The sequence below is a fragment of the Rosa rugosa genome, chromosome 7 (genome assembly GCF_958449725.1).
Source record: "Rosa rugosa chromosome 7, drRosRugo1.1, whole genome shotgun sequence".
In the NCBI taxonomy this organism is placed as follows: Eukaryota; Viridiplantae; Streptophyta; class Magnoliopsida; order Rosales; family Rosaceae; genus Rosa; species Rosa rugosa.
In genome coordinates, this window is record NC_084826.1 from 7,485,222 (window position 1) to 7,618,681 (window position 133,460).

Below are 133,460 nucleotides of genomic sequence, written 5' to 3' on the forward strand. Positions count from 1 at the left end.
TTGTCCACCAAACTAGTTTTTAGTCATTAATCATACAAGAAAGACACTATGTACATGATCAAAATTGACCCTAAGTGGGCATGCATTGTCACTAATTTATGAAGAAATTGAGGAATTAGTTTACTAATGATTATAATTGATCATATTAGAGAGTATAAGGGCATATGTGATTAAATTAAAAGTTCGGGGGCACAAACGATTTTAGGCATAAAGTTCAAGGCAGTAAAATGAATTTATCTCTTCTAAATAAGTGAGATGGGATTGAGATTGTATTAGCTTTGACATGGGCATCTGGCCACTACTCAATCCCCTCTCAAAGGTGACAAAACAGAGTGATGCCACCGATGAATCAAAATGATATCCCTTCCGACCCTTCCCTTTTGTTAAAGACAATATATGCTTGGTATGCAGGGGCAAAAGTAAAATTTATAAGTTGGGTGGGTCGAGAAGTAAAAGTAAATTTAACTATATAGATGGTAACAAGTTTAGTACCTATTATTATAATTGGCAAAACTAGGAAGTTTTTATATATAAACTTTTCTATATAATTTTTTTTTATTGAAGACGAGAAATGCACTAAGAGCATCTTTAGCAATGCTAACTATTTTTGAATCAATTTTTTGTCAAAGTAACTACAAAGTCATTTTGGCTAGCCATTTTAGAAATACGTCTGCATCAGTGCTCTCTATTTTAGCTAGTTTTGGATCTATATACTATCCAAGCTTAATTCTTCTTTACTTGTGATTGCGTGACTTAGTTCAATCATCTTCCTTCTGCATATTGCATCTAACCCAAGCTTTTTTCTTGTTTATATAAAAGTAGTTGGATCAATGGTTATTAAGCAATAGAACTGTGTGAAAATACAATGGTCTCGCCGCCGCCGATGACACCAAAAAATTGTAATTCGAATTCAAAAATTTGGCAAAATTGAAATCTGAAACTGAATACAGAGATGCACAAATGCAAAATCAAACCCATAAATTGAAGTGATTTGTGGTCAGAAGGGTCATCAAACATCTGTAACCCAATCTTCTTCTATAGAATTAAAATCTTTCATTCAATTTCAATTCCACCATCTTAGAAACAAATAAGGTTGGGATGTTTCCCACCTTCTGAAAAAATAAAGGAAAAGGGGGAGAGAGAGGTAGACAATAGAAGAAGAAGAAGAAGAAGAAGAGAATCAACAAAAAAAAATAAAAAAAAAATTCAAAATTAGTTTTTGTGTGAAAATACTATTATAATCCCAAAAAACACCTCACATGCACCGCACGTGATCAATTTTAACAAAGAAGTGACGGAAAATAAGCCAAGTTATCAAGTTGATTTGTTTTTAAAAGTTTAGGTATTATTTTGATCACTTTTGAAAGTTGGGTATCATTCTGTTCGGTGCAAAAAAGTTTAGACATCATTGTGATAAAAACTCTTTTTTAAGACATTCCCTAACTTTTTCATAACATGACCATTGGGTAGTAGACATGCAGACCAAGAAAGGAATAGATGCGTTTATTGAAATTACAAGGCAATGGTCTTTTTCAACACATTAATCAAAGCCAAGCAGTTAAGCAAGGCACCTCTAACTGCTGCTTCCCTTTTCTCTTTGGCAGAAAAGCTTAAACCATCAAGAAAAACACATGCTTATAGAGTCATGGACTAATGGTCCAGTAATCATGTTATCGGCCTCAATTTGGAGGCAGCCCAATGGTCTAAGAATAAAGCCCATTAAACCAAATATCTCTGACATAGTCCGTTTCAACAACAAAAAAAAAAGAAAAGAAATAGTTGACATAGATGCGCCATTTGCGCCACTAATCTGCCATCTCCAAGAAACACAATTAAGAATTAAGACGTAGTTTTTTAATCAAAGGCATAAAGCATCGAAATCAGAGAGAGATATCATAGAAGAAGAAGAGTGTGAGTTTAAAATTTGGGCAAATTTTGGAGTTTCAGAAAGTCAAACAGAGTAAAATCCAAACACAATTAAGTAGGTGAAAGTTCGTTTTGGGTGTTCGAAAGAAGCCAAAGCTACAGATGGTCTTGGTTGGTCGACTACCATGTAATGGTTTTTTCTAAGCCATTTAAGACAAACAAAGAGTGTATCAGAAGGAATTTTGACTATACTTTATAAGAGTTTGACATATCAATATGTCTCCATGGCCACCCTGATAAAGATATGCATGTTTACAAGAGCTTTGGTTCACTCAACTAGTGCCCTACTGCCCTAAATGTTGGATGCACTAAACTAAACCCTAGCAATTTCTTATTAAAAAGGAAATCCTAGCATTCTAGATGCCAACTGAATTAACAATACTTTTATTTTTATCTGGTTCAATGTGAATCAAATTTATTTCTTCTTCTGGACTATAAAGGAGGAGAGTTCAAATTTAAGATTCCATTCAACATCACCACTGTAAACTATAAGTTTCGTTTAACTTATACTTTTGACCATTAAGGATATACTTATATTATTGTTCTGCGCATTTTTCTCTTACGAGCTTATATTTCTTATAACATTGATACTAAAATTATGGTAGAGTTTCTAATGACGACCACTAAAATGAGGACTAGTTGAAGACTTTTTTGTGAGACCCACTTAATTTCGATCACATTTATAATCGTGATTTATCAATTATGAAGGAACATGAACGGTTCACAGATTTGGTTTGTCTATTAATTTGATCTAGTTCAATGCCTTAATGATTAGCAATTTGAAAAAAAAAAAAAAAATTCAGAAGTGATATACTCATGCATACTTAAACATCTAACAGTTGATTTTGACGTAATGTAATCGAAAAGTGAGTCTCTCAAGCTGTTGATTAGAAAGTCATGAACTAGTCCTTATTAAAGTGATGCTCATTAGAATGACTCCCCTAAAACGATAGCTACATTATCATTCTACTTCTCTCGTATGTTTTGTTGTTTATGTTGTCAAAATGATATCTACCTTTGGGTGTCAGCAATGCATGTCTCCCAAATTACTTATAGCGTTCAATGATTTTTCTTGGAGACTACACTTAGTATTTGAACTCTCAATTTGTGGTTGTTCTGATCTGACGGTTGTAATTGTTCTTATATGCCAACAAAAAGCATTGATTACTAGCTTCAAATCCAAGACACTGAATTTAGTTAGTTTCAACCCGTTGAATATATTTGACTTTAAAAAATTTCTTTTTCAATATATATACCCTTAGAAAAATATGTTGAAAATCATAAATATGGATCCAAAAATTCACGTATATATATATATATTAGGCAAACTAATATCACATAAAAAATGAGCAACGTAGGATAATAAATAGGTCAAAAAGCCAGGTGGATCAACCATCGGATTCTGCTTTGACCAAATGGACTCCCGCGCCACCTCCCCCGAGCCCATCAATACTATCTCAGGCCCCGGTTGCGTCACAGTCTCTCTCTCTCTCTCTCTCTGCCGTTGGAAGCTTTAAATGCTCCTCCTTTACTCACTCTCAAGTCTGAGCCATCCCCCCCCCCCCCCCCCCCACCATTATTATTCTCACTCTCTCTGACAACGCCCGCCCTTTCTTTAATGCCCGCCCTTCCGATTATCCTTCACTCCCTCTCCCGCCGCTTCCGGCGTTTTCCCGGCCACCTTTCCGCTTAATTAACACTTCATCATCAAGCTCTGTTCTTTGTCAACTCCTCCGTCGAGTCACCGTCGTCTTGTTTCTCCGGTCAACAAAAACCAGCCAAAAAGGTGAAGAAAGTGGAGGGTGGTGTTGTGTTGGTGCGTTACTTTACTTTTTCTCGCTCTCTTTTGCTTTTCTAGTTTCTCCATAATTATTACATTTCTCTTCTTCTGTTCACATACACTCTCTCTATCTCCCTCATTTCTCAGGCGCTAGCTCTCTCTCAGACTTTGAAACTTTCATGAGGCTGTAAGAAATGTCACTCAAACTCGTCTCTTTCCTTCTTCTCTGGTCACCTGTGTTGGTACTTTCCTTAAACCCTGTTTTCAACGACGACGTTTTGGGGCTGATCGTCTTCAAGGCCGGGCTGCTAGACCCGGAGGCCAAGCTCGGTTCTTGGAACGAAGAGGATGACAGTCCTTGCAATTGGGTCGGTGTCAAATGCGACCCCAGAAGCAACAGAGTCTCTGAGCTTGCTCTAGATGGGTTTGGCCTGTCTGGGCATGTAAACCGAGGCCTTTTGAGGTTGCAGTTCATTCAGAGACTCTCACTTTCTAACAACAACTTCACTGGGTCTATAAACCCTGATCTGGCTCACATTGGGACCTTGCAAGTCATTGATTTGAGCCAGAATGGCCTCTCCGGGTCGATCCCGGATGAGTTTTTTCAACAATGTGGGTCACTGAGAGATGTTTCGTTTGCGAAAAACAATCTCTCTGGGAGAATCCCCGAGTCTCTGAGCTTCTGCTCTGCTTTGGTGGCGGTGAACTTTTCGTCGAATCAGCTTTCGGGGAAGTTACCATCTGGGATATGGTATTTGAGGGGGCTTCGGAAGCTGGACTTGTCAGGCAACTTGCTGGAGGGTGATGTTCATGAAGGTATTGGATATTTGTATGATTTGAGACTAGTTAACTTGGGGAGAAATCGGTTTTCGGGGTGGCTTCCCCAGGATGTTGGAGGCTGTTCACATTTGAAGTTGCTTGATTTCAGTGATAATTTATTTTCCGGGGGAATTCCTGAGTCGATTAAGAGACTTGGTTTGTGTAGGTCTTTGAGTTTAAAGGGGAACTCTCTTACGGGTCAAGTTCCTGCTTGGATTGGTGAGTTGAGAAGGCTTGGGATGTTAGATTTGTCTTGTAATAACTTTTCTGGTGGAATTCCTGGTTCATTAGGAAATCTAAGGCTACTTGAGAAGTTGAATTTATCTATGAATGGATTTACTGGGAGCTTGCCTGAGTCGTTGACAAATTGTTTCAACCTTCTAGCTCTAGATGTTAGCCGAAATCAGTTGGTTGGTAAACTTCCTTCATGGATTTTGAAGCTTGGTGTAGGACATGGAAGGCTCGAGTACAATCCATTGAGACCAATAGCTGCCTCTCATGGACGTCTTCAGGTCTTGGATTTGTCTTCCAATGCATTTTCTGATGTGCTTCCATCTGATATTGGGGTTCTCAGTAGCTTGCAGTTCTTGAATGTGTCCCGGAATCAGCTCCTTGGTACTATTCCTGTAAGTATAGGTAATTTGACGTCAGCATATGTTCTGGACTTGAGCAGCAATTGGCTGAATGGAAGCATTCCTTCTGAAATTGGAGGAGCAGTCTCACTCAAGGAGCTAAGGCTGCACAAGAACTTTCTAACGGGGAAAGTTCCATCGCAGATTGAGAAGTGCTCATCTCTATCATCGCTGTAAGTTCTCTTGTTCTGTTTCTTTATCTGCTTTATTAGTTATGTTCCTTCATATGTAATTTATAACTTCAGATAACTAGACTAAAGCTGTTTTTCATCGTGTATAATGGCATATAGTTGAACAGCAAGAATGGTTATAACTGATGAAAAAGAAAAATTAAAACAGTTATCGTTTAGGACATTTTGAAAACTCAGTTAAGGAGAGTATGAGTATAAACATTATGATCTCCAATTTTTATTATTTGCAAAAGTATTCCACTGCCTGTACAGAAAAAAGAAATTAAAGCAGCATCCTATGTTTGTTTGGAAAGATATAACTTAATAGTCAAAACTTTGAGGCAATACATTGTTCTGAATTTCCTTTTGTTTTATTTATTCAATTGTACAGGTTGCTATCCCAGAACAATCTTACTGGCCCTGTTCCTGCAGCCATTGCAAACCTTACCAATCTTCAATACGTCGACTTGTCTTTAAACCAATTCTCTGGGAGCTTGCCTAAAGAGTTGACAAATCTTTCCCACCTCCTCTACTTCAATGTATCCTACAATCACCTTCAGGGTGAGTTACCAGTGGGGGGCTTCTTCAACACAATCTCACCCTCATCTATCTCGGGCAATCCGTCCCTATGTGGTTCTGTTCTTAACCTTTCATGCCCTGCTGTTCACCCTAAACCCATTGTCCTCAACCCAAATTCTAACAACACTGGTGGTGGTTCTTCCTCTCTGACTCATGGTCACAAGAATGTATTTAGCATATCTGCTCTCATTGCCATAGGTGCTGCTGCATTCATTGCAATTGGTGTTATAGCTGTTACCGTCCTCAATATGCATGTGCGGTCTTCAATGACACATTCTGCTCCTCTTCCACTACCTGGTGGGGAAGATTTCAGTTGTTCCCCAAGTACTGATTCAAAGTATGGCAAGCTTGTTATGTTTTCTGGTGATGCTGACTTTGCTGCTGGAGCCCAAGCCCTGCTGAACAAGGACTGTGAGCTTGGTCGTGGTGGCTTTGGAGTAGTTTACAGAACGGTCCTCAGAGATGGGCGTTCAGTTGCAATAAAAAAGTTGACAGTCTCAAGTTTGATCAAGTCCCAAGAAGATTTCGAGGGGGAAGTTAAAGGACTTGGAAAGATAAGGCACCATAATCTTGTGACACTTGAAGGGTATTACTGGACTCCTTCCTTGCAGCTGCTCATATATGAATACATACCATCTGGAAGTCTGTATAAGAATCTGCATGATGGACCTGGCCAAAGCGGTCTCTCTTGGCGACAGAGGTTCAACATAATTCTTGGGATGGCAAAGGGTTTGGCTCATCTGCATCGAATGAACATGATTCACTACAACTTGAAATCAACTAATATTTTGATAGACAGCTCTGGTGAACCAAAAGTAGGAGACTTTAGTCTGGCAAGGCTGTTGCCAATGTTAGACCGGTGCATCTTGAGCAGCAAAATCCAAAGTGCACTTGGGTATATGGCGCCTGAGTTTGCTTGTCAAACTGTCAAGATTACTGAGAAATGTGATGTGTATGGGTACGGGGTCTTGGTTTTGGAGGTGGTGACCGGAAAGCGGCCTGTGGAATATATGGAAGATGATGTGGTGGTGCTCTGTGACATGGTGAGGGGGGCTCTAGAGGAAGGCAGGGTGGAAGAATGTCTTGACAGAAAACTTCTGGGTAATTATCCGGCAGAGGAGGCAATTCCAGTGATCAAGCTTGGTTTGATATGTGCATCACAAGTTCCATCAAATCGTCCCGATATGAGTGAAGTAGTCAACATCTTAGAACTCATCCAATGCCCTTCAGAAGGCCATGAAGATTAGAATAAACTCAATATACAGATGAAGAAAAGCGACAGAATGTTCTGGTGAAGATCAATCCGGTTTTTTTCAAGTAAAAGAAAAAAAAGAATGTTGGAGGTTTTTCTCCATTTCTTTTCCATCATTTTCTCTAAAATATTGTATTCCTTCTTTTGTACTTCTTTTATCTATCGAGTTCTATAGTGCTTGTATGGTTCCGGATTGCTTTTCACCGGTTTGAAATGGGACAATTTGAGTAGTGTTTTTTATCAGAGATCTCCCTCGGTATAATCTTTAAAATCTGATTGCCGTACTGATTTGAAATAGGACTGCAGTATTAATAAAGCAACAATGTACTTGATGCAGTTCACTGAACTCTGATTTTCCAAAGAGTGGAAGTCTTGAACATTGTTGCAGCATTTTCCTCATCGGCTCATCATTCAATGAAGAAGAAAATAAACTAAGCTAAACAGTTGACGAGCAAGATTAAAATCTAAGCTACCACAAGAATTGAATGGGGAATTTAGTACAACAAATGATGCAGTCCAATGGAGAAACACTCTTTGCTTTAACCTTACTTTTCTGTTGGCCATGTTGCTTCAATTCTACTACTCCATTTGGTTTCTAACTTTTATCATTCAAAATGAGCATTATATGCATATTTATGCGTACTCCACTGACCCTAATCAACATACTGTCTTCTTTATCATAATTTGAACGCCCAGTTCCTGCAAGTATGATCAATAATTTACCCTTACATTTGAAGCTTTAACTTAATCAAAGGGTGTTGGACTCGAGGGGAACCTAATCAAACGGCCTCGAACACCATCAAAGCACTTCACATGGTGCTTCTCAAAAGCACTTACGATCTTTTTCACAGTGATTATGTGTAGAACATGGCAATCATGCCATGCATACTACAATAGCAACCTTTTGGCTTTTTGGCTTTTGCATCAGGCTTGGTTGATTTATGATCACGCTACCTAAAGGTAGGAACCAACAATCTGTGAACCAGTTGATCAAGGCCACGCCAGAAACCCACATCGGAAATCGATATGACAGGAAGAAAAAAAAATGGAAAATATTTGCTTTTGGTTATTTTTCCTACTTTTTAACGAGAAACAGAATGATTGATATACCCAGTTACCCACCATGCTTCCACTAAGAACCTAAATGGGCAGACCATGTTGAAAAACCTTTATTGGGGCCAACAGAACTAAGAGTAAGTTTTACCAACTCAAAATAACTGGGCACAACTCTGAAGCACCGTAAAATTTTCAACGTAGAAGAATTTAACTACTGTCATTATCATTGTGACAACACATTACCCAGGAATATAAATAATGCAGTGTATTGTGCACTAGGTTCCAGAAAAATGTGAGATTTGGAGTGAATCAGTGCATAGAACTTGAGCTACGATAAAGTCAGAGAATGTAGTGCAAATTCTAAAGTTCGGACAGGACTTGGAGTGATCTGACACCAACTTCATGGGACATGGGATTGGGACCTGCTCACAAAAAGGTAGAACACTATATATATCTGTATTTTGCGCACCAATGCCTTCTGACATAAGCAATTCAATTCCACAGTGAGCTTACAGTACTAAATTTATCAGCTTGAACACGGGCAGCAAAAGGTAAAGGCAACCAATAAACTCAACATGCTTTCTAGGTACATTGCTACATTCATTTCCAAATTACTAGTGTTGGAACATTTAAATGGATGAGTTCCATGCTCATGTAAAACAGTAAATGTTTAACACAAGTGAATTACTTCATGAATCATGATGAACACTGTTCAAAGGTAACAGAACCAAGTGGAGTAAAATTGTACTTTTGGACAAAAAATATATTACCTCTTGCACTTACAGTAAATATCAGGCACTTATACAGACCTATTTTCTGGGACATCACTACACAAAGCTCACTAGTTTCAACAAGAGCAGACTATTAAAAAGGGTTTAAATTTCGTATCCGGTTTTCTGGGAACTTCATTCTTGTCCCACTTTCCTCAATCCTTTGGGCAAAATCTAATCTTAAGCTGTTCTCAACTAACTAATCATCCCAGTTATTTTCCCACCCATCTTTGTTCAAAGACCTTGCAGTAAGACCATTAGCAGATATGCTTCCCACCAGATGCCCTCCAGGTGACTTCACTGCATTATCTCCATCCCAATCATCATCCCAACCCTGATCCCAACCTTCTGCCGTAACCACATCAGTTGCTGAAGCCGACTCCGGCAATGCCATTTCAAGTTCCTGATAAGGAACTCCACCTCCAGTGCGCTGTTTCCTCCTCCTAACCAGGCAGCAAACCCACATCCCTCCAAAAATTAGCACTGTAACAATCAAGAAGTATGCACCATTGATTGGCGTCACTAACTTCTCATAAGAAGGGAAACGCATGAAAAGGTTTCCTTCAGATACAAAAGGGTCCATCTGAAGCACGCACTCTCCATTTCCCCCTTTTAGTACTATTTTGTTGCTTTTACCCATATTGAGCTTGATCTGAAAAAATAAAGAAACAAACAAGCGATTTTGCTCTTTAAAAAAATGTCAATGTGAAGCTTCCCACATAAAAGTAACAGAAACACAAACACAAATTTCATGGTTCCTCCATGACACCAACTAGTGAAACCATACGAAACAACTTAAAAGATAATAATATGTTAATATATACTTAAAAAAAATCAACTAGATCGTCTATAAAATTCAGTGGAATTTTTTATATCTAAGCTGAAGACTGATAATGAAGAATGCTTGTCCCTTCTGACCCAACCCTTTCCACCTGCCTTCTGCATATTACTGTCATAATTTCTAGTCAATTTCCATTAGTTTAGAAGGGAGAAAGCGAGAGGAGAGCGTGGTAGGAGGAATGGATAGGATTAAAACTGACAACCAAACCCATTCATCTTTTCCATTTTTTGTTTTTTTGTTTTTTTGTTTTTTTGAAGAAACCTAAAACCACTTTTAAAAGACCTACTGACCAGAGCATACACTGCAAACCTAAGTGTTCATTCTAAATCTCACCACCAAAGATTTCGATGCCAATGACTCAAATCAGAGAAACAATACACTGAAGAACATTATGGTCTTTTTACCTTTTTATATTCGTGTTTGAGTATCACCAGGTCCCTGGTATCTTCTGCAGAAAGGCTTCCGTTCAATGCGCTGTCGCGTACATTTTGGACCAGAATGACTGCTTCTGTTGATTCTGCAATATATGGAAAAACAAAAAAAAGTAAATAAATTTTTTTGTCTCACTAATAATTATGAGGTCAAATGGTATTAAATCATGTCCGGCACTCTGAAACCACTAGATTAATGAATAACACATAAACGGCAGTAAACATCTCAACGAATTAATGGTTTAATAAGATGTACATAGCCTAGCTCGCCCACACACACATGTGCACACACTAACACACATCCCGGCACCTGTCTGCAATAATGAGGTAAGATGTGATTACGAGACCAGAGCAATTCTGAGAAGTTATTGAGAAAATGTGGTGCTTGAAGTGTTTAATTCGGTTTATCCATTAAGCCTCCAGATAATTTCAAACTACTTTGTGGACTTGCGCTAGCACTCAACAATGTCGTGTTTTACTTACTAATGGGCATATTATAACATCAACTAGTACTTTACGGTATAACCTTTCTCACCGAGTAGAAAGGCCTTACAATCAGGCCTCAAACTGTATAACAAGCCTCAAACTGTATAACAAGCCAAGTCGACACACACACACACATATAACTTGCACATAGGACTTCCGCACCAAATGGCAAAATAATAGTGCTGACAAGTCACAACTTGTGGTTTTTTATATAACCTTTACCAAAGGAATTTCCACAACAAAGTGAACAAACCCATAATGTCACTCTTGAGTTTTATTTTAACCATCTAGAGCAGTATAAATAAGACACAGATTGAATCTTACTAAAATTAGTTCTGCTGATAGCACAAGTGCAAAGCAATGAAAAATGTATCAGCATTCTTATATAATATTCATGAAATCAAGCAAACAAGATGTCAAAGAAGGGTTTTCATTTTTAAGTTTTCATACCATTGGCCTAATTGTGTTCACCAATTCCCTTACAATGGCTCTTGGCTCACAAAAAACACAATGCTTCTACTTGAATGCACAATATCTTAACAAGAAATAAATGTCAGCCCAAAAGTGCCAGCAGTAATGTGACTTACCCCTATTGAAGCTCTTAATGCAGGCAATCATATCCGTAGTGCTGCACGTCTTGATTACCCCATCGCAGCTTTCTTTTTTCACATTCGGTGTATTAGTCACATTGTCACTTTTATTCTTAGTCTTCTCTATTTCTGGAGTCTTTGCACTCGGATCCTCTTCCGGTGTCTTGCCAGGCTCCGGAGTTGGATTCTCCTTCGGCTTCTGCTCAGGCTCTGGAGTTGGATTTTCCTTCGGCTTTTGCTCAGGCTCCGGAGTTGGATTCTCCTTCGGCTTCTGCTCAGGCTCCGGAGTCGGATTCTCCTTTGGCTTCTTTTCAGGCTCTGGAGTTGGTTTCTCCTTCGGCTTCTGCTCAGGATTTGGATCCTGCTTCTGTGTTTGGTTATTCTTCCCACCACCGGTATCAGTTGGTGGACCTACCGGAGCCGGTTGAGTACTGTTATTTGAACCTTTCGGCTCCGGATTCGGGTCCGGCGTCTTCGGCGTCTTGGCGGGTGGGGCAGAGCCCGTTTTGTTCTTCCCATCATCAACTGGCTTAGGATTAGGATCAGGATCAGGTTTAGAAGGCGGAGGTGGACTCGCCACCGGAGAATCCTTACCCTAAAATTACATAGCTTTATAATTAAACTACCAATTCTGAACAGAAGCCAAGTAATTCAGAGAGCGAGAGAGAGAGAGAGAGAGATACCGGTAATGTGGGATTGTCCGAATTGCCCTTCGGAGGATCACCGATCAAAAATCTATGCTTGGTGAGCATCGAAGCATTGGCGACATCGGAAACGATGAAGAGCAATAAGAACACCGCCAGAAAACTAGTTCTGTCCATTAAAGGAAGAGTCTTTAGCCTCCAATTTTGACCGGAGCTAGCTTCACGGCGCCGGAACCCTAAGGAACCGACTGGAATTGCGATCCGAATCCATTTCCCGGGTAAAGTTGCAGGCTTTTATGACATGTGTACGATCTTCAGCTGGAGGTGGCTTGAATTTGTCGCAGTGAAAGATGGGTTTGGGGTGAATTGTGATGATGGGAAAGTTGGAATTGTAGGGTTTACGATTGAATTGAGAGAATTTTAATTTAGGGTTTTGGATTTGGGTGGTTTTCTGTGCTGAGATTCGACGCTAGATCGCTGCTGGGGAAGTCTCAGCTTAACAGAGAAGAAAGTGTGTGACAACGAAACCAATCCAACAGTTTGGTGCACGTAGCAACTACGAGACGGTGCGCGTGATTGAATGGGCCTTTTCTGTATGGATCTCGCGTGGGCCTAGGACTAGTTTTGATGTTGATGGGCTTTTGTGTGGTGGTTTTGGTGACAAGGTTGTAGGCTTGGTTCGACGGTCTAAGTGACTGGACCGTCAATATACAAGCTCAGCCATAAGAGAATAATTGTATGCCTGTGGTCTACCGGGCCAAAAAAAAAAAAAAAAAAAATAGAAGCAATCATCCTTGAATATCTATATGAAATTTGGAGGTGTCCTTTTAGATCTGATTTACAAGTTACAATATAAATGCTAGAGCACAAAGGAAGGGGAAAAGCAAATTCAAATGAATCTTCACTACTTTTGTGCTAATTAAGCCTCCAACCATATTTAAGGGGAATGAGATAATATACAAGGAATAAGACCTAATCCATTTATGCAAGTAAGAATAAAGTGTATATACATATACTCTAATTTGGCCACTCTGCTCCCCCACTTATAGTTCGCGGCTTTAGCTCCACCTATTAGTCTTCACGTACATATTTGTTCATGGAAGTGGTTAGTCGGCAAGTAAAATGTGATCGTAGTTTTAATCATTAATAACTTAATGTCGCCAATTAAAACTAATTTAAAATAACATAGCAAATTCAAAAATCTAATCCTAGTGAAATGCAAATTATGGAAGTAGTTACAAGAAGAGGTCTCCATTCTATGTAAGCTGTTGGGTTTATTAATTACCATTCATTATTTACCATTTCTTTGTTTGCATCAAATTGGGTCACTGGCTGACTGCAAAAACCTTTGACAGTCTTTTCAGTTACCATGTTAATGATACATATTCCTTGCTTCATTGCTTGTGCAAAGACCTCATATATTGACTCCTTTGTCTCGGTATCAGCCTCAGCCACATTGAAAAAGAGAAATCTCAACCCTTTAAGCTTCTACTTGATACATGTTTTTCTCTATAAACATGTAAACCAGGTTGAAGCAAATCGAGAGAGCAATGGATGAAATAGAAGTGATGATAAGGAAGTTTGGGGACGACAAGAGTGCTCTGCTGGACCAATATGAGAGGCTCTCTGTGGAGATACAACTCAACCAGGCCATGTTAAAGCGGAGTCTCTCCGAGCCGACTCATCAAACTCGGTCGCAAGCAGCACTTTTGATTGGTCAAGGCCTTCAAGCACCACCACCGCAGCCGCCGCCATTGGTCAGTAAGAAACGTGGTGGCTCTGGCTTTCGCAAGGTTCTGAAGAAGATGATCAAACCTATTATTGGAAGAATGGGTGGTGGCAAGAAGAAGAAAGTACCAGATGTGGAAGTCGAGCCTAGGTTTTGGAAGACATTTAGTAGATCTCTTAGAGTTTGAAGTTTGAATAACAGTTGAGAATTCCCGATCTTACCAGGTGTTTCCTTTGATATTTGTTCATTGTATGCATATTTTACAGATAAATAATAGTTAGAAATATTTCACTCTTAACTCTTAACTCTTAACTCTTACTCGATTTTCATTTTAGTCATTAGTAATTCGTTCCAAATTTGTACCTGTCTGTTTAATTCATTCTAAATAGTTGTATTTTATCCACTTCAGTTAAAACAGCAATATGCTATTTTCCCTCTCTCATCCGATTTTCCATTTCTATAACTTTTTGACTAATGACAATTGCAGTGAAGATGTATGAGCAGGTGCTCAGGTAGCCACTCCAATCCAATGGGGAATGACATCGCTTTGCCATATCACTATATTAGCCAATACAGTAATTCAAAAAGAATTCTAGTAAAAATAATAAAATTATATGAGAAGGTCTTTTGTGGATATATGAGTATGATACCAATAGAGTTTGTTTTTTTTTTTTCCTTCTTTGGGTAATGAGAGAGATGGAAGAGGAGGATCCTCTCTATCACTCCATGAGATTAAAGGAAAAAAGAATACAAAGGAGGGAGATCAAAAATCAAAACCTCTCAATCCAAAATACAAACATAATGAAACTCTAGCTCGTTAACGAAAATGAAATTGAGAAAGATTGAGAAAATTGTACACGAGTCTATCTTTTATTTGTTTATTTCGATCACTCTGTGTTACAATTCGACTCTTACGTAAAATTTTGACGGTTAATATTTTTCTTTAAAATTTTTGATGTCCAGCTATCTATTAACAGGGACCTCATTCCTCTCTGAGTTTGAGTGGTATGCCTTTTCTAAAAACTTACATAATCCCTCGGTAAACTGGTAAAGTCAATCATTTTTAGACCGATAGGTAATTTCATCGATTTTTAAGAAGAAAATTAATGTAATAATACAATGTATTTGAAGGACTAGACTGAAGAATTAACAAGTGCTATATTGACCATATCCTGGGTTAGACACTTGAGGCGATTTATACCAAGTAATACAATTGTTTTCTACCAAGTTAGAGCTGCATCCATGGACCTCTCTCTGTCTCTGATGCCTTCTCCATATCCTGTAAGCTTCAAACTTGTTCAGACTCCCTCTCCATACAGAAGCAGATACATAAGAACCCAACAAGGTAAGCTACTTACTTTCACGACACTTTCATGCTCTGCTAGAAATCTTGCTGATAAAACACACCAGACATCCCCAAAAGATTATGGCTTTCACTCCCATAGTGAAGAACCCAAGTTGGGTTTTGATGAAATTACTCGTAGATTGCATGTACAGAGTTTAGTTGACAAAATTAGAGCTTCGCACACTAGAGAGACAAGTGAAATTCTTGGTATTTTTGAGCAAGATGGTTGCTTTAGAACCATTTCTGAGTTCAATGATCTGCTCATGGCTTTAGTTGTAGCAAAAGAGTTTGATATTGCTTTGAGCTTGTATAATCAAATATCATCTTGCTGTTTAGTTCCTGATTCTTCCACATTTTCTATTGTGATTACCTGTTACTGTGAGAAAAATGATCTGGATGAGGCCAAGAGGGTTTTAGTCCATATGATTGAAAATGGGTTTAGCCCAAGTGTTGCAACAATGAATTTTGTGATCGATTCATTATGCAAAAAGGGTAGATTGCAGAGAGCTTTGGAGGTTTTTGAGGTGATGGGTAGAGTTGGGTCCAAGCCCACTGTTCAAATGTACAATTGCTTGTTGAAGGGTTTGTGCTATGTGGGAAGAGTGGAGGATGCATATGAAATGTTGATGAAGATAAAGAAGGGTGTTGTAGAACCTGACATTTTTACATACACAGCTGTTATGGATGGTTTTTGTAAAGTGGGTCGCACAGATGAGGCGATGGAACTGCTTAATGAAGCTGTGGAGTTGGGATTAATACCAGATGTGGTTGCTTTCAATACTCTGTTTGATGGGTACTGCAGGGAGGGTAGGGCAATGGAGGGACTGAATGTGTTGAAGCAGATGAAGGAGAGAAACTGCATCCCTGATTATATTACTTATAGCACATTGTTACATGGATTGTTGAAATGGGGTAAGACCCGTAACGCGCTAAGGATTTATAAGGAGATGGTGGAAATTGGTTTCGAAGTGGATGAGAGATTGATGAATGCTCTTGTGAGGGGGTTATGCAGGAGATCATCGAAGGAAAAAGACCTGTTGGAAGATGCCTGTGAACTGTTTGAAAAATTGCAGAATGGGGTTTCTGACATAGAAGCTAGTACATATGGGCTTATGATCCAAAGTCTTTGCATGGAAAAGAAGATTGATGACGCTATGATCAATTTGAAGCAGATGATGGCAGTGGGTTATTCACCATGGATGATCACCTTTAACAAAGTGATTCAAACCCTCTGTTCCGAGGACAAGATGATTGATGCATTATTAGTTTTAGGTACTGCGTATGAATGTGATAGAGTAGCAAGTAGAGCAACTTATAGCCTTTTGATTCAAAAGTTGAATCAACATGGCAATATGCTAGAAGCTTGTAGTGTATATGGTGCGGCATTGAAGAGAGGTTTAATTCCGAATAAAAGGCCTCAACAATGAGCAAACCTTACAGCAGGAGTTTAAAGGTCCACGAGTTCCTTTGTGATTTATTTGCCATGAAAATATGCAGGCTTGCATTGCACTGAAATTGGAAGATAACAGTATTATAAGTGCCTATTGGCTGGCTGCCAAGGTTGAGAAAGCAGTGGGTCATAGTTCCCTGGGTACTTGATCAAATGATTCTTCTTCTTCTTCTTAATGGAAGCTTCTTTGGTCTCTCAAGATTCCTAGCACAGCAAAAGTCTTCTTTCGAGGGCAATCCATGATATTCTTCCTTGTGGGTTTAATCTTTTGAACAGAAAGTTTTGAATGAAGTTTGGTGCCCTAGATGGCTAGATGCCTAATGCCACTCCTTTGCGGAAACAATATGTCATGCCTTGTGAGAATGTAAAATGGCAAAGGAGCTATGGTGTTGCTCTTTTCCATGTGGTGCACTGATGCTGTAGGCACTAGGAGGCTCTTTTGCTGATTTCTTCCAGAACGTGAGTTCCATTATGACCAAGGAAGAGCTGTGTGGTTTTAGTCATGTTTTGTTGGAAGATATGGTATAACAGGAACAATGTGGTTAACTCCAATCCTGTGTTCAGTGCTGATGTGCTTCAAGTGATTACTATGCAAATGATTGAAGAATTTAGAGCTGCACAACATGGAACCTTTGCAAATCCGCAGCTTGACTTAGGAGCCTATGCCTTCCCTTTTGTCAAAAACTCAATGTGGACGGTCTGGATGGTGCTGAGCTAGAAAAGTATATTGTGGAGTAGGTGCTGTAATTAGAAACGAAATTGGTGAGTTCTTGGCTGCTCAGCGTTACATTTGTCTTTGTATATTACCTTATGATTTGTTTTTAAGAGCTATTCGATCTAATAAGTACATTAGATCTAATTTGCTAAACAAATCAAAGCTAAAATCAAGGACCTCAAGATGAGACAAGGACAAGAAGGAACCAACACTTTGATCTAGGGAATTGTTGGAGAGATTCAAGTGGGTGAGATGTGTGAGATTTCCAAGCAGTACTGTTGATGAAGGAAAAGCCAGTGCGAGCCCTTTGGAGGGCAATGACAGATGGGTGACCCAACCAGCCGCATCGCAATTGATGCCTTGCCAGAGGCCACAGTCATCGGAAGTCCAGTTTAAGAAAGAGGGAGAAGAAAGAGTGAGGGCGAAGGACAAGAGAGAAGTCCGTTCAGTTTGGCTGCATGCATGGATATTAGTGGAATAGTAGTAGTACCCGCATGTAACAGAACACGATCGCAAAAATTATGAGTCATATCAAGTAACTGGACTAGTTGGATACATGTATATGTCTTTATGTACGTATATATACACATTGGAGATTTGGAGATGGCTGGCTGACTGGAATACCGACTTAATTATGCCATATGTTTCATGACTTTCATCTGATTTGAATTGTTTATCCGTTGGTTTATTATCCCATTGTTTAATTTCTTATTTTGTCAACGAAACCATACAATACTGGAAGCATAAAAGATACGGCAATACTTTGTCAAAAGTCTTCTAACATTCTTAATGTTAATCACGTATAATTCACGGAAACTGCAGTTGACCAGTTTTATTTAAGGAACTAATTAATCTCGTACAGCATCACCCAACAAGTTTGTTCATCAGAAAAGGAAAAAGAAAAATAGATTGCGGTTTGAAATGAGTTTGTATTATACATGTTTCTTCTTTTTATTAAAAATTGCTCGTTTGTATTATGCTTCCTCCTTCAAAATGTCATACAAAGAAAGGATTTATGATGTCATACAAAAAAATGAGTTCGTATTAATTAAAATGACGAAAGATCTGGAAAAAGAAGATAAATTAACTCAGAGGTTCAAGTGTTCAACCCATCTCATCAAATGGCAATCCTGGTTTTGTCCCTGGTTAAGTTTCTTTCATTGGTATGAGATGAACGAGTATAAAGCGTGTACCTCTTCCAGTATCCTTCGCCAAACTCAATGAAGACAAACTATTGGCACCATCTTGTGAATTGCTTAGTTTCCTTGTACATAGCTGCTTCACTACTCTGGGAAACCATCTCATATACAGCTAAATAGTTGACCACTTTTGTGCACTCCATCTTTTAGCGGGGGGAAGTACTACAGAAGTATGTTGATGCAGTGGACGAGACTGATCTATACCATGCTACTTGATATGTGATTAACATCTGTTGTTGGGAAGTTTAAAATCACTGGTCTAACAAAAAGGTCCATCAACCCCTAGCTTCATTCTAAAAATAAAGATGAGATAATAAGCTCTTAGATTAAGTTAACACAATCCTTCAGTCATTGAGCACTCGATCAATTTCTGGAAGGGTGAACAAAATCGTGTTGAATGCAGTAACAAACAGATGAGTTTCCCATGAGAGAATTACTTGAGATGGAATGCAAACCATATAGTAGAAACTGTACCCCTACGTTAATGTTCTGTTCTATACCAATTTCTCAACAATCCTTTATCGCATAATTTATCTAAGGAGCAGATGAAACTATGGATGCTTAATTTTATTTTGAAGAACTCTAAATCAGTTTTGCTTCTTTGAAGTTCACTAGATCTTAAAGACATAATTTAGAAAATAAAACCACTGCGTGAAAAGAGACTGCATGATAAGTTAGATAGAGCTCATTGTCTTAAATTATAAGTAATTCGGAAATTTGTGAGCGGCAGAATTCTAATTTGCATCGGTTTAGACCTAAGCTACAGGTAGCCGAGTTGAAGTGCCATCGTTCAATGCGATGGGGGCTGAGACAGTGTGGAGCCTTTTGTTATTCAACCCATTTGTATAGTTATCCGCTTAGTCTCTCCGACCAACTGAACAGCCTTTTGTTATATATTCAACCCATTTGTACAGTTATCCGCTTAGCTTCTCCGACTAACTAAACAGGGTTGCGCTTCCGCGGTATTTTATTTTGTTTTGGGATCCAAATTTGATGTGCTTGAAATTCAAGTGAAAGATTCTTGAAGCACAAAAATTTGATGTGCTTGAAATTCAAGTGAAAGATTCTTGCTTCACTAAAGTGCTTCAAATAACTTCAAATAAGAGCCACTTACAGTAGGGAGTTTAAAGGTTAACAGACCTTCGACTAATACATGTAGCATATGCATCAAAGGAAAGTCTCTCTGCATGGTATACAAAACTTTTTGGCCGATGATAGTAAATGTCTATGCACGATTCATGTACTGCCCGGTTCTAGTATCTACCAATATTTCATCACCTATATTTATGAACAAAGGGACAAAGACAACAGCACCAGTGTCAAGGGTAGCTGGCTTCGTTCCACCACCTGCGATTCCATTTCAGTTAGAGAAAATAGTAATGAGATTTTCAAATTTGAGTAACATCTCAGACCAAAATGTATGTGTGTATATTATTTCTCTTTGTATATCCCCACCCCATTGCCATCCAGATAATCTTTCACATGAACAAACCAAATTTCATAGACACAATGAGAAACTTGTTACAACAGTAGACTTAGTTATTAGCAGGAGGTCACGACTTCTAAACCCCAAGAATTCAGTTACGCACAAATTTTGTACCTGAAGCTAATGATCAGCTTATCTATCTGCCTAATAGCATTTTTGTTCCACCAGTAACTTACCACTGTCCATGCCAGACAGGTCATGGATTGATGGGCATTTAGCTGCAATAATAGTAAACTTTGTCCTTGAAAATTACTGAAAGGTTGAAAATTTTTATTACCTTGAGCAGTGTCACCTTTCAGTCCAGGATCAACATCAACCACAGTCAGCTTCACTGTGATGGGGATTTCAACATCGAAAAGCTGCATTATATCACAGAAAAAAGGACCACTATTCAAACTTTAGAGCAGAATAATGATACTAAGCACCAGTGCACCACAAACACCATCTAATGTCACACTGGCTGATGCCACTCATAATATCAAGCATATGCATCTCGCCATGAATCTGAGTTGCAAAAACATATACTGTTACTGATTACAACAACATGCGGTAGTTGTAGTGCTCAAGAGATCTATCTGAAATAGTGTGATAATCCTCGGATAAAGTACCATTCTGGACGCAGTTTATCTAATGTGCCATTAATTATTGCAGCAAAAAAGTGGAAACTTAATTGCTTGACAAATAATGGAGAGCATAAAAGAGAATAAGAGTAGTACTCTATCATTCCATAGAAGCAAATTGCAGTCCATTCCCTCTTTCAGCCATTTTACTTTTTCCCCAATTTGAGATTCATTCACACGAGTCTCTTCAAATGTGGTCTGAAACAAGTAGAAAAATAATTGAGATAGAAAAATAAAGTTACTTCATTTTAGCTTCCTTGAGAAGAGGAAGTCTAAAAGTCCATATGAAGGAAACCCAATTTTAATGTTATAATTAAAAGGTCTACAGAAGCATACCAGGTCCATGAAGACAAACTGGGGACCATCTTTGTATGTGAATTGCTTGGTTTCCTTGTAGATAGCTGCCTCATTTATCTGGGAAAACAATCAAAGTATCAAACATAAGAGGGTAGGCATGTGACTGTACATACAGTTAAATTGACCACTTTTGTGCACCAATGTACTCCATGTTTTAGTGGGGAAAAATAATCCATATAAACGTATTTTGATGCCGTGGATGAGATTCAATGCCCTCGTACTTGATATATGACTAATGACTATTGTCAGAAAGTTTGCATTTGGAATGAATTTAGATAAAATAACTGGCCTAACCTCAAGTTGGGGAAGAGATATGGGGATTAAGTAACACAAGGCTAACACAAAACATTTTGAAAGCTACAGTCTTTTAAGATATTTATCTGATTGGATTCCGTAACAAGGTTTGTGAAACCTAATCTTACTATTTCTTTTCTTAACAACAAAGTCAAACCAATGATAACTTGAATGGTAAACAATGTCATGTTTTGCAGTCAACTGAATTGAAGCATGCCACAAGCAGTTCATAAAAGATGAATATCACGTTAGGTCTCAGAGTAAGCTGGCAGCACAAAGTACTAACACTTGGTATATATGTCGTATGCTACATATGCAGTTGACTTTTCACAGATTATATGGTCAACATGCAGTGCAATGCAAACTGCATTGAACTTCAAGCATTTTACGAAACAGATTTTAATGATAGATTTGTGAACATTACCGTACTTCCTGCCCGGAATGTTTTCTCAACAGTGTTTCCCGTTAGATAATTGCGCATTTTGGTCCTTACAAACGCAGCCCCTTTCCCAGGTTTCACATGAAGAAACTCTACAGAAGGCCAACAACCAAAGGGACAAAAACTCATAAGCTCAGAGAAACAAGCAAATGAAAATGGAGTACGTACATTGTACACCGAAATTCAACTTAAACATCCCTAGCGACAAGCCAAAGGTTCATATACCTCCACAAATTTCAACGGATTTTGAGCTTTTATTATTCTTTCACAAACCCATTACAATGCCATAAAGAATTAAAATCTCCAATGTGAGCCTTATTAACCAACTACAGATACAGACCACCTAAACATTATCTGCTATAAAACTTGCCGGTAGTGAAACGCAAATGCCACATGAGTCAAACAACAAGCACGAAATATGAAACAAAAATGACCAAAACAGTATCATAGCTTTAGCAAAATGAATTCTACTCAATAAATTGCATACCCAATGAGCAGAAAGTCTGTACCTTTCAAGCTCAAAAACCCAGAAAAAGAAGAAGAAGAAGAAGATTAGAGTGTACCTATTACTCGCCATGGAGCTCCGTCAACTTCAATGTTGGAACCCACCTTAATATCGTTGCTTGAAAACGCCGTTATCCCTGGAAATTTTCACAACCCAACATCGATCACCAAATACCCCCAAATTAAGACTTGAACTTTTTCAGAAAATTTGAACAAGAAAATCAAAAGAGTCAGAGTCAGAGGAGTTGTTGTTTACTTGGAAATCTGTGACTCAGGGCTGCTCGGTTGAGACTCCGCATTGGCAAAATGAACGGCTTGGATGAGAAGGAAAGAGACGATAGCGGTGATGGACGGTTGAGGATTGGGGAAGCTGACGAGACACTGAAGGTCGCTGCCATTCCCGCCATCGCTGTGTGGAAGTGAAGTGAAGTGAAGTAAAAGGGTGTGCAGTGTTTCCCGGAATTTTAGAGGGCCGTGGCTTCAGTAACGCTTAGATAAGGACTACGGTGTCCGGAGTGTTTTAGCTTTGGGCCCTCTGTTAGGCTTGAGCTGCCTTCCCATGACGACAGGCCCAATGATATTATTCACATTTCACGAGGCATGGGATGCTCATTTTGTCATAATATTAGGGCTGGCCCTGGTACGGTAACCGACTTTTTTAGGCTGAGCCGACTACCGTACCGATTGAGGCGGTAATTCAAAAAGCTGTACCACTACCGTCCCGCCAAAACCGGTAACCGTACATTTCGGTTACCGAGTTTCCGGTCGGTTAAGGCTCGGTTTAGGCCCAACCGAAAATAAATGGGCCAAACAAAAATTGAAAATTTTCAGCCCAGTTACTCAATCAAACTGTAATAATCCTTTTTTTCTGATAAGTTATTTATTCAATGGATACCAATTACTCAACTCAGCACCGATAATATATCTTCATCAAGCCTATTTCTCACCTTCTTATAGAGTTCTAGACTTGATGTTTCTCTAGTTTAGCTTTTCCCCAGTTCCACATTACAAGAACACAAGTTCAGAAATCATGTGCGTGACTGATTTCAAAGTCTAAACGTGTACTTAAATATTACATAACTTCATAATAGGAACTACAAACAAACAAAAATCTACTTCTGATTCACTGATTTGATGACTTCAATCACTTGACAAAAAACAAGCCGCTATATCTTCAGCACCAATAGTTTGCAGCATCCAAATCTTCAAGTAGCAGTTGTTGTAGAAGAGTTTGCACCTCCCAAATGCAGCGCAGCAGTTGCTTCAAATTAAAAAAACAGACAACCAATACAAACAGTTCAGGCAATGCTCAATGTTGCTTTTTTTTTTTTTTTTTTTTGAGGCAATGCTCAATGTTGCTTGAATGCACAAAGAATCAGATAACATATACAGTCAATCGTTCCATCACATCAACTCACCAAGAAAAAGTACGGAAAAATTCATAACCACACGGACAACATCGAATTCAAAAGCCACAAAATCGATTTAACCTAACTTTCAAAAATAACCACAAAAAACACACAAAATCAAATCTACCTTTCGGAAGCGAGGCATCTTCTTTTGACTTTCCAACGATGTCCATCGGCTCCATCCTTGACCTGCGTCAACCACACCAAGCCATAAAAATCAATACAGAAACTATGGAAAATCGAGCAAAACCTAACAGATCTGGAGCAGATAGTGCATGCATGAAAAAATCAGCAACAGATTACAATTTTTTTCATAGAAATTAGACTAAAATGAGTAACAACAGTACAAGACTAAAAGGATATAGATTTTACCTATTTTTTTCTGCTCTGAACCACCACTTCAACACCGTACAAGCATCTGAGCAACCACTTCAAAGTTCAAACAAGCAACTAGGGTTGGGTCGAAGGATTTGGGGATTTCGAAAATCAAATGATATTGGGGTTAAAATTCATGTTGGTGAGGTTTGCATCTTGCGTAGATCGTGTTTTTGGGATTGGAATGGCCAAAGATTTTATACAATTGGGGCTGGATTCAAGAAATTAGAGCTGGGTTCTGAGAGGAAGAGAAAGGAATAGAGGGTCGAGTCGAGGGAGAGAGGAGAGAGGCTGCGGGCACAAATGACCTAACCTCGCTGACCCCCTTAGGTTATCTCAATCTCCACTAAGATCCAACGGATGTAATTTACAGATGATAGAAATCAACGGCTCAAAACATATCTCGTATTAAAAATAAATAAAAAATAATAAAAGTATATATATACGGCTGGTCGGTAATACCGTATATCTGCAAATAGACGTACCGTTACCGTACCGTGTACGTATATACGGTTCGGCAGAACCGAACCGGACCTTCGGTTACCGTTTTGGTCGGCGCCGACGGCGGCGGTTCGGCCGGTTTCCGGCTGGTTTCGGCAGGTCCGGCATTTTCAGCCACCCCTACATAATATAGTGTTTTCTTGGTGATCAGGTGACTAACTATTAGATATATGTAGATTTTAAAATATTTTTGTTCAATAGTTACTCTTGAATTTAAATCCAATGATTTGTGATCAAGTAAACATTTTGGTCCTTTTTTATTGTAATTAGTCTCGAGGTAGAATTGGCAATGAAAATACTTTCAAGTGAAACAGAATGTTTCGTCATGAATTTTGAAAAGCATTCTAAGGTCGACAATTTGTGGCAATTTCGCAGTCACAAATTTAATCTTGAGAGAGTATTCAATGCACCGACGTGCACTTACACCAATAAGAATAGACGGCTAGATTTTGCTTGTGCATAGAATAATTATTGCGATGTTTTCTTCTTTATTACGACAAATCTCTTTCATCATTACCCATGTAACAATTTATTAGTAGAATGAATGGATATTTATGGTAGTTTTTTGTTCGGGGCAGCAATTGTGTCGGTCTTTGGATTCATGCAAGTTTACAAGGTATTTGTAATTGCCATCATAGATACATGTGAGACACGTTTGCAACTATGGAATGGCTGGCTTAACCATTCTGCCGAAAAGGCAAAAACCAGAAGCCCGGCTTAAACCGAGCCGACCGAGATGAAGTAATTTAATTCAAAATGAATTAAATGTACCTTCATTATGCTGCTTGCGGGGTTCGAACCTCCTCCCTTCAACGTGGAAACAACAAATATATGTATATTTCAAAACTGATGACAATTAGCAGCCTTATCTTCTTGAAATTTGAACTTTAAAACTTTCTACCCACCCTTTATTATAGAGTTTATTCTCTCTCTCTCTCTCTCTTCCGCGACCTTCTCTTTCTTCATCCTTTCATCTTTTTTTCTTCTCTCTCTTCTTCGACCTCTGTTTTCTTTCAGTTCGACGATCGGAGTTTTCAATACCGACCGAAACCGACTGTTGAGCTCGGTAAACCGAAAAGTGCGGTACGGTTACGGCGAAGAATTTGAGCATACCGACATTTATCGGTTCGGTATCGGCTGAAGTAATTGTCACGACTGTTTAGCAGTTCTTTAAAGGGAGTTCTATTTAGCATAAGATAATCACCAAGCCACAATGGTTTTTGTTGTTAATTAGTCTCTTTCTCCCTGTATGATGGCCCAATTACGCGTTAATAATCACATCGCCCAACTGTCACACGTGTAGGCGTGACGGCACTGTCATCCGTGGCGCGTGCGTTGGCGTTTCTCTTTCACAATCACTCCCCGGTAGGTACCACATTCCCCGGTCACCTACCATCATCACCCCCGTAACATGACGTCATAAATCCAAACCAAGTCAACGGCCGCGATTCATTGTCATGAATCTTCAACTACTTGGACGGTGCGCAGAATCCCAGTGGCAATTCGTAATTGAATGTTCAAGCATGGGCTTTTTCTGAACTCACCATAATAATTCTTTACTGCATGCGAACTATCTGATTGGACAAAAAAACAAACACTAGTGGCGCATTTCCCGGTGCTGCTGTCCTGCTGCCGTTATAATTCATCAGAAATTAATTTATTTCTTATAATTTTATTTTTAATAAATTTGGGACTTGAATTCTGTTAAGAAAATATTTTTTACAAGGAATGCTGGATCTCTTTTGTAGTCAGATTTTTATTAGACCAAACCGTTTAGGTAATTTATTTCTTATAATTTGGAAAATGACTAATTTAATTTTAATTTTTTTTTTAAGAAATAAAATAATGGATAGTAGTAAAGTAGGGAAAAAAGAGGGGTGGGCGAGTTGGCCGAGTCTTGAAGCATAATCATCATCGTGCATGCATTTTGTGCCCATTTTCTTTCAATTTTCAACTTTGCATGCACACGTCTTCTTCTCCCAAAACGCCAAATCGCCGATCCAACTCTCCGCCCCTCCACCTCCAACTCCGATCACCCCTAAATCGCAGACGATCCAACTCCAAATCGCTCCGACGCCGATAAATCACAGTCACAGCAGAGCCGCCGCCGCCGCCGTGTCAGTCCTATTGCTGCAAATGAACTAGTTCCGGCTCTGCTACTGCGGCGGAAGCTGGAAAGCTTCGAGGTTAGTTCGGTTCTCTTGTCTGCTGTGCTGAGCTGTTTTGCTGTTCAATTTTGTGTTTGAGTTCATCAATCGGTGGAATTTGAAATTTGGATTAATTTATGATTGGTTAGATTAGGGATTTTGGTGTTTGTGATTTCGATTGGATTTCAGAATTGGTGGAATTTGCAGGGAGATGGATCCGAGTGCTTGTATGAACGCGTATTGCGGGAGCTCGAGCTCGATCGAATGGAAAAAAGGCTGGGCTTTGCGATCTGGTAGATTCGCCAATCTGTGTCACAAGTGCGGGTAATTCACTATTACTTGATTCTATTTTTTTCGGTGCAAATTCACTAACTGCTGCTGTAATGTTTAGTTCTATTCTGTTTGGGAATAATGATACCGAATTATATGGTGTCGGTTTGGATAAATTTTTGTTTTTGCTTTTTATTTGATAAGTTCAGGGCTTATTGGAGGTTTTAAGTGCGTGATCTCTTATATTTCAACGTTGTGATCTGTTCTTAACCGCTAAATGATATTTGTGGCCGGAATATGGAATTTTAGTTTTTCCTTATTTTCCCCCAATTTTACTTATTTATTTTAGCAATTTCGTTATATTATATTTGTTTTATATTCTTCCATCTATATGTTCGGACTGATTTTTTTTTTAGACAAATAATAACTGGAATCTGTCATCTAAAATTCAGCTCAATGTAATAGTAATCGTGGATAATCAAAATCTGATAATGATGTTGGTTGGTTTGAGAAATTAATTGCTCCTTTAAAAATTGCATGTCTTGTGTTTAGAGAGTTGTTATAATCTTGTGGCATGAAAAGAAGCTCGTTTAGTTAGAACATGAAACATTCTTGACTTATATTGTGATCTGAAATTGATATTGGCACTAGGTCTGCATATGAGCAATCACTTTTTTGTGATGTTTTCCATTCAAAAGAATCCGGTTGGAGGGAGTGCGCTCAATGTGGAAAGGTGAGCAGTATACTCAACAACCATAAACTTTGACTTTGGTTTTGTTTCCCTTCCTCCGTACTTTGATATTATATTCTGATTGTTTTGCACCTATTCGTTCTCTGCAGCGTCTTCACTGTGGGTGCATTGCTTCCAGGAGTCTGCTTGATTTCCTTGACAGTGGTGGTGTCAAGTGTAAACACTGCGTGAAAAATTCAGAACCTCACCCTGTAAGATTTATTCACATATCATATCAGCCTTAAAATGGAAATCTGTTGGTAGATATTCACATGTCATATTTGGAAGAGTGTGATGTAATCTGGATTTGGAAAATATAACAAAAACCTGTAATGTTTTCTATCATGGCCTTATGGTTGGTTGGTTCGTGCATGGAAGACTATAATGGGATAACGCTTCACTGTCTTTAGTGTACTCTTGAGTTATGTTATAATGATTTTGAAACATATTCACACAGATTGCTAGTGACGAAAAGCCTGATGGACCTGGCATATCCAAAATCAGTGAGCTGAAATTAGCTCCTTCAGACAATCAATTGGATAGTAACAATGTCGATAAAGTGAAGCTTATGCAGATGGAAAATAATAAAGAGTGTAATGGGCTCAGGAACTTGCTTCAATCTCAGAACAATGAAACAGTTGGGTTATTGCAGAAAATGAAACAGGATGATGTTCCAGCTCCTGTGGTTGAGATTGGAGGCACAAGTCTGTCAATTTTTAATCAGACATCCAATGTATCATCTGACAGTTCCAAACCAGAAATTTATAAAGCAAACTTGGGGATAAATGATATATATGAATCCCTTCCGCACACAAATTTGAGTATGAGCCTAGGTGCACCTTCAGGATATGCAAATCCTTTTCCTGGTATCGGTGTTGATGAACACACTAGGACATCCTCTCTGTTCTTACAGGGAGCTAGGTCTCGTCATCTTTTGCCAAAGCCTCCAAAGTTGGCCCTTGCCACAGGTTTGGAGGAAAATTCTACAATGGCTTCACAGGCACGTGTTGCACGGCCACCTGCTGAAGGACGGGGCCGGAATCAGTTACTTCCCCGATACTGGCCCAGGATTACGGACCAAGAGTTGCAGCAAATATCTGGAGAGTATCCTTGATAATTTATTTCTTGTTTTATTCTTATGTTGATTACTTCCTGCCCAAACCATATAACAACTGTCATAACAATTTCGTTTTTTTCATAATTATCCGCCAACTCGAGCAGGGATTTCCTTAACTGTGATATCTTCAAGTTCAAATTCCACAATTGTACCATTGTTTGAAAAGATGTTGAGTGCCAGTGATGCGGGTCGTATTGGTCGTTTAGTGCTCCCTAAAGCATGTGCTGAAGTAAGCCTTCTGGTTAATCTATTCTGAACATTTTACTGATATTTGTAGCCTTTGTCATTATGTTATCTGCATCCATTACTATAAATTTCTCTACAAGCTTATGTATCAGTCAAATCTAAACCACTATGTAGGCATATTTTCCTCCTATCTCTCAACCTGAGGGCCTTCCTTTAAGGATTCAAGATGTGAAGGGAAAAGAATGGGTGTTTCAGTTCAGATTCTGGCCTAACAATAATAGTAGGATGTATGTGTTAGAGGGTGTAACTCCCTGCATACAGTCAATGCAGTTGCAGGCTGGAGATACTGGTAATTTTCATTTGCTGCATTTACCAAGTTATTTAATATACGTATATTTTATACACACACACACACACAGAGTTATATATAGTGTGAATTGTTGGGTTTTCTTTGGTCCGCTAGAAGGCTACATAGGGACCATGTCATGGGGTTTACCCCTGTTCATGGTGTGCAAACGAACTGTTTATATTTATAAATATAACCATATATATAACGCCAAAGAGTGACTATTTGGCAACTTCAGCTACAGTTGGAACCATCTTAATTGAAAAGAAATGGGGGAAGAGAGATTATTTGCAATGACTCTGCAAGCAGTGACATTTTTATAGTTATTTTTATGATTCTTTTGCTGCAGTGACTTTCAGTCGTATGGACCCTGAAGGAAAGCTTATTATGGGGTTTCGAAAGGCATCAAATTCTGTTGCAATGCAGGTGATAGCCTCTATTTACTTTTCATATTAGGAAAATGAATAGTATAATATTGATATGCAAATTATTAAAATAAACAGGACACCCATCTTTCTGCCATTCACAATGGCGCTCACTCAAGTGAAACTTTCTTTTCGGGTGTTATTGAGAACCTTCCTGTAATAAGTGGTTACTCTGGTCTTCTTCAGTCAACGAAGGGCATGGATCCGCATCTAAGTGCACTGCCCAAACAATTAACTACAGCTACTGGTGATCCGAGCTGGCATAAATCTGAAAAGCATGAAAGCAGGACAAGGGAAGGCTTGCTGCTGCAATCGTTAGTGGTTCCGGAGAGAAAAAGAACTAGAAATATTGGGTCCAAGAGTAAAAGGTTGCTCATTGATAGCCAAGATGCTCTAGAGCTGAAGCTTACTTGGGAAGAGGCTCAGGATTTGCTTCGTCCGCCTCCAGCTGTTAAGCCAAGCACTGTCATGATTGAGGATCTTGAATTCGAAGAATATGAAGTGAGTGATGTCTGAGTTATATGAACATATTTTGCGATCTTTTCTTATTGTTTCCCATTATGATAACTATCTCACTTATTTACCAATTATTTGCTCATCTATGATTTGTGGGACTTGGACGTAATTGTCATGACTCCCATATGGTACAAGTCCAGAAAAGGGGTTTCATAGAACTATAGCCATGTAACATGGGATTTATGTTTTTGTTCTGAATTTATGGTTTACAATTTATCTACACAGACTTCTCGTCTTTCTTTCTGTTAGTCTGTTAGACAGTGGCTTGTATTCTTGTGCAGGTAGATAGACATGTACACATATGAAGCTTTTGGTTCTTTCGCCAGTGGCAAAAATTTATGAACCGAAAAAAAATTTGAATATGTTAATGCATCGTTGGTTTGCTTATATTTGCAGTTACTTCTGTTATGTAGGAACCTCCTGTGTTTGGAAAAAGGAGTATCTTCATAGTCCGGTCAACTGGGTAAGACTTCCTTTGCTTATTTATATATACACATATATCTTTTCCATAAATATTTTAGTTTGTAAAGCTAATGTATAATGACTTGAGAGATCTCACTGGACACCTGTTATGGCACCAGTCTCACCATTCTAAATTGTAGCTCTATTTTTATTCATTAGTTTAGCTAAAGACCATGGTGTGGAAGTGTATAAAGAACAAACTTCCCCTTTGTCATTGTGCAGCTCGTCTTCCATATTCAATTGAATGCTTCAACTTTCATGGTTGAAAGGTTTTATATCATTGTCTTGGGGTGAGTTAGATAATTTATTTAGATACCAAAATAATAAGCTTTGTCTTCAGGGAACATGAGCAATGGGCTCAGTGTGATGGTTGCTCTAAATGGCGAAGGTTGCCGGTTGATGTACTACTTCCATCTAAGTGGATGTGTACGGACAATGTTTGGGATCAAAACAGGTTAGTGATGGGTTTTGTTTTACAATTTTTCTTGCAGTAAAGTAGTGCTTAAATAAATCTTTGTATGTCATGTTTTTTTGTCTCAAACAGGTGTTCGTGCTCTGCACCAGATGAATTAACCCCTAGGGAACTGGAAAGTTTTCTCAGACTCAGTAAAGGTATGATGCCACTTTATGTCTCTATTATCTTTTAGTAGAAACTTGTGGGAGATTGGTTATAGGAGCTTATCCATTATGGTCATGAAGAATTGCAATCTTCAGTGGAAAATTATTGTAAAATTTACTTTGGGAAGTGTTTATTACTTATATTAATATAGTGTCTTCTTTTTCAGAATTCAAGAAAAGGAGAATAACAACAAACCATAGGCCAATCCAGGAACATGAATCTTCTGGCCTTGATGCTTTGGCCAATGCTGCAATCCTTGGAGACAATGTGGCTGACCCAGGAACTGCATCAGTTGCTACAACAACAAAACATCCCAGGCATCGTCCTGGCTGCTCATGCATTGTGTGCATCCAGCCCCCAAGTGGGAAGGGCAAGCATAAGCCTTCATGCACATGTCAGGTGTGCATGACAGTTAAACGCCGTTTTAAAACCCTAATGATAAACAAGAAGAAACGTCAATCAGAACGTGAAGCAGAGATTGCCTGTAGAAACCAGCTTGCATGGGGCCCTAGGGATGAAGCAGAAGTAGACAGCACTTCTAGGCATGTATCATCACACCTTGATCCTTCAGACAATGAAGCTAAGTCTCCAAATGAATCAGAATCTAAGAGCCAACTTAAATTGGCGGAAAGTGGGAAGGGAAAGTTAGACTTGAATTGCCATCCTGGCCGAGAAGTAGACTTGCCAGCGGGGCCAAGTCAGTTGAGCATGATGTCCCTTCTTCAAGTAGCAACCCTTCCTCTACAGAGTTATTTGAAACAAACTGGTCTTACCAGCTTGGTAACTGAACAGCAGACAAGCTCAACATCACCTGTGCCGCTGCAAGCTACTGAGGGGAATGAGGAACAACTTAATGAGGATCAATGTGTTGTTTCTGTTGTTCAAGAGGAAGAAAGTGGAGGTGACGAAAGGCAGGATCAAAGCCAAGAGGATCCTCTATGACGAAGTTCATGTTTCCTTATTTGCTTCTTCCTTGTATAATACCAGACTACAGAGGTAATTTTTGTTTGGTTGGCAATATGTTTCTTTAGTTGAGAGTGTGAAAGTGAGATTACATTACAAATTAGCTTGTATTATATACACTCATTGTGTTTATATATATTGGCAATACAACAAAGTAAAATACAACTTTCAACTTTTCGTTCTTTTCTGCGTAACTATATACTTGTTCTTTGCTGCCTAACTCTATACTTGTATTCCGATAGCATTTTACGTAGCGGAACTAGAATTTGAGTCTTTTGGGCGTCATTGTAAGACATACTAGATCTGAAGCGCCAGTAAGAAGGTAAAAAAAGCTTCTGGGTCAGGCCAAAATTTTTAATTGCATATCCATGTAGCAGAGGAAATCCAGTATCTACAATGAAACAGAGAGCTTGAGCGCTCCTGTTTATGTACGTATATGACATAGCCTAAGCCCTACAGCCTCTACTTCAATCTTATTGACAATTTTCCATTATCATCATTGACCTTAGTATTACATTGTTTGATGGCTTACTGATCAAACCCCACCATGTCTGCAAACTTCACAGAACACTTTATGGGTTGAAACAAGCACCACGTGCTTGGTTCCATCGTATGAGCACATTTCTGTTATCTACTGGTTTCACTCAGAGTATCGCAGACCCATCTCTCTTTATTTATCGTCATAGTCCCCATATTATCTATTTTCTCTTATACGTTGATGACATTGTGGTGACTGGGAGTAATGACCATCTTCTTCGGAGCTTTATACGGTGTCTTGAGCGATGTTTTGACATCAAGGACCTAGGTGGCTAGGCCCCCTTCATTATTTTCTTGGCTTACAGGTTACTACTCATCAGCATGGGCTACACATAAATCAGCTTAAATATGCTCATGATATTCTCTCTAAGCACGATCTTTTGTTGAGCAAGCTTGTTAGTACACCACTGTCTGCCAAGTCTGATCTTACTGCTACTGATGGACCACTTCTTGACCATCCTACAACTTTTCGGGAATTGGTTGGATCATTACAGCATCTTACTATAACTCGTCCTGACATTGCATTTGCAGTAAACATGATGTCTCAGTTCATGAGTCAGCCGCGTGTACCACATCTCATTGCTGCCAAATGCATTCTCCTATATGTTAAGGGCACTCTTGGACATGGATTACTCTTTACACCTCAGCGTCAGCCTGTAAATCTCTCAGCCTATTCTGATGTTGATTGGGCTGGTTGTCCAACCACTAGGCGTTCCACTTCTGGCTATCTCATGTACCTTGGCTCAAATCTCATCTCTTGGTGCTCTAAAAAGCAGACCACCATAGCTCGCTCCAGCGCAGAAAGTGAATACCGCTCCCTTGCTCATGCTTGTGCTGACACAATGTGGTTAGGCTATCTTCTCTATGAACTTGGTGCTAATATTCAGTTTCCTGTGTTATTGCATTGTGATAATTTGAGCACAACATACATGGCTTCCAATCCCATCTTTCATGCTCGCACAAAACACATAGAACTTGATTATCACTATGTCAGGGAAAAGGTTGCCATTGGGAGCCATAGGGTCTGCTTCATTCCTTCCGTAGATCAACCGGCTGATCTGCTCACCAAGCCATTGCATAAGCATCGCCATTCCTTGCTATCGAGCAAACTTGTGAGTCCAGGACCCTCAAGTTTGAGGGGGGATGTTAGAACCACAGGTTCTTTGCATATCTCTTCCTCAAGTCAAGCTTCAGTTACAACAACCAAATCTCCGCCATTAACTGATTTATCTCCAGCTTGATATTGCTATTGTCAAGGATCTGTTATGGCTAGAGTTTAGCATCAGTTACAAGGCTAGGATTGAGTAGCTTGATATTTTGTTGTAATTACAGTGGAATGCTTTCTGTAAATGTAACCATGTATACTGCTATATATTGTAAAGAGTGTAATTGCACAAATCAATGAAAATCAATGTCTTCAATTAGGTCTATTAAGTTCCACTTCCTCCCCCAGAAATGTGCGCACGGCGTCCTCATAATGGTCACCCAAATCGTCTCCAGTCCTCACTACTTGAATGGATTATGAATCTGCATCCCCCTTACAATCTTATATATACTAGTGAGTGATTCTAGTGAATGACCTTCTCAATTTATTACCTACTTTTCAGGCCATGATAGGTGGTTCCCTTACTTTTCTGAGTTTCTCTGGATTTGTTTGGAAAACTTTTAAAAGAAAAATGACGTACCATTGAAAGTGTCATTATTTTTTCTATCTTTACCAATCTGTTATTGCGTATGTCAAGGTCATTTGTAAGCAGAGGCAAGAGAATTCAATTGTTGCCATTCTGGTTCCAACTTTCCATGAAACCCGTGACATATCAAACCGTAGTCCATAATAAGTAGAATAAATATATTTGCACGACTGCACTGAGTTACTATCCTGAAATTATATACATGAGTCTAAGCTTTCAAAGCAACATACTGCCATGCATTTTCGGCCTATACAGGCAGAAGATCTCTAGCAAGTAACGTTCATCAAGAGATGCAGGGTTTATGATAATAAGAGGATCTATAGCCCTCATGGATACTCTTTCATCAAGAGATGAGCATGTCAATGTTCAGATATAGATACTTCAAGATATGATAATTAATAAACACTAATCTAGTGTCCACACAATAAATATTGAAAGCCTTGAATTACATTCAGGGTTTATGTGGGGAGGTTTGTACTAGTCGTGAATGGGAACATGGCTCTTTGAATAAGAGTTACTCAACATGTCATGACGATGGCTTCTTGATTAGGATTCAGGCCTTGAACATATTTTTGTTGCAGCTCCTTAATCAGGTTTTGAGGCTTTGAACAGATATTGTTGTTGCAGCAGACACCATGTGGACAAGCATGATAGAAATATAGGATGTTAATTATAAATATGCGCATGTTTAATACGAAGACACATCCAGAGAAGGCAAACCAAGTCGTGGAAATTGCATTGTAAATCTAAGGGAAACTAGATGAACCCAATTCTACCAGGCATGCATTATATCTACAGGGCATACAGTCCGCTTCGGTGGGAACAACAACCACATCTTTATCTGCTGCTATATATTGTGTTGAATCACAAAGAACCAAAAATAAAAAAATTAATAAAAAATGCACATTATACACAATCAAAATCCCTCAACACTAGCCCTTGGAACCGTAGATGATGATGATTTCCGGCTTTCCAGCAGGTGGTCTAGCTCCTCCATAGTGACAATGGTGGAACAAGCTCGTGGAGGAAGAGACATACGCAGGGCAAGTCGTCTAGTAGGTGAAATAGATGGCCGAGCCATTGATGGAGGTGAAGGAGAAAAACTTAGCCTAGGCACAGGGGTGACAATTCCGTTAAGACTCGGCGATCTTGACATCTGTTTTCCGGCAAGTGAAGCAGGGTCTTGCAAAGGAAACCTGGACGAGTGCCTCATGTCTTGAATGTTCTTGAGATGCTCAACAACAGTTCTCATGGTGGGTCTTTCGGATGGGTCTTTCTGGAGGCATCTCTGTGCAATGTCAGCCACCGCTCGGGCAGCTTTGGCTGGGAAGCGGCCTTTCAGCTGAGGATCCATAATCAGTGACAGCCGCGTATCATCAGCTAGGTAAAGCCGGCTCCACTTAACTAAATTCATCTCTTCCTTGGGATGCCGGCTATCAAGATTCTTCCGTCCTGTAAGTAGTTCTAGAAGAACAATCCCGAAACTCCAGACATTGCTTTTGGGAGTAAGCATTCCTCTTTCAAGCGTCTCAACTGATAGATTTGCCACTGCCTGCAAAATGATAAGAACAAAGATAACTGTTCAGATCTTTTAAAAAGATCATGTTGAAATTAAAAGTTTGTATGGATTAGGGCAGAGGCATAGATCGAACCATTAGCTTCAAGTTAAATACAAAGTTTCAAAAATTACAACTGATCTGGAAAGGTAATCACAGTAAACAAAGGAAGAAAACTTACAACAGAATTAGTAGAGATTTCTGCCTCAGGAATATGTCCAACACAGCCATATCCAGAAAGCTTTGCGCTAAAATCTTTATCAATCTGAATGTTGGCAGTTGAAAACTCATTGTACATTGCCTGTAAATACGGACAGTAATTCAGTCACCAAAGAAAATGCACAAATATACCATCAGATAATCCCTACAAAATTTAGTTACTTAAGCATTTTAAACACCATCAGCATTTCAGTTTTGAGGTGATTTTGTGAACGTGAAAAAAGGATTCATTTATTAAATAAAGGCCAACTTGATTCGAGCCACCGAATGCTTAGGCACTCATCATTTGATTTCAATTGTTCTTAAATAAAAAGTGCAAGCAAAGGTTCTTATTACCTGGAAAGGTCCTTCTTCATGCAAGAATGTAAGACCCTGTGCAGCACATAAAGCAATTTTTGTTCTTGTATTCCAGTCTATTGGGGGCTTATCTGATCGTCCATATAAAAACCGATCCAGACTTCCATGAAACAGCCTCTCATAGACCAACATTTTTTGTTCTGATCCCTCGCGTGCATGGAAACCAAGCAATTTACAGAGGTTTGGATGTTGCAAAGATGCAACAGTGTTTACCTCATTTACAAACTCCTTTAAACCCTGAAAAACCGATAGCAGTGGGATTATACGAGCGTTCTAAATATTTGGTAACAGTACCCCGTACTCTCAAATCTCTAAAACGATCTAAATGCTAGAGGCAGAGGAAACATATTAAAACATGATTTGGTTAACAATGTTCAAATGGGCAGGACATTAATGCAAGCACCACATACAAATGGAGAAACATACATGTGAACCAAATGTTTGAGGCAAGGTAGCATACTACGAAAGAAGAAGAAAAATGCTGATTATTTTGCAGGCCATATAACTTTACAATTCCACAGCATTATCAATCATTCTAAATTGGAAACATAAATACAGGATTTTGAATTTCATAAACTCAAACACATAAAATGCTTCCATATTCTTAATTACCCATTCTGTGGGAAGCATAATTTTCTTTTTCTTTTGCAAACACAAGAACATTGCACACCAACTAAGGAGCTCATTTTTTTTTTTAGATTACATAACATAATAAAAGGATGACAATCCAAAACTCATCCATAACTAAAGATAATTTTCTGAAAATAGTTAAGCCATGATAACATTATAAGGGGACCAAAAAACAAATTAGAACATTATATCTTCAACATAACAGACTTAAGATTGATAAGTTACCTGAGTGGATGGATGAAGGCGAGTAACGGTAGCTTCAAATTTTTTTGAACTTGATGATGAATCTTCTCCAAAGGAAGCCTTATATATGACGGAAGATAGACCTTCTGACATGCATCGGTCAGAAGAAAAGTTGTGGCAAGCTGATGATACTTCTTCATATGAAAAGTTCCGTAGTGTTCCAGTAGGAGGTAGGGGCAATGGTCCAGAAGCATAGAGAGGGCCACTAGCAGTCGATGACTTGAAGCTTCCTGTAGTCCGCAGTGCAGTAGCACCTTGAGGTGATGGGAGGGGAAGAGGTTGCGGAATTGGTGGCGGTTGTTCCTTCAGGATTCCAGACCGGTATTTTGGCTCTTCTGGTTCCTCGTATTCAACCGAGGAAAGAGACTCTTGGTCTGCCGCATCTAGGGTTGATGGAGCAGATAATGCCCGAGTTCTATTGTTCTTTTTGGTGACTCTATTCACTGGTTGAATAGGTTTCACTCTGTTCCTAAAACTTGGGGGTGCAGACTGTAGTGAACGGGTCGGGATTTGGGGTTCAGGCAATGTGGCTGGAGTTTGCTCCTTAGGGAGGACCCGTTTAATATAAATAGTTTGCTCAGACTTTTTCTTCTTGCTCTTCAAAACGGTGAAGCAACCCATAATTATGTTCGAAACTTTAATCTGTACTTGGCCCTAGTTTTCTGCATTAGAAGAAAAAAGTGCATGCATATTAGCTGAAGCTGGAATCTGGGGATTAGAGCTTTACGTGCTCCAACCAAAAACCTATCAACTTTGTAACGGTAGATAAGAAGCAGAGAACCCAATTGAACCAACTAATAGAAGAAATACGCAACTTCACCACAAGCGGATAGTTAGTCCAAGTGGCCCATGCACCCGAAATAGATCAAACAACAATAATTGAGTGCCTCCAATTTCCTATATTAAGGTGGGGGAAAAGATAAAGAGAGAACATGTCCTCATAATTACCACCAAGGAAATTCATACTAACATCCCCCTAACCGTTCCAAAAGAACAAATAGATTAAACGAATGCAAAAATGTTGTTTTTTTTATTTTTCTGAGGTGAGTGGGTATTCTGGAGATTCTATACCTAGTGTGGTTGATATTCCACCTAGAACTTAATAATGCATCCCTTAATATTCCCATTACAGTCGGCCTCTCTGCAACTAAAAATGACAAATGAAAAACACTGAATCTTTTATCCCCAACCGCTCAAATCTCTTATATGTCAACTTGGCAATTAGAGACATACTTGACCAATGAACCATTCTACTAAATTTCAACTCAAACAAAATTAAAAAAAATGAACCCCAGAAATCCTTTTTTTTTTTTTTTCTCTTTCTTTTTTTACCTAAACAGCATCCATTCAACTTCACAAAAGAAAACATGCCCAGATCCATAAAAACGCCAACTTTCCGCAAAATCTACCAAACAAAAACCACAATTCATTGCACAAAAGCAAATCCGGCAGCAACAGACAATCGAAACCCAACAAGCATAGATTTTTCATCTCAAAATGAAAAATTTCACAGCTCAAAACTTATATACAATTTGAAGAACAACTTCAAGAACATGGAAATGAATTCAGTTGTTAAGAAAGATAACCAGAAGTAAAAAAGTAAGAAAATTTACCAGCTTTCATGCAGGGTCTGAAATGGACTGAGGAACCAAATTGTAGATAAACAGCCTTCAACAAGTCAAAGAAAGAAAGCAGCTTGGGAAAGGTTTATGGAGGCAGAGAGAGAGAGAGAGATTTTCAAGGAGGGAGAGAGAGAAAAGCAGACACAAGATGTAAGAATATTGGAATTGAGGAGAGAGAGAGAGAGAGAGTCTCAAAGAGGAATGGAGCCCCAATGAGCAGTGGTCAAACCTACCAAAAATCCATAATTAATAATTAATTAGCATTAAATAGTATTCATTATTATTATCCTTAAACAACAGAATTGGGTTTCTCATTCCTTTTTGACGCTTTTGCCCTCCAGAAAATCCAGATTCTTCCTGCATTGGAAATGTCATTTCCAACAAACTACAAAATGCCCCTTTTTGTTTATGTTCAATTGTGGAACCCTTGGACCAGGACCGTGGCTACGCGTAAGATGTGAAGAGAAGAAAAGGAGTTCTATTTCCAACACATTCTATTTTCTAATTTTTGATCTTACTTAAAGTACTACTTGTCTAAACCAACACTTAAACGGGTTTCTTGAATTACACTCAATTTGTTGGACCTTTGTTTTATATTTCAGTAGTGATTTTGAACGTTGACACTTGCTCATGTTATACTGCATTCTTCTAAAATTTAGAAAATTAAATTTCGTTGAGTTCTAGATGTTTGTGTTTGAATTTTGTAAAATTTTGGGTACAAAGTTTGATTTCGAATGCAATGATTTTTAATCGGCATCACAAACGACCATGTTTCTTGCTAATTTTCAAGTGATGAGATTAAAACAACATAATCTGTTAACCAAACATTTGGTTGTTGGTTTCACATGATTTTAGAGGCTAAATTCATTTTTTAAACTGACGACTTCTAATTGACACCATAAACAGACCTGATAACAGTGATTATTAGTTTTCAAATGTTAAGACTGGAAGACATAATCGGTTAACCAAATTTGCATATCTGCTTGTGATTTTCCATCAGCTCTGTTGACGCTCATGTTCATTGCATCTTGCAAAGACATAAAAAATTCTTTTGATCATATAGGTTGATATAGTACTATGTAATTAACAACTGGAGGCTACCAAATGTTAAGATCCATTGCAGACTAGGTAAATTAAGATAATCAAAAGTAAGAAAATACAAGAGTATGTTGAATAAGTGGTGAAAATAAGAAGACATATCATATAGATTGTGGTGTTAATCAGCAGATTTCTCTAACCAAACTAATAACTAAACCAAACTAACACCCCGGTGTTTTCCATTAGTATGGTGTTGAGTTTGGCAGTGCCAAGAACAAATATTATGCATAACTTAGTTTTTTTTCCCTATTAATGTCGAATAATATTTAATTGTTTGATATATGACAATTGAACATTTTATCTATTTCATCTTAATCAATCAAATATATTCTTATCACTCGTACTGCACACGCAGATTCAATCTTAAAACACACGTAAGAGACACACAATTTTCATGGTCAATCAAATATTATGTAATAATTATATCCCCACTATATTAAACTCTATAGATAAGTATAATTAAAGGCAATATCTTCTAAGAAGCTCTTGTTTGCCATTGAACACCAACTTTTTGACTGTTTGAATTGGATCGATGATTCTTATGCACCCCATTTCATTTTTGAATATGCAGATTACATCTCTAAGATCAGTCAAGAAAGGAAACCAATTACCATGTCAAGTAATTGAAATATTAAAAACATAGAGCAAAATACTACTTGGGATATGTTCTATGCAGTACTAGTCATAGTCAAAATTATAAGGTTTGCTAATATAAGAACTTATATATTCAGAAGCTATTTGCAGCCATGAAGGGTCGGTAACCTATTAAACTTCAAATGTCCAAAATACAATGCACTATTTGACCATCTGGTATTCTGGTTCCATTCCAAAACATGCAAAGAAATTATTCTGACCAGAAAAAAAAAAAACAGAGAGGGTATTTTGGACATTTGAGTATATAATCAGAAAATTTCAAAATGCGAAATATAGGTTTTGTGGGTTGGGCCCAAAATGGTAAATTCAAAGACGCAGCTCGATTTTCAACGAAGAGGGGCCTCGAACGAAGTGACATCCCAGTCAAAGTTCCTGAAGTTTATTAATATCTTAAAGGCATGTTTCCGGTGTGGTCAAAGAGACCCATCAAGATAGGTCTTTGACTCCCGGCCTGTCCCGTCGGATCCGCGCGTGGCGCGGGGGTGGACGGTGGATCTGAAGCCACACAAAAGGGTCTGGCGGGACCCACTGACATCAACATACTTTTGTTACTGTCCTTATAATAAGTTTGATCAATGTGGTTTCTGTTCACGCGCCATCATTGCATCTGCATTAGGTGGGCCCCCACCCGTTTTTGAGGGGGGCCGTGCCCTCTTTACAGTTTACACTGTTCGTGCCATGCCCTAAACTCATAGGACTGATGAGATCTACTGTTTCGATTTTCAAAGACGCCAGCGATTAGGTGCCCTTTATTTTTGGGACCGAATTGAACGCCTATCAAGTTCGATGGGGAAGGTGTGGGTTTGAAATTTCAAACATGGTTATCATTTCAAATTTGAAACTAGCATTTCCCAATACTGTTTGATAATGTTAGGTGGAAATTATTCTATGTACCGACGGTGCAAGTGACCCAATCTTTATAAAATAATTAGCAAACTACATATACCCCCTTGATAGGATTTCAAAACACAAAAAACTCCACAACATTTGGTTTTGAACATTTAAGGACAAAAGTTTACACTTAAGGACAATATGCTCTCCACTTGCCACATGTTATGAGTTAATTTACTTTTTTACCCTTAACTACTTATTTTGACTTGTAATCCCTTTATAAGGATTAAATCTTACAAATAAGGACAATCTGCTCTCCACTTGCCACATGTCATGAGTTAATTTACTTTTTTACCCTTAATTACTCATTTTGACTTCTAATCCCTTTATATTACTTTTTTTTTTTTCCGAGAATAATCCTTTTATGTTACTTTTTTTTTTCCTTGAGAATAATCCGTTTATGTTATTTTTTTTTTCCCTTAACTACTCATTTTGACTTCTAATCTCTTTATATTACTTTTTTTTCTTTTTCTGAGAATAATCCCTTTATGCTACTTTTTTTTTCTGAGAATAATCTGTTTATATACTTTATATTACTTCTACACGTTGCTAAGAGAAAGAATCTCAGACCTCACTCTCCTACTACTCTCATCTCATCGCCTAATCCTACTATTGCACTCGTCCAATCCTGCTACTGCACTCGCTGCACTCATACTCGTCAAGTTCTGCTACTGCACTCATCATCGCCTAATCCTGCTACTGCACTCGTCCAATCCTGTTATTGCACTTGTACTCTTGTCCTGCTACTGCACTCGTCATCGCTTAATCCTGTTACTGCACTCGTCTAATCTCGCTACTGCACTCGCTGCACTCATACTCGTCCAGTTCTGCTACTGCACTTGTACTATTGTCCTGCTACTGCACTCGTCATCGCTTAATCTTGCTACTGCACTCATACTCGTCCAGTAACAGGAGCAGTAGCAGTAGTAGTAGCACGAGCAGGAGCAGTAACAGGAGCAATAGCAGTAGCAGGAGTAATTATATCATTTCAATTTGAACAGTAGCAGATCATATCATTGATAGTAGCCGATCATATCATTGAACCAAATAACAATCCCGCTACTGCACTCATACTCTTCCAGTTCTGCTACTGCACTCGTCATCGCCTAATCCTGCTACTTCACTCGTCCAATCCCGCTACTGCACTCATACTCGTCCAGTTCTGCTACTCGTGTTCTGCTACTGCACTCATCATCGCCTAATCCTGCTACTGCACTCATACTCGTCCACTTCTACTACTGCACTTGTACTCGTGTTCTGCTACATTTTCTTTTTCTTAATAACACACAACTACATTCTTGTACTATGCTAAGAACATCAATAGGTTCAAATGCAACCGAAAAAAAGCATGAATTGTATGCATAATATAACAAGTAATAGCAGTAGCAGAAGCAATTAGATCTGTCAATTCATGAATGAAATTGAAGCCTCCGATTAAATCTCGGGTAGCAGAAGCAATAGCAGTAGCAGGAGTAGGATTATGAGCAGTAGCAGGAGCAGTAACACGAACAGTAGCAGTAGCAATAGCAAAATTTAGAGTTTCAAGGCACATATAGAAATAGGTAAATACCCAATGCCTATTCTGCACCATGCTTTCAAATACCTTTATACTATGGTAATTAACAATCATTCTACTATGCCAAAAAAAAATAAAAAACCACGAAATTGTGAACCATACTATACAAATTTGTCAGGGATATGTAAATCCCTTTCTGTCCCACCCTCCAGGGGCTTATTAGTTTATTGCTCATGTTATTGCACGTAATACTTTCCTTCTTCGCCTATTTGACACCTAATCCTCCACACTAATACCATTTACTTCTTCACGTTTCAAGATCCCTCTTCGTTTTCAGGACCATCTCTATTTAATACTTCTACTTTAGAAGGAACCAAAGAAGAAAAGCCATGACTACCTTGCTGATTCACTTGGTTCTTCTAAGCTTTACCTTGTTCCTGCTCTTACCATTTTCCCAGTCTGCAGATGTTAAGTATTGCGGTCAGTCTCTCTTTCACTTTGATTTCTTTCTAACAATTTTCTTTGTTCCTTTTCTAGTATTTTCACCTCCATTTCGGTCTCGGTGCTTTTGCGAACCAGCCTTTGATTCTCGATCGGGTTTCGGCATAGGCTTTCCGGGAGGCGTATCGGATTGTCCTCTGGAACTTGTGCTTCTTCCTCTTCTCTTTGTACCTCATCACCTCGCAATCCACTCCGCTCAGCTGAGTCGTCGTCGCCGGAGCAGCGGTTACGCCGGATTCCACGCCGTTGTGGTTCACATTTCGGATGAACGAATATGAAATGCCGGACAATGAATTTCCGTCGAGAACAACTCCCACATCAAAAGAGGATGACGAGACCTGAAAATCAAAAAATTTAACTGCAAAATCATTATAGAAAATCCAAAAATTTGTTCAAGCAAGAACAAAAATGAGCAAAATGAGCGTTTTGGGGCATGGGGTTTCTGTTTTGGGGTTCTAGGCTTCAAGTTTTAATTTTGGGGGTTGGGTATTAAGGCAATGCGCGTAAATTTTGATAAAAATTAAGTATTTTGGTCATTTTACATTAAAATTGGGAGTCAGGATTGCATCATTTAGCTTTTGGGCCTGGGCTCATGTCCTTATTTGTATAAATCTTTTTGAAAGTGAGTTTTCTGTGTTTATATCTTTGGTCATGTGCTACTATGTAATTTTCTATAAAATAATCTCAACCCTTGATATTTATTATCAACTTTATTTTTAATAAACAAAAAGTGTATTTAATACAATCTAACCATTCATTTATGTTGGTGCAAGTGCACGGCGGTGCTCTTTAAATTTATATTGATAATTGGTATCGTACTAAGAGCAAGTTCAGCGGTTGGGTTATCGAGTCACCCATTATTCCCTCTTCTTTGGTGCCATAATTATTGAGTAGCAAATGCACTAGCCCATAGGTTTGCTTGTAATGCTTTTGAGCTTTTCACTAGAGTATATTGTTCGGTTAAACGAGTTCCTTGCAATTATTCGGACAACATATTTTAGAGATTGCAACAATATCTTGTGAGGTATCGGTGTTGATCAAGTCACTCTTGTATCATCTTTCTCTTAGTAATTACACGTGTCTCAAAAAACTTGATTTCATGCTTTTTTTTGAAAACTCAAATATTAATGTTTGACAATACAAATATTGTAATATCTTATCGTGAGTGACTGCTCGAATCCAATAAATCAAATTTTTTTTTAATCAAATAACTCATGTATCTGGATTAAAAAAAAATATTTGATTTATTAGATTCGAGCAGTCACTCACGATAAGATATTACAATATTTGTATTGTCAAACATAATACTTTTTACTCAGATATCGTTGATCAATTTTGGACTTCTGTCATTGTTGATAATATTTTTTTTTTTATCAACAATTTTTTTTTTTTTTAACTATGTAAATCTCCACGCTAATAATAGTGTAACTCATTCACTAATTCTTATAGGCCATTAAAGATGCACCCACAATCGATTATAAATCGTTGATAATCGAGTTCTAATACAATTACCTTCCTTAATTCTAAAGTTGAGGTAAGTTTCAATACAACACAGCTCAAAATCTCTTTAGCCACTTTCGTTCTACTAATCATAACAACATTAGCCGCTCAAATATATTCAAATTTCAAATAAAATCAAATCATCCTCATATTCAATAATAATTATTAAAAAAAAACCCCACGATGATACATCAATCAATTTATTCAATAACAAGCAAATAATCAATTCATAAAAACAAGAGCAGCATAGTTGGAAGCCTTCCCAATGTAGTCCGAGACATATCTCCCGAAAAACTTAATATAATTATTGAAGTCGAGCTCTGATGAACTGGTAGACGCCGCAAGCATTAGAATCACCAGAAACTTGAGAATTCTTCCCACATTGTATTTACCGGATACTACGGAAAAGAAGAAGAGCAATGTAGCCAAACTATAAACAACGAAACCCTTTTGAACTATGCTGAAGATCGACTGAGCTAGAAACACAAGAATTCCAGTGCACAACGTAGCAACAGAAATTGGTTCCTACAAGACAAAAAAAACCAGCTACTCTAAATTAATATCACAGAACAATTTTATTCGAAGATATAAATGTGACAGTTGACTTATAAATCGTGAATACCTTGCAAACGTGTTGTTTCAGTCTAAGTAGAGGCGATTGGGATTCGGGGTTATGGATAGTATGGTCTCGATTCTTGGTGCATGGAATTCCAATTTTCTTGAAAATTCTAAGGAGCTTGGATCTGAGGGTTGCTTTTCTTTTTCTCGAAACTGATGATGCTGTGGATTCTGAATTCAGTTTCACTCTGAGGATAATTTTGCGGAGCTTGATCAGAAGAGAGAATCGATGAAACTTGCAAGTGGGGACGATTTGGGTCGACTTGAATTTGAAGTTGAAGCTCTTCTTGGTTTTGGCTTGGACGGTGATTTTCCATGTCTGCTGCTGCTGCTTCTCTGCTTGCATTATGAAACGAGAGCAGCAGCAGCTGAACAGTGGTTGGATCTGGACTGTACTAGCCGTTATCAGCATTTGAAATATGGGCCTACATCACTTGGTTTCATAAGCCGAAGCCCAAGTTCGAATATTCAGGGATGTGAAGATCGAGGCGAAGAGTGCCAAAGCCCAAGTTCTTCTCTTTAATTTATCAAAATAATTTTTGATCATATTGTCATATCAATATCCTTTTCTAGTTTGTAGTCCGCGATTTGTATCACGAGAGGATAATAAAGTTTTCCATCGCCTTGCAAAAGAAATTTTGTTTGCCAATCTTTGCGTTGGTTAAAGTCAGAATCTTCTTGGCTCCAACAGCGTGTCAGTATGGATATTCAGTTTGAAGTTTAATGTGAGCAAAATTTTGTTCTATTTCATTCATTTTGACTATTAATAGAATGACTTTTGCACCCTATCCATTGTAATCTTTCATTAGGAATGAAGTTTTCTCTTATGATAAAAAAAAATATATATATCCTTTGCTCATTTCGTTAGCTTTCTTGGCTGATTCCTTTCCAAGTCTGGGGCACTCTTCTCCCTCAATGACTATTTGGTCGACTCAGATCCCTCGAGCTACATGAGCTGCTTTCCAGTTTGACCTGACTGGGGGTGACTGTCTTCATTGTTTTAGACTTTTAGTTTGTATTTATTTTTCATCATCGAAAAAAAAAAAAACAGACTATCAATAATTTTGTCTAAAGTTTGGAATTGTTCGGCATTTATTTTAAGGAATGAATGAAACGTAGTAACCTCCCACGTGGTGCTATCAAAAAGAGACGCCACTAATTGCATATTTGCAATACTACCCCACCTATTGAGTGAAACACAAGGGTTACTAAACTAACAAGACACTAACAATAAATTTTCTTCATATAATTCATTAGTAGACTTGTTGACATACTCATACCAATAAATCCTACAATGCCTCGTGGGTATCAATCCCAAAATGGGTCAATAAGTTTTTTGATACGAAACAATCTTTTCATATGAACCATTTAAAATTTGGGGTACGGGGGACTGGTATTTGGCAGTTAGGTCTTTGGTCGTACTAGCAATTTAACTGATTTTCCAATAACGCAAACCGTCATTGGTTGTTGCATGACTTAGCCTAACAAGTGCGATTTAATCGACACGCACGAAAAATACAAAAATTATTTAGTTGTATATATACCCTAACCTAACTAAATTCACAAGATTCAATTATCATTGAATCTTGTCCCGAATGTGATTTTGGCGGTTCAAATGTCAAAGAAGCAGATCAAAGTGGTTTAGCATTTTTGCGTTGGATCTAGATTTCAAACCTAAATGATGACAGGTTTTCAATACCAACATTAATTTGAGTACTAAAACGATCGTGATTAATTATAGGATAGCAAAACCATTATTTATCAGAGTTTTATAAGACTGATGAGGTTCACAACAATGGTGGTGTGGTGGCACCATGGTGATGTTTTGCATCAACTAGAACTTGGAGGCTTTAAAGATGACATAACCATGTAGGTGGCATGGGGATCCAAATCAGAAGAAGAAAAGGAAAAAAAGAAACACTGTCCAAAGAAGAAAAACAGAGTGGGGTTTTTTTTTTTTTTTTGGTCAAAGAACAGAGTGGGGTTGGAGATCGTTTAGTGGAGCGGGCTGCGATTCCCTCGAAATGAAAACCATTTCTGACACTAGCAGAGTCCCCAGAAGAACTGATCGACATGTTGCTGTTGTCCAGTGCGGTTTTGGACACCAAAACCGACTGTTTAATTTGGTTCCAGCGAAAAATGGTGTAGAGTCCCCAGAAGAACTGATCGACGTGTTGCTGTTGTTCAGTCCCCCAGCGAAAAACCGACTGTTTAGTTCGGTTCCAGGGAAAAAAGGAGTTATTGCGGGGTGGGTTTTGGACTTTTGGGTGTATGGTCTAAATTCCATCCCTGTCCTAAATGTTTTACATGACAAAGGCTAGGTCTTTAAGTGATGAATTAGAAAATGAACGTTTTCAATCATTAAGATATGACGTGAATTTGTTAATCATAGGTGAGATGAACATGTATATCAGTAATCAGTATTCACCCATTAGCAATGAAACATTTTCAATACGAAATTAAAATATATGAATTCATTTATTATAAATGAAATAATAGAGCAAATTGGGCAAAAACACGTACACGTAAGAATTGGGAGATTAGAAGACGTCCCTCCCCTTATAGCCCCGACTCGTCGCATCAGATGTTGCTCGGTTGTCTGCCAAAACCATATCCAACTGTCCAATTGATTCAATATATATGTTGAATAGAACTACGGAACTACCACACCAAGAGGCCGATAGGTTGATGACCTGATGGTGGGTGGTCCTTGCTCCACTTATTAGTGATGCCTAATCAACATGCATGGTATAACCAGAACCTCAAGAAAACACATTTTATCTCTTTAATCTGTGGCTGATTAAGCAAAGAGTATGGCAAATCTGTACAACAAAGGTTTGTCGATTATTTTCAATGGTTTATCGATCATAACCAAAAATTATTTTCCGATCACCCCCCATCAGAATAATATTACAATCCCTCTCGAGATTTATAAACTCTTTGTATAGTTGCTGTGACATTTTCCTCCATCACAAATCTCACATAATCTGATTCAGTAGTTCAAGGAATGTATTCTCAATTTCTAAGGCCGGTACGGACACCAAGTTGTGTTACGTACATTGAGACTCAGAGCCAACTTTAGTCCCCGGACCAGCTGGGCTTTGTGATAAGCAAAGCATGGGAATAAAGTAAAACTACGTAAAATTGGACCACATTTCAACCAATAATTATTTGATAATTTACAATACATCTCATAACCTTCGTCATAACAATGTAGCCATTCTCTAATTGCTACTTGGCCTCCACAAAACTAGCCAACCAACACCGTGTTACTACTTCCCGCTAGTTCTACCAGCACCGTAAAACATTTAATTACTACCCAAATCCGCAAATTTACCTTGCTTCATCAATCACCAGAACTACTCTGCCTTCCTGGTGGGACTCACTGGCTGTTGGTGATGAATTCTCTGTCGCTTCAGAACTAGTACTACCAGTACTACGACTAGTAGTTCTAGTTTTCTTCGATGGTTGTTGTTGCTCGAGCAGTGAATGCCGACAATTCGGGCATGATGAGTGTGACACAAGCCAAGTGTCTATGCACCTCACATGGAATCCGTGGTTACATTTTGGCAGCACTCTAACCTTCTCGCCGTCCTCAAACTCTCCGAGACAGATCGGACACTCGGTCGCCGGAATATGAATCCCTTCACCGTAAACCGCAACCGGAATCTGCCTCAAATGACTCTTCTTGAGCCCCGTGGCCGCGAGTCGCGCTGCAGCCTGCTCCGGGGTCTCAAGAGTAAACCTGTGGCTGCAGCGAAGCGCGCAACGCACTATTGAGTTCAAGCCAAGAGCGCATATGAGGGCACACAAAAGAGCCGCCAAGATGATGACCATGTTTGTGTCGAAATTCATCTCGCTTATGTAGGAATCCGCTGTACGGTTGCCATTGTTGTAGGGCAGCTCTGTGGTGTTGCCGAGGAATCGGCGATGCATGTTTTGTTTTTTGTTGGTGGAAGAAATGAAAAATGAAAAAGTACAGATGGTTTGTGAAGGGCTGTACCCTTGTGATTACCCTTGTAGGTGGTTTGAGTTACAAAGTTGTTGTGAAGATTCCAGCTAGAAAGAGACGGAGAGAAAGAGCAACTTGTTGGGGGAGTAGTAGCTACTAGAAATTAGGTTTACGCGAGTGGTTGTGTTATCCGAATCAGGGACCGATTCCAGCTTCTTAATCAGAGATGGTCCTTCTCTTCCTCTGGGACTAAATTACTACAATTGAGAAAGAAATCAGCAACCTGAGCTCTGTACGTTTTGGCTGTGATTCATCTTCGTCAAGAACCCAGAATAGCAAAAACTACCAGAAATATTCTTCTACTTATCTACATAAGAAACGGTGACATGCCCAGTTCGGCTTGACAGAGAGAGAGATGACATGCCCGGTTCGGCTTGACACAGAGAGAGAGAGAGAGAGAGGCTTAGCTTAGGTAATACATGTGCAGCAGTTGTAGTGATTGAAGGGGTCAAGCGGCGTGAAGAGCTATCTATATTTATGGAGGATAAAAATTCTAAAGTTGGAAAAAGGTATAATTTTGGGTACCTAATCATGATTAAAAATTGAAAAAAGTTCACAAGCAACTTAATTTTTGTTCCTGACAAAGGGTCTTTCAGGTTTACAATTATCAAAATCTACCTCAATATGCAGTAGTTTGAAGTGCAAGTATTTTAGTCAAATTTTTTGTTAAATTGTGATGGATTTTTTTTTTTTAAAAAAATTTATCGTAACAACACATGTGAAGGGAACACAACATACTTGAAGTAGCTGTGACCGTCAATAGCAGAATTGGCGAGCCATCATGCGAGCTAGGAAATTGTTTTACCAATTTTGTAGTTAAGGTCCTGTACAAACTCGAGGTACTAAAATCACTTACCGATCCCATAATTTTTTTTTTTTTTTTTTTTGAGGGGAACGGAATCAGGTTCTATTAAATAACGACGTCACTGCGTCAAGCTTGAGGATTCCATTAAATCACTTACCGATCCCATAATTGAGTTAATGTTTTTCAATTCAAAATGTATCAAGCATAATATACAGTTCAAATATTGTTTGTGATTTTTTTGTTTGAAAATTTCACAAATCTTGAATCAGGTCCGAGAGAACTTTGATTGATTCCAATTTTATGAAGCTTCCCCATGAAACAATCAAAATCATACATTTCTAAAATCTGTTTATCTCTATATATAAAGCGAGCAGCCGTTTACTGTTCATTTGGGGAAACTTTCGAACTTCCTATTTTGCCCTTAATATTTCCTATGATTTACAGGGAAATAGAAAGAAAGAGGTGGATGGTTCTGGGTTTTGCCGACACAGAGAAAAGGCTATCGATGAGGAAACAAGAAGAAATTCAGAGGAAGAAAGAAAATGGGAGAAACAGAAGAAAAGAAATGAAGAAGATCGAAGAGGGAGACGGGAAGGAAAGAAAAGGCAGAGAAGAGAAAGGTACAATTTTTACAATGAAAAATTCATATAATCCCCTGTCATTGATTCATGATCTATGGAATTGATGCTTAATGCTAATTATACGAATTATATTGTCTGAGACCAAGTTGAAGATCGATCCTTGATCTGAGGGTCTTTCTTGCTCTCTTTGTTGTTGTTCTTAAGTTTTTCTTTAATGGGTATATCTCTGTTTTGCTAATGGTGGCTATTGACTGCCTCTTTTTACTTTGCTCGATAGAGCTTACTGTTGTTTTGCCTTAAGTCTGAAACTTCCCCTCTTTGGGAGATATCTTTGAATCTGAATGGTATCAATGTGTGGTTGGAGTGATATAAGAAGATAAGAAACCAAAAAGCATACGAGTTCTGCTTCTGGGTCTGTGGTTGCATTGAGAAGTATATATATTTTTAATTGTCTATGGATTGGTTTGGAATTTACCATTTAGAATCTGTTAAAAAATGGGATGTGGTTTTGAAAATTCAATGTGAGCACTGCTAAATTAAGACTAGGTGATTTGTGTTGAAGATTTTGAATTTGTTCTTCTTTGGCTTATTTGGGGATTTGTAATTCAAAGGGTATGTGTTTTGGCCGCCTATAAAGGTTAATCATTTATGTGCTGGTACAAAGTGCATCATAAGTTGAAAAGGAAAAACTTTGTGTGAGTTTCAGTTTGCAACTCTTTTTTGTATGTTGTGAACTAAAAGTGGCATTGTCTTTCAGTAGTGATGTGATGCAATCTTATTGGTAATGGTTGGCTTTTGTTTACACCAGGAGACATTTGAAATAGGTATTGTAATCTTTTTAAAATGATGGGGTGGTAACTGCTAAGATTTTGAAATAGTTGGAAATAGTATTTGCATTTTTGTTCCTCAAAATGTTGTTATATAGAATTTTAATGTGTGATGGAGAACTTGATCAGACCTGGAAATTATTGAAGCTGAGATGCTCTTTCTTTGTGATCTTAATAAAATTGTGTTCTTTCGTGGCAGTGAACGAGAGAAGGAGAAATCGTAACGTCAAAAGATGTCAAAATGGCATGGTTAAGTTTCTGATAGGTTACATATTTTAAGTAGGCATTCAGGTCATATTTCCTTCTCATTCTCCTGGGGATATTATGAAGTACTTTTGACTTATATTTCTTTCAAAATTATTATGCTCTCTACAAGAGAGATAATGATTTCATCTTTTCCTAATGCAAAGTTCTAACTTTGTGTTTCTTCTTGCAGATCATCAATGTTAATAGGTCGTTATCGGATACATTTCCAATCTAATTCTTCAGTTATTTATGAAAATGGTAGCTTTTTGTGATTGAGGTTGAAGATGCCTGATTATTAACCACTGACATAAATGAACAATTGACAAGTCCTTTTTTTTTTTTTTTTTTTTTTTTGAAGCAAATAAGAGGCATGCCCCTTACTTGAATTTAATAAAAGAGTAAGAAGAAAAGAAGGAACATAGGAGGGGGACCAAACCAAACCTCCCTACAAAAGCAACGAAAAGAAATAAGCTATCGTAACCGAAATTGGGGAAAACCCAATTGGTCACTCTGACAATGCGATAAAAGAAAAGATGGTGTAGCATCCCACCACACCATATTAGGAGCAGTCGTACCATAATTCGCCAAAGCATCAGCCACCTTATTACCTTCACGAAAAATATGTGATACACGAAAAGTCATTTGAGAAATCTTGTACAAGCAATTGAGCCAGCTAATACGAAGTTGCCAGGGGACCAACAATTGACAAGTCCTTCCGCACGCGCGAAGCGCGTGTAGGAAGGCTAGTAAAAATATTATACATAAGTATATAAATTTCAAATTTTAACTTTAATTACTCAGGTCATATCATCATTTCAAATTTTTTTATTTTTTTTTTGGAAAATCATCATTTCAATTCTAACTATAACAAATGATTTTGATACGTATTTGACACTATTTTGTTTTTTTCTTAATCTTTATTATTAAATTTTTTTTAAAACTAGTGATTTTAATGATTGAATTACATTACATTTACATCACACCCCAATACATTACTTTATGTCTTTATAACTCATCACTTCTTCTCTTTTCTGATCGTCAACTCCGGATCCGCCATGAGAATCCCAACTCCCAAGTTAGGAGTGTTATCTGTGCGGTACCTAATGCACGATTAAGAATATAATAACCCACAATTAGGGCTAAAGATCTAACCTCGACTCCAAAGTAAGCAGCTGTAGATACAGACAAGTGAGTCATATGTGGTACCAACCAAGTGACAAACTGTTCGAGTTGTGATATGTGCTTTAGATGCAGAATCAAAAGGCATGGTGGAGATTTCGTTGCCGATATCCCATTCGGTTTGTACGTTACTTTTGACATCATACGTACAGATGGATAAGTATGATCGATGTTCTTGAGCAGAAAAGCAAAAAGAAGACTATAATAATCCCCCAGAAAATTCAGAAATATCTGTCTTGCTTTCCCACCTTTTCTGCCAGCAAAAGATACTCGATGGTCAGGCATTTGAACTGACCGATCCATGTTTATCCACAGGGGAGGAGTCTTCGTTTCATCTATTTTAAAGGATGCAACACTTTAACCTAAAAAAAGATGGTCCGACTTAGCATCTCCTTGTTTTTGCAAATATCTTAATGCATGCCATTCCCTCCTCCTATGAGATTTGTACTTGAAAAATGTTCTTAATTCGTTTGATGGCAAGCAATATCCCCATAGGTCCATGGAATTAGATTCTCTCTACTTCGTTTGAAACTAACATAAACAGTAATGACTCCCCAGAGAAATTAGTGCAACAAATGGATGTAATCTTGATATCGAAGTATTTTTTTTTCCTCAAATATAAAATTTAAGAAAAATAATGCGAACCATAGCGGACCTTTTTTCCATTAGTAATTTTGGTACCTCAACTTAAAAAAATGTCAGATTGGTACCTGACGTTTACTATCCGACCCAAACATAAGTACCTGATCTGTTAACTCTGTTACAGCGTCAGACAGGTGACATAAATTGAAATGTAATATCATGATGGAATTTTTGATCCTGCATTGTTCAACTTAGGTTAATAGGATGTATAATTTCATCTCTTTGAGAATCTGAAACCGGGATGGTCAACTATTTCAAAATTGAATGTATTTGATATAGTGGAATGCCTTGTTAATCCTTCCTTCAATTATGGTGCATGATTGCGTGTTTTTAGACTTTTTGATGGTGGAGTTCTCCTCTGCAGGTTGATCTGGAGAGCAAGAAGAAGATAAGAAAGAACACAGAGAGAGAGGAAAAGTGCTTAAAGAAAAAAAACATGAAATGATGAAATTATCCTTCAATATATGTCACATGTCTGACGCCGTAATGGAGTTAACGGATCTATGTACTTATGTTGGGTCGGGAAGTGAACGTCAGGTACCAATCTGACATTTTTTTTAGTTGAGGTACCAAAGTTACTAATGAAAAGAAAGTCGTGTATGGACCGCATCTTATTTCCTAAAATTTATTATGCATCAATATAATTGTTAAAAACTTGAGAGTCCACTAAAAAAAAAAAAAATTGAGAGTGAAATACTCAATAGTGACCCTAAAAACAATAATCAATTAATTATGGAGGAGCGTTTATGTTGAGTGCTTTGATCTGAATTCTTAATATTAAATTCGAAAGTGAATGATTGCAAATTTGTTAACCGGATGACCACCGTGTACCGTGTACCCTGGAGTAGTATAAATCCTATATCATGTGTTGGTGTCTTTGATTTTGTTGTATACTGCATAATGATATTACGAATAGACTGAGTTTCTCAGAGGCCACTGATATCAAGAGTCCTGATCCCCTGCTCAATGAAAGTCAATGCTCATTTGGTTACTCACCGTCCGATTGAAAATCGGACGGTTGACAAGTAAGTGACTAAATGAGTGCTTATCTGTCAACCGTCCGATTTTCAATCGGACGGTGAGTGACCAAATGAGCATTGACTTCATTGAGCAGGGGATCAGGCCTGCTGATATCAATATCAGAGTATGTAGGCTAGGTTAGGGAAGACGACGACACCTGGAACTGGAAGAACATGGATGCTGGGTCCGACCCGTGATGAACGTAGACACCTTTCATCGGTGTCAGCTCGACGCTGCTGGTGGTGGACCCTCTGGAAATGAAATATGTATGCCTAGATAAGTCGAGCGCACTCATAAGAATTGAAGCCTTGAAGGTGGGCATTTGATGCGTGAGATTTGAACTACTACATTTACCCGATCGATCTCATTGATCATGTTGGTTGGGTTAGGTGGGAAGGAAAAGATTGAAGAATGAAAAATCAGTTGGCAGTTGAAACAACTAAAGCTCAGCCCGAACCAAATTCGGGTCCACCACCACCGCTTCCCGCTCCGGCAGTTGGGTCATGGTTTAGTTGGATTGCTGCTGCTAACTTTTACGACGCTACCCGAGTCCCTCACGTCAAGGCTGTTTCATATTTAGTGAACTCCATCGTCAGCAAGGAATGGGTTTGAGTCATAATACGTCAGATTTATAGCAGTGATTCAATCTTACCTATTGTTCTAGCTAAAAAAAAAAAAATCTGAATTATTGACCATGAGTAGTTTGCATGGACGGATTCACACCGTGTAAATTTATAGTGTACCGATGAAATCAATTGATATAGACGATTCAAAATATTTTAGAAAATCTAGAGATGAGTGAGATGCTAATTTTAACAATAATTGGTTGTTGATGGTGATGCAAAACCTAGCTCGAAATTTTTCTGTCCTCCAGTAGAACCATGTCAGCCTGACACATGGTCTACCAACCCAATAGAATAATGCCACGTGGATTTATTTAACATCTCATATCATAGCAAATTACCTTACATCCTACTGCAGTAAAACCAACGTGAAACAAAAAAAACAACTCCTAAACCTTCCGTTAGCAGCTATCGTTAACTATACAAACAGTCTCAAAGGAACCCTAGAGAAATTTGTTTATCTCATCAACCCGAGAATTCGCTGCTACAATCTTGTTATCTTTCTATAAAGATTAAACTTTCTCTCTCCAACAATGAGTAGAGATGCAGACGATGATCATAATCAAGGTAAACAAAGCTGTTCAATCATGTTATTTTGAGTCTGATATGTATGTATTTGGTACAAGTTTATGAACTTGCTTCTGTGTTTTTCGAATTGGGTTCCAACTGCGTTTGCTGCTTTTATAGTAAAAGTTCATGTACTTGCTTCCGTTTTCTCTTCCATGTTCTACTTGCTTCTGGTTTTTTTTTTCCCGAATTGGGTTTTATTTGTTGCTTCTGTTGTTGCCATAGCTTCTTGCTTTGCTCATCTTTTTTCTTTTGTTTGGGTTTAGTTTGTTGCTTCTGTTGTTGCAAGTTGCTGCCATTCTTGCTCTGCTCCTCTTTTTTTTTTTTTTTTTTTTTTTTTTTTTTTCTGAATTGGGTTTAATTTTTTGCTTCTGTTGTTGCAAGTCGCTGCCATAGTTTCTTGCTTTGCTGGTTTTTTTTCCTTTTTTTATTTTTCTTCTCTTTTCCCCCAAGCTACATAGCTAGCTTCTTGCTTTGCTCATCCCCCTCCCCCCTCTTCCCCTTGCTACTTCGCTTAGGCTCTTCAATCTATTAGTTTGGTGCGTCCTTCTTCCTATTGTTTTGTTGGTTTCTTTTAGGAGTTGTGTTCTAGAGTAAATCGACACCCCTCTATTATATAGATGATTGATTGGAGTGAATTACTAAATAATTTATTAGTCCCGGTTTACATACTTGCTTCAGTGTTTTTGCTCCGATTATTATGAACTACTTTCACATTGTAGTGTACTTTACAGTGCAATAATTTTAACTCGGTTTAAATATGAAATTTTTGCAGCTGTTCTATGAATTTGGTGATATGGATATGCTATGATACTTTATGGGAGAAGACTTGATATGCTACCAGTGGAGAAAAAAACAACCAATTTCTCCAATAGTAGTAGTAGATTGGCTTAGATTTTGCTAAATACGGGATTGTTATGTTATACTAATGAAGAGTATAAAATGTGTTTGTTTAGGATTCTGGCATTTGTTTTATATACTAAATGCTTAGTTAAAATGAGCTTAGTTATGCTCAGTAGAATCCTACTTCCATCCTTTTGTTTGACGTCTAATCCATGATCTGCCTTTTTTTTTTTAGATAAGTCTCTCTGTCTCTGATGATTGTATATTGCTAATCTGTTCCATTAATTTCCTTGAAAAATAATATGTACACAGTACACTACAAAATATGTGGTAGTCTTGCTCAATACAAACAAAATACGTGAACATAACACATTGATCAATCCCTAAGCTTCTGTATATTTTAGGCAATCAACCATAAATTGAGTCACGAAGAGCAAGCTCGATATCATTATCTATCCGATTACAAATTGCATCATAAATTTGTTTTAACCCCGTACTGTGCACGGCGTTGAGCCAATTGAGCATCCTTTTCCCTTGTTGTTTCTGCAATTTTAGGTCTGCAAGGCTGAAACCTGCAAAACAGGTTTGGATACGGTTAAGCATCTAAGCCAACATTGATACAAGAGCATTAGGATTAGTACCTCTCCTATGTAGGCAATCAATATTTTCATAACAAGTGAACAAATAATGAACTCATACCTATACAGGTGAATAAGAACTAAAATGAACATGGATTTCATACTCTCTTTTTTTTGGGGCAACACATGCTATACAAAATTCAAAAACAACACCAAATATTTTTGTATTGTGGTATAACTAGTATTCGATGCATAACACCAACTAATCTATTACATTGTTAGGGTGAATATCACATTGCACTTGCATTAGCAATTTTCAAAGTAGGCAATTGGCCATTTAATAAAAATGGTATGCATCAGATGTTAGTTGAAACTTGTACTTTAGATCAGTCCTAGAAAGGAAGTCAGATAATCAACCAGTAGCCTTCAGATGACAACACAAAATCAAAGAGAGAGCTTTACAAAATTCAAAAGGAACACCATAAATTTTGTTTTGCTCACTCAAATTGATAAAAAACCTCAGACTAACGTAGGCCTAATATTTAATTACAGAAAATAAATATAGCTAAGCTTCTTTCTCCAGTTTTTTTGCTTTGGTAGAGCAGTAGAATTCAGTGATATTTAGCTGCACACGTTTTGATTTTGGTACACTGGCTTTTCTTTAAACAACATACTATACTACTCCTGACTCGAAACAGTGAACATATTTAATCAGTGACCAAATGCTTGAATGGATATGAACTTAACTCAATAAAACAATGTTGAGGTAAACTCACCACTATATTAGTTGCAAACTAAAAGTTCCAAGGCTGCATATATATGAATGGTGATCATTATCAAAATTCTTATAAACATATATTTCTCAAGAGTCGACTCCTAGCTTTGACGACTCCATTGCTGAAGACTTTTGAGTAATCTTACATATCTCACCCTTCCATATATAACTAAGCTTTAGTTGTTTAATCTATCTTTTCACTTACTTCCTATAAATCCAGAGCATGAACAAACAGCAAATTTCAATACCCAAACCGAAATGAGATGCAATTTACTATTAATTTCAATTTCATGAATTGAAAAATCAAATCACAGATTTATATGAAAAGCTAAAAATCGCATTTGCTAAAGAGGAGACGGTACCTGAGGGTTGAGGCAATTGGGTGTTGCTATTGGTGTGCTTCCGTTTGACTACTACTCTATAGCATACCCAACACTTGGGTGTCAAAATCAAATCCCAGAAATGAAATACTCAAGAAGGGAGATCTATACAAGTTTAATCAGTCTCAGATTCTATTACGGAACTAATCGAAATCGTTCAATCGAATGATACTCACCTTTTTCATGGTCGGCTCGATTGCTCGATTCCTGCGAATTTAGTTTCTCTTTCTATTTCTGTGAATTTGGTTCTCCCATTCTCTTTGTGTTTATAAGGATCGGGGTTGGAAGTATGGATGTAAAACTAACGCTCAAGAAAAATCACCCATCTAAGCACATAATCTACCCAAAAGAGAATTGATAAAACTGAAGGGGAAAATCGCAGGGTTAGCAAATCACCCAAATTCGAGTTTAGAACTATGACAGCAGAGGATGAATATACTTTCAGTTTTTTGTGTTTTGATAGTGTTTGCATCAGTTAACGACAATAGTTAACATCCCGTTTAAGATTCTTGTTTTTTTTTGTTTCACGTTGGTTTTACTGCAGTAGGATGTAGGATAATTTGCTATGATATGAGATGTTAAATAAATCCACGTGGCATTATTCTATTGGGTTGGTAGACCATGTGTCAGGCTGACATGGTTCTACTGGAGGATAGAAAAATTTATCCTAAATAACCACTAGGGATAGTGGGGTGGTAGAAGATTCCAGTTTGGAACCCCCAGATCTAGCTTTCGAATCCCCATGAGACCTTAGTGGCCAGCTTTCGGAAGGGATTAGTCCGGCTTTGCTGGGATACCCCCCCCACCCCGAAGGGTGTGTGTGTGTGTTGCTAACTATCTAACGCTAACCTCCCCCAATAAAAAAAACAAAAAAACCTAGCTTTAAATAATTCGCCAAAGCCACTAGTATAGTCTTGTGAATCATTTCTTAATATGTCAATTTTAGAATAGAATAAGACATTTCACAAGATTAACCTATTTTATTCTAGGTCAGGATCAATTGACACATTATTTGACATTTTAACACAATTTTTTACACTTCTTTAGAGCCCTTAGATATAAAATCATTTAATGGTCCTGATTCATTCTCGTAGATGACATGGCATTTGAGTTTTTTCCCACAAAAAGATAAAATAAAATTAGATTAAAATTTATTTTTATAATAATATTTTTTTAAAAAAAATAATATAAATAAATAAATAAAAACTAAGATTCTTCTTTATCAAAATCTAAATGAGAACTCCATATAAGCTGAACAAGTCAGAGGAGTTTTGAGGGCAGTCAATCAGTCATGTACTTGAGCTGCTGGGGTCCCAACTAAGACTATTATTTGAGGATTTTGAGCAAGCACACAAAATCAAGTGCAAGATATATTTCTTTGGCTTGGGCTGAACATGAATCAAACTTATCGATCAGGGTTTCGTAGATAGATAGAAGAAAATTGATGCAAATTTTGTTCTGTTATAAGAATTGACACTAGAGTAATGCAATTACATTTCTGAGAATTGATCCGCCTTAATCGATCAGTACTACTTTCTTCTAATAACCTTGAAATAACGTTGATCACCAAAAGCATATGACGGATCACAAAACAGATTTGCAGGATTGATGTATTTCACCAAAAAAATTACTTTGATCAAATAAAGCATCCAATTCTTGATTGTAATGGGCATAAGAGCTTGAGGTCCAGGTTAATGAAATTGTGATCCTCTTTTATAAATGAATTAAAGAGCTTTTCTTTATAATATGGAGTTCTTGTTTAGATTTTTATCATGTTCCTCTCTCATTTTAGTTTTTATTTTTATTTTTTTTAAAGAAAGTTTAAAGGGAAATGATGGAAAATGTCACATTAGAGTGTGAAATGATAAAAATGTCACCTAGTTTCCCACTTGATAAAAAGGTCAACTATGAATTGTTAGTAATATTAATCTAGTCCTTATGAATAATGAGGTGATGTTAAAAAAGGTCAGTTTTTAATTTTCCTCATTCCTATTCTGCCCTTAAACCAACTCTCTCTCTCTCTATCGTCTTCTTCTCCTCCACACACGCAGAGACCTCAGAGAGAGTGTGAATGCCAAAGAACGACGCGTCTTTGGGATCGGTCTAAGAGTTCTTGAAGCGGTGCCGACTCGCCGGTAATCGGATCCCTCCAGATCGTTCAGCTCGATCGGGCGTCGTATGACGCCTCTTCATCTCTTGACGTACTTGTCGAGATAGGAGAGCGCGACATTGAAATCGAACGCCGCTTTGCGCTCGGCGAACCAGAGGCCGAGGAAGGTGTGCTTGCCAGTGCCACCCTCGATCTTGAGGACGAAGTATCGAGACGAGTCGAGCACGGTCTTGACGGAGGTCGTTGGAGTTCGGATCTTCCAGTCAGATCTCGCACCGGTCCTTGCACGACCTTCTCCGCTCTCGGCGACCTTCTCCGCTCTTGGAGAGCTTCTTGTTGCTACTGGCTGCGTCACTGACTTTGATGAGTGCCGCTAGGTGAGTCTATCTTCCTGGCTATTTTGATTCGTTCTGCTTAGTTTCTCAGAATTGTTAGCTTAGTTTCTACAATAAGCTTATTGCATTGGAATTGTGGAGTGTTAAAGTTAAAGAGTGTTTTGGTGAAATTTAGATAGGCAATTGTGAATTTCTAATGAACTATACTCGATGAGTTATTGAATTGTAGGCTTTATGATGTTAGCTGTTTAGTACTTACAATTAGGCGTGGTTGAGATGACATTGCTTCTGAAATAGTATTTTTTATTGTGATGCTGATTTGAAATACCAAGTTTTTTGATAGTGATTTGTGTTTTTCTTGACATTTGAAAGGTTTGCAGTACGTTAACCGAAAAGTTTGGGAAGCATGGTTTGGTTAAAACCAAACCATCTGTGTGGAGTCGTGCAGCGCCAGTGAGAATGGATGATGGAATGGATGAGGGGCAGGCACCAAAGAAGAAGCAGGAGTTGATTGATGATCCCATGCTCTGAACGTGATATGGCAAAGCTAGATAGGCTAAAGAGGAAGGATGAGTGCCAAAGAGAGGTTAGTTTTCTTTGTAAAATATGATTGAGCTATCATATCCTATATTCCTACTGCTTAGATATGGTGTATGTTATTGGTGAACCATATAATTCGGGAATGCTGAGTGTGGATGTAGTTGGATTAAGGTTATGTCTGCGCTAGGTTGTTATGCAATTCATTTGGCCTGCAGTAAGTATATTAGTGTTTACAAGAACTCATGTCTTCTGTTACTTATATGCAGGCATTGGACCAGTTGGGACATGTGGATGAAATTGTAAATGACCTTAGTATGTGCTGATATGTTATTGTGGTCTATAAACAACATTTTAATTAGAATTTCTTATAGTTTCTCTTTCCAGCTTTACTTTACTAATCGCTCTGGCATTTTCATATAGTTTCTCTTTCTTATATGTTTGGGAGTTATTTGGTGTTGTTACGGTTTTCTGTTAGTTAATGGTTTATTGTTTTGAAAATCAACAGGGTCTTGAGGCTTCAAGCAGGACACAAATACTGTTTGTTGGGCAAGCTTTCATCAGAGGTTGGATGGAACCACTATGACACTATCAGGGTGAGAATTGGCTAAATTCCTTGCTTGCTTCTACTGTAGTCTTAAGTATATCTAGTTTAGGTTGATTACTTCTTGAAATTTGTACGGTCGTTGATATTACTTCAGAGTAATTGGTTATTTTTTTTATTGAGTCATATTGTTCAACTCGCTTGACATCGCATGTACCTGGTTAGCACAGTCATGTAGTTCTTATGGTATTGTGTGCGTGGTTCTTATTAATTCATCATGATGGGGTTTTGTGGTTGTGTTGATGCTTTGTACATACTCATATTGCTTCAATCTGCATGTATAGTGGTTACTTTTGCTTTCCTACTCTCTTTCTTTTTACCGTAAGTGCTAATGCTTTTTCTATTTTACTTAATATCCTTTAATATATATATATATATCTTCTAGTTGAGAAAACTGGTCTTGATGCTCATTATGTTGGCGATCATGACTTGTGGAATTGAGTGTTTTGTTAAATTGCTGCTCAGCTCATAAAGTTTAGTATTCTTATTCTAAAATCATATCTAGGACTGCATGGTGCATAATATGTGGTGTCTGTCCATCAAATGGAACTTTGCTACTAAATCATGTTCCATTTTACTTCTGATAATACTTGAAAATGTACTTGGATACAATGTTGAGAGTGGTAGAGGTAGTTAAAATGTACGAAATCTCAGTCAGTCTGAATTTGAAGCAGCTCTGATTTCTGGATGTTAATTTAGAGGCTACTGGAGTGGCACTTAGGACATCGATTTTGCAGTGTGTTGGTTTCACTAGCTGTAACTTTCCTTGCATAGTTATAAGCAAAGATATCTATATCAAAGAGTTTGTTTGATGAGGCCAAAACATTTTTCATGCACTTTTTTACTGTGCTGTTCATGTATACGCTTTATATGCATCTGCTTTTTCTAATACAATTCTGATTTTGTGTTTTTAGCTCCTACTCCAGCATATGCAGATTGTCTTGAATTTGCCACAAGCTCTTCGGAAAATGCATGAGATTAAATATCACACCTGTGCATGCATTTGGATTTGAACAAAGCCATAGTAAAAATTGGTTGCGGGAAAAGGATTGCAGCTTGTACATATGGGATTATTTATGTTGATGGCATATTCACCCTTATTTCTGTTGAGATTATTATTCATTTTTGTTGTGGATGGGGGAAGATTAACAATGCGAAACTTGTTAGTTGTTATGTGATTTGGCTTCCATGATATAAAGGCCTAAAGTTTACTCCATGATATATAAAGTTGTTGACCAATATTGTAGCTGTAATGTACATATAAATGTACAGACAAGTGAACATGTATATTATAATTTTTTAGTGACATTCTGTGACTTGGCCAGTGACGTGCAATATGACATGGCCAATGATAATGACTTGATCAATTCAGAAGATGCCTAAAACTTGAATTGCTGTAAAGAGTCTATAAAAATAATGGTTCATTAAGAAAAACTAAACACAACAGTGACACGATAAAAAGATATAAAAACTAATTGATCTAATAAGCTCGAGTTTACAATTGGCCAGTGACAAAGCTTGTGACATGAACAGTAACTTGGCCAGGAATTGAAAGTGACTTTATCAGAAATTGACAGTGACATAGTAAGTGACATGCAAGTAACTAAGTACCTGACCACGTCACTGTTAATCACATGTCATCACTAACTAAGTAACTGACCATGTCACTAACCAAGTAACTGTCAGTAGCCAAGTCACAAGTTAATAGCCAAGTCACTGTTAATCACATGTCACTAACTAAGTAACTGACCATGTCACTGACCAAGTAACTGTCAGTAGCCAAGTCACAAGTTAATAGCCAAGTCACTGTTAATCACATGTCACTAACTAAGTAACTGACCATGTCACTAACCAAGTAACTGTCAGTAGCCAAGTCACAAGTTAATAGCCAAGTCACTGTTAATCACATGTCACTAACTAAGTAACTGACCATGTCACTGACCAAGTAACTGTCAGTAGCCAAGTCACAAGTTAATAGCCAAGTCACTGTTAATCACATGTCACTAACTAAGTAACTGACCATGTCACTAACCAAGTAACTGTCAGTAGCCAAGTCACAAGTTAATAGTCAAGTCACTGTTAATCACATGTTACTAATTAAGTAACTGACCATGTCACTGACCAAGTAACTGTCAGTAGCCAAGTCACTGTTAATCACATGTCACTAACTAAGTAACTGTATAAGACTAGGACTGGACGTCCACATTGACACGCGAATCACTTAATAACAACGTAATGTTACAGAATTAATGGTGCGTCTCATGGAACTTTTCCATTTTATGCTTCATTTTTCTAATTTTAAGAATCAAGTTTTCCAGACACCAAACAACCAAAAAGAGAGATTCCAACATATAAATCAATAAAGAAAGCAACTACATTTATTGTTTCGACATTTCTCTTTTGAAGTAGAATTTTATCGCCATAATAATAACTGGAAACCTTATCAATCCAAGCAAGTTGACTCACATCAAACAACTACAAACAAATAAATTAGTTCAAGATCAGGGAAACAAAGTATCATTAACAAAATGGCCAAAATTCATTCACTAAAAGTGCCTCTGGTACAAAACTAGAACAGTTTCTACGAAAGGAAAGATTTCAAAGCCTCAGGTTACAACTTGACTTTCCTAAAAGGCTAAAACTTCAGCAGAGTATTTCTATAAGTACCTTCTGGAGGCATTGGTAGATGGAATATTCATGATCAATGCTGAGCAACATGTAATCTTGTTGTCAAGAAGTCAAACTAAAACCAAGAACCAACCTACCCATTTCAGCACTGTCCCCTAACTGCTATCTAAACCTAATGCCCAACTTATTTCTGTCCACAGATGAACGAAATGGCCAAGCTGATTAAGCAAATTCCAATCACCCAATACCGCCAACCATCGACCAAAAGTAGCCACAGCCAGAAGACCAATGTTCCTCAACAAGATTTGGGCTATAACCATGCAAAATCCCTTTCAACAATAAAAGGACCAATGTTCCTCTAATCTCTGGAAGTGAAACAAACACAATAAGTTTCTCCAATTCACAATTAATTCAGGGAGAAGTACCAATTATTACTCTTACTGTTGCATAAGCATTGATAATACTAATAATATGAAACAAATTCAACAACAAGCTTATACTCTTAACAATCTCTCAGACCGTCGGCATCACCAGTCATGGTGAGTAACAATAAAATATACCTTAGATCAACCTTGCCAAAAACAGTGAACAAAGAAAAAAAAAATTGCAATATTTCCATGAACAACTTCACAAATCATGTAAATTTTCAACTAATTGAAACTATAGGAAAAGTAATTCTTATGATAGTAGAGATAATGAAACCAGAAATTCAATCAAGTATACAAACCTGCGGGTGTTTTCCGTTTGCGAAGATGAAACTCATGGCGTGGATCGGAAAAACTCAAGACGTCATCGGCGACGGCGAATCGGGTTCTGAGGCCGCGGCGGCTTTGCGATCGGCGGCAGTGGCTGCAACTCGAGACTCGGCCTGTATTGATCTTATCTCTTGATCGAGTTGAGTTTCCGGTATGGCGACTGGTTCACTTCCGGCGTCGCTCCGCTCATGGCGTCGCTACTCGTGGAGTTGTGGCTCTTCATTTCGAGCGTGACGATTCCGACAGACATGGCTGGCTCCGATCACAAAGAGAGAGAGAGGGAGAGTAATGGTCTGAGTCCGAATGGAGGAGGGTTCAGACAGGCTTGGGTAACAGGAGGGAGAGAGAGAGCCGCGGTGGCAGTTTTTGTAATTAAGTTCAACTCTAGTGGTAGGTCGTAAAGTGGTGACCTTAATTATCATGGAGACATTTGTATATCCTGAATTATAATAAGACACTTTAAAATGACCTCTTTTATCATTAACCCAAAGTTTAATCTAATTTTACTTTATCTTTTTTTTTTATAGGAAAAAACTCAAATGCCATGTCATCTACGAGAATTAATCAGGACCATTAAACACTTTTATATTTAAGGGCTCTAAAGAAGTGTAAAAAATTGTGTTAAATAATGTGTCCATTGATCTTGACCCTTTTATTTTAGGATCCGGCTCCTCTAAAGTGAGGAGAGTGTGAATTTACTTCAATTTCATAAAATCTGAACTCTCTATCTAATCTAAAGGTCATGACAATTGACACATCACTCTTCCATCAATTTTTAGTTTTTTCGTCTAAACCATAGTTAACTTGCCGTTAACTCTAGAAAAAAAAAAGTTTAGGGATTGGGCTTGGAGTTGCTGCGTGTTCTTTCTCTGTGTTTCTGACCATGGCAACTCATTCATGGTTGCAGAGGAGAAGAAGAAAAGAAAAGAAAAAGCTGACTTGCAGTGAATAGCAGCAATGAATATGCCATGTGAATTATAAACATAACCCTGGAAGTTGTGTCAATTGGAAAATTCATCAAGAAGCAATACTATATCGGGAAAAACAGTTAAGTGCAATTTCTCCTATCATCTGATAGAAATTCCTAATGCTTTCCCAAGTTTCAATCTTGAATGCTAGCTAATAATTGTCCTTTGTTGTTACACAAGTTTTTTTTTCTTCTTCTTAAATTCATGACGTTGGCTAATGGATCACTGAACAATTGTTGAATATATAATTCTAGCATTGGAACAAACCAAAGGGCAAACACAACTGATATAATGAACAATTGAATGGTAAATCAATAACAGCACGATTTGTTTATTCTTTTCTTCAACCATGGATGAGTTGCCATGGAAGTTCAGAGAAAGCAAACGCAGCGACTCAAATCCCTAATTTTTTTTTTCTAGAGTTAACGGCAAGTTAACTATGGTTTAGACGAAAAACTAAAAATTGATAGAAGAGTGATGTGTCAATTGTCATGACCTTTAGATTAGATAGAGAGTCCAGATTTTATGAAATTGAAGTAAATTCACACTCTTCTCACTTTAGAGGAGCTGGATCCTTATTTTATAGCTATTTTTAAAACTAAGTGTACATACTAGCAAATACTTGACTGTCACAAGGTTTGATACTAACACCGAGACCTCGCAGGACCACCCACATGCCATACCACGGGTCGGGCCTGACACCCATCTGGATGGCCTTCACAATGATCGGCACCTAGGACAATACGGGTCTCTATTCTGCCCAGTGCGCCTAGTCAAGGTACACACCAGAAGCATGTACTAGCCTGCAGACCTGCATCCCGCATCGAGGAGATGTGAAACCTCTTTCCCATGCTCGAGTACATAAGCCAAACTCAACCACATTCAGAAGGTTAATAGCTTTTCTTTCTTTACTATATTACCAAGGTTCGAAAAAACGCTAGGCGCTAGTCGGGCGGTGATCCGGGGACTAGCGCCTAGAGGCCTAGGCGGGGACTAGGTGGGAGCCTAGGCGGGGACTAGGCGGTTTTTATTTTTATATTTTTAATTTGATTAAATTATTTTTATAATAAATACAAATGAATAAAATAGTTCACTTACTCTTAATAATTTAATTGCATAATTATTTAATCACACTCTAAATACTAAAATTACTATTAATTATTATAATTGTTCACTTACTTGTAATAGTTGTTAGAATGCTTGACAGTTATATCTATAACTATTACAATCTTATCATAAAAAAAATTGGTAAGTGGGCTCCTGCCTACAATATCTCTCTCTCTAAAGACTAATCAAGTCTTCATCTTCTAGTGGTTCACGTGCTCTTGGGAGTTGGGACTGCTCCTCTTGAAGACAAGTGAGGACGAGAATGGACCCGACTCAATCACGAGAATGGACCCGACTCAATCAACAAGTCTTCGTCTTCATCTTCTACCTACAAGTCTACAACCAATCACTCTCTCTCTCTCTCTGACGGTGAGAGTACCATTCTCTAAACAAACACCGAAGAAGATGAAGAAAACTCTCACTTTCCGATACCACTCTCTTCAATCCGACAATAGTTTGCTGCCCCAAAACTAATCCAGTCTCAACAGCAAGCTGAAATCTTTGAAGTCGGAGGTCGGAATAGGCTTGAGCGAGTGTCTTCCATTTCCAATCTCTTTCTCTTCCTCTCTCACAGACGGTGAGAATATTCGTACTTCTAATCTCTCTCTCTCTCTCTCTCTCTCTCTCTCTCTCTCTCTCTCTCTCTCTCTCTCTCTCTCTCTCTCTCTCTCTCTCTCTCTCTCTCTCTCTCACACACACACAGACGATGGAAGTATTCGTCTTTCTGGGTTTTTCAGTTTTTGACGATTTGGGAATTAACTTTCGGCGATTTCGTTTTAACCTCAGCCTTAAGCCCTTAACTAAAGAAAAAAAAAATCATTTTCAGAACGCCTAATCGGCGCCTAGCTAGAACCGCCCAGCCGCCCAATACCGCCCAGGACCGCCTAGGCGGTTGCAAGTCGGCCAGACGCCTAGCTCGATCGATTAGGCATGAATCAGAACATTGGAGTGCCGCCTAGGCGGCCGCCTAGGCCGATTTTTAGAACCCTGACTATTACTCTGTCAAATTAGCAATAGAACCTGACTTCGGCATCGGAGAGGCATAAACCGTCAGGTACGGTTTATACATCTGATGTTATGCATTCACTTTGACAGGGTCTTGGAGTTATCTTGGTACCCGCTAGGATTTATAGCATACTGCCAACTATCAGGGTTTATAGCATTCTGCTTGACGTACTCGGCGAGGTCATCAGAAACACTAAGTTTTATCAAGATAGTTGGCTAGATATATAGTTATACACTTGATATATATTAGACTCCACAGAGAAGCAGGCCCCTTTGCCGAAGAGCGATTATGAGCTACCCTAATTAATTAATTTCTTTTTGCCCAATGCAAATGGTTTTACTAAATCATAGTTGTAGACCTATGGAAATGTCCATGGAGTGAAATCAACATTCTCCATTTTACAATTCACAGTTTTTTTTTATTTTATTAAAATTCTTATAAGAATACAAAAGTTTAAGTTACTAAAAAATGAAACATAGAGCGTAGATTGTAAAAAAAGGATCCTCATTCTTTTTCTCTCATTTTGAAAGTTTTGCTTTGTTCATGATGACATGGTTAAAAAAATTCAAATTTGAAATTCTGAATGTGAGATTTGATTTGTCGTCTCAACAGTTTAAGGCTGATTTGGTTAACTTTAGTGTTAAATGATGTAATGGTTGTTCGATCACTTATACAATTGTCATTTCTTTGTTGAAATGATATCATCATATGATAAGCATATTGATCGACATGCTAGTACGATGACGTACGTCCTTGTTCACTTTGTGACGGCGAGCTCGTGTATCCAATGGTTTATCTAAGAGTACTGCTACAACTCTACAAATCTGAAGGGATAACGGTGACGTTATACAAGCACCTGCTACAACTCTAATCTGTTTAACAGTAAGTTGTAGTTTTTAACCATTATTGAACCAGTTAAGGCAACTAATACAACTGGGATTAGGATTCCAGTACACACACACAAACTAATACAAGCACACAAACTAAACTGGGATCATGATACAAGCACACAAGCTAAACTGGGATAAGGATTCCAGTACACACACAAACAAATACAAGCAACTCCATTGGGAATGGATATGTCTTAATCTGGAAGGTAGGGTCATTTAGGTAGTCGTACTGTTTGTTCACGTTAAAGCTCTGTATGTTTGAACCCAAAATGAGCATTTTGGCCTGACAAGGCGTGTCTTGGAGAAATTGAGCCAATATCAGTGGCTCAAGCTATATACTGTCGACAAGTTAGAAATATATTATTTAGAGGCTAAATAAAGCATACTATGGAAGATTATGCGAGCTCCAAGAAAAGGAAATGATGGAAGCATGGAAATGAAAAATCAACTTTAGCACATTTTCCTACTTCGGCTAGGAGAAACCGAGCTAAACAAAGAAGGAAGGGCGGCAGACTAACCAAAAGAAATTCAAATGAGCTAAAACTTTTCAGATTAATTCTAGACATCCCAAGGATCATTTCTTATGAAGAGTACCAGAGCTAGTTTTGAGTAAAAAGCCTTCAAACAATCAGTCCAATTTTCTACAGAAGCAAAACTGGAAAACTGGACCTGTAAGGAGTCTAGCTGCGTTTCCGGCCCAACCACATGGAATTAAGCTCTAAAATTTCACCAAAATGATCTAGACTCATTGTGGATCATTTGTTATGAAGAAGTCAAAGGCCCATTCTGATTTGTTGGTGAAGATATAATTGAAGGAATAAAGGAGCAGAAAGTGACTCAAACCTAACAATTCCATTAGTGTTTAAGTGCTCAAACCTAACAATTCCATTAGTGTTTAAGTGCTTAATCCATCATGATTTGTTTAAGGCCAACCACTATGGCTTGGTAGCCTATATATAGAGGCTACAACAAGTAACAATAGACAACACCATTCATCAAAGAATCTCTATGACCATCCAAGCCTCTCTAGAGCAATCCCTCTCAGAGCAACCCCTCTCTTTCTCTTACCAGTGATCACACTCCAGTTCTAGTCTTCTCAAGAGCCGACTGTCAGTGCCACCAAACCCTCTGTCAAAGTGCTTCGATCCTAGTCTCCTCGGGAGCCGACGGTAGTACAGCGACCACAACGGTTACGGAACCAGCCAAGCAAGGGTAACGCCCTCGCAAACCAGCTAAGCTAAAGTCATGCTTTGGCAAGTTCTCTCTACTTCCCGCTGATTTCGCTCTGCTCAACCTACAACGTTGAGTATCAACTTGGTGACACAAGACAAAGTCCTCCAACACAAGGCACAAAAGACCCCCACGACGAGGTTGGTGCTCTTCTCATCTACAATCGCACGAAAGAAGTCAGGTCAAGGGACACCCCCGATGACTGCACCTTACGGTGCTGACACGCCCGCGCAGAAAAGAGACTGTTGACTAGCTGCAACAAAACTGGAGCCAAACAGGCTCCAATTAACGGCTATATTTGAATTGCATGTCCAGGATCTTTTCCTCCTTCCTATTGGAGCACAAGCATCACCGTAACTCTGTAAGCTTGTAACAGACTACAGTTACAGTGGATCGGACCCATACGTACATAAATACAAACAGAAATAATTGATATTTTTTCTCCTCGAATTAGAGATTTTCTGCTATTGATTTATGCAAATCCTACATGGATCTAATGCGTATGAAGATGGATCACTGACATGTATAATAACTAGGGGTGGCTTACATTGCCAGACCTGCCGAAACCGGCTAAACTGCCGCTGTCGGAGCCGACAAAAATGGTAACCGAAGGTCCGGTTCGGTTTTACCGTACCGTATATTTGTATGCGGCTCGATAGCGATACATCAATTATATTTATACGGTATTACCGTACCAACCGTATATATCTACTTTTATTATTTTTTATTTATTTTTAATACTAGGTATGTTTTAAGCCGTTGATTTCTAGCATCTGTGAATGACAACCATTGGATCTTAGTGGAGATTGGGGTAACCTAAGAGGGGTCAGTCAGATTAGGTCATTTGCAACTTGTGCCCGCAACCTCTCTCTCTCGAGTCTTGACCCTCTCTTCCTCTCAGAACCAACCCAGCCCCAATCCAATCCAAAAAACAACAATCGATCATTGATGCGAACCTCACCAACATAAGTTTCAACCCAGATATCGTTTGATTTTTGAAATCCCCAAATCGTTCGACCAACCCTAGATCAGTTGCTTGGTTGAAGTGGTTGCTCAGAGGCTTATACGGTGTTCAAGTGGTGTTTCTGAGCACAAATAGAACTGGTAAAATCTATCTCCTTTTAGTTTTGTACTCTTGTTACTCCTTTTGCTCTAATTTGTACGAAAAAAATGGAATATGTTGTTGATTTTGTTAATTTCATGGTTGAAATAGATTGTGGTTATCTAACATATATGTTAATATGTGTTTTGATAGGAAAGTCCTTTAAAGCTTGAGGGTATTGACCATGGATTTCAGTTGAGGGTTTATCAGTTTATCCTGAGGCAGAGAGGTGATCGAGGTCTTTGATTAGGTAACTAAACGTCTAAACTTGTGTGTGCTTGGTTGGGTTTTGATTATTTGAACTTGAAGTATCTGCTTGTGACTTTGTGTATGGGTGTTTCTGATTATGACTTTACCAGTTCTTGTGTATAATTATGTTTTATGGATGCTAAAATTCTTTGAACTTGAAGTATCTATTCTGCTTGTACTCTTATTAATTAGTATGTGACTTTGAGACTTTCTGTGTGAATAAGTTTCTGCTTGTTCTCTTATTAATTATTTTGTGACTTTCTGTGTGTATAAGTTTCTGCTTGAAGTATCTATTGTGCTTGTACTGAAAAAGACTTGTAGTTAAGTATAAACTATAAACTGAACATGATTGCAAAGTATGAAGTTGTTGCTTTTAATTGTATGTTGCTTTTAAGTATAAATTGAACATGATTGCAAACGTTTGAAAGTATGAAATGCATCTATTGCTTTTAATTGTATGTTTCTATTTAATCTAATTGTTATCATATAAAACAAATCCAGATATCCCTTACATAAAACTGATCAAAACTGAATCTCTCTTTTGTCATTGTAGACCATGGCTTCTACAAGTAGGTCAGGAAGTCATTGTTGTTCATCTCCTTCCATAACTTCAAACATGGTTACTGCAAGTTGTCAATCTGTTAGTGTTTCCCCAAATGATAACCAAAACCCTTTACCACCAGTAGGTAACTTACCACCAATAGATAATAGTACCCCTAACTTAGTTCCCATTCCAACCCCAACTGAAACAACAAATCCAGATCCTGAATCGGTGGAAGCTACTGCAGGGCTGGGGAAAAGAAAAACACTAGATACAACCACAAAGGGTAGGAAACAGAGTCGAGTATAGGAGTGTTTTACAAAGCCTTTGCTCCCTGATGGCAAGCCTGACCCACAGAATGCACAATGCAACTACTGTAAAGCATTAGTTCCTGCTTTAAGTTCAAAGAATGGAACCAGTTCTTGCTGGTCACATGGAAGAAACTGCAAGGTTAACCCTCTATTTGAGAAACCAATCGAGAAAGGGCAGACTATATTAGCTAGGGATAATGTTTCGGGGGCTCCACAATATCACAGATTTAATCAGGGTAGGATAGATGAGAAGCTGTACAAGATGATCATAAGGGATGAACTTCCCTTTAGGCATGTGGAGGGTTTTGGGTTTAAAGCATTTATGCTAGAAGCTCAGCCACAGTGGATTCAACCAAGTAGAAAGTTAGTGGCCAAGGGAGTGTGAGAATTGTACCAATCTGAGAACGGAAAGATGATGTCGATCTTTGCACAGCATGCAAAGAGAGTTAGTGTAACCACTGACACTTGGACATCAATTCAGAACATTAACTACATGGTGGTCACTGCCCATTTCATAGACAGCGACTAGAAATTGCACAAAAGGATTATTAACTTTTGTTCAATTACCAGTCACAAAGGGGAAGATATAGGGAGGGTCCTGGAGCAGTGTTTGAGGGAATGGGATATCAATAGGGTGTTCACTATCACAGTAGACAATGCTAGTGCAAATGACCTAGCAGTTGTCTACATGAAAAGAAGGCTGAGGAACATGAACACTTTATGCTTTGATGGGGACTTCTTGCACCTTCGATGTGCATGCATGTCACATCATCAATTTGATTGTCAAGGATGGAATCAAAGAATTAGAGGATGGGATTGATGCAATTTGGAATTGTGTCAAGTTTATTAGGTCAAGTTCAAGTCGATTAGACAAGTTTAGGGAGTTTTCTGTTCTTGAGCACTTGAATAAGAATGCGAATGTTCCCCTAGATGTGATCACTATGTGGAATAACACTTATTTAATGCTTGCTGCGACATTAAAATATGAGAAAGTGTTTGATAGGATGGGTGATGAAGATGTGCAGTTTAGGCATTATTTTGAGGAGAAAGATACCAAAGGTAGGAAGAGGACATGCCCTCCCACAGAGGCAGATTGGAGAAATGCTCAAGCTTTAGTGCATTTCCTCAAAAAGTTTTACGAGACAACACTCAAATTGAGTGCTTGTAAATCAGTTACTGCAAACTTGCAGTTCAAAGAGATGATCGACCTTCAAACAGAGATTGATAAGAAGGCAAATGATGATTCTGATGAGGTTTTGCAGAGGGTGGCAGTGGGGATGAAAGCAAAATTCAACAAATATTGGGGCAGCTTTGAAACCATGAATCAAATCATGGTGATTGCAAATGTCCTAGACCCTCGCTGGAAACTGCAATATCAGAAAACAACATTTTTAAGGGTGGGAGTCAGAGCTCCCACCATTGAGAAGATAACTAGGGACTTGAAGAACATTATGTTGAGAATGTATGATGAGTATAGGGGCTGTGAGGGGGGGTTTAAGTCAACCAAAAAATTCAGATGGTATTGCAGCAATGGAGGGGGTTGAGTTTGATGATCTAGAAGATGGACAAGCTGAGATACTTGCTGATCTCATGCTAGAAAGACTCGAAAATGAACATGAAATGATATCCAACGAGGTTGACAAGTACCTTGCAGATAGATATGTGAATCTTTTAGTCAAAGGGTTTGATGTTTCACAATGGTGGAGGGTCAACGCATCTACATATCCTATTCTTTCCAAGCTTGCTAAAGACATTTTTGCAATTCCTTGCTCTACTGTGGCAAGTGAGAATGCATTTAGCTTGGGAAAAAGGGTAGTTGATCCCTTTAGGAGTTCACTGACTCCTCAAATGGTTGAGGCACTAGTCTGCATTAGTGATTGGTTGAGAGCTGAGCAGCCTAATTTCTATTCAGAACCAACAACGAATGAGATGTCCTTGTATAAGGATCTAGAAGAACTGCATAAAGGTATAATATGGAAATATTAGCTTACTTGAATTTTATTTTTTATTAATGCATCAACTTATTTCTATATTGACTTGGCTATTTGTATTCTTTTTGTGGTTTTAACATTGAAGAAACTGCTGCGCTGCATTTGGGAGGTGGAGTGTCTACGACAACTACTGCTTGAAGATTTGGATGGTGCAAACATCCAGTTCGGAGATATAGCTGCTGGGCATTTTTTTGTTTAGTGTTTGGAGTCTACTTGAAGATTTGGATGCAGCTGCTGTGTTTTTGTTTTTTTGTTTAGTCATTGGAATCATCAAATCACTTGCAGCTTTTTGTCTATTTCAATTTGAGGTTCTGTAATATTCAATAACTTTTAGACTTGGACATCAGTCACATATGATATGTGAGCTTGTAATTTGTGAATGTAGAACTGAAAGAGAAAAAGTGAAAACATCAAGTCTAGAACTCACTTCTCCATAAGAAGGTGAGGAATAGACTTGATGGAGATGTATTATTCAGGAAATTGCAAAGTTAAGTATGAGCTTAATAGTTTTTATGTATTTGGTAAAAACTGAATAGGAAAAATGGTCTAAAAACACCCCAGAATGGGTGATTGGCCTACATAAATGTTTATCAGTATTAGGCCCAATCCTCCTCTTCGGTTGGGCCTGAACTGAGACAAAACCGACCATAATCTCAGTAACCGAAATATACGGTTACCGACTTTTCCGGCACTGTAGTGGTATTGGTTTTCAGCCTACAAATGTGTTTCGGTTGGTAGTCGGCTCAGAAGCAAAAACACGGTTACCGTACTAAATCCAGCCCTAATAATAACTGAGTGCATGCCATTAATAATTCACATGTATAATCGCCGGAAGGAGATTAGCTGTCCCTATTTTCCGTGTCTCTATTCTGTCACATTCATAATATTTTGACACCTATATTTTCACTAACGAAAGACTCAACGCCGTTAGTTTTTATAATTTTCACTTTTTAAAACATAATACCCAGAAATTTATTATTTTCTTTATTTTTTTCTGGGCTCAAAGCCAGGTTGTTCATCTTCTCTCTCATGTCTCATCAAACCCATTCCGGCACCTCTCACCCCGTTACACAAGATCAAAAGAAAAACTCCAATTAACAATGATAAAGAAAACCCACAGGTCGTGCTTGTGGCATAGAAATCTTATGTGATTCATATTTAGATATTCCCTTTTGTAATTACCTATGCTTGGGGATTTTGAGGTCTGAACCTGACTTCGAAGGATGAGGAGGATTACGAAGACGATACCGTGTGTGTGTGGAAGTGAAGAGCCTGAAGAGCTTTTCGGAAGAAGCGAGGATGAGATTTATGAGAACCCAGAAAATTGATACCTTTATGAGGAACAATCACATGGAAAGAGTCTTGGGGTAGATGGATCGAGTGGCATCTAACAGATGAGATTTTCTGAAAAAACTATTTAGCAACCGAGGAAGATGCAGATTCAACTCTGAAAACCCTCTGTTTATATAAAGCTCTTGAAAGTTCTACCGAGTAAAATTCTCCACAAGAGCTGCGTTCCACAACAGTGGTCTCTTCCATAAAAACAACAAAAATGATTCGGATCCCTTTTCTTCACATTATAAGGGGAGATCTGGATGGTTTTTAAGATCCGATAGCTCTGATGATTAAGAATTCATCAATCTCACATGTGAGGAATAGAAAGAATTTATGTCCTTGGTTGGGAATCAGATCTCGATCTCACCGACCACCATAGCGACAATCACATGCTGAGAAGATGGTGAAGCACAATTGTTCGTTGAACGTATTATTTCTTCCAAATCAAAGCCCTTAAGAAAATTAGTTTTTTTTTTTTTTAATGGTTTTTTTCTCTTTTCTTGATATTTTCTTTTTGTTTTTTCCAAATAAGGTTAACGGAGTTAGTAGAATGTGGGGTTGATAGACAAGTGTCAATGTGGTATTGGAGGGACAGGTTGGCACAGGCATTTTGGGGACAGCAGATTTTCGTCCTATAATCGCCTGCCTACATTGCTGAGTTTGTTATAGAAAAATGTCTATCTTGGCCTCCCTTCTTATATATGATCAAGTTCAATCCTTGGGTCAGTTAGGATTAACTGGTAGTTATTTCTTGTTTTGCTAATTTAGTAGTAACCGGGAGTCATCTCAAGCAAATATATGTAAACTTGTAAAGAGTCCATGAATAATTACTTTATTAGATACTAGACATAGTCCAGTCCAACAAAGAAAGTAGGTTGATTTAACATAGGCCAAATCCAACCACACTCTTTAAAAACTTGAAAGCTAGCTACAACAAAGTAGCTGATGAAAAAACAACAATACTAGCTAGGAGCAGTAATACTACTGAAGCCATCACCAGCACATCAGGCACTAAACCACCACGTTATTCTCACGCCACACTAGCTAAGATCCTGTAGAGGAAATAAAGTAGCTGGTGAGCTTCATCAGCAACCTAGCTAGCTCTCACTTGATGCTGCAACAAGACAATCACAAACATTAGTGCAGAAGACATTGTGCATATATTTGAAAATGTGTGATGTATAGTTGTTTTGAGTAACATGTAAAAAGATGCTCATATTTACCTTTTGCAGTCAGTAGAAGGGTTGATCTTGTAGGGAAGGTTGACACCACACTTGCCGGGAAGGCCAGCAGCAAGACCGGCGTTAGCTCCGGTGTACGGAATTCCGGCAACTGCTTGTTTCAAACAGTTGCACACGCTCTGGCGGTCAGGGGTGGTTTGAGCCATGCCGTAGAGGGTCTTGATCCCGCTACAGCAACCCACCGCGGGAGTCCCACCGTTTTGGACGTAGGCAACGCATGGCATCAGCTTATTCACCACCTGACCGCACGTAATGGCTGCTTTGGCATCACCAAACCACAGTGCAGCCATGGATAGCACCACCAAGCAAATCACCTTCAGAACTCCAGAGAACGCCATTCCCACGTTGTAGGTAATATGCTTCAAAATACTAGAACTTGCTCAAGTGTTTAGAGGGTAGAAGCTAGCTAGTGAAGTGGTGAGTGGAATGGTTGAAGGGGAATGCTGACTTATATAGAATAATTTACTCACTGTATTCATGGTGAGTAAATTGGTAGTTGGCAGAATTGAAATCTCCAAGGGAGATTGGTTGAGCATGTTAAATGCTAGTAGTTCCAGTACTTGAATTCATAGACCAGACCATTCCAGAAGCAAGAAACATTCATGTATGGGAAATTACTCCTACACTGTGTGTGCACGTATCATAATTTACTCCTCGACTAAAAATCTAGGAACTAATGAATTTTATCTAACCATATTGATAAGAAAGCTTGGAGTTGAATTCACTAACAGAATTAAAGAATTACAGAAGTCGAAGATACAAAAAGAGAGAGTGAAAAAGAAGCTTAAGAAGAAAATGCACACAGCCTTATATATCTCTCTACCCAGCTCAACTATAGATTTCTTCTAACAACCTTGCTAACTGAACCTCCAGATTTGTGACACGTGGCATTGCAATCTGATGAGAAAACTTGGTAAATGAACCTTGCTGACTTAGAGTATTGACTCTCAACATCTCCCCTCAAACGCAGCTGGGTTTTCCTAGTCTGAGTTTGCCAAAGTGAGAGTTGAACTGAGGGCCATGAAGTCTCTTTGTCATAATACCTGTAGTCTGAGTTGAACAAAGTGATAATCAGTTTCCAGGCATGGCAATAGTGGAAGCTAGTGGTGGTTGTCCATGATATGCAAAATCAGTCCTGTTGTCACAATCCAATGCAGCATGACCCTTTCTTCCACAAATTTGGCACTCAACAATAGATGAAGATGAATTGTCTGTATTTCTCCAATTACAGGTAGTAGCAATGTGACCTCTCTTCTTGCAGATTTGGCATTCTGGTGAGGCACCCTGATTTCTTGTACCATTATTGTCCCTGTCACCATCGTTGTTGCTTAAATTAATCCAGTTGCTTCCACCACCATTGTTATTGTTCCAAGTGTACCTGCCTCCACCATTGTTGTTCCAATTCTTGTTGTACCCATTTCTGTTACCATTGTTGTAGTTGTAGTTGTAGTTGTAGTTAGATCTAGAATTTCCATTGCCATGTCCACTGTAACTATTTCTGTTGGCATTATACGTCTGCCCATTTCCATTTCCATGATAACCATTTGCATTACCATTGTTGATCTGATTAGTATCATGTCCATTAGAAGACTGACCATGGCCACTATTGTCTGCAAAACCAACATTGTCATTGTAACTCTGAGAGTTTTGAGTACTAGAACTAGCTCCTGCATTGTTGATGAGAAAATTGCTCCCAGAATTTGTAGCAAGTGAAGTATTAGCAACCATAGCAGTAAGAGAGGTCAACGATAACGACCTATTTTCAATATCTCTTTCGGCACCAAGAAGGTGATTGCGCAAGTCTTGAGGGGTAATACGAGTTTCCCTTGCTTTCAACACAGTCATAATCATATCATACTCTGCAGGAAGACCATTAAGAGCAACAACAATCATATCTTCCTCTGGAACTTTAACTCCTAAACTAAGTAATTCATCTCTTGCCTTGCTAATTCGCAAGAGAAAACGCTTAATGGTATTAGAACCCTTTTGTAGAGTTTGAAAAAAGGTCTTTAATTGCATCACACTAGACATAGAAACAGTAGAATAACGCATGTGAAGTTTATCCCAAGCCTCATGTGATGACTTACAACCCACAACATACTCCATTGCTTCTGGAGAAAGTGTAGCAATGATCAAACTGATTAAGGCTCTATCAGTCTTTTTCCAGTCTCTAAAAGCTGGAGTCAGAGTAGTAGTTACTCCATCTTCCTCAGTGAAGACAAATTGAGGAGGACAAACATTAGTCCCGGCAAGAAAACCAAACAAGTCATTGCCCTCAAGCAATGATTGAAGCTGGAAACTCCAAGTAATGTAATTACCATCTTCAAGACGAACAATTATCATACTCAATAAGGAGTGAATAGGAGATTGAACCATGGCCATGATGAATTGACTAGAAAAGAATGAACCTTGCGAAGATCGAAAAGCAGTAGAGCACTGGTAGGAACAATAACAGAGATTCACCAAGAAATTGAGAGCTGGGCTACCCTTTAGAGGGATTTACCAGTCAAGCAGATAAAGCTGGGCTACCATTTTGAGGGATTTACCAGTCAAGCAGATAAAGCTGGGCTACCCTTTTGAGGGATTTACCAATCAAGCAGATAAAGCTGGGCTACCCTTTTGGGGGATTTACCAGTCAAGCAGATAAAGTTGGGCTACCCTTTTGAGGGATTTACCAATCAAGCAGATAAAGCCAGGCTACCCTTTTGGGGGATTTACCAGTCAAGCAGTATATCAAATGCAGTAGAAGCGTACAATAACATATCAAGATTCATAAGAACCAAACAACTACAAGCATTGGTAGAACGAAATTACCACAGCCATGAGGAAAGCGCAGATCAAGATGAAGCGGAAGCACGAAGCGAGAAGAAGAAAAAGCCCCAAATCGAACAAACCCTAATTTGAGCGAGCCACCAAATCAAATTGAGCCACAGAACCTCAGAATCGAAACAATTGCGCGAGCGTACTGGCTCTAGATACCATGATAAAGTAATTTGAGGTTCACATCCAAAACCAATTGGCAATGGATGGAGTGGCCCAAACCCTTATAAACCCATAGGCAAGGTCCCATTTTTCCCATGTGGGATGTATATATTCTCAACACGCCCCCGCACGTGTGGTGAATTTTCAAGCCATACATGTGGACAACTTTGGGTGACGTGGAGCCCGTGTGGCCGTGAGGCATGCACACGTGGGTAACCCGCTCTGATACCATGATAAGAAAGCTTGGAGTTGAATTCACTAACAGAATTAAAGAATTACAGAAGTCGAAGATACAAAAAGAGAGAGTGAAAAAGAAGCTTAAGAAGAAAATGCACACAGCCTTATATATCTCTCTACCCAGCTCAGCTACAGATTTCTTCTAACAACCTTGCTAACTGAACCTCCAGATTTGTGACACGTGGCATTGCAATCTGATGAGAAAACTTGGTAAATGAACCTTGCTGACTTAGAGTATTTGACTCTCAACACATATGTCCTCGTTTGTGTAGTGACATATTAATATCATAATTGGTTTAGCTAGGGACGTTTATTAAATCGCAAAATGATTACACAAAAAACGTGAGAACCAATTTACTTGAAAGAGGTCAGGCAGGTCGATAATTAACTTCCACACATGAATGCAGGGGTGGATTCAGAAATTTTTTTCAGGTAAGGCAAGTCAATGGCAGGAGGGGAAGGGAGGAAAATTAGAGAGAAGCTGCAGATTTTGGAGGCAATTGTGAAGATTTTGCCTAATTTCTGCCATTTTCTTCCCCAATTCACCTTGTTTTGCCCTATTTTTGCCATTTTCACATCCCTTGCCTACACCAAATCAATGTAAAATAAAAAATCCAGTCTAGGCAAGTGCCCAAGCTGGGCTCTATGTGGATCCGCCCCTGCATGAATGTACGTCCAAATCTAGATATATCGCCATCACATTATTGCAAGTTTGCAAAGTACCGTTTAGTATTTATGGGCAAGCCTGCGACACACAAAAGTGAATGGAGTTACCTACTTTTAAAAAATTATTATCTATATTATATGTTAGAGAAGAGACTTTGTTAGTCAAACTGGGTGTGATATTACATATGAATCTTTACATAATATATTAATTCAAAATTATATTTAATAATTAATTAAGTAATAACAAGGTAAATAACAAAATCAAAATTGAAAAAAAAGAGGAAAAAAAATCTACTTCTCTGCAGACAACTTCTCACTGTGTGCATTTTTGAAAACTCTCCACTTTTTTTTATTATAAATTTTCTTACGTCCATCTAAATAATTATTCACACCAATCAGGTGCATGTGTTTTTTCTAGTGTTTAGAGTAGGCCTAGGCACGGGCCGGGACCGCATGTCTAATTGCTAGGCCCGAGACCGAGCCCGAATTTTTCGGGCCGGGCTCAAATAACGTTTTTCAGTCATAGGAACCGTGAAGGCCCAGACCGTCAATGAACGGGTCGGTCCTGCCGGGTTTTCGGGCCCAAAAGTCCCACTTTGCTTACCTTCATTTTCTCCGTTTCTGATTTGCTTACCTGCACTCAGTTCATATCTTTAAGTCCAATCATTGTTGGTTAATGCAGTTATTTATCATCCAAACAATAACTTCCATTCAATTACTCGACACAGTTTTTAGGATGACTAGGCTTTACAAAAACAAAAAATTGGAATATGGCAGATGCAAATAACAGGTGAAAGACTGAAAGAGTATGATTCATCAGCTCAAGATATTTCATCAAGCATCTGCATATCTGACTTAAGATGCATGCCTACCTGTTACAGCTTCAACAGATCACATATAAACATATAAACAGATCTTGAGTCCTGAGTCCACAAACTGATGAAGAGAGGCTTCGGGTAATGGAAAATTGAAATTATTGTTGGGTTTCGAGTTAGTGAAGAAGGCCAGAAGAGGATTGTTGCTGGGTTTCTGAAATTAGGGTTCTTGTTTGAAATCTGGAAATCGATTGAGGGTTTGAGCTTCGAGCTTTGAAATTTGGGTTGGACTCAGCCACCGTCGCCGCCGTCGTCTTCCTGATGGAGTTGGACCGGTCTAGACTCTTGCGCCACCTGGAAGAAGAGTCTGAATAGTAGTTCTGGGTCTGGACCGACCCGCCAGGAACCGGGTCCTCTTCGTTAATAGCATTCATCGGCTCCTCCACCGGAATTTGAGCATCGATTCTCGAAACAACCACCGGAGCATCCTCCACCACCGAGAGCATGGTGGGCATTCTCGGAAAAGTCCTTCCAATTAGGTACCCATCCCACGAAGCGCGAGGCTCGTCGAAAGAAACTGGAAAAGTGAAAATCAAAACCCTTCTGATCGCTCCTAAGGGAATCGATATTTGGCTGCAGATTGGAAAAAGAGTAAGAAATTGAGAAAGGTTTGGGGACTCGGGGTTGTGTTGACAGCTAAGAGCTGAATGTTTGACTGAATATGACTGATGAATGATGACTAATAAGAGTCCAAGACTAGTAGAGAAAAATACAAAAGATGAAAGGGATCGGGCCTACTGGGCTTTCAGGCTTATGGATATCAGGGCCCGGGACCGGCCCGTTAAAACTTAAACGGTCTGGGCTTTATTTTTTTGTGTATTTTTTTTCTCAAAGCCCGGCCCAAACCTGACGGTCCGGATCAGTCCAGTCCGGGTTTTCGGGCTTTCGGGCTAAAATGCCCAGGCCTAGTTTTAGTCACACATTATTCCTAAGGTGGGCGAGAAAATGGAAAATTTAGTGGTAATTAACATTTATATAAGTTTTTCTGGTAAAAAGAAAAATTTCATAAACTTACAATAACTCTAATATGTAATGTTATTATTTATTTATTTTTATTTTTTTTTAAACCGAGGGGATGTATGGGACCCACTGATCCCTTAATGACACTGCCACTGACTGAAATTATTCTGACGGATTCTATGCTAGTGATCACCTATTTCCATTCCCCAAATCTCATACCTTGGCCTCTTCGGGGACGTTGGCTAAATTGCTTACATCAAACTCGGCAACTGAATGTTCATGTTTCGCACATCTATAGAGAAGACAATGGAGTAGCAGACAAATTGACTAATTATGGCTCTTTGCATGAAACTTCAGTTTGGTGGCTTTCGCTTCCATCTTGCTATTTAAACCAATTGAACCAAATCATCTTTAATTGGACGGATTTTATTTTGTTTCAGTCTATTTCTTTTATGGTTGATGGACCAGAGATTGAGGCTAACTATTCCGATAGAGAACATGTTTGAGCTGTAATCTGAACCATAGCAGGTTTGGAAATAAAACTAATAAACTAAATTTATTAGAACGGAAATTTTTCTACATATGGAGGAGACATAAATCTTATTCAAATATTACACCGAATCGAATATGATAGCTTAGGCTACTAGCAAGAAAGTTATCTAGACGTACGTAGCAGTCACGTAATGAGAAATCCATTATAGTAACATGCACGTAATGAAACCATCGTGGATCAACTCTCCCTTCGTACACCATTTATTCCGCAAAAGAAATTGAGCATGCTATCGATATAATCACGGAATCACCCATTTATTCATAAACCTAGCTCCCACTTGATGCTGCAACAGAATCACAGAAGTAATAAGCAAAACTAACATGCATGAATGTACAATTTATATATGTAAGAGATTCATTTATCGTTTTTGATATACCTTTTTGCAGTCGGAGGAAGGGTTAGTCTTCGACGGACTTAGCCTAGGATCCCGCAAATGCTGGGAAGCCCTGATGCACGTCTGGAAAAAGTACCGGTGAATGCGTCAGTTATCAATTTCTCCAAACACTTAGCAATGTCCTGGAGAGTGGCCAGATCTTTGTCGTAGATGGTCTTAATCCCGTTGCAGCATACCGCCATGGGAATCCCACCTTCCTTGAGGTAGGGAATGCATGGCTTCAGATCATCGACTAATTTAGGGCATTGTAAGAATGCTTTTGCGCCACCCAAAAACAGTGCCGCCATGAACAACACCACTACGCAAACCACCTTAACTACTCCAGAGCTTGCCATTAGTATTGTGTGCTTAATGGTAGCAAGACCTGTTCAAGTAGTCGAAGTGTTTAGAGAGTAGTAGTAGTAGTAGTACGTGGTGACTAAGAGGCTTAGGGATGCTGTTTATATAAAGTAGCAGTTTGCTCTTAAACTCATGGGTGATTGGTTACGGGTAGTTAGCACTTACCAGGAATTCAAAACTTCGGCGCAAATCTTTTAAGGCCTTGTTAAATGCTAGTAGCTTGTTCCTTAAGTCATTGATCAATCCGGCCATATATTTCAGTTTCTAAACATGCATGGCTTTGGGTGTACAGTAAGTCCTCATTTGGTTAGCAAAAGGAATTAAATACGTCCTCATTTGGTTCGCAAAATTTTTTATTTTATTTTTCTTTCTCATAGAATGAGAAATTAAGATTCTCATGAACTTTCTTTATGTAACCATAAGAAGTTGTTATGCAAATCATAATTAATACAATAAAATATAAAAATAATATGAGTAATAAATGGTCACCTAAACCATTTCTTCACCTAAATTTTGCTGAACCTCATGAACCCTATTCAATTCTACAATATTCAAGGGGGAAAACATCACAAACCATGCACCAACTATTGACATTTCTACACTTTATACCAACTTTCATAACTATCACAATGTTTTACCAAGTTTGCTCAAATCTTTCACTTTAGTGTACACTGTTAACTTTTCTATTAAATATCCCCCAGAACAGTTACCAAAAATAAAAAAAATTTGACAAAGCGTAGTAAGCCCATATTTTTTTTTTTTTTCACTTATTTTAAAGAGGATCAAAGGATTTCATTCCTACCCCCATGTTGACTCGAACCCATGACCTGGATCTTAGGTAGTAGGCCCATACTCCTGAATTTGTTTATTTGACATATTGCAATATCCTCAATACTCGAAGGTAAACAGTTAAGTTTTAATATTCATAATTTCTATCCATACTAGAAAAGAGCTGCTTACTATTTGCAAAGAAACAAGCCAAGAATTGTTAGAAGAAAGAAAAAGTTAAAAAACTCTAAAAGATTTTAGATCAAAGCTTGATAGAAAAACTCCTGAAAATTGGAATATTATTTTCCGGATTCAGAAAAGAAACTACAAAGTGGAAGAAGATATCAAAATTATTAAAGAATCTCTTGAAGAGGAACAAAAACCTCTTGATTATTTGAGCATTAGTTAGATCCGACTAAGTTATTATCAGAGCCTGCTTTAAGCCTCAAATAGAATCCCTCATGAGAACAATGTCTGAAATAATGATAGAGAAATTAAATTCTCTATTAAAACTTTCTGATGAAAAACATAAGAACTTATTAAAAGAACTATCTAGCATTTCAAAAAAAAAAAAAAAAGTATTATATCAATAATCGTCCAAAAAAGGAAGAAGAACAACTAACAAGTATTAGTAGAAAAATCAATGATCAAAATGAAATACTTTCAATTCAAAAAATTATTGAAATGCTAGTTTTTATTTGGGATTGTTTTGTTTAATTGCATGGTATCTTTTATTTTATTGTCCAATTTAACGGCAACACTTAATGGGGTTAACTTGATATACCAAAATGATGTTGAAATTCAAAGCATACACCAAATTATAGAATCATCCATACTTCATACACTGCACTGTTTGTAAAAATATCCTTATCCAAGGCTTCAAACATACAAATTTCATCGACCCTCGCAGATTTAATGTCTCTTTTTGGGAGGAAATCCACTCTCCCCAAACTCCCTATCCCAACCCTGTCCCACGAATTACAATTTGACATGTGTCATTTGGCTCAACAAGAGTTAACACTGTCACTTGCCTGGGAAAAAAAAAAAACCTTATCGCACAGTAATCAAACTTGCACCGGCCCCACTCTCCACAAAGGGGTTTTGGAGTGGGTGTGATAAGAATTCTGGATAGTCATAGTTGAAGGTTTGAAGCTTTGTCAGCGATGGGGTTACAGCTTTGTCAACACTTCTTTTTTTTGGTTAAATGAAACGTTAACTCTGTTAACTTTCTGTTAGTGAGAAGACAGGTGTCGCGAGATTATAAAGTGATAGAATTGGGATATAGTAAACTGGGACATGTGACCTCCTCGCTCTCTTTTTCTTCCATTCAATCCATACTCCAATTCAACAAAAATTGAGAAATTTACACAAACCATACCATAATAAAGACTATCATGGAGAAATTGAAGATTAGATAAAGAAAAGCAGATCTCGAGCTTCAAATTAAGGAAGAAAGCACGTATTGTGCTTGGAGGAAGAAGAAGAACGTAGGTTTTAGAGGAAGAAGAAGAGGTTAAATCAATAGACTTCGCTGGTCTTATCTAGAGACAACCAAAAATTGTATTCTAGTTTATGCAAGGTAACGAGGATGGGAAGAAAAATTGATATTAACGTGTACCATTTAGGGTTAGTTTCATATTGATGTGACTTAAAAAAAAAAAATTTGTTACTGCTGTGTTGTGAGAATAATCAGTTGTGAATTAAAATAATTTCGTGTTTAGTAAAACCTTTTAAAAATGCTATCAGTACATAAAACAACTTGAGAGCGTATTTTGATCGAAACCAGCTTCTAAAAGTAATCTTTGGGTTACATAAAAAATCTGATGCCAGTGACTTATAACTTTCAATTAAAATTGTTTATTTATTTATTTACTAAACACAATAAAATCTAAAATTTCAGATAAAAAACTAATTTAAAAAGAAAACGAAAAAAATCCAAACGGGGCCTTATTTTAATACTTATAAGCACTAAACACAACCCAAAGCAATTAGTCTCTTTTACATTAAATTTTTTTCTCTTACATAATACAATTTGGGGCCTTTAAAACAACAAACAAATCACAAATGCCCCAAAAAGTCTGCGCGCGACACTCAAATATGGCCACTGTGTCCAGAAACCAAATACTGTGGTCCACTGCCGAAACCCTTGTGGCACAGAAGCTTATATTAACAATCAGGGAGTCATGGGGTTTGTTGTCATTCCCCCCAAAAGAAATATGTGTTAAATTACAATCTCCATGATAAGCAAGGTTAGTCCTTTTTTTTTTTTGAAAAGGCAAGGTTAGTCCTTAGATGTATTGAATTTCCAATGGTTGAGTAGCACAATTTAATTATGGAGCTGCTATTTGCAATTACTAGGATGCCTAACCCCTCATGAGGTTTGGCCGGCTTGTGACTTCAAACTAAGCCAGCTGCATACTACTCTAGTCCTTCTTAAGAGTGTTCCGCCGTATTTATTTATGTATCTTTTAATTGCGTACGGTGAAAGTATAGGTTCTAGGTCATAAATAAGCCAGCTGCATACTATACTCTAATCCTTCTTAGGCTATGTTTGGGGGGGGCTTTTTAGCTCCCATGCTTATAAGCACAAGAGTCACAGGCGTTTGGTTAGCTGACTTATGCTCAGCTTATTTGAAAAGCCACTGCAGCTTCTCTCGAAAAGGAGAAGCTGCGTGACCCCTGCTTTCAGAAGCCAGAAGCCAGCAGCGTACTGTAGCGTAGCTTCCTGTAGTTAAATGAATCTTTCTAAATGACGAAGTCTATCCCTCCTTGGTTGAGGCAATTACGGATTGCCATTAGCCCTTCGAGATGAGATCTCAGACTCTGCTTCATTTTCATCTCTATCCCATCTCTACTCTCCCTCTGACGCCGCCGGGCTCTCATCACAGACCAAGCATCCCTCTCCCACAAACGCCGCCACCAGGGGCGGATCTAGGCACAAGCTGGGGTGGGCTCAAGCCCCGCCGAACTCCCAGTCCCGATCTCTCTTTTCAACTTCTCAACCTGCTTCTCGGCATCTCCTGTCTTTCAATCCCCACCCAGCCCCCACCGCTGAGCTCCACCTCCAGCCTTTCAAGCCCCACCCAGCCACCGCCGAACTCAATCCTTCAGCACTCCCGACTGCATAGCCCGATAGCCAAAGTCTTTCTTCTTTAGAGTTCAGACTTCAGACTACCGATTCTTCAGATTGAGTTCTAGTCTTCTGCTTCTTCAGTTCTTCCTCTCTTAACTGTGTAAGTATCATGCTGGGTTGCAATTTCAGATTACCAAATTGCTGGTTATTGATTTAATGATTTCAAATCAGGTGAATAAATTGCTGGGTTGCCGGCAGTGTGTAAGTTGACGAATTTCCTGGGTGAGTTACTGAGTTTGATGAAATTGCTGGGTGTATTGGGGTATCAAGCAGTTGAGTAAAAAATTGGAGCTTTTGATTTTTTGAGGTTTTTGGGGAGGTGGGTTTGAATTCGTCTTTGTTGTTTGGATCAGTGAGAGGTTTCTTTAATCATTTGAACTTTGAAGACGTCTTGAAGATTTCTTCTAGTGTAATCATGAATTGAGGTTCAAAATGAATCGTATTGAGTGAATGGTTTTGTATTAGTTTTGGAGAAAGGATGGAGCAAAGCTGGGTTGGTGCTTGGTTTGGGGAAAACAATCATGGAGTACAGTGAGATTTATATAGATAGGTAAATATTTGGTAGCTCATAAATGCCTCCAGCTCGTGGAGTAATATTATGTATAAGATGAACATATTTGGTGAAGGGCAGTCGTTTTCTACCAGAAGGTAGCCACTAAAAGCATACACATTTAATGAAAATCTGTCAGTGTAGACTGTAGACTATTTGATTTGAATTCTCTTATATCTAGTGTGGAAAAGATGCTTCATTTCTCTGCTAATATTCTGATTAATTTTTTTATGTATTACTTCTGTATGTGGGAGTTGGCATGGCTCTTGCCTTGATCTTTCTTTTCTTTAGCATTTGGTTGCATGTTGTGCACTGGAATCCAGTTTCTGTTTCCTTTCTTTGTCAATTTCTGTTTGTTTCCAGTTCATTATGCATTTTGGATTGAAATATTGCTGCAAGTTTCTGTTAATTTCTGTTTGTTTCCAGTTTCTGCTTCATTTTGGATTGAAATATTGCTGCAAAGATTCTGTTTGTTTCCAGTTTCTGTTTATTTCCAGTTCTGCTTCATTTTGGGTGGTGCTATTTGTTGTTTCTAGTTTTCTAGTCATGAACCAGTTATGTGTATAGTGTTTCCTTACAACTATCAAGTTGCATGAATGTGAAACGTACTAGTATATGCTCTCAGCATGTATGCCGGCACATAAGATGAAGTGCTTACTGATGATTCAATTTTTCTCGATTGCAGCTGAAATCCGAAAGAAACGACTTGTTGAAAAGTCTAAAAATCTCAAGGTACCTACTTTCTTTTAATATGTCCAAAATATCCCGTTGGGAGTACTGCTTTGGTCCTTATGGTTTTGGAAACTAATATAATCCTAATCTTTGATGTGATCAGGGATCTGGGAAGCTTGAAGCCTTCTTGGAGCAAAGGCGAAAGAAGAATGCTACAAAGGACTATACATACATGCCGTACTGTAGACCTGACAACATTGAGTAGCAAACTTAATGGTCTCACTTGGTTGCATTGAAGAAGCATAACTTTAATCCCATCTTAGGATTTCTAGGTATTGATGGGGTGTTTCCTTGAGCTGTAATTTGGTTAACAATTTTGTTGAATACAAAAAAAATATAGCTATTATGAGACTTTGATGGTGGTGATGTTTGGACCAAAAATGATTGTGATTATTGTCAATCAATTTTATTTTTACCTCAGAGTAGGTGGACAGTGGATAGATAGACTCGCTACTAAAGTGAATGTTCTTAAGTAATACAAAAGAATTAACTAGTAAGAAGTCTAATTATAAGAAAATTGTGGGTGTGATATCTTCAATCCTAGTGCTCATTGATCAGCTTCTATTGCTATTTGGAAGATTTCTTTCCTCTCTTGATTGGGTGCTGGTCGTTGGCTAATTGTGTCTTGTTTCATAGATACCTCTCTTTTGTTAGACATTAATTTGTTTATGGTCAACATGATTTATAAAAATTTAAAGTTAACAAAAATTAATAAGAACATAATAAAGATTAAAAATAATAAGAACATTGTATTACCAAACAATCAAGGCAAAATAATCTCTCATGTCCAATTTGGTCATTCCACAAACAAAAAGCACAAGCCAGTTTGATTTACCAAGCACTTTACAACTATTTCTGTCACTGACAGCTCTTATAAAAAGCCAGTTTACCAAACACTTAGCAGCTTTCCTTTTCAGCCACTTATTCTCAGAAATAAGCAGAAACCAGCTTTTTTGAAAAACCCAGCCATACCAAACATAGCCTTAGAGTGTTTTGCCGTAATAATATATCTTTTAACTGCATGCAATGTAAGTATGGGTTCTAGGTCATGGAAGACATGTACATTTGCTTTCGAAATGAGGATGAATTAAGATAGGCTAATTATCGTTTACTATCTTATGGTTTGGGTCTAACATTAATCAAATCCATAAACTTTCAATTTCATCAAAACACAAAACACCCTTACACCATTCCATTATGTGTACCGTGAAATGGAGCTGTCAAAACGGCTGACGTCACATGCCAACTCATCTAAGGTGGGACCCTCATGAAAGTGGAAAATTTTAAAATTAACCCTAGCTCTCTTCAATTTTGGGGCTCAGGAATGGAACACACTTGCGCGTACCCCACTGCAGATATATTTAAGTTAATGTATTTGTTAGAGTTTGTATATAAGGTAAGTTTAAACACTTAATCTATTTGATTGATTTGAAATCAAATCATGGCAGTTGCAAGTAGTTATATATTTGAAATAGCAGTTAAAGGGTAATAACAGTTTGTTTCTTGATGGAAGAAACTGTTATTGCATTGCTGATATGTATGCAACATTTTGGTCCCTTCTAACACACGATTTGTTCTCATAAATTAGTCTCATCACACTAAGGCTCTCTTTGGATGGCAGGAAATCATGGTATGGAATGAGAATTAATTTCATTTTCCATGTAGAGATGTCATTTGGTTGTAATTAGAGATTGGAAAGGAAATAAAAAATGAGATCTGACTAGAAATTGACTCCCTCATAAAGCCTGAATTGAATTACCTCGTAAGGGGTGACATTCTAATAACATTTCCCACTGTCAAAGGCAAACTTACATAAATTATCCCTCTAAAAAATTTATATTCTCTCGCCAACATTCCGTATAAGTGGATGTCATATTTGTACTTTAATTAACAAAAGGGTGTTATTGAAAATTATAATTTTATATTTCATTCTTATAACTTACCAAACACTACAATAGAAATAGAAAATAAATTCCATAATTTAATATTCAGTAATGTTCCAACCACTCACATGGAAATACCAAAACCTATTCCATTCCATATCAGTTTGGAAACGAAAATAAATCATTTTCCTATTTTGACATTCCTGCCAACTAGACGGAGCCTAAGAGAATACTAGAGGTGGAATCAGAAGAAGACTAAAATGGATTATTCGAGTGCATTATGTAAGATTCTTTTACATATTGTACAGTTTATATACATTGCAAGTATTGTGATACATATGCTATTGCAATCCTAATTGTAATCTACGCCCCATTTGGTTGATTGGAATCATAAAAAGGGAAAATGAATTGAACTCCTTTCCTTAACTACCATGGAATGGAAAGGGATTTAACATTTCCATTTCAACGTTTGGATGAGATTGGGACTGCAATCATGATTGGGAAAAACAAATTTCATATTTTCCAATAATACCGAGTGCAATAGTACAAGTATTACCTAATAATACTCATCCTTGGTAATACATTTAAGATCATGAACTGTCAAAAGTATTGAAAATAATGTTTGAATCTCACCACAGTAGTTGTACAAGAGGAGTGAAAGTTAGAGAAATTAAAACATCACTAATGGTTGGTTATATGTGTGTCAGAGTAAAATCAAGATTGAATTTTGCAAAGGCTTCTGCCATCCATGCTGACCATGCATGGAAGAATAGAGTAGAATTACATCGATCACTAAGGAGCAGACAAAAAAGTGGCTGGGGAAAGCAAACATATACAAATTAAGGATGACGCATTTGTTACTGCAGTGACTTCCATCAGTCTTGTTTCGGCTACCTTGATGACTATACAACAATATTAAAAGAGTTGGTTAAAATTGATCTACAATTGATGAGGGGTATATAACGTCATTTGGCTATTCCTAGTATGGTTGGAATTGAAATACCACCTCCTACACATCAATCTAAAGCCACCCTAAAGACAGAATTGATTCCATATCAGCTGACTCTTTCGTTTCCTTTCCGTACCTAAAAGTAAGGCCAAAAGCGTTGGAAAAGGAAATAGTTTCCTTTTCCAGTCACCAATTTGAACAAAACAAACGGGGACGATCATTACTGCACTCTTAAATATAGTTCACTCATAAAGTATTATTTACATGTGTTTATATTGAGATATATTCACCGCATTAGATTTGTGTAGTCTAATAAAGATCCGTATGAACACGAATATGAGTTTTTTTCGCTTAAGCAAAGTTCATCAGAATTATTTCTACAAAAAGTTGCTCGAGTAAGTTTTGTCAGAAAAATTTCTGCAGATTTCTGCTTAAGCAATATTCTTCAAAATAATATGAAGAGAATGTTTATGAACTTTAAAATTTCTAACAGTTTTGGTTTTGGTACCTAGAGAAGAACAAATGGCTAGAGCTTATAAAGTGCTGCTTTCTGCGTTTTGCTTCTTCTCGAAGTACTTCTTCAAAAGAAAAATTTATCTAAACCCGCTTCAATTTTGTTTTTGTTTAGGCGGTTCTTTGTTTGGTATATATATATATATATATATATATATAGTCCGGCTACGGTGCGGACGTCCGTACCGTGCAGACGGTACGGATTTCCCGTTTTCCCTCACTTTCCGATCACATTTTCACATCTTAACCGTTCAGTTTTTAGGTCCTAATGTATAGATCACCTCTGCAAAATTTCAGCCAATTTGGTGATCGTTAAGGCATCCAAAAATGCAATTTACCATTATAAATACGAACGGTTCCGGTTTGACAGATTCGGTCCGTTCGTGTAAATTGCAGTTTTGGATGCCTTAACGATCACCAAATTGGCTGAAATTTTGTAGAGGTGATCTATACATTAGGATCTAAAAACAGAACGGTTAAGATGTAAAAATGTGGCCGGAAAGTGGTCGAAAACAGGAAATCCGTACCGAAATTTCGGTATGGACGTCCGCAACTGAGAAAAATCCTATATATATATATTTGAATTGGGGTTTAATAGTTGCTAATAATTTGAGTTCAAGCTGATTGGGTGTAGTCTTAAATCTCAAAATTTGGTTGATTTTGTTTGAATAGCTTTATAACCATGGGGGTTCTGAAGAAGCTTCTTCCGCCAGTGAAATCTACCACCACCACCACTTATGATGACCACTCGAATGATCCGTGGTTCAAGCAATGATTCAGTGCAACTGCCAAGGCTGAAAAGACTGTTGTGGTCAAGCCTAAGTCTGGGTTAATTTTAGAATTTTCCCTTCCATGTGGGCCTCACCTGAGCTGAGTTGGCATGCCACTTTAGTGTCATGATGGCTCCAATTCACGAACACATGACGGAATGACCTATTGGATGAGAAATAATAGTGTAAGAGTGTTTTTGATGAAATTAGAAGTCTAGGGACTGAATTGATTTTGGACCCAAACTATATGGTAGTAATAGTAACAATATTTAGCCCAACTAAGACAAGTATTTCTCCTATTTTTGAAATGGGGCAAGTGAGGCTGCCCTAAAGCCTTAATTAATGAAACTGCGGAATATAAAAAGGGGGGGGGGGGGGCAATAGAGCCTAAACCCCATATTATAATAAGCATAAAGAGAATATCCTACAATAATATCAAGAGTCTTTACTAAATCTATGTATTCTATCAAGCACTAATTAAAAAAGAGTACACAATTGACTACTCCATTTTCTTTGACAAAGCTGTAACATAATGGAAAGATTATTCTATCACGAAGAAGCATCATTACAAATAGCGCAGCTTTCCTACTATGTTGCCGCGCAGAAACAAATCCGGCGACACTCTATTTCATCTTGCCACTAGGAGGTTCCTTCCATTTGATCAAGAAATGGCTCGCCGCCTTGCTAGACCAGATAAGGCATACTGAGTGTTAATACTGGGACAAGCCCACGTCGCCTTACTACATGGTGGCGCAGACTTATTACCGTCATAAAGCCATGTTTAATTAATGGATTAAATACTGTTTAGTCCTTGAGCTTTCGACAAAAAAAACACTTCAGTCCGTGACCTTCTAATTTCACACGTTTAGTCCTTGTACTTATAAATTTTGGACCAATAGGTCATTTTCATCACTCTCCGTCCAAAATCTTCGTTAAGTAGCTGACGTGGCAATCCTTCCGCGTCAAAAAGTCTATTATACCCTCACTTTTTTTTTTTAATATCTTTTTTTTTTGTCAATCTATTTATCTCTTCTTCTTCTTCCCTCTACCAACTCTCTCTTATCCAGAAACCTCAACACGAGCAACACGAGACGGAGCTGCAACCTTCCCCTTCTCCTTCAAAACCCGAACCATCTCGCTCACCCTAAACCCTAATCAACCGAATCCTCCTCACCCGAACCTTAAATCCTAGCCCTTTCCCAACCAACCGCTCCTCAATTCGCTCGTTCTCCTCCACATTCTACTGGATCGTGAAGCCAATTCAGCAGCGCACGCGTGACGACGCCCCCGTGGACTTGCACCGCTTCGGTCTCCTCATCCAAGACGAGGACGACGCATTAGCATCACTTTCATCGAATGTTGTACTGATTTAGTGGAATTTTGATTTTTCGAGTTGCATTTCTTGATCTAAATTGTTCTTGATTCCCAAAGTTTGATTCTTTTGTGGTTGATTTGGGGATTTAGGGTTTCAATTCGGATTCTTTTGGATTGGGTCTCAATTTGAGTTTAGGGTAATGGTGTTTATGTTTTGGGTATATGGCTCGCCTTTGTTTCTTTGTTTTCTGAAACTCTGTGATTTGAGTATATGGTTTGCCTTTGATTCTCTTTTCTCTGAAACTCTGTGATTTGGGTATATGGCTTGCCTCTGTTTTATTTGTTTATGTGAGGTGCTGAAGCAGGTGGCGAATGGGGAGGGTGGTGTTGGAAATGCCGCAGAGGACGGCATAAGGGGGTGGGGGGGGGGGGGGGGGGGGTGGGAGGAGAGGATGGCGTAGGGGGTGGAGCTGGAAGAAGGGAGAAGAAGAGATAAAAAGATTGACAAAAAAAGAAAAAGAAAAGGATTAAATACTCGTTACTCCTCATACTTTTGCATGGAAAACAGTTTAGTCCAAATATTTTAAATTAAACAGTTTAGTCCTTATTCTTTCTAATTCTCACACAACAGGTCCTAAAATGACTATTATACCCCTCACTTTTTTTTTGTCTCTCTCTACATATATATATATATAGTGTGTGTGTGTGTGTGTGTGTGTGTGTGTGTAATAGTGTGTGTGTGTAATAATAAGAGAGAAAATAAAAAGAATAAAAAGTGAGGGGTATAATAGTCATTTTAGGACCTGTTGTGTGAGAATTAGAAAGAATAAGGACTAAACTGTTTAATTTTAAAATTTTGGACTAAACTGTTTTTCATGCAAAAGTATAAGGAGTAACGAGTATTAAGTCCAAAAGAAAAAGACCCCATATCAGATCATCTTCTCTCTAGGCCTCAATTTCTGGTTCGATTCGACCTCCAAATAGCTGCTCCACCGTAGAACACTCCTCCTCGGTAGAGCATTCATCCACCCAAAAATTTATTTATGATAATCTAACCTTGTCACTGATCTGGGTTTTATGATGGTAAATGGTATTCTTATTCAAATTTGTGATTGAATTAGGCTCTGAAGTGTATTTAGTTTCTGTTGTTTTCGATTTCGATTGCCTTTGGGGGTTTTGTTGTAATAACCCATTTCTTTTAATCAAAGCAAAACAACATTGCTTTTACTTTCATGATTTTGATGCTTTACCTTTAATGATTATGCTTAATTAGTAGGGTTACTGTTTGAGTTGATTGTGATCGACCGACACTCACACTCTCCCTCTCTCTCACTCACACTCTCACTCTCTCTGTCGGCCGAACCCAGCAACAAACAGAGCACGGTTTCTCCAATCTCTCTCTAGCACCACAGACCACCAAATGACACCGGACCACGTCCTACGCCTTCACCTCTTCCTTGCGCAGCTGCCGGTGGTATCTTTTGGCCGTCTCGTGAGCCGTACACGGCGGTGGAGCACGAGGCCGGTTTAACCCGATTTGGTCCCGAGCTTGATAACTCGAGCTACAAGCCACCAATCCTTGCCAAACTCCATCCTCAGGTTCGTCTCAACCTTCTGAAACTCCCAGAAGCACCCTTGCACGGCGGCGCGGCTCGTAGCAGCTGCTGAAGTCAACCCCGAGCTAGATCGAACGGAACTTTCGATCCAGATATCTCAAGCTGTGGAGCTTTGTTTCGAGTGATTCTTGAACTGGTAAACTCACCTTGAGTTTCTGAACAAATCTCCAGAAGGAATCGAAGCGATTTGTGGAAGTTTTTACGTGGATCGGAGCACCTGCCGGATTCTGGAATTTTTCCGACCACCGAAGCTTTCGATCAATATATCTCGAGCTACAGACCCTATTTTTCTGTGATTCTTGAACCAATGAGTCCGTCTTGAGTTTCTTAACAACTCTCTAGAAGGAATCGAAGCCTGAAATTGAAGTTTTGACGTCGAAATCAAGCCTTGCCGGATTCTGCAAAATTCTGGAATTTTTCCGACCACCGAAGCTTTCGATCGGTATACCTCGAGCTACAGACCATATTTTTCTGTGATTCTTGAACCAGTGAGTTCTTCTTGAGTTTCTTAACAACTCTTCAGAAGGAATCGAAGCCTTAAATTGACGTTTTTACGTCGAATTGGAGCTCGCCGTTTTCTGCAGTTTCTCGCCGGTTTCTGGAAAATTCCGGCCACCTTCATACTGTTCAAGGTAATTTTCGACCCCTTCCGGTCATTTTCAGACTTCGTGCTAGTTATGAAAGTTGTTAAGCATGATGAGAGGAAGAAGAGCAGCCCGGCCCCGACACCATTGGTGGTGGTCGGCGGCGGCTCTGCCACTAACTCCGGCGGCCCTTTCCGGCCACCTCCGGGGATCAAAAATATGGTTTCTGTACATTTTCAGATTCTATATTTCAATACGATCATTTTGATATATTATACGCAATTTTTGGATATCATATGATTAAGTTATGAATTTTTACGTTTCGATCGATTTCGATCGTTTGATTCGTAATATGTGAAGTTAGGACCGTCAGATGGACTTGTAGTTTTGTTATGATGATCTTATGACTGTCCCAGTGGCTTTGTGTGGTCATGGGCGAAGATCCGACCGTTGGATCTTCGTATAATTGAGAAATAGTGATTCGGAAGGCGATTCGTGAGAATCCGACCGTCAGATTTTCATATAATTTTGTGGAGATGTTTGTAAGGATGATTCGAGAAGATCTGACCGTTGGATCTTCGTGATAATATTGGAGGATGATCCTAAGGGCGATCCGTGAGGATCCGACCGTTGGATCATCATATAATTTCGATCCGACCGTTGGATTTCTGTATATGTGTGGTTTATGAATGATTGCTAAGTTAAGATCGTGTTTGACTAGGTGGTTGATGGATTGATTGGTGAACGATTTCGGATCGTTGTTTTGAGCTGTTAAGAAGACGCAGCGGGAATTTAGAGGTGAGTAAACCTCACGTGGTTCATATTACGAACCGAGTACCTTTAATTACTTTATTTTCTGTAGTAATTGTGTGAAAATATTTATGGAATAAATATTTGTTTTAAATCATATGGACTTGATCAACTACGGTCCATAGGTAAGTAAAATGATTTAATTATACAAAATGAATTTCATGATTTTCTTGTGTGAACTATAGTTGGTATTAGTGGTCATTCCTGAGTGGGTGATTACGTATATATATATATATTTACGTGATTATATGTGGAATGGTGTGACATTGAAGAGTGTGGAATTGTGATGATTTATTTATTATGGTTTGAAATTTGACTTATCATATTTATATGTGATGATCATGATTGATGAGTTCTTGTTAATATTCATGATTTACATTGGAGTATGTATAGAGTTGGAGAATGTAGGATTCTGAGGACGAGGTGTCCGAAGTTTGACGGTTATGGATAACCGGAGTGTTTGTGTACTGAGGACGGGGATGTCCAAAGTGCGACGGTTTATTATTAACCGAAGTTGTGTACTGAGGACGGGGATGTCCAAAGTGCGACGGTTTATTATTAACCGAAGTTGTGTACCGAGGACGGGGATGTCCAAAGTGCGACGGTTTATTATTAACCGAAGTATATGGTGCTGAGGATGGGGATGTCCAAAGCGCGACGGTTATAGTGTTAACCGAAGTATTTTTGCCGTTGCTTGACCCTAGGCCAAGGTGTCAGAGGTAACGAGGCAGTTAGAGCTCTAACGTGTTATTGGGATGGACCAGAGTGGTGTTATGTGGGTTGGGTGTTTGCAGGACCAGTGTGGTGTATTGTGATTTGAGGATTGTGAAAATGTATTCCTTGTGGTTTTCCATGAGTGGTTTGATGTCTCTTTGCAGACGTAATACTGTTGAATTTTACTTGAATTGTAATTTAATAAATCAACAGTTCTTTCTTGTTTACTCATACTGGCTGTAAAAAGCTTACCGGGTTTTGTGTTGTTGCAACTCCCGGTACACTATTCAAATTGTGTAGCGGGTAATCCTACAGGACAGGAGAACCAGGACGGTGATCGTGCGGTTAGAGCAATGGTTATAGTTTTACAGCAATTGTAATAGTGAGGCGAGTTAAGCTCATTTGAGCATTACAATTTGATTTGGTGGGAGTGTGCTGTAATAAATAACTTGAGGATTTGGGTTATTGTAAATTTGAGAGTTGTGAAGTGTGGTTGTTTGTGAGAAAAAAATTCAGGATGTTAGTTGTAATTTGTTATTATTCATGTTTCGGATTTGAATTGATTATTCAAAATTCGGGGCGTGACATTTGTAATGGTGAATGGAATTGTTATTGATGAGGTTGCATTAATACGATGTCCTTATCATTCTCAATTATGCTAACATATATGTTGTATATGAATCAGTCCCTTCGATCTGGGTGTAGAGGACAACAAGAAGAGAGAGGAGGAAGAAAAGGGCATGGCATTAAGGAGTCTCGGATGAGGAAGTGAGGAAGATTGAGTAGGTGAAGGAGGAGAAAGAAGAGGAAGAAGAAAAAATAAACAGAGAAATATATATATATATATAAAAGGAAGTGAGAGGGTAGAATAGACATTCTAGAGGAAAAATAATTGCCACGTCAGCTACTTAACGGAGGTTTTGGACGGTGAGTGACGGAAATGACTAAACGTGTGAAATTAAAATGTCAGGGATTGAAGTGTTTTTTAGTCAAAAGCTCAAGAACTAAACAGTATTTAATCATTAATTAAAAATAAAAAGCTATAAAACATAAAATAAAAACAGTGTGAGACCTTAGCCCAAGCCCAACGCAGGCCCACAAACCATCCAGTCCAAGCCAAGACAGTTGACTGCCTGAGTCACCACGCTGCCATCTAGCACACATAGCCTCTGGCGTTCCACCATTGGCAGTATACCCGCCACACCGAGCACACACTAGCTGGCTGTCCCTCCACCTCATTGACCTCCTCATCATGCCAGCAACCGTTGTCGCCCCATCCAACTGCCCCCCTCCATAGGACGGCTTCAACCAACCCAAACCAGATCGGAGCATTCTGATCCAGTCTGAACCGTACAGAATCCGTTCTCGCCACCACCCCCTGGGCACCACCAGGCAACCTCACCTCCGCTCTGGAGGAGAATGACACCATCCCTCCCAACCAGCCACCTAACCTTACAGAGCCTCCTCACGATTTGGATAACGCAATCACCACCATACAGCCTCCACTTCGACTGGATTTATTCCAGGAGGATTCAAATTTGCTCACCACTATCTCTTAGGTGATGATATCACCACTCAATAAGAGGCTGCCATGTGTGATAAATCATACCATGGTTAATCTAATTATCAGAAAAGAGAAAAATATATATTTAATAATAATCCAGCCTTTTCCTGAATTGCCAGCCCCCCACTTCGGACCCTCCCAAAACCCTCCTAATCTTTTCCTACGTCGATGTCCAATATTGAAATCCAGATTTCAGTCAAAACGTAGATCAGTTTTAGACTTAATCCAAGACCCACCATTCTGATACACTATTAGTAGTCTACCATATGAAAGTAGATATTTGGCCCAAATTGGAATCTGATTGATGCATGTTCAGAAATGGTGGAGAGAATGTAGAACAAGAAATCGAACGCCCGTCTCTTTGGAAACGTCTTCCGGTTCCAGATCCATTCAACTCTCTTGGTCTTCATGTTCGCCATCTCTTCCATCTACGTCGCTGACCGGTTCATTCTGATTTGGATCATCCCCAGATTTTTAATTTGAGTTTTGAATTTTGGGACTCGATGTAGGTAGTAGCAGGACTCAGAGAACTGGGTTTATTTGGTTGAAATGCTTGATAGGATCAGTGGGCATTTTTTGATTTTGTATTTCAGATTCAAAATTTGGGGTTTCAATATTGAATCGGAAGATGAATTTGAATCCACCATCTGAGTTGACTTGGAGATCTATAGTCTTTGAAAATTGATGATGTAGCAGGAGCAGGTTTCTATATATTTGAGATTTTTGCAATGGAAGATGGATTTTGCTTATGAAAGTGAGGGACATGTGTTTTGCTTTTTGTGCTTGTGAGCATGCGAATCTGGGTTTGAGGCAAATGAAAGGCTGCCATTGTTGTTCATGGCTTCTGTTTCTTTATTTCCTTCACATGGTTAGCAGCATGGTTATGAGTTATCACACATGACAGCTTCTTTTTGAGTGGTGATATCACCACCTAAGGAATAGTGGTGAGCAAATTTGAATCCATTCCAAGAATATCCACTACCGGACAATGGGTCCACTCTGACCCGTTTGACGACCACTACAAGTCTACAACAATATTGAGGCACGTTTCCTTAGCCACACATTGGTTGATACGTGGATATATTCAGCAATTTTGTGATATAGGTGCTCCATTGCCACATTATTAATTAGGGAGAATCTTACAAATAGTCACTCAACTATGACTCATTCGACACTTTGGTCACTAAAGTTTCAAATATATCACTTTGGTCACTCAACTATTACACTGTCAATCACTTAAATCAGCAAAATAGTATTTTTTATAATTTTTTTTAATGAAAAAAATTAATAAAGTGACTTAAGTGATTGACAATGTAATAGTTGAGTGACCAAAGTGATATATTTGAAACTTCAGTGACCAAAGTGTCGAATGAGTCATAGTTGAGTGATCATTTGTGAAATTTTCCTTATTAATTATAATATTATATGAGTGTTGATCTAATTTTTTAATATATTTTTTCAAGATGCTTTTGAACTAGGACCCATTTATGTGTCCCACTTTGATAGATAAAAGAATTTTAAATGCACTTCTCTCACTCCCCATGACAAAAAAATAAAATAAAAAAGAACACACTCTCATCCCTATCTCTCTGCCATTTTTCATCTCCTCCGTCAAAAAGCCATCGATGCCTCCGTCAAAGGCGAGGGGCAACTCACCCACTAAACAGTCTCTTGATTGTCTTTAGATCCGCTGATGAGCTTGCGATAGCCGATCTCCTGTCACTTTCCGACTCATGCATGACTGGTTCATTTTTTTAAGGTTCATATCTTGTCTGATATCTCCTCTAATGTTTATTAAATAGATTTGAGAGAAAAGCCCAAATGCGAGGAAAGTTGTAATTGGGTATTTTGGATTGCATGTTTAATCCAGGTAAGGATCTCGATTTCGTCGTTTTACTCGTCCTTCAAGTTCTCAATTTTCTGGTCCAATTGAACACTTTTGCAAAAAAAAAAAAAAAAAAAAAAAAAAGACATCAACCCAGCACAACTGTGTCTATTGTAACCAAAAAAAAAAAAACTGTGTCTATACAATATTTTTTAAACAACTGTGTGAGAATTCTCTTTAAACAATTTTTTTTTTTTTACCCAGCACAACTGTGTCTATACAAAAAAAAAATAATACTAACGCAGCCACTATGGGGCCCATCATATGTCAGATGTGAAAAGCAAGTCACGTTTGAAAATGTTTCGTGGGTTTCTTTGCCAAAGGCCCAAGGCCACGCCTCTACAAGCCTCTCTGCGCTGTTTTGTAGGTATTTCTCTTATTTGTATTTTGTAGATGAAGATCGTGCTAATAATTCCGGGCCATGTCTAACACTTATGAGTCTGTTCTTGCTGATACCTGCAAGGTGGCGAAATCACCTCACCCCTAGGAGTATTACTGTATTATTGAGCAACGATTGGATATGTATTATTTTTAGGCTTTTACATTCTTATATCGATTTGCTTTATTTTTTTCCCCATGTACTGTTTTTCTCATTCAATACATTAGTCTTGTGCATCTTTCTAGTGCGAGAAGGAAAAAAAAATATATAAAAAAATAAACAATGTTAACATCAGAAGTACATCTATCTTGTGCGAGTACGTATATTATTTGTTATTAGAGCTACCCCATTTCCTAATTAAATAATCGATTGATTTCTTTGCATTAAGCAAACTAAGTACTTGGATTCAGACTTCTATACTGCAAGTCAACTACATATCTCTATTTAATTGTGAAAGATTTTCTGGCGATATATCCTCGGTTGTATGGTCAGAAATATGAATCCAGTATCTAATCGTTGGTTTAGAGTACATTAGTTAGCTAAACAAAGAAATAATTAGACATAGATTAATTATATAATATAGAATTGGACTTATATCGGGCACAAGTTTAACTGTTTAAGTTGAATCTATCACCTAAATGCAAGTGGGTTCAACATAACTAGTAGCCGCAAGTCCGCCGAGAATTTAAATCAGCTTACATCTAGTATGATCAACCTAGCTACCAGTGAGTAGCTACAAATTAGGTGATTTGAATTTAATTAAAACCGATCATCAGTTCTTCAACATACTCCAATATGCCAGCAACTTGAGCTCCAAATTAAAGTTTAAAAAAATGAAATTGGATTTATTAGAGCCGATCCCTCTTTCTATAAGAGGAGACGATAGATTGTAAAATATTATTACATAGTCCAACAAATAAATTAGTACAGAAAGCAAAGTACAACAAAGTAGATAACGCAAGAACTAATCAACTTTTTTTTTTTGGTCTGGAACCTAATTTAACTACTTGAGTAACACGTACTGCTGAAACCATCATCAGAAGAGTGACCCCGTACACCACCCATTTATTATACATAGAGGAAATTAAGCAGATGGTGCGTCTTCAGAAACCCTAGCTCTTACTTGATGCTGCATTAATGCGAATACAAAAATCAGTTACCCTAAGATATGCATGCAGGTACGTACAGTTTATAAACATAATATGGAGATTCTTTTTTCGTGTTTCTTTCTTTACATACCTTTTGCAGTTGGTGGAGGGGCTGATCTTGTACGGAATTTTGATACCGCACTTGGCAGGAAGCCCAGCAGCAAAGCGGACGTTACTGCTGCTGTAGTGAATACTGCTGATTTTTTCTTTCAAACAGTTACAAACGCCCTGGAGGTCAGCGGTGGTGTGTGCCGTGCTGTAGAGGGTCTTGATCCCGCTGCAGCAACCTGAGGCAGGTGTCCCACCTTTTTCCAAGTAGGAAATGCACGGCGTCAGCTTGTTCACCACCTGACTGCAGGTTATGGTTGCTTTGGCTCCGCCCAACAACAGTGCCGCCATGGACACCACCACCATGCAGAGTAGCATAAAAGCCCTAGAGCAAGCCATAACGAAATGGAATGTAATATGCTTGAGAGTTGAGACTAGAACTTGAGCAAGTTTTAGAGAGTGCTGTAGTGAGTAAGAATGCTAAAGCGTATGCTATTTATATAGAATACTTTAGGGATTACTGTATAATAGCTGGGCAGGAATTCAAAACTTTGGTACAGATTGGTTGAGCATGTTGAATGCTAGTGCTAGCTGGTAATTGAATTTATAGATCAGACCATTCCAGAAAGAAGGAATATTTATGTAACGAAATTAATCAATTAATGAAGGTTCTTGTTAATCCTGTTTCTAATCAAGGTTTAGGGTACAGTAATTAGCGAAACGAACGAATGAAAAAAATTACTAACCTACCAAAGTACACAAAGCAACAAATCTGAGTTGATATCACACGTGTACGATTAGGATTGAAGTCCTGCTCTGGCACTATCTATGGGCTAGCCGCAAGCCTACGGCACACATTGTTTCTCCCGATTATGATTTATGTGCATAGAGTTGGGGTTAACTACTTCAATAAGATTTAGCTACTACCTAGGTACGGCACCGCAAAATATTATGTCTACAATGTCTTTAGTCAATTATGTTAATCTGGGACGACGAATTATTATTTTATTCTTCAGTGAGCTTTTTAGGTTGAGAAATGTTAGATGAATCACATCTTCGGTTGTTACATGCATCTCATTTTATGTGACAGCTGATGTATAACAAAATCCAACATTTCAGTTATGACACGGCTGTGTCACATCTAGGGCTGGGCTCGGGTCGGGCCGGGCCCGAAAATCAGTAAGACTGAGATCGAGACCGAAACTATCGGTTCAGGCCAGTTCGGGCTTTTTAAGAAATGAAGACCGACATAAACCGTACCCATTCGGGCCGGTTCGGTCTTTCGGGCTTTTTAGGCCCAATTTCCAGTTCAACAAGTTTTGCTTGTTTTCCCTGTTTTCCAAACTGCAATTCTGCACTTCTGTGACTTCTGTCATTTGCCACTCATTCTGGTACCTGGGAGACTAGAATGCATATCCAAATATCCAATTATCTCATTAACATAACAATAATCATGCATTACTACAAGTTTATACTTTATAGCTTACAACACAAACTCACAAATACATTGTCCATTGTCCAACAGAAAACAATCCAAATTATTCAATCATTTCAACCATATGTTCAATCAATTGAAATTCAAATTTTAAATGGTACTACAACTGCAACAGAAACAAGAACACAATTTCCAGTTTTGCACAGATAGCTGCTCGGCAGGCTCCCTTGCTCAACAAGTCCAGAACTCCATGACAAGTTGACAACTCCCTCCAACTCTGCATTCACATTTCAAACCTGATCAGAGATCAATTTACAAATCCAAAGTTAACATGTAGTACTCTCCAATCAAACATAGCAATGATGCAAGATAATATAAATTATAAAAATGGGCAGTCTGCCAAATCAAACATCAACACAATACCAAATCAGCATCCACATTAGGCAAATTATAGTCATACTACAACAAAAAAGCTAATTAGCGAGGAACAAGTTTGTCGCTGAAAATCAAAATTTCCTCGCAATAGTGCTTTTGCAAGGAAAATATTTTGGTCGTCAGTTCCTCGTAGTAGGGTGGTCAAGAAAAGTTTTCGCGAGGAAAATACTATTTCCTCGTCAAACCCTTTCGCGATGAATATATTTTTTCTCACCATTATTCTTTAGCTACGATTTTTTTCCTCGCCTAAACTCATATATTTCCTCACTGAAAAAATTTTGAGGGCAAGAAAATAGTCGTTAAATATATGTCCCGATAAAATATATTTCATCGCTAAACTATTATTTCCTCGCCAATGATAAGTAATAATAAAAAATTTAAAATACACTTTTTGAGACGAAAATAATTTTGTCGTTGTAGATAGCTTTGGGTGAGGAAGTTTTCTCTCGCTATAAGCTGTCTTCAACGAGGAAATTTTATTTTTCTCGTACTATGTATCCTTTTAGCGAGAAAATCATTCCTCCCTAAACGTACTCAATAACGAGGAATTTACTTTTGTCATTGTAGATTCTCTTGCCCATAACGAGAAAATACATTTTTGTTGCAGTTGTTTGGTTTGACGAGGAATAATACTGTAGAATAAAGATGAGTAGACAAAAGAAATATATATTAAAATTAAAGTAAGAACTCAGAGTATTCTCTTACAATTCAAAGTATACATCAATACAATATACTAACTCAAAAGAGTTTAGGGATCCTCCTGTACTAAATCCAATATAGAAGTAACTAAATCATTTGGTTATTGGTGAACTCAATTTTTTTTTTGGCATCCTCCGGATCACTTCTCCAAATCTTGGAATCTCTTCTAATTTTGCACTGGGAACTCGTCACTAGAAATGGAAGTTCTCTTATAGAGGTTTTGTAGAGAGCTTTAGCACCTGCAGAGTATGGCAACATGAGCCCACTTACGGATCAGAGCATGCCATTAAGAGGTGAAGATGATGAATTAAATTTCAGCTGCACATACTAATGAACTTTATATATGACCCAAATGCTTGATAGAAACATCTCACTCCAAAGTGCTCATAACAGATTGGAGAAATTTTTCTGACTGAAACAAATACGGCTATGAAAGAGACTAAATTGTGCTCTTTCAAAAAAATAAAAATAAAAGACTAAATTGTACAAAGAACAAAAAAGCACAGAAAGTAAAGAAGAGCAACCATAAATGAAGACAACCCACCAAACAAGCTTAGCAATAGCAAATAAACAATTCAGAACAAGTACCATGGAAATCATATTAACCATAATGATTCAGAACAATTCTAATTTTGATCTCACCTACGAAATCTGGGCTCCATTAACACGCTCAAATTCCCTCTTGAGATCTTCAAGATACTGAAAGGCAAGTTTCTTTGGATAGGCTCTGTCACACATTGTCAAGTAACAGACACATCCTTCATATAGATAACTAAGAACAAAGGTTGAGGCAAAGCCAATAGATATATGCTCTTCCACAGACGAGAAGAATCATAATACAACATTGATAAGGCAAGAATTAACAAACAAAATGCTATTGAAAACCACACCAGAGAGACAAAATATTCATAAAATCCAATACTAGTATAGTGCAAAAGATATTATCTAATATTATACATTATCCAACAGAAATGCAACAAAAACATTAAATCATGAACCAATAAAATGCAGATTGCAAAAATGGGCAGTCTGCCAAATCAAACATCAACACAATACCAAATCAGCATCCACATTAGGCAGATTATACATTATCCAACAGAAATGCAGAACATTAAATCATGAACCAATAAAATGCAGATTGCAAAACATAAACCAATAAACTAGGGCTGGGATCAGCTCGGTATGGCTCGGTAAACAAGGCATACCGAAGCCGAGACCGATTGTTTGAGTCGGTTCAGTACGGCTCGGTACTCCTCAAACTGCATATCAAAGCCGAACCATCCCGAAACCGATCGGTTCAGTACTAGTTCGGTATACCAGTTCTATCTGTGTTGTTTGGAGGCAATCCAAGCCTTGCTGCTGATTTTTCCTGCATAACTAGTTCAAGCACAACTGACCAAAGCATAAAGTCATAAACTGAATCAAACAAGGGCTGCTAAACTCATCACAAAGAACACAAAGGCATAAAGATTGACATAACCCATAAACTGAAAAGTGAAAACAAAGGTTGCTAAATGACTAAACTCATCACAAAGCACACAAAACTTCATGAAGTCATAAACTGAAAACAAACCTGCTAAACTGACAAACATAAACTGATAAATTCATAAATATCGCAGCAAAGGCTTACTATTACAATGAAGGCAATCAACTAATCAAGGCATGACAGTAAGTAAGTATTGCAGCAAACTAGCAAAGGCTTACTATCATAATCATAATGCCAAAGAACTAAAGTAAAAAATGAAATGAACTGATAATCATATATTCATATTCAATCGAAATGTAAAATTGACAATCTGATAAACTGAATCAAAACCCATTGATAGACAGTCAGACTTACTCCCAACTTTCCCATTGATAATCAAAATTCTAAACCCAGTGAAAACTGCAGAGTGCAGACCGCAGCAGACCGGAGCCAAGGAATGGAATCAACTTCTTACTTCTTCAGTTCATCGATTTGAATGGAATCAAATATGGATTCGTGTTGCTGTAAAGGAGATTTGACTCACTTCACTGATTTGAGAGCGAAGGAGGCTGCGTTTTTCATGTTGAAATGTCAAATGACCTAGTCAAATGACTCGAGCCGCAGCTGCATCGATTTGGAGCAGATTAACGGGCTGGGTCGGTAACCTAACGGTATTAAAAAGGCCCAATCCGATCCCGACCCGAGCCTAATAACATCGGTACGGTTTCGGTTCGGTACTCCAAAAAACAGAAATGAAATCGAGCCGATCGGTATCGGTACCGGTTCGGTCGATTTCAACATCAGTTTATCGGTCACAGATTCCCAGCCCTACAATAAACTGCAGACTTTTAAAGAAAAACTGGGCAATAGCAGTACCACCTTATTTTGCTGTTTTACTTTTGCCTGCATCAACTACTTTTGAAGTCTTTGATGCTTTAGATGATTTAGACGAAGATGACTTTTCAGGCTGATCAACTGTACAAGCACCTTCCTCCCTTGCATGTTATGCAAAAGTGCAAAGTAAAAAAATAGTGAAGTTCAAACATTGAATGTTAAGATTTTCAAACATTGCATATAAACTTGAAATAAATTAACAAGGCAACCATTCCAAAAATAAAAATCATACCATCCTCCACACTTTCATAAAATTCAATGTCCTCGATAGTAGGAACATATTGAATGTTGTTGATGCTCTCAGATCTGATCCAGTTTTGGTAGCATATCAATGCTTCCACTGTTTTTGGAGTTAGAGAACTCCTAAAGGGATCGATGACCCTTCTGTCTGTGCTAAAGCAAGACTCACTTGCCACTGTGCTCACTTGTATTGCCAAAACATCTTTGGCAAGTGCATCAAGGTTAGGATACTTGGCACCATTCATCTTCCACCACTCCAATATATCCCACTTTTGAGGAATTACAGGCTTCTCAATCGGGTCCAATAAGTATCTATCCACTGCATGTCCAACAACAGCTTCGTCGGAGTCTTCTAATTCTCTATCCCAATCTTGCTCCATGTCGGCTATTTTTCCAGTAGCCTCAACTGTCTTTTTGGAGCTGGTTTTGTTGCCTTGGCTAATTGAGCTCTCTCCACTTCTAGATTTTCCATTTCCAGCCCTTGAAGACATCATTGAGGAGCTGTACAGATCACAAAGAGACACTAGGAGCTCTTTAACCTCGGCAGACTTCTTCTTAATGTCATCAACCTCCATTTTCAGCCACTTATTGCATATACTTTCAAAGTTTCGGATCTTGAACCTTGGGTTTAACACCAAGGCAATGAATAAAAGCTGATTGCAGTCTTCCAGGCTTCCAAAATACTTATCAAACTTTCCTCTCATCTTCACAGCCATATCGAACAAGATCATTTCAGTCTCTGAACCGGTGCACATATACGTTTTTGTGAACAATTCATCGATCTCCGATTTGATGGCCACTATATCATGAAAAGCCTTCCATGAAGTTGGGTGATTTGAGGCACTAATCCTCATTGTCACATCATAGAAGACCTTTAAGAACCTCACAAAAACTGCAGCCTTTTCCCAATCCTCTTTAACCGGTGGCCATACCCTTTTCTCTTCTGCTTCTTCCTTGAATCAGACCCTCCAACTTGCAGCTCATCATCTTCCTCATCGATGTCTTCATCCTCATCAAAGTATTGCGCATACTTGCTGTCCTCCTCATCTGCCATTCTATCAAATGCTTTTCACAGCTCTAATGCAGTATCTAGCATTAGGAAGGTGGAGTTCCACCTTGTTGGCACATCAAGGATGCAAACTTTCTTCGACTCAACCTTCTCCTTCTCGGCACACATTTTAAAAACATCAAGCCTTTGTCCACTACTCCGAACATAGCGTATCGCATTCCTAATGGAAGCAACTGATCTCTCCATCATTTTTAGGCCTGATCTGACAAAGAGGTTCAGAATATGTGCAAGGCACCTAACATGCAGGTACTTGCCTCCAAGAACAGGTGGTTTCTCCCAGCCTAACATCTTCTTCCTAATGTACTCAATTGCAACCCTATTTGCACTTGCATTGTCAACAGAAATTGTTAACACTCTCTCAACTTCCCAATCAAGCAAACATGTCTCCAACAACTTCCCTATGTTATTGCCCTGATGATTAGGAATCACCCTAAAATTTAGTATTCTTTTGTGCAATGTCCAACCAGCGTCAATAAAATGGGTAGTCACCACCATGTAGTTAATATTTTACACCGATGTCCATGTATCGGTGGTTAAGCAATGACAATGATTCCTTAACTCTTTCTTCTACTCTAATCTAGCTGCTTTATATATGGACAAAAACTGTTTCACAATAACCCTCCAAGAAGGGACATCCCACCTAGGCACAGCCACACGACAAAAATATCTAAACCCTGGCCTTTCAATGAAACTGAAAGGCAGTTCATCCATTACTATCATCTTGCAAGCTGCTTCCCTGCAAGCTTCCTGACTCCATTTCACCATCACTAACTGCTTAGTACCACCGGTACTTAAAGTCAAAATATAACAAGAAACAAGAGACAATTTTGGCTGAATTACTTTTTGATGTTTCATTCACCTTACAAGAAGGAATTATATACAAATTACAATTGTGCCTAATAAGATAAGTACTACTCCTAAGGCAAGTAGTAAATCTAATAATACTACAGATATTACAGAATATTACAGATCACATAATACTACAGAATATCTACATAAATAAGGTAAGTATGACTCACGCCAACACTCCCCCTCAAGTTGGCGCATACAGATCACGAATGCCCAACTTGCCAAGTGAGTCATGAAATGACTCGCTCGATACTGCCTTCGTGAGAACATCAACTAACTGTTCTTCTGAGTGGACAAAAGGAAAAGAGATAAGCTTAGCATCAAGCTTCTCTTTAATGAAATGTCTGTCAACCTCAACATGCTTAGTTCTGTCATGTTGAACTGGGTTGTGAGCAATATCCACCGCTGCCTTATTATCACAATACAAATCCATGGCTCGTTTGGGTTTAAAACCCAAATCACGAAGTAAATTTCTCAACCAAAGTAATTCACAAACTCCATGAGCCATACCTCTATACTCTGCTTCAGCACTTGACCTTGCCACAACCTTTTGTTTCTTACTTCTCCAAGTAACAAGATTACCACCTACAAAAGTGAAGTAACCAGAAGTGGATTTTCTATCTGTAACACAACCTGCCCAATCTGCATCTGTATAACCACTAACATCCAGATGATTGTGCTTTGAAAACATCAAGCCTTTTCCAGGTGCAGACTTTAAATACCTCAGAATACGGATCACAGCTTCCATATGAGTTTCACTTGGATTATGCATGAATTGACTCACAACACTAACTGCATATGCAATGTCTGGCCGAGTATGTGAGAGGTAAATTAATCTGTCAACTAATCTTTGATAGCGAGCTTTTTCTGTAAGAGTTTGATTAGGGTACTCAGCCAGTTTATGATTCTGCTCAATAGGAGTATCAGCAGGTCTACACCTTAGCATTCCTGTCTCTGTCAACAAATCAAGCACATATTTTCTCTGGCACAAGAAAATTCCTGAACTCCCCCTGGCGACCTCAATCCCCAAAAAATATTTAAGAGAACCAAGATCTTTCATCTCAAACTCTAATGCAAGCAGATCTTTTAATCTTTCAACCTCCTCTGAATTATCACCAATAATTATCATATCATCAACATAAATAATCAAGGCAGTTAATTTACCTTCACTGCGTTTCAGAAACAATGTATGGTCAGAGTTGCTCTGCTTGTACCCAAACCGACGCATAGCTTGAGAGAATCTTCCAAACCAAGCTCGTGGTGATTGTTTGAGTCCATACAAGGACTTATTTAACTTACACACAAATCTACCTCTTGTGCTTGCCTCATATCCTGGTGGTATATCCATATAGACTTCTTTAGATAGCTCTCTATGAAGAAAGGCATTCTTTACATCAAACTGTTGCAAAGGCCAATCTAGATTAGCTGCTAGAGACATCAACACTCGAACAGTATTAATCTTTGCTACTGGAGCAAAGGTCTCCTCATAATCCATGCCATATGTTTGAGTATATCCCTTTGCAACAAGTCTTGCCTTATACCTGTTCACTGAATCATCTGCATTGTGTTTGATAGTAAACACCCATCTACATCCAACAACTCTCTTTCCTTGTGGAGGTGGCACCAACTCCCAAGTATTATTCTTCTCCAATGCCTCCATCTCTTCATTCATTGCTTGAGACCATTTGGGATCCTTGAGAGCATCCTGCACTTTACTGGGAACACATACAGAGGATATTTGATTCACAAAAGAAGCATGAGATTTGGATAACCGGTGGGTGGATACAAAGTTAGCTATGGCATACTTAGACTTAACATCTAAACTTGGCTCATATTGACGAGGTGGTTTACTGATTGCACGCATTTTTATGCATGTAATCGTATCTAAAATACTATAATTAAGCTAATCCTCAAGTCAGTTATTATGTAATTAATCTATTTTTTATATTTTGTAGGAAATAAGCGGAGTTGCGGAAATCGAGATAAAATTGTGCAAAGTGGAGTGAACTGGAGTTTTTGGCAAAATTACGAAATAGTTTAATCATTACTTTAATTAATTAATCATCACTTTGATTAATTAATCCTTGCTTTGATTAATACATGATTGGATAATGATTAATTAATCATTTGAGTTAGCCATCACTGCCATCACGTGCAAGGAGCAGCAATTAAGCCATGCTTTGCTTAATTGACTTTAGCCACTCACATGCTGCCACGTGGCAGATACCCCTTTTCTTTCTCTAAGTGCAAACACGCAGATAGCACACGTGCAGACTATCAATTATCCTCATCAGTCACCACCCATATATATAATCCTCTCATATCCATCCCGGAGAGAACCCTAGAGAATCAGCGGCCGCATATACCAAACAGAGGCAGCCCCTTTGGGCTGCTCTCTCTCTCTCTCTCTCTCCTCCTTCTCCTCCATTTCTCCTCTTTTCTTTAGTTTTAGGGATTTTAAGGATTTACTCACACAAAGCTTCAAGGATCTATCAAAGGGCTCAACCTTTACAAGATTCAAGATTTGGGTAATTGTGGGAGTTATAATTCAAGAGTAGTCATGTTGGCTTTCTAGCTAATTGTGGCTATCATTGTTTTCTCCTACACTTCTTTTTTCTTTTCTCTTTGAATTTTGTAGTTTTGATGTCTATAATTATGGGTTGTGAGTAATTTTCTTGTTGGGTTTTAGGGTTGTGTCCCTAACCCAAATTTTGTGTAAAAGATGTTTAATTTAATGTAATGATGCAATTTTCTTATGATGGATGCTTATATCTATTTTTGTTGGGTTAAAATGCATGTCTAGGAGCCTAGTCAACTCTAGGGTGTGTATTTTGAGCATGTCTAGGACGGAGTTAGAGGCTTGACCCCCTCTAATTCCTAAGCTAGAAACCTTCAATTTCGTATTCGAGGGGTTATAAGCATGGTGATTTACACCCGTTGCGTGATTGCGAGGGCGGGTCGCTTAGTAGTCTAATTCCTCGATCTCTATGCCTCTTGATGTGAATTAGTGACCATTGAACCGGCTCTAATTCATGCCAAGTGAGTCCCTACGGCCCTTGAACCGGAGTAGGAATACCATGAAAGGGAATTTCGGTCCTTGAGCCTTGAACCGCCTTGGATACGACTACCGCCAAAATAGGAAATATGCATCTATATTAGATTAGCTTCCGACACATGAAATTGGGTGAAGGAACCTCCCTAGCACCCGACATTCCCATCTATTTGGTTACACTTTTATTAATTTATTTGCATTTTTATTAATTGCTTTACATTTCATTACATTTTGTTAATCTAAAATCAACTCTCAAAATATTGAACTCCAACTCATTGTAAATATTCATCACTAGGCTCTTAGTTTTGATTAGGCTTTGGTGAAAATCAAAGCCGAGCATTGCTAAGGCTTGGTGCCTTAGATTAACATTTTTATTTATTTTCTTTTTCTTTTCTTTGTTTGCTAAGTGTCTTTATTTCCGATTACCCAAGGATTGTGGGTTAGCCACTAATCCCCGTGGTACGATAAACTTTGGGCTCAATATTTCCCTATCTTGACAACGATACGTACGCTTGCGTAAATGTGTATCCAAGTCATTTACCACGGGTGGACCTAGGAGGCAAAACATACACACTATCACAATTATCAGAGTTAGAAGAAACACCACTAACCTCAAGATTGGGACGCTCCTCAGGGATTGGTTGACAAGGGTTATCTGTATCTAAGAGGGGTGGAGGAGCTTGGCCTTCTTGAACTGCTAAATTTTGGACGTCGTGTTCGCTGGCATTCTTAGATGAAGATTGAACAGGGGAGACCACTGATGGAGAGGGAGAGACTGAGTAATTAGGAGCTTCTTCTTGAAGGGTAGACGATTCGACAATTGTATTTTTTGGTTCGGAACTTGCAACGCTCTGTTCGGCAGTTGCATGATGAAGGGTAGACGATTCAGTAATTGCCTTTTCTGTTTCTATAGGAGTGTCATTGGCTTCAATTGGTTGAATTTTAATCCCACAAGACTTCTCTTCCAAAAAAGTGTGTTTCTGCCCCTGAAGTGAAGGATTGATGGGAGAAAAATAACATGCATCCTCATAAAAGGTGACATCCATGGCAACAAAAACTTTTTGTGTAGGAGGATGAAAAGACTTGTAGCCCTTCTGATGAACACCATAGCCCACAAATACACACTTTAATGCCCTGGCATCGAGTTTGGACCGTTGATTCTTAGGAACATGGATGAACACAACACACCCAAAGACACGAGCAGGGAGATTAGAAAACGAAGGGACATACACATGATTTGAAAGGGCAGCATAGGGGGTTTGACCATTGAGAACAGAGGAAGGTAGCCTATTGATGAGATGACAAGCAGTAAGAATTGCATCTCCCCAAAGATACTTAGTCATATGAGCACTAAATAGAAGAGACCGAGCTATGTCAAGAACATGACGATTCTTTCTTTCTGACACCCCATTTTGTTTAGGGGTTTGAGGGCAAGTAGTTTGATGAATAATCCCATGAGAATGAAAGAATTGGTGAAACTGAGAATTGACAAACTCCCCCCCATTATCAGAACGAAAGACTTTAATATTGGCTTCAAATTGATTTTGAACAAGAGCAAAAAATTCTTGGAAAGCAGAGAAGACTTCATATTTGTGTTTCAACAAAGCGACCCAAGTAAGACGGGTATAATCATCAATAAACAAAACAAACCAATGTTTTCCAGACAAGGTTGACTCACGGGAAGGTCCCCAGACATCAGAATGAATAAGCTCAAAAGGAAAAGAACTCCTAGTAGTACTCAAAGGATAACTAGTACGATGACTTTTAGCTAAGACACATGACTCACAATGCAACTTAGACTCATCAATGCCCAGAAACAAGGATGGCATAGATTTCTTTATGACACTAAAGGAAGGATGTCCCAATCTTCGATGCCATAGCCATAATTCTTCAACTTGATTAGTAACCCCAGTCGAAATCAAAGCTGCTTGGACTGCCTTCTCCGGCTTCATTCCGGTAAACATGCAATCCATATGGAATAGTCGACCCCTCAGATAACCCCTGCCGATTATTTCCCTGGTGAGGAGGTCCTGAAAAATCACATACAAAGGAAAAAATGTTACAGAACTCCGAGATTGAGTATTAAGCTGAGGCACAGATATAAGATGATGAGAGAGATCAAGGACATAAAGAACATCATGTAGTGTCAAAGAAGGGGTGAGACGAACAGACCCTATTCCTAAAACAGGAAAAGAATCACCATTGGCATTGACAACAGAGGAAATAGAGGGTGGATTGAGAAAAAGAAAGAAACTACAATCATAGGTCATATGGTCAGATGCTCCAGAATCAATTATCCAAGTATTGCCACCAGTAAAGCCAGAAATTTTTAAAGCAACTCCAATCTTACCATTACCGCCGCAACTTACGAATGCGGTATCCTTACCAGCAAAGTTGGTGTGATCTGATTTTGTCACCGCATAGTAATCTTGGTCTTGAACAAGATGACCAGCAGCCTTTCCCTTAGGTTTGTTGTCCTGAGGTCGTGGCCTATCCAAGTAGCCTGCTGGAAAACCAACCAACCTGTAACAGTTTGCTTTGATGTGGCCTGGATTCTTGCAGTAGTTACAAGTCAGACTTGAGGAGAACACGGGGGAAGAAGGAGCTTTCACCATGGTGAATATGGAGCGGAAGGAAAAACAACAAAGTACTTGGAAATATAAGAAGGCAACGATGATGAAAGGATCAAAGGACAAGGAACAAATCCAAGCACAAAGAACAAGAGTCAAGGATCAAAGGACAATGAGTCAGAGTCCAGGATCGGATCTCTGCTCTGATACCAAGTCAAAATATAACAAGAAACAAGAGACAATTTTGGCTGAATTACTTTTTGATGTTTCATTCACCTTACAAGAAGGAATTATATACAAATTACAATTGTGCCTAATAAGATAAGTACTACTCCTAAGGCAAGTAGTAAATCTAATAATACTACAGATATTACAGAATATTACAGATCACATAATATTACAGAATATCTACATAAATAAGGTAAGTATGACTCACGCCAACACTTAATACTTGCTGCCCACTTTCTAAATCAACCCTACCCGGATATTTTGCACACTTCTTGTATATGTCTCCTAAGAGAACTAGTTCCATTTCCTTAACTATTAATTACATGCCAGATCAGTTCCATAGTAATTGCACTTAGCTCTCTCTTTAACACAAGTTTGAACTTTCTTACCATCCTTAATCTCAAACTGAGGCTTCTCGAACTTCTTGAAGTGCAACCACACCCAAGATCTTCCAGCAGGTTTTTCTTCTTTTTCATCATCTGCAGCATTGCACGGTCCAGCTGCTGCTGCTCCACTACGTTTTCTCTTCACACCAGCCTTATTTTTCGAGCTTCTAAATGTTTTCGGAATCGTCTGAACCCTTAAAGCATCAGTTGGTGTTGGAAGAGCAATGACTTTTGAATTGGAATTGGAATCAAAACTTTGGGATGAATTGGAATCGGAATTATAGGATGAACTCTGACTCTGATGAGAAGCCATGAAATTTGGATTGAATCGCCAATGGCCTGCACAAATAGTAAACAAGGAATTGTTAATTACTTAATTGTTATAAACAATAACAGAGTCATTCTTAAATGATACTGCCAATTAGGATTGATAAGCATGCTACTGCCAATTTAATAATTCAAAACCAATTCACACTAAAATAGGTGAAAAATCAATCATATCAGACTCATATCAATCACATACTCATAAGTTCACTGCTAGCACAGATTACCGGTTTGCTTAAACGGTTTGTTATTTTCTTGTTCAAGTTAGCGAGTCCCCTAGTGCAGTACCTTAATATTTGTAGCTTTTCTTTTTTGAGGTGGTTCTGGCCTAGTCCCCCTCCTCATGTACTTTGGCCTTTCGACTACCTTTTATTAATAAGATTTCTAGCGAGGGAAGGGCGGTGGGCCCCCGGTTGTAGTGGTCTCCTTCGGGGTTGTGTGGGTGCTTAGGCACCCCTTTCAGACCATTGCAGAGGAGCTAATATCGCCTAATCCTCGTTAGTTAAAAAAAAAAAAAGTTTCAATAGGAAAAAGTATAAAGCAGAGATGTAAAGGGTAATGAACAATGTCTGGACTTTTATTACTGAACCGGTGAAAACAACAATCCTCTGATCAAGAACTTGGTTAAAACAACAAATAGTCATATCAAGCACAGGTAGGCAATAAATCATATAGCTCATCAAATCAAAACCCCAATTTGTACATCTGGTAATTTCAACACTATATCCATATCCACAATGCAAGCTTTGAAACACTTACTCCGGAGTTTCTGGGCAGCAAAATCAGTTCCACGGTGATAGACATCTCCATCTGTTATCTGAATCAGCCATGGCCTTAGAAGTCAAGAAAATATCTTCCCTCTTCAGTGAACCCTTAAACACAAACCCACCATTCTGCCATCAGTGCCATGTCCCAAGTCCAATAGCTGGAATTTTATCTCCTGTGTTCAACCCAAAGTAATTTTATCTCATACATTTCAATTTCATTCACAGATCAAGAGGATTGAAAAAGTCAAATTGAAAACCCTTAAATCTAGATTACTCACCGAATTGAGTTGCGAGGAGCGGCAACTGCGACGGGAGAATCGAAACTGCTAAACGGCGGAGGCGAACTTCTGGAGCTTCGCATCTAATCAAGGAGTCGCTGGCGGAGGAGGATTTTGGAGACGGAGAGTGGTGCAGCAGCTGGTAATGGATGGAGAGAGAGAGAGAGAAGGGTGAGACCGTGAGGGAGGGACTGAGAGGGAGATTTCAGAAATTGGTAATCTGGGTTGAGATGGTATCGACTCGATACTATCGAGAGAGAGGGAGGCTGAGGTGAGTGAGGTCGGGTTACTCGACTGGAGGAGACATGTTTTAGCGTTTTAGGGTTATTAACTTGTTATTTTGTTTTTTTTTAAATATTTAACATATTATTATATCACCCAATCAAAGACTGACATGTGGCAACTGATATAAAATTCGGGTCGGTTCGGGCTTTCGGTCCCTGAAAATGTGAAGCTCGAGACCGAACCGATTATTTGAATTCGGGTCGGGCTTGAGACCGAACCGAAAATTCCTATATTAAAACCGAACCGAATAGGGCTTTTTTCCTCGGTTCGGGTCGGGTCCTCGGTCTTTCGGGTCCAGACGCCTAGCCCTAGTCACATCAGCTGCCGTATAAGATGGGATGCATGTGGTACCCAAAAAGGCGGTTCACATAGTATTACTCAACCCGAAAAACACACTACATATTACAACGAATGTTTCAGATCGATATGATTGACTAAAGACATTGTGCACATAATATTTTGCGGTGTCGTACCTAGGTAGTTGCTAAATCTTATTGAATCGCCAACTCTATGCACATAAATCATAATCGTGAATTCAAGTAGTTAACCATAACTCTATGCACATAATAAGATGGGATTTATAGTTTTTGTTTCAGAATTCAAGATTTTTTTTTTTTTTGAAATTAAAACTTAAGCAGTTAGAAATTTAGAATCTGGTGAAATAAATTGACTGAGCAAACAGTAATTCAAATTACATACATAACCCAATTTGTTTCCAAGACAAAGTCTATGAGTAAAATCTGAATACATTTGGAGATAGATGAATCGTTGAGAATATGAATCTCACATAAGAAAATGGAGACCTAGCATATGAGTTTATAAGAATCTGAAACAACTTTATCTATTGCCAGTTAGTTTTGGTTGTGAATCTCATATTACTTTATACACACCAATTATGATAATGATAAAAAAAAAAAAACTAGTTGTACATGATGGCAGAAATTTTGGAAATTCCAATAATGGAGTGTGTAAGTAAGCGAATTCAGATTTTTTCTATTGAGTCATTGTGTTGAAATCGCCCATTCAAATAATATGACCGATATAATTAGATCTGAAGTAAGACAAATAACAAATTTTTTTTTTTTGAATAAAGATCATCTCAAGCCCAAATGGTCATGACATACCCTTTTGCTGACATCTACATATAGAACAAGAAGATGTGGTACATAAGGATATATCCAATCATTGAACATCCGACGCTTATTTACGTTCACTAAAATTAGCAAGCCTACAACAAAACATATAGATTGCACAAAAAGTGCATAGCTCCCTAAAAAAAGAGAGGAAATTATTGGAAATAAACAACTAAAACCTTAGCAGCCCAAAGAGGAAGAGCCCTAGCCTAAAGCCCAAATGGGACTGGCCTAACCCAAGGCCAGTCACCACTCCATTCGCACACCGGTCGCATGTACAACATAACCAATGATCCCCGCCGCCTCAACCACCCCGAAAGTCCCAAACTTTGGACATCCCCAATAGATTTGAACTTGACTGGTTAATCAGCCGGAAACACCATACGTCTCAAAATCACCAAAAGCCGACGTCGCATATGGAATCGATGAGGATCAAGAACCACATCCCACACAAGCATTGTCAACTCTCCTCCTTCTGTCTTGTGATAGCCCGGTGCAGAAGGCACTTAGAATCGCTACCCTAGATAGACCATGATTAGGAACACCTCATTCTATATCCTTGAATCTCTCTCAAGTTTCATAGAATGATTCATTTGGTATCTCTCGGAAGTTCATCAAGTCATTCCTCATTGAATTGGACTTGTGTGGAAGGAAGTAGAATTTGAGGAAGACCCTTTGCATCTCTTCCCAAGATGGATACTTCTTGGGGTAACTTGTATGACCATTTCTTCGCTTTGTCCTTCAATGAAAATGGGAAGAGCCGAAGGCGGAAGTTTGCTTCATCTATGCCTAAAGGAATAAGTATAGCTCACAATTCGACAAGCCAAAGAAAAGAAATAAGTTTGCAATAGTCTACGGTTTTACGTCAAAGGTAACAACACATAGTGGAAGCAAAATGCAACTTGGATGATTGGGAACTTGTTGGTAATTTGTACTCCTTTATGGGACGTGGTTCATCTATTTTGGGTATCCGATCTATCTTAGCTTGCAACTCTTCCGCCAATTTCATTATGAGATCTAGAATTTCTTGCGGTACCTGAGTTTCTTCACCACTATCCTCAAGGATTTGATCAATAGATATGTGATCTCCACTTGGTGTGCTTGGAAATGATGAAGTAGAGTATCTTGAATTTATAGGTGAGGTATTTGAACTTGAATGTAATTTACGAGACATAAACACCTATAAGCATTAAAAGTAAGAACACTTTGAAGTTTGAGAAAATAGGGGATTCGACTAGCGAAATTTGGTATATTAAAAAGGAGTCCTAGGGCTCAAAATTTTGACAAGTCAAAATTATATATCGACTAATTGAGTAACTTGCGAGTTTAGAAACTTGGCCGGAAATAGCCGGAATTCGGAGTTGACCTCAGTTGACTTCTTTTTCGTCCGTTTGTGCACTTTCTTCTCCTTTCTTCCTTTAATTGAATCTCCACCAAGACTTCGAAATTGGCCTTCAGCTTCTTCATACCAAATTTAAATGTTCGTTGATAAGTTTAGATCATCCTAGTAAATTTTACAGCTTAGTTCACTGTGGTTTCGCCGAAAATGCTGCCGGAATCCGTAAATTTTATAGTTTTCGTCTTTTAGTCAGAAACTTGGACCTATCTTTTGAAGACCTTCCACTCCGAACTAGCTCTTGTACTATTCATAATAAATGATCCTTAAGATGTCTATAATAGATCTGGAAAGTTTTAGCTCATTTGGAGTTTATTGGTTCAAGCTAACGCTCCTCCCTCCTTACCTAGCTCGGTTTCTTCTAGCCGGAGTAGGAAAATGTGCTAAGATTGACTTTTTAGTGCATTTCCAAGCTTCTCCATCATTTCCTAGCATGATAAGGAAAACATAATAAATATATATAAATAAACACAATGGTCAAGCAAAAATGCAAGATTAGCTCCATAATTACTACCTAACAGTCGAGGAGCAAACAATGGAGGCACGTGGTTTGGCTTGACATGTTTACTACTATCTTTGTTTTCAAGGTCGTAATGCTCTTGGTTGAATTTTAAAGTTAATAAATTATTTGTTTCCTACTTCTCTACATATTTAATTTGAGAGGTCAGTAACCCTGGGGCGCGTCTCTCTTGTATATAGCAACTTAGTGACATTTAACTCAAATTGAGCCCTGCTTGTGAGCCCAAGGCCCGTTGTTTATTCTTACTTCTGATACGCCCAAAATAGGCGCTCAACTTAACCGTGCAAGAATATAGTCGTTAGCAATATAGAGTAAGCAAGGATCGTTCTAGCCGGAGATTGAGGTAACTTTATAATTCATACAAAATAAAAACAAACTAAATTAACTAAAGCACAAAACAAATAAGAAAACTAAGAAAAGATGGCAGGACAAGATGGGGATAGAAGGGTGCGTTGCAATCCTAAGTTGAAACAGATTTGGGGTTTTTATGTTCCTACGAAAATAAAAGGAAAATAAGAAAGCAAAAACGATTTTAGAGTTTGAAAAACAATATGGAGAAGACGTTAGAGACTCGGAAATCCACCACCAATTACTTTCGAACAATGTTAAGTTAACCTAGATTCAATTACTAAGGTGTGAAACAGAAACCAACCAAGAAACAAGTCGGAGCAGATCATGTCCCTTATTATTGTCTCCCTAAGTATTTAGTCTACGAGAACGCACAATAGCTAAACCTATCAAACATGCAATCAAGGTATAGAACGCTATCCTATCAACAACACATATAGTGTCAACACATTTGAAGCATTAAGATCTCATGGAAACGATTGGTTATAGAGTTGCAGTCTAGTGTGGAACGCCTACCTAGCACGCTCTTCTAGTTGTTTAAAACATCAGCTTTTGTCCAAAGCTTTGCATACTTGTGGATTAGAAAACAAGACGACGATTAGGTAAATTATTTTCTAAACCTAGCTCCAATTACATGCATAAATCCTATTTTCGCGACCATAAAACAAACACATGCAAAAGTTTTCAATCAATCAGAATTAAACAACCAATTCATACCAAAGATCAAGAAACTAGACTAAACAAAACATATGTTCTACAGAATTGGGGCTTCAAACCTTGCCCCTAACAAAAAGAATGTTAGTTACACATTATTTTGAAAACAAAAATAAAACAAATAGAGAAAAAGAAGAAAAAGATGATGGCAGATGAATAAGAAAGAGAGATAGAAGAGAAGGTGAAAGGCGTGGTTCTTTTTCACGTTTGCAGAAGCTTTATATTTATGAGGAGCACAGCCCAAGTTTCCTTCTCCAACTCTGCTTTGAAAGCCTCCCCTAGTTGCTTGAGGATTCCTCTAATTGGTGCACAATTAAATGATTTTCAAGCCTTAATAATCTTCCCAAAATCTTGAGGAATCATTCTAGGACTCTCCTTGATATTTGCAGCATCAATAACCTTTCAAAAATGCCCCAGAAATCCGTCCAAAGGAGAATCTCGGCCAAAATGCCCTGTTTTGACTAGGATTCAATTTCTGTCTCTAAAGCTTCCTTCTTGGACAAGGAACGACTTCGTTTTGCCACGTTTCTGGATGGTTCTTGACTCCTACGTGTTCTATGACATCACATCTTCTATATTGATCAATAAACTTCTGGAAAAACTCCAAGAAAGTCGCCGGAAAAGATCTCCCAAAAAGCTTCGTGAAAAGCTGACAGTTTCTGCCTTATTGGGAAGCCTGCTTTGACTTTGATTTCCCACTGCATCGTTCATGACTCTGACCAGTTATTTGGCTCTTGTTGAATTATAAAATCATGTATTTAAGGATCGCTGGCCCTTTCTGAAAAGTTACAGTTGGAAGAATGTAAGAATTACTCCTCAAAACCGTTCCCAGAATGCTGATTCTGAAACTGCAGTTTTCTGCTGTGCAGCAACTGTTTTGCACAATGATTTCCGTGAACTTCCCTTGTAATTTCTGGCCAAATGGTTGATCAATTTTGGTCCTCTGTATCAGTACTTCATGATCCATGGCTTCGTTGCTCCCTTTAAGCTCTTATTTCTCTTGAACTACTTCACGAACTACCTAAAAAGAAAACAAAGTTAAAACTGAATTTTTAAAGGAAATAACTAAGAAAAGTGTAAAGGATCGCACATTATATTTATCGCATTTATGCTCCTATCAACTTCCTCTTATGTTTTTGGGTTGCTTGAATGATTTGTTCTAGAAAATGTTTTACAAACCAACAACTTAAACCCTAAAGGCCTTGGGATTTCGAGTTGATGGGTATCGGGAAGTCATAATTGGCATGTTGGTTTCTCGTTAGCTCGAAGTCGCAGCACTGTGAGACCTGTCATTTAGGATGCCATAGAAAAACTTGGTATCAGACCTCTATGTTCTGAAACGTTTTTGAAAGTGTTTTGCAAATGTTTTAAATGTCGAAATTGGTAAGACAAACTGTTGGAAATCTTGGTCATTCTCAAAATATGTATTTGACCTTCTTCCCTTGTTTAAAGTTCGTTTTGAGCAATACTTATTTGCTTCATTTTACTTTCAAATCCATTTTTCGATGTTGTAAAAGAATTTACCATTGGTTAAACTCCATTTTGGAAAATAAAGGTATTTTGAGCTTCATTGGAAATTGTTTAATTAGTTTCCCTATGGTTCTTCAATATGTTGTTTGAATTTCAATTTGTCAATGCCGCCATGATGCCAACTGACCACAATTGTTCCAAATGTAGTAAGTAAGAAAATTAGATAAAGTATTGGGTGGAGAATTGGGGTTTGAGCACTAAGAAGTTAGTAAAGTTATCTTAGATGAATTGGTACCTACAAAGGTAAGTTAGAGACATGCAAAATGGGAAAAAAGAGTTAAGTACTTCCATGCTAGTGTTATATAATAAATTTTAGGGATAATGGCCAGTTACACAATTTTAGGATAACACTCTAAGAGAAAGCCCACTTACCCAAACACTCTAAGAGAATATTTCCCTAATACCCAATTAATTCTTTTTTTATTTTGTATTTTTTATTTTTGGGACTTTTTTGCCCTCACCTTCTTTCTCACTTAGAGGGAGAAGACATCGGAGACCTTGTTGGACTCCGGTGACCAGTAGCCGGCCGCCGACTCCGGTGACATGAATCCGGCGACCGGTGATCGGAATCCGGCGACCGTTCATCGGAATCCCGAATCCGGCGACCAGACTAATGACTGGATTCCGGCGTCTGAATTTATTACCCCATAATAATACCCAGTAACCATATTATTGCCCCCCAATAACTATATTATTGCCCCCTAATAATCATATTATTGCCCCCTAATAATCATATTATTGCCCCCCAATAATCATATTATTACCCTCCAATAATCATATTATTGCCCTCAAATGAATTGCATAAACTCCCAAAACCAAAGTGAATACACTACAACACAATTGATCAATTTATATGTTCAATTGTACATGTTCACTTTTTTTTTTCCTTCCCCATTCTCGGAGCTCACAGTATACAAAAAAAAAAAAAAAAAAACATGGCCACCCAGAAATTGCTCTGGGCACCAGATCGGATCCGGGGATGAAGACACCGGCGAAAATCTCAGAAGCTTTGATCTAAAAGAGGCTTCTCCTCCCAAAATCTTGAAAATCCTTTCTTCATTCTCACACTGACCGTGTATGGGAGACCGAGAAAGAGAGCGAGACAGAGAACGAGATCGGGACCGACACAGAGACAGGCGCCGTGACAGAGACGACCGTGATCGTGACTGCAATGGTACCACTCACGCTCCCTCTCCCATTCCTGCACTCCAGAAGACCGCTCCCACCGCAGCCGCCATCACCACCGCAGCCCCTTCCAGCAGTCGCAAAAGCGTGCGCGGTGCGAGTCGACGGTGGAGGGCGAGAAGGACCTGCAGAAGGTGGTGTCGAAATTCATGGACGGGATTGCGAAGGAGCAGCCGAAGCAGAGTAGCGGTGGAGAGGGCGGTGCGGACGAGGATGAGGTTGAGATGATGAAGAAGTTGGGGATATAACATGGCGGCTGGAGAGAGAGAGAGAGAAAGAGAGAGTCTAGGAGGAGAAAGTTAATTAATAGGGACAAAATTGTCAGTAGATTTTAGATTTTAGATTGGGTAAATGGGGTTAAAAAAACTCTTAGTGGAGAAAGTGGGCAATATTTAAGCTGAAATTGGGTAAGTGGTCATTATCCCAAAATTTTATTGATGGATTAAAGTTATTGTACTACATATATTATTACACGTATTGACAAATATATATTGGCAGATCAAAGTAAAAGTTAAAGCAAAAAGTGAGACAATGATCTCTATATAGTCATTTGGACGAGTGGGTGTTCATATTTTTACTCGATTTCCCCTTCTTCCTCTTGAGTTATGGCCCCACTGCAGTGGTTCCCCATCGATGCTCTATGGAAAGAAAGTGTGATTTTCGAATGAAGTAGACACATGTCAAGTGTTTCAAAAGTAATGAACTGATAAGGAAACTTGCAGTGCCAACACAAACACAAAGTGAGTAATCATGTTGTTAATTGGTGGAACGATACAAAATTTATCCTAGATTGGAGGAATCGGGCGTCAAGATGACAATGTCATTTTGTTGAGAAACACCCAGTAGAGCCATTGGAATTTATTTTAAAGTCATTATCGATCCGCCAGAATTTGAGAAGCACAAGTTTCTATCATTCAAATTTGGAGGCACGGAAGTTTGCGGTACCAAAAACGGATTTAAAGTACGATAGAATTTTAACACATTTTGGTAATCACAAGATCACGACCTTTTACTAAGATTGAATGGGAGTATCAATAATGTTTCAAGAAGTAACCAAGAGAAGATTTTTAATGTTTGAACTTTAGCGGCTAGTTTTCTCTATTTTAAGGAATCTTTGATTGCTTGGAAGTCAATAACGCTATGAAATTCAAGAAGTGGACGAGTTGGCAGTGCCCTCTTGTGAGATGCAACTTGGATTAAATGGTTAGGATCGATGAAGATTATTCGGTAATGTCAAGGAGTAGTAAAGGATGAAAAAGTTGAGTTAGTGTCTTGTTTTGCGAGGATGTGGAGGAAGGCGATCAACGTAACATGTAGACTTACATGTTGTGGCTTTGTCATCAAGCAAATAAAAGTCGAGGAGAGTTTAATGTAAATACTTATGCGTAATGGGTGAGCTCATAAGCCCACTATTGGGAAAACCGTTCCAAAGGTTTCGTTACCTTGATGGATCTAAGTTCGAGTTAGTTTTCTCTTGATGGCGATGATTATCTTGGAAGTGCCGAACGCTTCAATTTGATAATTTAGTACGAAATTCGTTGGAGGAAGTACATAGTAATTAAGAACCTGGATACGAGCCTTTGTAGACTCGACTCAAAAGAAGAAATTGCAAGTCAAGAGTAGTTCGCCAGGATCGATGTATCTTCTAGCTTCACCTGGAGAGTCATCCATTACATTGGAATCGGAGGTACGAAAAGATGAAAGACGAGTACAAGTAGTTTAGGTGACTATTTTCACAATTGCCTCGTGAATCGCCCGTTCGCTTTTTGAGTCGAGGACTTCAAAACATTTCTTTCACGCCAAGAGTTTATATTAACCATTTTATATTCTCGTTTCTTACTATGAAAGTTGATTTTCATCTCTTGTCTTACTCAAAATGTTTTCTTCGTAAGTCAAGAGAGTACACCTTAAACAATTGAATTTTCCTGACTAAAATGTTTTGTTTTACAAAGTCCGAACATTTTAGGTTTCTCTAAAATTCTGCAGCCTAGCTAGACTCTGAAGACAAACTCAAACTAGTTTAAAGGTTGTTTTAGAGAAAGACTTTTGAAATTATTTATTTAGCTACCCAAGAATTCTTGCCAACTAGATTTGTTCAAAAATTATGAAAGTTTAAGTCCCAAATCCTTTTCAAAGGGGGAATAGAAATTCTGGAAAGTTTGTTATTTTGTGTCTGCAGCTGCCTGCCTTGGCTGTAGCTTTATACCCGACCTCCCAAACTCTAGAAATTTCAAAATTTAAACATACTCTTAGTCAGCATCTCTAGAAATTTGGTGAATTTTGTCTCATTTTAGTCAAAAACGAGGTCGTGGTGATTTATACAAATTCGGTGCACAGTTAAATAAAGAAAAAGTTTTATTTGGATTTTGAGCTTATCTGAAGAGTAAATCTCTTGCTACAAAGTGTCTCTTGGCTAACCTTGATTTGGTTGATATTAGACATCCAAGATTTTAGTTGTGAACTCGTTCGCGATTATTTTCCTTTTTCTCAGAAACTTGAAGTGTTAGTCTCATTGTGGTGTTCTTATATTGTTGTTTATTTTTAATGTAAACTTGTGGTTGGAAGAATGTTTGTTCACCTTCGAATTTACTAGGGACACCCACATCAAAAGTGAAAGATTACTTTACAAGAGAATGATCAGAACACTACTTTGTTTGGTAGTCGGATGAAGACACTAGGGAACTAAGTGCTTACAACCAGCTTGACTGTTTTTGCTTCACAAAATGTTGAAGAGGTCCTCCATAACTGGACTAGAAGTCTTCCATGATGAAAGCTTCAAGGTAAGCTTGAGAGAAAACCAAAGAAAAGAGAATAAATGGAAACTAGGCTTGTATATTATGAAGTAAGTCGTTACAGAGAGGTTAGGTTTTGTATTTATAGTAAGCTAGCTGACCAACTTAATTAGCACGCTAACCATGCTAATTAACAAATCTATGTAACTAATCCATGTAACCATCAGCTATATGGCACGTGTCAGAATAACACACGTGAGGGAAAATACACGTGAAGAGCGTGAAGTAACAGAATTGATAAAACGGTATATATGTTAACACCCCTCCTCAGCTTGATGGGAGGGACCGAGCATCAAGCTGGAACACAGATAGTTGTGTTGTGGAGAGCAGAGGCCCTTGGTAAAGAGATCAGCAAGCTGGTCATGAGAGCAAACGAACCGAAGGCGGATGGAGCCATCACGAACCTTGTCCCGTGTAAAATGGACGTCAACTTCAATATGTTTGAGCTTGGAATTATGGACAGGGTTTGTGGCAAGCGCCAAAGCGGAGATGTTGTCACAGTGAAGCGTTGGAGGAGAGTCACAAGGGAGATGCAAGTCAACAAGTAGAAGTTTGAGCCACTGCAACTCAGATGTGGTGTCCGCCATGCTACAATACTCAGCCTCAGTGGAAGACCGGGAAACAGCGGTTTGCTTCTTGCTGCACCATGAAACCGGAGAACCATTAAGTAAGATAACAAAGCCAGTGGTGGATTTGCGATCGTTAGGATCCCCAGCCCAATCCGCATCACTATAGGCTTGGAGGGAGAAATTGTGATCAGAAAAGACATGAAGGGAGAGATTGGTAAGAGAGGAACCCCTCTTGAAGGTGATGCCATAATCGGAGGTGCCTTTGACATATTTGAGGATACGGAGAGCAGCCTGAAAATGATGATCAGTTGGGCAATGCAGAAATTGGCACACAGAGTTCACACTATAGGCAATGTCTGGCCTATTGAAGGTAAGATACTGCAAACATCCGACAAGACTCCGAAATTGAGCTGCGTCACTCGGAGAGAGAGACGTGCCACTATCCTTTAGAAGTTTGAGACTAGATTGGCATGGAGTAATGTGGGAATGACAAGTATCCAAACCGGCTTTGTGAATAAGATATGTCGCATACTTGTGTTGGGATACAAAAAGACCATGGGATAGATATTTGATTTCCAATCCCAGAAAATAATGAAGTGGACCTAAGTCCTTCATGTCGTACTCATGCTGTAACGACGTTTTAATTTCAGCCAAGAAATGCTCACAATTGCCAGTAAGGATGATGTCGTCAACATAGAGGAGTAGATAAGCTTTGGAAGAACCAGATACAAGGGTAAAGAGTGATGGATCTGCATGTGAAGATTTAAAACCAAGAGAGGGTAGAAAAGAGGTAAACCGTTCATTCCATGCCCGAGGGGCCTGCTTGAGACCATAGAGAGATTTGTGGAGCTTACAAACATGAGTGGGAAGCTGTGAGTCTTCAAATCCAGGGGGCTGGGCCATATACACCTCTTCATGAAGTATACCATGCAAGAAGGCACTCTTGACATCAAGTTGATGTAACTTCCAACCATAAAAGGCCGCAATACTCAAAATCAAACGAACAGTAGTGTGTCGAACCACAGGTGAGTAAGTTTCGTCATAATCAATACCATATTCTTGGCTGAAACCGCGAGCAACAAGCCGAGCTTTATGACGAGTAATAGAACCATCTGCATTTTTCTTCAGTTTAAAAATCCACTTACAGGATACTAGATTCTTATCTGGAGGAAGGGGAACCAATGTCCATGTATTTTGATTAAGTAATGCATCATATTCTTCTTGCATGGCGGACTTCCAGGCTGGGATTTTGAGAGCAGTTTTGTGAGAATGGGGTTCAGAGAGTGTAGGGTCCGAACAAGCAGAAGAGAGAGAAGATAAAAAGGCCTTTTTCTTAATAATCCCTCGTTTGCTTCTGGTTAGCATGTGATGGTTATTCATAGTAGAATCAGTCAACCCCTCTACAGGATGTAGAACATTGGAACTAGATATTTGACTAGCAGGTCGGATGGGAGCACATGCTAATTCAATAGAGAAACCAATTCCAGGTTGGGAACTGATGTCAACAGAGTCGTCAGTTTCATCAAAGTGTATAACCGTGTGTGTATCTGATGCACTAGATGGAGAGTTGATTGTGGGAGTGGACATGAGAGCAGTAGGTGCATGTGCATGAATAGTAGAGGGAGTGCTCATAGTAGGAGCAGTAGGTGTAGAGGGAGAACTTGTAGGTGCATGTGCAGGAATAGTAGAGGAAGAGTGCATTGGGGAAGCAGTCATGACATCAATAGCTGCATGTGTAGGCAAAGTAGCATTAGTACATATAGTAGAGGAGGTAGGAGGCTGACCTGACGCAGGAACAGTAGGAACATGGGTAGTAGAGTGGAGAACAGGTGCTGGGATAGTAGACTGAGTGAGGGACTGAGTAAATGAAGAGCAGGGCTATACACTAGGTTGTTGTAGCGGTGGCCCATGAGATATCCGAGAGCCAGCATAAGGAAAAGACGTTTCATCGAAAAAGACATGTCTTGATATAATACACTTTCTTGTGATCCAATTGTAGCAAATGTAACCCTTGTACCCAGCTGCAAAACCAATGACCACACATTTTGTGGTTTTGGGTTGGAGCTTGTCAGTCTTATAGGGTGTCATGAGAGGATAGCATGCACATCCAAATACCCTTAACAATTCAACTGAGGGAATCCTATTGTACAACTTTTCAAATGGAGAAAGCATCCCTAGGACAGTGGTAGGCATCCTGTTAATAAGATATGTAGCAAGAGCACATGCGTGATACCAGAAAGGACAAGGAAGAGAGGCAGTTTGCAAGAGAGTTACAGCTGTTTCCCGAATATGCATATTCTTTCTTTTTGATATACCATTCTGCTCGGGTGTATAAGGACATGAGACTTGATGAAGTATCCCATTGGCATTCAGAAAGGCTTTAAACACTGAGCTAGTGTATTCACCTCCTCCATCACTGTGCAACGTTTTAATGGTTTTGGAGAATTGAGTTTGAACAAAGGCACAGAGAGACTTAAAATGAGGGAATACTTCAATTTTATTTTTCATTGGAAACATCCAAGTATATCTAGTACAATCATCGATGAAAATTACAAAATACTTAAAGCCATCTAAGGACAAATGAGGAGCAGGGCCCCAAACATCTGAATGTACTAAATCAAAAGGTGCTTCACTTCTGGTTTGAGACCCTGGAAACGGTAGCCTGTGAAGTTTACCAAGCAAGCAGGCTTCACAGAGTGTAGGGTCACCAGTAGAATCATCAGAAAGCTTACACTTATTCATCATACTTTTGACTATGTCACTAGTAGGGTGGCCTAACCTTTTATGCCAGAGAAAATGTTTAATATTTTTTATTGTTTTCCCAACATATGCAGCCTTGGAAGAAGAACTAGGAACAGTAGAAGATGATATAGAACCCAACTTGAGAGGCAGATCAAATGGTATGGGGTACAGCCCTTGGTTACTCAGTCCCTGATAAAGAATTTTTCCCATCACCTTGTCCTGTATCACACGCATAAACTCATCAACACACATAAACTCATCAAACCAAACTGAACAGTTGTTCTGTTTGCACAGTTGATAGATGGATAATAAATGGGCAGCCAATTCAGGTATAATAAGAACATTATCCAGCTTGAGTAAACCAAGAATAGTATTACCAATATGAGTAATATTGAGTTGTTTACCATTACCAACTTGAACTATATCAGAGGCATTGTAAGATGCAACATTGTTAAGCAATTGAACTTTACTAGTCATGTGATTGGTGGCCCCAGAGTCGGCAAGCCAGAATTGAGGTGTGGCTGAAGAGGATGCAAGCATGGCAGATGGATGAAGTGGAGGTGGTTGTTGTTGTTGACTTGGAAATCCAATAATATGATAACACCTATCAGCAGTATGATTCTTCTTCTTGCAATACTGACATTCCACACCTGCAACGGAGTTGGTACCAAATGGAGGCTGCACAAAAGGTTGATACTGAGACAAAGTCCGACAAGTCCTGGCACCGTGACCAGGTTTGCCACACAGTTGACAAGAGAAGGTGTTTCCAGACTGTGAAGCAATGGTAGAAGCATCTGTAAAACCAGTTGGATTGTAGTTGCCACCTGAAAAGCCCCTACCAGCAGTAGGAAAACCTCTGCCAGACCCACCAAGTCTCCCCCTCCCTCTACCAGCAAAGAAATCGGTCATGCCAAGATTGGTATCAAGTATAGGGAATGGAGTGAAGGGGGAGTATCCATAGGGCACAGTCCAAATGGGAACATAAGAGGGCTGTGACACCGGGGAAAGAGTAGTGCTAGTAGTATGTGTTAATGTGACCGAGGGGTCTAATTAACGATAAGTAAAGAGAAAGAGAGAACGACACAAGAAGTATAGTGGTTCGTTTCCCGCCTTAGCAGGAAACTACGTCCACTTGAATGTTTAACTAGTGTGTTTGGGCCTTGCGGCCCAAGGGGATTACATGAGATGTAATGGAGTCCCCTGAGTTGTGGGAGGAGGTATTCCTTTTATAGGTGAAGGAAGCCATTTCCTTTACATGGTTTTCGATGTGGGACAAGCAACAACTATTTCTAGTCTAGAAAGCCTATTTGTGAGGGCATGTTGGCAAGGCCGGGAAGGTGGCTTCCCGGCGACGTATT

At 38.5% G+C, this 133,460-nt stretch overlaps 11 protein-coding genes and 5 long non-coding RNA genes across 22 annotated transcripts; 9 read left to right on the plus strand and 7 right to left on the minus strand.

Annotated features, from left to right (window-relative positions):
- Positions 1–3,476: 3,476 nt before the first annotated feature.
- On the plus strand, positions 3,477–7,401 carry LOC133721832 (leucine-rich repeat receptor-like protein kinase PXC2). Its single transcript, XM_062148573.1, has 3 exons — positions 3,477–3,742; positions 3,854–5,330; positions 5,719–7,401. The coding sequence occupies exons 2-3, from the start codon at positions 3,901–3,903 to the stop codon at positions 7,151–7,153; spliced, it is 2,865 nt and encodes a 954-aa protein (XP_062004557.1). The 5' UTR covers positions 3,477–3,742; positions 3,854–3,900; the 3' UTR covers positions 7,154–7,401.
- Positions 7,402–8,869: 1,468 nt separating this feature from the next.
- LOC133721286 (uncharacterized) lies at positions 8,870–12,503 on the minus strand. 2 transcript variants are annotated; one of them, XM_062147857.1, is made up of 4 exons: positions 12,016–12,503; positions 11,330–11,861; positions 10,230–10,342; positions 8,870–9,636 (listed from the first exon to the last, which is right to left on the minus strand). In XM_062147857.1, exons 1-4 carry the CDS (start codon positions 12,151–12,153, stop codon positions 9,184–9,186), a joined length of 1,236 nt encoding a protein of 411 aa, XP_062003841.1. In that variant the 5' UTR covers positions 12,154–12,503; the 3' UTR covers positions 8,870–9,183. The 2 variants fall into 2 exon arrangements, with proteins under 2 accessions (XP_062003841.1, XP_062003840.1); XM_062147856.1 differs by having other exon boundaries at positions 11,330–11,927.
- Positions 12,504–14,851: 2,348 nt separating this feature from the next.
- Positions 14,852–17,911, plus strand: LOC133723430 (pentatricopeptide repeat-containing protein At5g41170, mitochondrial-like). Its single transcript, XM_062150256.1, has one exon. It carries the CDS (start codon positions 14,948–14,950, stop codon positions 16,475–16,477), a length of 1,530 nt encoding a protein of 509 aa, XP_062006240.1. The 5' UTR covers positions 14,852–14,947; the 3' UTR covers positions 16,478–17,911.
- Positions 17,912–19,465: 1,554 nt separating this feature from the next.
- On the minus strand, positions 19,466–91,916 carry LOC133721631 (uncharacterized). Its single transcript, XM_062148298.1, has 8 exons — positions 91,913–91,916; positions 22,371–22,540; positions 22,174–22,251; positions 21,596–21,702; positions 20,857–20,934; positions 20,617–20,718; positions 20,178–20,259; positions 19,466–19,761 (listed from the first exon to the last, which is right to left on the minus strand). The coding sequence occupies exons 2-8, from the start codon at positions 22,519–22,521 to the stop codon at positions 19,640–19,642; spliced, it is 720 nt and encodes a 239-aa protein (XP_062004282.1). The 5' UTR covers positions 22,522–22,540; positions 91,913–91,916; the 3' UTR covers positions 19,466–19,639.
- Positions 26,249–32,362, plus strand: LOC133720371 (B3 domain-containing transcription repressor VAL2). 3 transcript variants are annotated; one of them, XM_062146631.1, is made up of 13 exons: positions 26,249–26,585; positions 26,736–26,870; positions 27,468–27,549; positions 27,657–27,758; positions 28,004–28,650; positions 28,796–28,892; positions 29,024–29,198; positions 29,545–29,621; positions 29,699–30,121; positions 30,550–30,599; positions 30,939–31,052; positions 31,143–31,210; positions 31,384–32,362. In XM_062146631.1, the coding sequence occupies exons 2-13, from the start codon at positions 26,758–26,760 to the stop codon at positions 32,157–32,159; spliced, it is 2,724 nt and encodes a 907-aa protein (XP_062002615.1). In that variant the 5' UTR covers positions 26,249–26,585; positions 26,736–26,757; the 3' UTR covers positions 32,160–32,362. The 3 variants fall into 3 exon arrangements, with proteins under 3 accessions (XP_062002615.1, XP_062002614.1, XP_062002616.1); XM_062146630.1 differs by having other exon boundaries at positions 26,250–26,585; positions 26,754–26,870; XM_062146632.1 differs by having other exon boundaries at positions 26,251–26,585; positions 26,754–26,870; positions 29,807–30,121.
- On the plus strand, positions 32,923–33,958 carry LOC133722751 (uncharacterized mitochondrial protein AtMg00810-like). Its single transcript, XM_062149620.1, has 2 exons — positions 32,923–32,964; positions 33,023–33,958. The coding sequence occupies exons 1-2, from the start codon at positions 32,923–32,925 to the stop codon at positions 33,956–33,958; spliced, it is 978 nt and encodes a 325-aa protein (XP_062005604.1).
- Positions 35,119–39,214, minus strand: LOC133721480 (probable serine/threonine-protein kinase PBL1). The gene is made up of 5 exons (XM_062148107.1): positions 39,027–39,214; positions 37,396–38,075; positions 36,520–36,777; positions 36,146–36,265; positions 35,119–35,960 (listed from the first exon to the last, which is right to left on the minus strand). The coding sequence occupies exons 2-5, from the start codon at positions 38,032–38,034 to the stop codon at positions 35,325–35,327; spliced, it is 1,653 nt and encodes a 550-aa protein (XP_062004091.1). The 5' UTR covers positions 38,035–38,075; positions 39,027–39,214; the 3' UTR covers positions 35,119–35,324.
- Positions 45,305–46,229, minus strand: LOC133723923 (uncharacterized). Its single transcript, XM_062150794.1, has 2 exons — positions 45,818–46,229; positions 45,305–45,720 (listed from the first exon to the last, which is right to left on the minus strand). The coding sequence occupies exons 1-2, from the start codon at positions 46,223–46,225 to the stop codon at positions 45,418–45,420; spliced, it is 711 nt and encodes a 236-aa protein (XP_062006778.1). The 5' UTR covers positions 46,226–46,229; the 3' UTR covers positions 45,305–45,417.
- On the minus strand, positions 48,949–50,280 carry LOC133721170 (RING-H2 finger protein ATL74-like). The gene has a single exon (XM_062147706.1). It carries the CDS (start codon positions 49,747–49,749, stop codon positions 49,147–49,149), a length of 603 nt encoding a protein of 200 aa, XP_062003690.1. The 5' UTR covers positions 49,750–50,280; the 3' UTR covers positions 48,949–49,146.
- On the plus strand, positions 50,985–52,613 carry LOC133723661 (uncharacterized). 2 transcript variants are annotated; one of them, XR_009853183.1, is made up of 3 exons: positions 51,059–51,250; positions 52,238–52,329; positions 52,475–52,613. It is a non-coding gene; the product is annotated as an uncharacterized LOC133723661 (long non-coding RNA). The 2 variants fall into 2 exon arrangements; XR_009853182.1 differs by having other exon boundaries at positions 50,985–51,250; positions 52,238–52,560.
- On the plus strand, positions 60,792–62,283 carry LOC133720393 (uncharacterized). Its single transcript, XR_009851832.1, has 3 exons — positions 60,792–61,378; positions 61,709–61,922; positions 62,143–62,283. It is a non-coding gene; the product is annotated as an uncharacterized LOC133720393 (long non-coding RNA).
- Positions 68,285–75,748, plus strand: LOC133723576 (uncharacterized). Its single transcript, XR_009853137.1, has 4 exons — positions 68,285–72,165; positions 72,317–72,413; positions 72,966–75,230; positions 75,341–75,748. It is a non-coding gene; the product is annotated as an uncharacterized LOC133723576 (long non-coding RNA).
- On the minus strand, positions 77,407–78,260 carry LOC133719691 (non-specific lipid-transfer protein 3-like). The gene is made up of 2 exons (XM_062145860.1): positions 77,814–78,260; positions 77,407–77,704 (listed from the first exon to the last, which is right to left on the minus strand). The coding sequence occupies exons 1-2, from the start codon at positions 78,167–78,169 to the stop codon at positions 77,695–77,697; spliced, it is 366 nt and encodes a 121-aa protein (XP_062001844.1). The 5' UTR covers positions 78,170–78,260; the 3' UTR covers positions 77,407–77,694.
- LOC133720893 (uncharacterized) lies at positions 88,177–90,440 on the plus strand. 3 transcript variants are annotated; one of them, XR_009852009.1, is made up of 4 exons: positions 88,177–88,838; positions 88,910–89,386; positions 89,974–90,020; positions 90,124–90,440. It is a non-coding gene; the product is annotated as an uncharacterized LOC133720893 (long non-coding RNA). The 3 variants fall into 3 exon arrangements; XR_009852010.1 differs by having other exon boundaries at positions 88,178–88,838; positions 88,910–89,288; XR_009852008.1 differs by lacking the exon at positions 88,910–89,386 and having other exon boundaries at positions 88,195–88,838; positions 90,124–90,383.
- A 5,294-nt stretch (positions 91,917–97,210) lies between the features above and the next one.
- Positions 97,211–99,744, plus strand: LOC133723919 (uncharacterized). The gene is made up of 3 exons (XR_009853340.1): positions 97,211–97,697; positions 98,371–98,447; positions 99,474–99,744. It is a non-coding gene; the product is annotated as an uncharacterized LOC133723919 (long non-coding RNA).
- A 4,075-nt stretch (positions 99,745–103,819) lies between these two features.
- LOC133722523 (non-specific lipid-transfer protein 1-like) lies at positions 103,820–104,749 on the minus strand. Its single transcript, XM_062149406.1, has 2 exons — positions 104,241–104,749; positions 103,820–104,130 (listed from the first exon to the last, which is right to left on the minus strand). The coding sequence occupies exons 1-2, from the start codon at positions 104,594–104,596 to the stop codon at positions 104,121–104,123; spliced, it is 366 nt and encodes a 121-aa protein (XP_062005390.1). The 5' UTR covers positions 104,597–104,749; the 3' UTR covers positions 103,820–104,120.
- Positions 104,750–133,460: the final 28,711 nt, after the last annotated feature.

Bases quoted from the DNA above. Each gene is read 5' to 3' on its own strand.
- LOC133720371 (XM_062146631.1), top strand. From the start codon at position 26,758: ATGGATCCGAGTGCTTGTATGAACGCGTATTGCGGGAGCTCGAGCTCG. The intron at 28,651-28,795 runs GTATCCTTGATA...GATATCTTCAAG, and splicing joins TTGCAGCAAATATCTGGAGA to TTCAAATTCCACAATTGTAC. The intron at 31,053-31,142 runs GTTAGTGATGGG...TGTCTCAAACAG, and splicing joins AATGTTTGGGATCAAAACAG to GTGTTCGTGCTCTGCACCAG.
- LOC133723923 (XM_062150794.1), bottom strand. From the start codon at position 46,225: ATGCTGATAACGGCTAGTACAGTCCAGATCCAACCACTGTTCAGCTGC. The intron at 45,721-45,817 runs GTATTCACGATT...TTTGTCTTGTAG, and splicing joins TGAAACAACACGTTTGCAAG to GAACCAATTTCTGTTGCTAC.
- LOC133721480 (XM_062148107.1), bottom strand. From the start codon at position 38,034: ATGGGTTGCTTCACCGTTTTGAAGAGCAAGAAGAAAAAGTCTGAGCAA. The intron at 36,778-37,395 runs GTAACTTATCAA...TCGGTTTTTCAG, and splicing joins GCCTTCATCCATCCACTCAG to GGTTTAAAGGAGTTTGTAAA. The intron at 35,961-36,145 runs GTAAGTTTTCTT...ATCATTTTGCAG, and splicing joins AAATCTCTACTAATTCTGTT to GCAGTGGCAAATCTATCAGT.
- LOC133719691 (XM_062145860.1), bottom strand. From the start codon at position 78,169: ATGGCGTTCTCTGGAGTTCTGAAGGTGATTTGCTTGGTGGTGCTATCC.
- LOC133721170 (XM_062147706.1), bottom strand. From the start codon at position 49,749: ATGCATCGCCGATTCCTCGGCAACACCACAGAGCTGCCCTACAACAAT.
- LOC133721631 (XM_062148298.1), bottom strand. From the start codon at position 22,521: ATGGCGGGAATGGCAGCGACCTTCAGTGTCTCGTCAGCTTCCCCAATC. The intron at 22,252-22,370 runs GTAAACAACAAC...GAAAATTTCCAG, and splicing joins CCTGAGTCACAGATTTCCAA to GGATAACGGCGTTTTCAAGC. The intron at 20,260-20,616 runs GTACTACTCTTA...GATATAATGCAG, and splicing joins TGCTTCTATGGAATGATAGA to CTTTTCGATGTTGAAATCCC.
- LOC133721286 (XM_062147856.1), bottom strand. From the start codon at position 12,153: ATGGACAGAACTAGTTTTCTGGCGGTGTTCTTATTGCTCTTCATCGTT. The intron at 11,928-12,015 runs GTATCTCTCTCT...ATGTAATTTTAG, and splicing joins CGGACAATCCCACATTACCG to GGTAAGGATTCTCCGGTGGC. The intron at 9,637-10,229 runs GTAAAAAGACCA...TTATTTTTTCAG, and splicing joins TCAAACACGAATATAAAAAG to ATCAAGCTCAATATGGGTAA.
- LOC133722751 (XM_062149620.1), top strand. From the start codon at position 32,923: ATGACCATCTTCTTCGGAGCTTTATACGGTGTCTTGAGCGAT. The intron at 32,965-33,022 runs GTTTTGACATCA...CTTGGCTTACAG, and splicing joins TATACGGTGTCTTGAGCGAT to GTTACTACTCATCAGCATGG.
- LOC133722523 (XM_062149406.1), bottom strand. From the start codon at position 104,596: ATGGCTTGCTCTAGGGCTTTTATGCTACTCTGCATGGTGGTGGTGTCC.
- LOC133723430 (XM_062150256.1), top strand. From the start codon at position 14,948: ATGGACCTCTCTCTGTCTCTGATGCCTTCTCCATATCCTGTAAGCTTC.
- LOC133721832 (XM_062148573.1), top strand. From the start codon at position 3,901: ATGTCACTCAAACTCGTCTCTTTCCTTCTTCTCTGGTCACCTGTGTTG. The intron at 5,331-5,718 runs GTAAGTTCTCTT...TCAATTGTACAG, and splicing joins TGCTCATCTCTATCATCGCT to GTTGCTATCCCAGAACAATC.